We start from the raw sequence: 144,179 nt of genomic DNA on the forward strand, positions 1-144,179 counted from the left end.
TGGCATGAGTGAGAGAATGAACTTTGAACCTACCACAGTCCCCGGCGTTTCCAAGCATTCATAGAGAAATCACAAGAGGCGTGGATGTGAGATGTCAGACTTTCAGCCAAGAGCATTTCATGTTATTTTTTAAGGAGACAACTTTAAGAGTTATAATGTGCACTTATATGACCCTATAAGACCAAGCATGATTTGAACGTGGCTGTTCATTTGAGTCATGTTATTTTTCCCCGCCCTTCCAGGGTGATTCATCCTGATCCTCCATCACCTCGTAGCTGCTGTGGTTGAGGCCAGTGGTTGGGCATCACTGTAGGAACATATTTCGTATCTGAAAACAGAGTTGAAATCATCATAAAGTATAAATTAGCCGGGATATGATAATGAATGAGGGGGGTAATGAGATGCTACAGACTGCTCTTTATTCTACCGGATCATTAGCCACATTCCCGCATGACGCAGCATATCGCGAAACAACAGGTAGCTGTTCCAATACCAGCCGAGCACATTTGCAGCCTCATTTGCACAGCATGTGCGGAATGTGGCACCGTGAGCTCGCAGGTCTGGGGATTAACGGCCGACTCCATTTTATTCTGCGTGAAAATGGGTTACCTCAAAAATAATCCCATTTGTGGGATTATAAGTATCTTGACTTGACTGGAATCACATATTTATGAGGTGCACATTGTACATAATGCTTATGTGTTCAGTTTTGCCCAAACAGTAGCCATTGTTGCAAGTATTTGAAAAGAAAACTGTGACCGTGAGTCGTCGTTGTACCGCTCTGGCTGTACAAGTGCTCACCCCCCTTTATAATGAGACAGGGCCTATAGACTGGGTTGGGTATCAAGAGTTGACCCGTCAGTCCTTAGTCACATTGAATTACCATGATGACTCAGCAAGTTGTACAGCCAACCAGTCGGCTCACCACATCCAACCTGGAGCCATAGCAGAACAGAGGAGACTTAGAGACCAAAGCTTTGACATTCTCAGAGATAGCAGCCGCAAGGCAGTCTGGGGTTTACACCAACTGTCTTTCTTGGCCCGGGACTGTGGGCCCTGTAATATTCAGCACATTTCCTACACAGCTAATATCTTCTGGACAGCGTCTGAGCCAGTAAAAATACACTCATTACCAGGCCTTGAAGCTGGTTCGTGTCCAGGTTTCCTTGACAATTTATGGAAAAATATGAGAGAATGAAGGGAGAGCATGGGGGGACTTGCGTTTCCTGCATATGATAATGTTATTTAATTGCCACAAAGGAAACGGTAGCATACACCTTTTGGTGAAGTGAATCATGAGATACAAAGAGAAAGTTTTTTTTTTTTTTTAATCTCATCTTATTACTTGGAAGTGAATTCAAAAGAAAATATTTAATCTCATCTTCTTACTTGGAAGTGAATTCAAAAGAAAATATTTAAGTCAATGTTATTTAGGAAAACAAATTTGCCACAGGGGCTTTACGGTCTACACAGCATGCAGCACCTTCTTTCCCTAGACCTGATTTATCTGATAGAGAAAAACTTTCTTTTTTTTTTACCCAATTATCAGTTTGCCAGACAAAATCACAAAAAGGTTATCCAAACCTTAACCATCACAAAATGTCCTCAACAAAGATGGTTTTTCAATCATCATTGCATTGACCAGCATTAATTCCTGGAGACTTACTCCAACCTTAACCATCGTTAGTAATGGCCTAATCCTAACCCCGACTCTAACCTTAACCTAACTCTGACCTCAGCCCAAATTTAAAACATGTCTTCACCTTATAAATGCATTAATGTGATTGTGTAAACAGATTTAGTTTCCCCCACAACGTAAGGAATACCAGGTCCACACATTAAGGTATACAAACATGCTTGTAATACTTATTTATTGCACATTAATGAACATTTACATCGAAATATGCCAGATTAAAGCCACTGGCTGATGTCAAAGAAAGATGTTTACAATTACTTATCTTCTGGATTGAGCTAATGTGAACTTTCCCTAGCCTGAGTGCAGCCAATTTGCAGCTCTAGTTCAGACCGCTGTGGTCTGCATACTTGTGGAGGATTTTGGACACGCTGGTGGACAGTTTGACTTGTATCAACATTGGCTGTATATTTCCTCAAATCAGCTGGACATCGGAAAACACTTAGAGTGAATCAGCGCGCTTGGTTTTAGACACACTCGGTCATCCCACATGAAAAGCGACGAGTTTCATCGGTCGTTATCGAGGCGTCTGCTTGTCAGCGTGCGATAATCAATTTTGTCTGCTGAAACATTCGTTTATGGATTCAAAGATGGTCCTGGTGTTCGTGTCGGGCACCTCATGATGTTTTGATATCAGAATACTGTTTAAGGAAACCAATCTCCTGCCTGCCTCGGGTTAAGATGGATGTGTTGAGAGTCACGGCTCAGACCACATTCCCCATAGTCCTCGAGCAACTGGGCAATTCTTGGCTCCGGTCCCCTCTTTTGCTTTTCCCTTCTCTTCATCTATCCCCTCTACTTCCCCTACCAGGGACCATTCCATGCTGAGCTGCTGGAAATCCCCTCGTCTGTTTTGAACAGCATCCATCACTGGTTGCTCAGTAGCTATTTCAGACAGACACAATTTGGGCTAGAACGAGCACAACAAGCGCGTCAAACGTTCTGGCGCTGTGAAATTTCTCCTGACTGGAAATACTTTGACAGGGAAAATGTTTTTGTCTTGATGGCTCGAGACATGTAAGCGTGGATTAGGGACGATATGTCAAGGGTTGAGCAGTCTAACAGAACAGGATCATGTTTGCCTATCTTGACAAACTGGACAAGGGCTAAGTAGCATGTTTTCTCTCCAAATAACAGTGTTTAGCCACTGTACACGGATGTTGGTTTAGGGACAATGCACAATTTACTGTTATGCTCCAGCAGAGCAAATGCTACAGCAGCTGAACTCTGTACTTTGCACAATTTAAACATCCAATAATCTGAGCTATTTGTGATGGAGGGTATACATAAAAAACATATACAAAAGTAGTTGGTCTGTAAAATGTTTTCAAGGAGTTCACAGTTGTGACTGTGATCAAATAAGATTAAAAACTGTGTTTTGAGCTCATTATTTTATAGATGATGGATTATTAACCATCCACTGTCATACTTTCTGTGTTTTTTACCATATGGCATTAAATATGAATGAGACCGTCACTACTTGACAGTTTAACACAGGGCTCTCAAACTTAAATGACCTTGGGGCCGTCATGATATTGCAATAAAACATATTGGTGATGACAAATATTTCACAGCATTTTAAAAGAAAGGTGTCCGTTGATATGAAATGATATATAGTTATCAATAAAAGTGTGTTTATGATATAAAAGTGTTTTATTACTCAAAACAACTCATTTTTTTGATTGGAGGGCCACAGGTTTGACACCTACTTTAACATGTAGGAGCTGGTTATTTAAAAATGGCATACATGCATTTTCTCTATGTGTTCCAATAGAATTATTATTATTATTCGGTAGGGTCAAGATTTTTCAGTTGCACATGTAAATCCCTCCCTAATACAATAAAATCTGCATCCAATCGATTATATTTTTTCAATTTAAGAAATGACTTTATATCGTGGAGAGAAATTGTCCCAGTTAATGGGAAGCTGAATGGAAGTCTCATATTTTAAGAGAAGCCAGTTCTGTGTGTGCGTGATTCAATTTAGAACGGTTATAATTATTATTTAAATTCCACCCTCCGTTGTTTTATTAGATTCAGTGCATTGAGGCTGCAGATGCCCGTCTCCGTTGCTGCTCTGGGGTTTATGATTCTAGCTGTTGCGCCCCAGAGGTGTGTTTTGTCCCAGCATCTATCCTCTATTTCACTTTTTAACGCTCCTTGTCAGAAAGGGGATATGTCATTTCCCTCTGTAAATCTAAGTGGAACGCGAGCTTCCCGTGGAAACACATGTTTTACCTTTACAGACCTGATGAAGGTTATAGCCTCTCAGTCATCCTAATACCATACTCTGTGACATTCAAGCACACGAGAATGCAATTTCACATGCACAGGCTCTCACACAGACACACACACACCGTTACAGCCCTCTGCTCAGTAAGAGTGATATTATGTGACAGTGCTACAGGCCCGAGACGGCGTCCCATAGTGAGACTGTGAAATGTTATTATTTAGTTCCTTGCCAGTGGTCTGTGACGTTATGAAGGACGGCGGGGCAAACGGAGGAGGGGCCTGGGATTAAACACATGGTGATAAATACTGCAAAGCTCCAACTACACACAGAGTCCAACTTAATTCAACTGGTGCACTGCATTTCGACGAGTCTCATTTCCATTTTTTCTCCTCTGTACTCTGGCATTGTCAGAATAATTCACATTGGCAAATGGGTCTGGAACCTTTCTGCTCGTTTTAAATTTCCAAGGCAACAGTCACCGATCAATGTGTCCCCGAAACTCGATAGATACGCAGCCAGTCAGAGCGATGAAGTGTAAAATGGACTGTATCAATATGTGCTGTAGTAGATGCGAATTGTTTGTTCTTGATTAAAAATTGCCTTGGAGTGGGCCGCTGAGGATTTAAACCTTTTAATGGATTTCATAATCATGAGAGACCACGGATATGATGACAGAAGATGATGCACACTGGACAGAGTCTCACAGAAACGTCCTGAAAATAACAACACACACAGAGGCAGCTTGTTCTCATTGGCTATCAAACAATTTGACCTAATGGTGACCTAATGAGTATGCTTGTAAATCCCATAAAGCATTGCATCATTTTAGATAATCAATTCAGACTCCGGTCAGGTCATGGCCCTGTGGTCATTGGCAGCTGTAAATCAGGCAATATATTGGCTAAATTGTTGTGGTGGGGGAAAGAAAAATCGATGGCAATATTATATCGCTTTTGAGACACCAATTATCACAACTGATGTTCCAAATTCACTCTTGGTGCCTAAAGCCTAAAAAAACCCCAAAAAACTGACGTTTCAGTCCACAAAAATATTTGTTTTCGCACATACTCAATATTTTGTAACGCTGTGATAATATCGTGTTGTGACTTAAATATCGTGACGTGGTGTCTCCCGTGATTCTCAGCCCTACTCGATTGTATTATAGCGCGAGGCCAACTTATAACTTCAGCACGTTTCACCTGGCGTATCTAACCTGCCCACATTTTAATTTAACGCTTGTGATCGGTCTGACCCGTGTAAAGGTGGATGTAAATCAAGAGCCAGCTAAACAAACATGAGATTTGCAGATTGGTCTGGCTTTCAGGAGACATTTGATTATACACTCAGGAGTTTCTTATTTCTGAAAATTTTCTTGAAAATAGTAAAGTTATAAAGATTAAATTTTTTCTTACGCGCCTCCCCGTTCTCATTTTACTTGCGACCTTTGCGCTAATTGCTCGAGTAACGTCCCGTTGGCCGCAAGTGTTTGCTGGAGTTTAGTGGCCTTGATTAACTGTTGCTCGAGGTGAAATATCAGTTTGAGCGCATAGAATGTCTGCAGGGGAGCACGCTGACGCAATTATTTTAACCATTAAGCTTTAAGTTTGGGCTCACACTAGAGCGGCGATTAAATGAATGCTCAAGATAGGAGGGGCAGGGGTGGGCTAACAGCCAATTACAACCAACCATGAACCACTGGACCACATTATCTAATGAGCCCTTATTCACAAATTACACAACGGAGGAGGACGTGAGAGGAAAGGTGTCGTTTAAGAAACCTCAACTTCAACCGACCAATTGCCACAATTATGGGCTTCATACACAACCCGACCACCGCTCGCAAACAACGTTCTTGCCGTTCTACCGCACACACGCACACACAATTGATAAAATGTGGTATTCATTAAACCTAATGGGCCTCATTGCAACTGCACACATGATATAGAGTGGCAAAATGGCTTCACCTGTACCCTGCTCTCCATAAGCACACGGTTCAGAGTTCTCCCTAATGGGAGCGGGGCGATAGTTACAGGAGACATTTTAAGTGCCCGACTTAAAGGTCTGTAACATGAGACAGTACAAGGAAGAACTCGGCACTCTGCGGAGGACGGAGACCCGCAGTTTTGAAACGCCGATGGATTTTTTTTTTCACGTAAACGAATCAGCCCTCCCCCCCCGTTTCCTCGGCAAGTTCATCTGGATAGATTTAGTGGAGAGAAATTAGATTCTCTACGTGATCAGTCATGCAAAAATCAATTAGAAAAATAAGTGTGTGGAGGTGATATTATTCTATTTTAATTACTTTTTTTTTGACGGTGTATTGTGCGTTTGTCTGTTTATCTACTCGTCCAAACGCACATGATGCGAGATTAAAAAGAAGTGAAGTGGGACACGCGTCATTATCAGCAGGGCGCATGACATCGTAGATGGGTAGACAGATTATTGTGGGTTAAGGCAGGTTGACGGTGCTTGCCAACGGACTTCGCCGACCACTGCATCTCTTGTTATACTGTAGCTGGCAGGACAGACAACAACAGATCATTGAGCTAATGATGTGCAAACCAGCTCTGCTTCCTGCTGGACCTGGCTCAGGGCGCTGCAGCTGTGCGCAGACACTATGCCAAACACCAGTGTTAAGGTTCATAGATAAAAAAAAAAAAGGAAAAGAAAGTGGATTGTGATGATATTACAATTATACCAAATGAAGGACTCACTCTAATTTGGTGAGTGTGTTGCTGTTTTGTTATGCTGCCCCCGTGCCTGTGTAATGATCTGCTTAATCTCCATACAGAACAATGAATTGGCAAGAAATGCAGACTCATCGCGTAGGTATTGATGAAATTAGATTATATTTAGTCCCAAAGATGCATGAAGGCCACGCAGCAGCAGCAGCAGTCGCTTGGTGATGTTGATTCATGCTTGTGCGAGTCAAGTGAGAGAGAAGTGCAAAGAGATTCTACCACGCCGATGTTAATCCGCCACAAGCAGCCGGTGATTTATTTCACACGGCTCCTCATACATTTATGATGGATGGAGTTAATTTATTTCTAATCTGTTACAGATCTAGCCGGGTTGGGATAATGAAAAGTGATCGTGTGAACTTGTCCCACCAGCCACATCGGTTAACACTGAGGTCGTCGGGCTTTGAACCACAGACAAATGTAGGCGGCAGTATCTTATGTTGCACATGTGCGCGTGCGACATTACGGTAGTGCACGACACATTTGGAGATTTGAATATGTTTTGTTAAAGTAAGGCCGATAAAAGTAACGTGCAATCACACTCATGATCATTTTCAGTAATTTAAGCCGTTGTAAATCAGCACGTGACGAACCAAAATGTCCTCTGAATGCTGTGTGAATGGTGTCCCCAGAGTAAATATGTGTGTTTTCATCTATTACACCACAGCGAAATTAATGATTTCCCAGCCACAAGACGGGGATTATACATCAGAGAGCAGACAGACCACAATAACCAGCGTATCTCATGCAGACCATACAGTAAATGTACTGGTAAAAAAAAAAAAAACAACCAACATTTGTATTATTATTATAATATTTCCATTGATCAGCCGATGACACACCATCAAAATAACAAACAGATACAAGTCTGGAGAGGGCGGAGCATCCCTAACCAAAACATTGGCAATCAAGCTGCAGAGACAAACCGATTCAAGATGAGGGGAAAATGTTCAAGTCATGATGGAGGACAGTTGCTGTGAGGAGAAAAGAGGAGAAGAACTTCATCTTTTTCTTGCCTCTTTCTTTACCTTTATTCACATCATTTGAACATGAGTTAGACAGCAAACATTTGAATCAGCAAAGTTAACTGTACCGGTGTGAAAGTCACATTTATAGCGCGGCGGTTGCCACTCTGATTTAGCTGAAGAGATTAAACCTAAATGAACCGTTATCAACGATCTTAACTGCCTTGTAAAACTTGATGGCGAGAAAAGGATCGCTTGACATATATATACATATATTTTGAAGGCATGTGCTTGATATAATTAGAAATAGTTATATATCATGTTTTCTGACCAGGGGCTTATGGGATTTGTTTTTTTGTTTTTTTTAAGGGAGACAGATGCACTCCAGGTGAACAGAGAGACAGAGAGCGTGACAGCACTGGGAGTGAATCCACAAATAAAGCACTGCTGTGTGACCTTGAGATGGGCTGCTGGCACTGTCTGTTTGAGGGCCACAGGAGAATGAGGGAAAGAACATCATAATCAAAGGGAAATAATGGCACGAAATGCTCAGGAAAAACAAGATGTAGCCACAGTGAAATGTGAGTGCAAAGGGACAAAATACATACCGGAATTAGTGGTACTTAGCAGAGCTCTGACAGAAGCTCTGTAAATGAAGTTGAAGTGCCTGAAGCAGGGGGAAAATAGAGGGGGATAATCAAAGGCTTCATAGGGCTGTATGTACTTTTGGATAGGGCCAGGGTTTTAGTTGGTAGGAGGGCTCGGTAATTGAAGAACACAAACAAGTAGATTCTATTGTACGTGTGTGTTCTAATAGGACCCACATTACTGCCATGGCAACAGAGGCACCAAATATAAAGTCAGAAGAAATACGGGAGGAATATAATTGAGATCAGGAAAGGCGAAAAGAAAAAAAAAGTTCCCTGAATTAAGTGTATCATCTGAAGTGAAAGAGTAGTTTGTGGTCTGCAGAGAGAGAGAGGGAGAGAGAGAGGGAGAGAGAGAGGGAGAGTTCTCCCCCAAAGGAGCTTATTATCCACATAGACACATCACTTTCTCTCTGAATGACATGCGAGATTGGGGCGAACTACAACATCGTCTCACACATGGTAACACACACGCACGGTGACTGCTTTTAAAGCTACAGAGAGCGCCCATGTTTGACCACCCTGCTAATCTGAGATGATGAAGTGTCGGTGGCTACTTGCTGTGTGTGTCTGTGTATACACATATACAGTGTGTATATACTGTATGTATGTAGGCACGTGTGTTTCCTAATCTATTTAAATCTCCCTTGTTTCCTCACTATAAATAATCGCTTGCCAAGAGAGACTGGCCTGGGGCTGTTTTTCCATCGTTTTTCCTTTTTTGTCTCTCCCGTCTCAAACAACTTCAACTTCAATTTCAGTGCCGTATCATAGGTTTTTTTTTCCCTGCGTCCACAGGAGCAGCTGCTTGCATGACCTTTAAAGTACAGACTGCGGCGGTAGGGACCAACAGGTCCTTTCTCGCCGTAACACCAGCCTCGGCACATTTGCGTGCAGTGAGCAATTTGTTCTTGACCCAACCGTCCGAGAGGGTTGGTTCTGAGTCGATGCCGTTCGCTGCAGCTCTGGCCGGCGTGAACTCCTATCGTAATGATATTCGAGATCCCATGGCTTTGTCAGGAGGTTGATCGGAGTTATTATCGTATTGGTTTTTGTATGCGGTGGAAAAACAACCTTAATCACACCTTCACATGACCAGTAGCTGCGTTCCAGAAGAGAAATCTCCTCACAGTGGATGCTTCTCCAGGGATTCGGTGTGACGCGTGAGGAACATCTTCACTTTCATCAAATCAAAGGGCATGTCGTAAACCTAGTGCTCACATGACCATGTTATCAACCTGGAGCAAAGACAATCTGATCTGGGTGTCAAATCTTATTTCCCCCCCTCTTTTCCCCTGTACAATTCAGCGGGATTAAAGCGATGTAGTGGTGCAGTTTCTCTCATTTGTGCTTACAATCTCGCTCTGTGAATCCAAACACAGCTGCGCGCTGCTTTTATTATGTTTTTTTGTCTCGGTGTATCATAAATTGTCGTCATCGCGCAGCTTGTCTACAGATTTATGTGTCGTACAATACAATATATTACACAGTTTAACCATGTTGACCCGAGTTGACCGGGGTTGAGAAGAGTGGAATGTTTAATATCTCGTGCACTTTTGGCGTCGGGGGAAGTTCAGTGTTCAGTCGTCCAAATCACAGACTCAAGTGCTTGTCCTCACTTTTTTCCTAACACTTCCCCGGTCTTTAGCCCAGCGCATGCCCATTCTGTTCTAAAATCACGAACTGCAATGAGTTCATGGCTGATTGAACAATTGATTCTCCTCACTTCCCCTCATTAAGGAGCTCCTTTTTTTTTATCTTGGTTACGAAATACAGTTTAAAAATGTATTATTTGTTTTTCAGCCTTCAGATGTCTGAGGTCTGTTCAGTTTAGCGGCACGATCAATCTCCATCAGGAGACTGTCTCCACTCGTTTCACTGGCAATGCTGCATATTCTTAATGGGCATTATTTGAGGACTGAATGGCTGCATTGCTCTAAGTGGCCAAGGTAGAACTAAATGAACTGAGAACACCATTATCCAGAGGAAGAGATTAAAACACTTATATGCTGTTAGACTCAAAGTAAAGCAGGGGAGGGAAAAAAAATAATAATAAGCGCTCTATGTGACTTTATTTCTTATGCATTTAGTAATGGTGCACATAAACTGATTATTTCTCTGTAATCCTTTCAGGATTAAGGCTCTTTTAAGACGCGACTGTTTATGGTTATACCCCATGCAGGCAGCTTTGGCTGGCTCAGCCCAGAACATGTGTTTAAACACTTCTTTGAGAGTTTCCACGGTTGCTCCGGCTTCCAAGATGAACTGCCATTCTGGCTTTTTTTAAATGTCCCCCAATAAAACTTCACAGTAGCCCATTTATCTCGAATTTGGGTGTGTGGTGTGTGTGTGCCACGGGGCTGCGGTTAGATCTATGGAGTTTCAGGTTTTGACACAATAGCATCATTCTTTCCCTGATGACCCAGAACTTAAAAATGTCTTCTCATGCACAAAAAGAAAAGAAAAGGTAACAGTCCTGAATTCTAATGTAAAGCACCATTCTCTCCATTTTGGATTTTTTACTATCTCCCCGCACCCACGCTCCCTGCATCACCATATTCATGTTCATTGATTTGACAATATTAAAATGATGTCTGTAATAGAAAAATCAAAGCTACCTAATAAAACGAGTCCAGTGATCTAAGTCTGATCAATACTGTCGAGACAGTAGCGCCGCAGACGACCCTAAAACTTAACAGCTTTAGTGGTGATTTGGGTGAAATATCATCTGAGGGCACTTTGCCTATAATACATCAGAATTATTTATGGTTATTACGAAGTCATCAATTTATTTTTTATCCACCGCGTTAACTCGTCGACATCCAGCAGGTGGTGTGGCGCCTTTTCCGTGATATATCAAAAATATCAAGCTTTATGTGTTTTAAAGTCAGAGGTAAAAGATGAGTTAGCGCCGCTGTTTTCCTCCGTTATTAAAGTGACGCTATATTTCCCGTCACATTTGAAATAAATAATATGCTAAATGAGATAGCATTGTGCACGGGTGAAATAGGGGAAAATCGATAGGACTAATTTAGGGAATGAGCATTATTTAAAGGGGGAAATAAACATAAGTCATCTTACCCTCAGAGAGCCGAGCCAGATGATATCATTGAGAGCTCAGATCAAACATCAGCTGTAATCATTTAAAAGCAGGATAAGCATCATGAGCAAATACAAAAGAGAGGGCATTCGATGAAATTCAGTGTTTCTTTATTTCGTTTCTCTTTTTAATCTAATTTTACAAACTATAATGAGTGGTAATCCTATTAATATTTAGATCAGCGTATGCTGTCGTAAATCTACTTCCATTTCCTTGCACTCGCCGCGACATGGTGACTGGTTATGTTGACCAAAGCCGCGGCGTGATGTTTAGTCGCTCACATAATCCACATTACGCGGCTCTCCGCAGGACACGCCGCGCACACAACGACAATAAGCGTGTTCAATTTCACTGAACACGGAGGGTCATAGTGACATAACTACATAGCCGCACAGTGGCCGTCTGCTCGGGCGCAGACCCACAATAGCAGCTTATTGTGTTGTTTGTGTCTATCTGGTTTTTAAGACGGATGTTGCTGATAACAAATTACAGCGTGAACAGGCCTCGTCTTTGGCGCCGCAGTTTTGATTAACACCCTTTTCATATATTACCAAGAAAAAAAAGCTACGACACACTTGCACACTGATATTAATTCAGTGATGTGCACACGGTAGCCCAGAGAGGATAAATTGTAAGTATACGACCAGTATACCAGTATGTAGAATGCATTTTTACCAGGCCATCCATCTCCCTCTGGTTTATTTTAGATACATTTATTTGTAGAGGAGCTTTGTTGTGGTAATTCCTGTTTTGGTTCAATTCCATTACATTTATAGTGTGACCCACAAAACTAATTCAGATATACAAAGGGAGATTTTATCTTATTCCATGTAGCAGAATAATACATTTCTCGTTTCGTCATCTGCTTCTAAACTCACCGTTACTGTCTAAATATTGAAACACTTTCATAGTACAAAAGTGTGTTGTTTTCATAAAAATATAAATGATCATATTGTCAAAATTAGGGTTATATAATTCTACTTTTATGATTATAAAGATATACAAGTTATTAACCTGTAATATTGCTTGCTTGATTTTAACTTGTGTTGCAGTTAGTTTTAATATATATGTATATGTGTATATGCATACACATATATATATATAAAAAAATACATTTATATATTATTATTTATATATATGTATATATATATGTATATGTATATATGTGTATATATATATATATATGTATATGTATATGTATATATATATATATATATATATATATATATATATATATATATATATATGTATATATATATATATATATATATTAAAACCCTCAATTTTTTTTACGGTGTTTCTGCAAAGAGCCACATCATATACACGGACACACATGAACATCCCCCCGACCCTTCCTCTCTCTCTGTCTGTCTGTCTCTCTCTCTGTCTGTCTCACACAGGCCTCTGCTCGGCCAGATTTACTGTAAATGTCACACACCAACGACATGACAAACTGGCTTGCCATTTCATTCCACAACAAAAAATATACACTCTCCCACTCTGTTAAAAACGCCTCGTGTTCATCTTCGTATTTTTGTTTTTGCTGGACAGTTTTTTCCCTGCCATTTTCAGAGCAAACTTGACACAAATTGTTCACTCAGCAATGAGGTTTTCCCTTGTGCGCGTTTTGATATTGAACTGAGGCGAACATGCGTACATGTATACATAAAAAAAAAATAAATAAAACACACACGCATGAAACTAGGCAAAGGGGCTCAGGAGCCACGGGTTGGCCAGGCCTGACCTAGGCAATCTGATGAATCCTGTGCAAAAAGTACTCAAAATATTAAAATTCAGACTGAATTTGTGAAATTTGGAAATATGTCACAGTTCAAAGCTTGTTTTTATGAACAAAAAGAAAAGAAAAATGGTCTATTTTGTGACTTCTGCACAATTATTGCTACGTTATATCACTATTATTAATACGATATAAAATGAATCACAACCTTTACTCAACAACACATAAGAAAACTAAATAAAACCCCCACATTTTTTAAAGCCTGAATAATTATGTGACCTATAAACACAAGGATGTCCATATAAGGAGTTGTCTATTATTCCCATGGTCATTTGCAGATCTGTGCCATGTCAGCACTAATATATATATTTTTTTTACTTGCTCTCTCTCTATCACCACTATGTGTGTATTCTCACAGTGTTTACATAAATTAGATGGATAATAAATACTAGGCGTTACTAGGAGTACTAGAAGTCTTTGTGGCTTTATCCTTGAAATGTCGTGTCTCTGATCTTCACATACTGTACTACACCCTCGGCTCCTGGTTTTGTGGTTTCGGCCACACATAAATGCAGTTCACTGTTTTTTTTTTTATTTTTTTATCTGGAATTAGTAGCTAAGCCTACCTAAGAGGTGCCCGCCCACCTGCCTACAGCATATCACACTACACCTTTGCTCTGTCATCATCCACCCACCCACAAAAACCACAGTCATCGCGAACACATTCTCAACAACTCACTCGAAAGGTTCAAACACACGCACACGTGTAGGAGCTCTGTACTCAACGACTACAAATCCAGATTGGTCGTCTAATTTCATTTTCACCATCTCGTGGCTCAGGTCTCCTCCGTCCTTGACTTTGCTGCCGCTCATCAGAGCCCTCTACCAGGATGGCGACACGTTTGATCGATCAGTCGTCGTTCCGTTTTCAATAATGACGCCAAATAAGCACACGCAGGCGAACGTGGCCACTCTGATGACGGGCAACTGGAAAAGGAGTGCTGTCGATGAAAACTTTGACAAGATAGTTGTGTGATGTTGAAACATCCAAACCAGGGGTGTCAAACTCGGGCCAGTAAAATAATATCATAATAACCTGTTTTCCTTTATTTTACATTTAATGAAGATACTTCATTAAATGTAAAATGCTTCTGTCAGAGTTTCCTTTCTGTTCTCTCCACCGACCCCTTTATTCGTTGTGTACAGTATTTTAATTTGGAAAAAAATTCATGCTGCGGGCCAGATAGGACCGTCTGGTGGGCCGTTTCTGGCCCACGCGTCGTATGTTTGACACCCCTGATCTAAACATATAAATTCTGTATATGCTGATTTTTAGAGCTGAAACAATTCATCTGTTATTCATCGATTACTAAATTGATCGACAACTATTTTGATGATCGATGAATCGGTTCAAACAAGACTTCCTATTGTTTAAGCCTCTTAAAGCTGGGAGTATTTTCTTAATTTCTTTGCTCTGGATAACAAAGAAATCGTTAAAAGTTAATCTTTTTGGTTTGTGGACAAAACAAGACGTTTGAGAACATCATCCTTTCCAGGTTTGACGAACACCGCTCTTACTTCGATGAGTTTGTTGTGCGCACGTGGACGGCTGGCGGCTTCAAGTGACAATACAGAAATCCAAACGTGCGCGTGTTTTTTTTAGGCTGCTGCTAATCCGGTTAGCCCACGTGGTCGGAGCTTCGCGCTCTTGTTACAGCGAGACTGTGAAACGTGAAAACACGACTAATCCTCTTCTACCTCAACTTTTGTACCCGACCAGTAAGGTTACTGTCATGACAGGTAGCAAAGTGCACAGCATTTGTTCACACGGTGTATGCAAAAATCCCTGTCAAATCTGCCCGGCCACACACCAAGCAGGCCCTACTGCACCTGTCAGATAACATCTGTTCATCTGTCCTCTGTCTCTCGGTTCTCTCTGTTCTCTCTCTCTGTTTCATCGTCTCTCTTTCATTCTTTTTAATGTAACAATGCTACTTATATGGACAAGACTTTTTGAACCTTTATTTAACCAGGTTGGTCCCGTTGAGATCAAAAGATCTATTTTGCGAGGGAGACCTTGGCGGCGTTATAATATCATTAAAAACAACAAACAACAGATAGAATTAAAGTCACATGAAACACTTGCACACAGACAGTGTAGACTGAAATGATTTCACCAGCGCTTTGAACTCATTCAATTTAACGACGGCTTGAATTTTGGAGTCATTTGTTCCAGGCATTAGGTGCTGGAAACCACATTGCGGCCCATAAACAACTTCATAGTGGCCCAGTCTGTGGTTTCTCCAGAATGAACTGAAGAAATAACTAGAGAGACACTTTTCACTGTCCCTGAAGACAATACAATCATATCGGATACAACACAACCAGTAAATTGTTTTGTACCGGCTTCTGTGGAGGCTGACAAGACCGTTCAGACATGAAATGCAGCAGGATCTTGTGCGAGTATACCGTCACCTTATACGCAATGCAAAATCAAATTTTTCCACTTGCTGCAAATGACCTTAGGTCATTATAAGACGTTGAAGACTTCCAGATGAAGACAATATTGCAACCGACTTTGTAAAAGGGAGTTTTCCCCCTCTCCACTGATGCCAAACCATCACTCACATTTTCTTCTGTTTTTGTGCTTCTTTCTATAATCCAGTGTCAAGTGTCAACCTTAATCTGAGGTAATGCACTTTAGGTTGTGGTTTGGCACTGTACAAATGAGATTGTGTTGTGGCACAATAGACATGTGGCTATTGTATACCTCGTCCTTGGCACTGGTTTTATCAGCCTTACCTTCCCACTGAATTTACAGCCTTTGGTGAGAAAACAACAATATTTTTAAGTAGTTGAAAATATTCCACTTTCTCCATGTGTGTTGCTCTTTTGTTTGTCACTATCTCTGCAACCCAGGCATGTCCTGCATTCAGCGTTTATTCACTTTTAATCGCCATGTATCCACGGCGTAACTCCACAACTTTTTCTCACTCACAAAGTGTGCGTGTACGCGCGGAGATATATTCGCTGTTCTTACTTCAGTTTAATGATGTTGCCATTTAGACCTTTTATTATTCGCTGGTTTTATTAACAGTTGAACAAATGAACAAATCCGTCTACCGTCATCACGTATTGTGAAATGGAATTGTGGATATGTTTACTCTCAGTTTACCTTTACTCCTCTTTTGTTTACTTTATATTGTGTCAAACATAAATAGCACATGTAATAACAACAAAAACATCAAAGTAATCCACATCTGTTTTTTTTTGTATAATATTAAAAACAAACAAAAATAAACCAACTGGTCATAAAACATTGACAAATTAAAAATGAAATGTAGTCAAGGAATACAAGCAAACTTAACCCTTTGACACCTAAGCCTCAAAACCTATGCTTATTTTAACCATAAAAGGGCTTTTGCCCATTTTTCCAGAATAACTTTTAATATGTGGCAGTTGTTCACAATTTAGTGCATGGTAAAATACTGTTTTAACAATTTAAAATGAAGAAAAACAAAACCCTGCTGTTTTCTGCATGTTAAATTCGAGATTTGAACAGTGTAAAACAAAATAAAATATTTTAAATCAACATTTGTTTGATGTCATCAGTTTCAAAAGAATTTGGTGCATGAAACCAAATGAAAACGCCCGACTGAAAATCAGGGAGGGGCTTTCCTGGAAAAGTGCGTCGTAGATGAAAACTACTGAAAAGTTGTCATTAACTACTGCCTGTAGTTTGCGTGTGTTCCATAATATGTGGAGTGTTATATGAATGTGAGCGGTTGTTATGAGATCATTTATACATGCTGCTGTGTGTGTGTGTGTGTGTGTGCGTTTTTCTGCTAAAGAAATTGAGAGAGAACAGCGGGGTTGGAGCAGAGCGCGGCAGACGTTAAGAGAGGTCATTTGCGTGATCTTTGGAAATATTGCTCTAGCCGCAGGCTCTTCCTAAGAACTCTGAGCTGGGAAAAGATATCCCTAGTTAATAACCATACCCTCTGTTCATTCTGCCAGTTGGAGATAAATAAATGCACTTCCGTGGTGCATTAAAACAACCACATCAAGTTGTTCTCTCATATTAGCTTCGCCTTCTCCCCTTAATTAATGTTATTCAGTAGCACTTCAGAATAATAATCCTTAATAAGATCCAGTATAGTGAAGTCCTAATGGAGATTATTACTCAAACATTTATTTTATCACATAGAAGAATCATTTATATACCTACGTTCCCTGCCATGGACACGTTATCTATATTAATATAGGTGATCATATGTTGCATTGCTGTAAAGGAGTATAAACACGTTTTATGTGAAATGTATGTAAAGGTTGTCAGTTAGGCTTTCGTACACACTTAAATGTCATCTTATGTTCTTATGGAAACTGCAGATTCTGCACATTCGTGCTGACAATCATTTTGTAAATGTCAGGTAGTTTATCACCCTGATGTCTTGTTGCAGGTATGAGCCTTTCTCTTCTGCTTGGATTAATGAAAAGCTGCAACACTAAATCACGGCGCGCTAATCTGCTAATCTGCTAATCTGATCGCAGACAAGCGGCATTCTCGTTCGCAAATGCAATAAAACGCAATCAACACCAGGGGTAATAATCCAGCTTTAGAAACATTTTGCAGAGACGGAGGCTTCGAAAAGAAAATGTGAAAGAATGATGTGATATACTGTCACAGAGGAGGAAAAGTCTTGAATTAAGAATCAGATTAAAGTCGTGGCAAGCTTCATGAATAATGCAGCCAACGTTTATTTCCCAAGAAGTCAAATGTAAAACATAGTCCTCGCGCCAAGTCTCCCTGCTCTCTGTACTCTCCACATTTCATCCAGACCAGTGATGATGGATTGCATTTTAAAGTAAACTAATTAAACCAGAAAAGGAAAATGGATTGTGACAATATTTCATTCCATCAAAAATCATAATGGCACAAGTGTCAGGCCGTTTCCTGCCATAAAAAAATGAAAAGCATAAATCAAAGGTAATAGAGCCAAAACAAAGAAGACTAGGTTTAAAAGTTAACATCTTAACGGGATGACAAAATCATTAGAATCGAATTTATGACCCCGGGGCGAAGACTTTCCATGATCTAGTGTTGGCATCTCATTGTAATATCCCTGTCATTGCTTTTGCCTCATTCATTGAATGAGCACTGGCAGGGAATGCTCTCATTTCAATTGCACACTTACTCTGAGTGAAATGAGCTGCTGAGGAGATGTGTCTACGGTCTTCTCCCCTCTGGCAAAGTTGGTAAATTGGTGTGATCAAATTCTCCCAACAGTACCTGACAAATATCCCTCAACCGTTCTGCAAAGGAAGTAGGCAGATGTGCAGGCTGTAATCTGAATATACGATTTCCATCTCGCGACACTATTGGTGATAATTCAGTCCAAACAACCGAAGTTTATCCCGCAATACTTTTGAAAAAAATGATTCCAATGATGGAGAAATGTTATTAAAATACAGTCAGTGGAAATTGTGCCATTTAGATTTGATTCCAACCGCGTGATGGACAAATTTGAAGTTTTGTCTCTACTCTTGTAACTTTAGACCACATCCCTCACAGTTTGCTGTGAGATTAGCTGTCACGCAGTGTTGTAATGTAGTACAAATACTTTGTTACTGTGCTTAAGTAGAATTTTCACATATCTGTACTTTACTTTGTTACAAAATAGAAGTTGAGCTGGTGACGTAATGCCCGTTCGTTATCGCTAGTTGTTTTTAGCGGCACCAGCTGTTAGCCGCTCAGTTGTTAGCTGCAGATTTCGGCTCCATGTGGACTTAAAACACACCAGCGGCTCGTTGTTTACTGTGTCTGACGCCGAGGCTCTGGTCTCCTGTCTCCGGGTTTCTGTTGTACTCTCCGGACGCTGGCTTTCAGCTCTCAGCTGTCAGCGGAGTGGCCGACCGGTGAGCTAGCGAGCTCGCGCAGATTAACCCGCAGATTACAGACTCCAAAAGTAACAACATGTCACAAAGCCACCATAAATGTCATATTGCTCACTTTGTTTAAATACTTTTACTTTTACTTCGAATACTTAAGTACATTTTATATCAGAAAATTATTTTGATACTTAAGTACAGTAAATGTCAGGTACTTTTACTCAAGTAATGTTCTAAAAGGTGACTTTAACTTCTACCAAAGTCATTTTCTGGTAAGATACTTGTGCTTTTTTCAAGTACTTTACAAAAGCCTGCTAAGGAAATCTTCATTTGAGCATGTGTGAATCTTTAGTGTAACACCTTAGACGTCGTGTGAAATACTGTGTGAGAGAAACCTGCTGTTTTAATAGCTCTGCGTAGCATCCGACTGCCTCCGCGCAACACTGACAACAATCTACCCGTTTCCCATTTATCAAAAAAAGAGTCGTTGCTTTTCCTTTTGCCAGCATATGATAATTGTCACACACGGTGCCTTGAAGTTGCTATTTTGCAGTGGCAACACATCTTTGTATAACCCTCCTCTGGATCGGCTGCAGCCCCTGAAGGTCAACATGTGAGAGGCACGGGTAAAAGAAAGAGACGTGAGTGGTTACCTCCACCTGAGAGGAGGCTGACCTCTCTTGAATGTGTGGCAGAGGAAACCTCAGTCGTCTGTGGCTGACAAATGTTAATATACCTGAAGCAAACATGTTTATAACCCATCACAGATCATTTCCTTGAATGTCTTTTTTAACAAAAGCATTCCATTTTTATTGTTTTCAGGATGTTACTTCGTTGGGACCTTTAAGGGTTTAAGTTTATTTGAACAATTTGCTTAATGGAAAAAACACAATCTGCAACTGATTCACACACACTGAGAAATCAGGAACTGGGAGTTTGTTTTCTCCGCGGTACTGAGTCTGAAAGTCCTACGAATGCAACAAAGACGTTTTATTTTGACGAGTATTGATCAAACACAGCTGAGTGGAAAAATACATTGCATCTGCTTTGACAGAGACGGTGTGTTTCTAATAAATATGTTTTTTTGCATTTTCTTTCCTCCGTGCTGATGGCTTTGTTCAGAGATTCTTATTTTTTTGTGATCCACCCAACATTTTTTAATTTGTTTTCATTTCCTCTCCGTTGTTTTCTTTTTTTCTATTTGTCTTCCTGAACGTATTCTTGAAACATGTCACTTATAATAAACCCTGACCTTGAATACAAGTCCAACTTTCTAATTCAGTAACACTGTGACATTCCACACTGTGACTAAGACTCCGTCAATGTATTCAGCATATCAGTTATTTCTGGCAACAGACAGCCACATCCAACTCCTCTCAATAAATATGGGGTTGACTAGGTTGATATGCCTCAAAGGCATTTTAAATATTCCCCCCCAAAAAGATCTATTCATAAAGCGGAGCAACGTAATTGGGTGATTTATGACCTTTTCACACCACTGGAGCGATTAACAGAAGACATCATTCAGAGCTGTCAATCATACTGATTGTTCACATGGAAACGGAATGCCATGCAGCCAATAACGACGCCAGCTGACTTGAGAGCGAAAGCCTTTTCACTAAAGTGGCCTTTTCAAGAGGATCACTCGCGCTGTTGACGCGCTATGGTGAAGCCGCCGCTAGCAGAATGCCAGTAACGGCGTTGGAATCAAAGGCACAGGTCAATCCTCGCACGTTCACGTATTCATCTCAAGAATGACATGGTTTTTAGCTGAACCCCATCTCATCCCCGTGCCCTCATCACCGCTGGTCCCAGACCTTGTCTCGGTGCTGGTCGTTTTAATGGCACACCTGGGACACATTGTCACATAAAGCTACCATTACGCCAGATTTAATGATCAGGCACAGTGATTTGTCTTTATTGGTCCTCGCAGACGCACGCACCTGCATCTTCAAGAGTCGGATCACCGCGAGGAACAACTTGACACTAATTGGCTCATCATGTTAAGTGCGTTCATGCATAAAGCATCGCGTCTTCTGATGCTTGGAAGAACAAAAAAAGCACCCGCTTTTGGAAAAGGATGCGATTGGAGGGGTTTTCATTTCGGATGAGATTTGAGAGGAGTTTTTTTTGTGTCGACGTGTTTTATTCCAGCTTACAGCTCTGCTGAGAAAGACTTTAATGCAGACCAAGAGGACAAGTGCTTCTTACTTTATTCCTCAATACCAAGAGTCATATTTCAACTAACTCTTTCTGTATACCCCCCTTTTTAAAAGAACACTGTTCATATTATATAAAGCCAGGTTTGTCTGATCTTTATAATATCGCAAGGGTCCAATTGACTTATCACAGAGCCTCTCCCCCCTTTGGTCCGTAGGGCTTGCTGGCTCTCAGTCTAATTACCAGAGATAATGGAGGGTGAAGCTAAATGGCACTGATGGGGTCCAGCAGAAGGTTATTAGGTGTCCTCATTAGTGCCCGACTAAAGTGAAAGGAGGTTTAAGGTCTTATTCTGATCCTGATGGATGGTGTTCCTCTCAGTCTGGCTGTACAGGGTGTGTGTCCCAGTGTAGGCAGCTAAGCAGAGGAGATAGGAAGTTTGTGTGTCTGTGTGTGCAGTGCAGTGCAGTGGTTCCCATTAATTACTTAGACTGTGAAGATCTGTAACAGGCTCATTTGTCCCGCCAGCGTCATCATGATCATTTTTTATATATATATATAATGATATCAAAGAACACTTGTAAATGTAAAGCTGGGTGCAAAACTCTTTTCAACTACAGCTATGTCTGCCATTGCCACTGGGTGCACTTGATAGTGTACTGTGAACACTGCAGTCGCACCCTCCCCCACATAGATCGACATGCATTCTGTGAGAAACGCTGTGTGCGTGCATTTGCTTGCGTATGTGCGTGGTGATAACATCCACCAAGTTCGAATTTCTGGATTAGTGACAGTAGGTGCTGAACGATTTTGTATAAATTAGGGCTGAACAAAACCGTTTTTTTTTTTATCGAAACCGCAATACGGCGATAGTGCAATTTTCAAATCGCAGGAGGCGCAATATCTGTCAAAGCCAAAATGTGTGTGAAAATCTAATTTTAGATTCATTATTGTCTTGGTCTATACACATCTTATTCTACACACTGAAGAGAACATCTTTGTTTCTCACAGATCTGCACAAATATCACTCGGCAATCGTTTGAAATATGTTTTTAGAATGAAAATGAGAATTATGATGTATCGCAAATCTCTGATATCGCAAATCACATCGAATCGCAATCACAATTCCGGTCAAAATAATCGCAATTAGATATTTATTCCAAATTCATTTCCATTGGAAAAACATATTTAAAATGATAACTGTGTGCAGATCTGTGAGAGACAAAGATGTTCTCCTCAGTCTGTAGAATAAGATGTGTATAGATCCAGAAAATAATTAGTCTAAAATGATATTTTGACACACATTTTGGCTCGATTATCATTATTTATTTATTTATTTTTTTTTTCAGTGCTTGTGAATAAAAAATTTCATCCCATTTAACTTGCTAAAGAAGAGACAAAGAGCACACCCATCAATGCAATGTATTTCTGTTTTATTGTATTACTCATAGTAGCTCAGACACGTGTATATACAAATACAGATAATTTTTTTTGTCAAAATGTTTTTGTTTTTTTTTTCTTCTTGTCCTTTTTATATACTGTAAAAGAGCAGGTTGAAAATACTCCCCCCACTGATGTCATCGTGGGAGCGGGGTTCAAAGGTGAGGGAACCAGGACAGCAGGATGTGTGGCAGAGGTTATACAAGCACAACGAAGAATGGAACAGGACAGTTGCACAAAATGAACAAGTGGCCAATCAGCAAGAAAGATCGAGCTGATCGAGAGAGGCTTTGCACAGAACCTGGATTGATGTTTAACTAAGTTTAGGATTCGGCGGAGGGGGTGTGGTAATCCTTGAACTGTACCCAAGAGCAACATATGCCGTAAGGACAAGTTATTCTGGGGTGTCCAAGAGGGAGAGAAAGTGAAAGGCCCTGCTGTAGTCTCTCCGACGCCAGCACCCATTCCATGTAAAAGCACAATGGCAGAAAGTGTCTTGTACACAGTTGGGGCTGCCAGAGCAGAGGCTGAAGGGCTAAGGCATGGGAAACACTCTTCTTTGCCAAAGAGGGTTGCCGCTTCCCATTCACTGCGGCAACAGCAAATGACAAACACACACACACACAAACTCAAAGGTCTCACACATATTTTTTGAACCTGAAACAAAAAAAGAGAAGAAAATCTGCATGTTGATGTATACACTCGCAAAAGCCTCCTCTTGGGACAGTAAAGGGAGGATGACTAGACTGCAGCGACATGGGATGAATTATTTAAATGAAAGCAGAACAATATGAAATGACTTCTAAATATCTGGACTACAAACTGGCCCAACCTCCTGTAACTTCACAACAATGGTTTGTGTTATGTACATTTGTTATCTGCAACTACAGAGCCCTAATGACATCACTCGAATGGGGATGCAAAAAAAAAAGAACACACACACACACACGCGACATGAACGTGGTCAGAAAATCTAGTACAGCTTAAAGAAATGGAGAAAAATCAGAGCAAAATAAAACGTCTTTTTTGAAATTTTTTTCTTCCTTTTTTTTTTTAAAGTTTTTTTTTTGTTTTACATGTCATCAAGTCCATGCGCATGCCACATAATGAAACTGGTGAGATCCTGCAGTTACAAAAGCTGACAGTCCACTCATGTCAGATCATTCAGCTGACCAACATGCTTTCAAACACTGAAGGCAAACAAAAAAAAAAAAAAAAAATTACAAATATGCTGTCCAGTAAGTCCCAAGTGTTCCTTTCCATGGCAGGATCCTTTCATGAAGAGATGGTGAGGGTTGGTGACTGGTTTGAAACGTGTAACAAGTGAGCCACTTGTCGGCTAATGTCCAGCCTCCTGTAACGCGCATGCGTGTACAGTTCCCACAGGTTTCCCCTTCATATATTAGCTCAAAGGTTCATTCATGGCATTGAGGACCAAAGCCAAAATGCATCGTTTGAGGACAGTACGCACTCCGCAAAACCCAGAGATAATACCATATTCATTTTTTTTTATTTTTTTTTTAGAAAAGACATAAGAACCAAATTAATACTTTAATATCAAACACTATTTACATCAAGAAGTTTTCCCTAATAATAATAGTCATAATCATCATCATCATAACAATAATAATAATTATACAGTTTTAACAATGATGTATCTCATGTTTTTTTTCTGTTCTTTTGTCCTCCAGAAAGGTACAAAACGGATACTAACCTAACACTATATGTTTTATGGTTGACTACCTCAGGATACACAGTATCCAGTTTATAAGTTGATCCTCATTTCCCAAGTTAAGGTGTGTACAGAATAAACCATGGTAAGAATAGCAATAATGACAAAGTGGTAGTACTGGTAACTACGAGAGTACAGTTGAAGCTGGTTTCTGATAAAGTTCTAGTGTTAATCTGCTGACAAGTGTCCGTTCTGAATCGTATGCAGTGCTCATTCCCTGTGGTGTTATCCTGAAAATTAGTACCTCATTAAATGGCCTGGTCTCCTATTACCCCCCCCCTATAGCCAAGCTGCTATTTCCTCAGTAATAGCATTGTTACTGTGTGCACAATAAAAAAAAGAAAGACAGTCTTTCTGGGGTGAAAAAAAAAAAAAAAAGGCAGCCACAAAAATGAAAACAAAGCAAAAACAAAAAAACAGTGCATGGCTTTTTAAGACTGAATGGTACTAAACAGTATGTTTGTCATTGAATCAGCTGTTTCTCTCCAGTAGTGTTGCGTGGGTTTTTTTTTTTTACGTGTTTCGTTTTGTTAGGCACTCTTAAGTCCCACTTCCTTTGGCTACCCCTCCTGTCACGTCTTGATATGTGTGTCTGTTTAAGCCTTTCGGTCTCCTTCACTCACAGATTCTCTCAAACTGCAAGGTCATTGGTGCTTTAAACTGGCCCCTCCCACCCCACCGCCCCGCTGTGGAAATCCACACCCGCCTCACGAGACCCCCCAAGTCTTCCACCATCTATTTTTAATACCAGAAATAACTCCCCGTGCCACAACATGGGGTCCACATGCCTGTCATTTTGAACCTCATTAAGGAGTTACTTAAACCTGTAACACGAGGAGCCGAGGTGGACTTGCAGTTGCGCCTGCGCTGCTTTTCTTGCTCGGTTTCTCCCTTTTCCAAACCAACAGTGGTGCCCTACTTGTCATACAAAAGCAGGCTCTGAAAGTAAGGCAGTTTCAGAGTAGGTTTTTGTGTGTGTGTGCGCGTGTGTGTGTGTCCATATTTCTTTGGAGACAAAGAAACATAACCTATCCTTTTTAAAAAAAAGACACATAATGGCTTACAGGCCACTCAGAGGGGCATGTGGCTAGCACTGTTGCCTCACAGCAAGAAGATCGCATCTGGGTTTGGAGTTTGCCTTTCTTTGTGTTTTTCCATGTGTGTGTGTGTGTGTGTGTTTTCCAGGTTCTCTCAGGTTTCTTCCCACAGTCCAAAAACAAATTGGACACTAACAAACGGACTGTAGGTGTGAGAGCGCGTGGTTGTTTGTCTTCTATATGTAGGCCCTGTGATGGACTGGTCACCTGTCCCGCGTGTTCACCCTGTGTCAGCTGCGGTTGGCGCCGATTGCCCTGTGACCCCCGCGTGGAGGATAACGCGGTAGACGGCGACGAATGAGAATGACTTGCATTATGCCGAGTCAGATGCTGTGCATCTGTGAAGGCTGCAGGAAGATGAATATGAGCGTGACCGTGGACTCCTAACATAAAAGCGGATTAAATAGAGCTGTGTATTGCTGTTTATTTGAGCAGGCATGTTTTCAACGAATCGAGGTTGAAATGAATGTGAGAGGCCCTGGTTGTTTAATGAGTATGATTCAGAGCCGTACTGAAAGTAGAGTAATTGGACTGAGGTTTCTTTTTCGATCCCTGTTATTGTTCTTATATAATCGGACCTCAGGAAGTTCAAGAATACTAGGTAAAATAACTTAATAGTTAAAAAAATAATATATATAGTGTCCATTTTGTCGCCATATCGTTTTAAAACAATCGCGTTCACAAATCGGTTGTAAAGGGGTTAAAAAAAGCTTCAGATGCAAATGTTTATGGGAATGAAAGTTAATATTGACCCGGACGAGACGGACAATTGTTGCCCAGCTCAGTAAGCGTGACATGAGCTGACGGTCGATCCAGGCTCCAAATAAATAGTCCACAAAATATCTGCTAAGAAAGTTACGATTTGGTTGTTTTGCGAGTGGGACGATGAAATGCTTTGAAATAGTGTTTCTGCTGATTGCACACTAAACAAAAGGACAAGAAAGTAAAGTTTTAGGTTTTGGACTCACTCACTGAATCCCTAAGTAGCTTATCCGCATGGACACGCGGTTCATAATCACGATAAATCTGTGCGCAACCTTTGAAACGGGACAGTCGGATGACGGATGGGCTAAGGTGCATGCCATATACTTAAAGTCTCAACTCTCTGCTTAAAACCCACTGCTCTTCTTTCCTTACGTCTTCATCTTTCAACTTTGCAGAAAGAAAGCGGTTTCTAATGACGCAGCAGAATGTGATAAGAACATATCGCGTAAGGCTTCTTGGGAGGTCACGGGAAAACAATTTGTTTATGTACAATCATTCCTAAGACCCAGAATCTTTACGTTCCCCGCGGTGAGATGCTGCAAATATTTAAAAACGTTGTAAAAACCCAACTACTATTGACCGCGAGAGGCATTTTTGTATTTGACTGGGTAAGCGTTGCACATAAATGTGTGTTTGTGTGTGGGGGAGGTAAATATCAGTGCTGCTGTGGCATAAATGGGATGTCACGGGAAAATAAGAATCACTAAGTGTCAAAAAAACGAGATTTGGCATCTTAGTTGAAGGTTTGAGAAGGGGGGGGACTGTCTTTCCCCTTTCCAACATCAACTTGTTTCACTCACAGATGGAGAAAGACCACTTAAATATTTCCTTGAAAAAAATAGAGGGTTCCTTGAGAAGCCTGCTCTGACACCCAATCAAGCAAACTCGCTGCACCCAAAGCCTGCCAACCCCACCCCTTTCCCTGCAGCCTTGGGCATACTCAGGCCACACTAGGTGTTAATGCCCTCCAGGACAGAGGGGGCCGCTATAAAGTGAAGAGAGCGGCGAGGCAGACGAGCAACAAAGCCAGGAGCGGACTTGTTTTCTGCAGACGCGGGGCAGCATTCGTTTCTCTTCGGGAAGGCTCGGCGGGTTCGTGACTGGTGTCGTCTAAAAGATAGAGAAAAGATGTGTTGTTGATCGCTATTTATGGCAAACACTTTAACAACATTGTCCTTTCATTACAAACACAACATCTTTTGGTGAACACAATCGTGAATCTTTGTATATTTAAACTGTAAAGCCATAACCTGACAGGAATTCTTAATAGTCTGTTAGCTCAGTATGATCACCAACATTTTAGTTCCATGACATGACATAAGAATGTCATGCAGAGCGGCACCAATCACACGTTCACAGTCACAGAGTCGTTGTTCTTATTCTTATTTTATCTCGCAATGAACATATCCGGCAACTCCCGAAAATGTTGCGCACGCGTCAGTCGTGGTGAAAATGTACGTCTGAAAGTGGTTCAGTGAATGGGCGTGGAAAATTGGAAATGGGAGGTGCTAAAACGCTACCCAAGAAACTTCTATGAGGTCATCCAGTGCCAGGTTTTTTATATACATACGGAAACGGTGAAAGGATGAAGTTGCCATGTGAACTTAAGTCGTTGCATCATGTTCCTGTGGTGACGTGTGTGTGTGTGTCTGTTATGTGTGATCAGCCATGTGCCCGATGCACCATGGGAAATAGGCAGGACCATGCACAGCAAAGGACAGAAAGACAGAACAGATGATAGGTGGTGACAGGGCAACAGCAGGTGATAGATTCATGTTTTAATTCCTCTCCTTGGAAGGGCAGGCGGACGAGCCACAGGCTTTACAAGGTGAGAGGCAGGCGTCGGAAGATGCACACGCGGTAGCAAGGGGGACAAAAACGGACAGACAGACAATCAGGCGGGCATCAACTGTGTCTCAAGACCTGGCCTTTTTATGTGTGTGTGTGTGTCCATATTTCAACTGACACAATGTTATCATGTCGGCACACGGAGCTCTTCTTGAAATAGAGAGTCATGCCCGTATTTCTTATTTACAGTAGGATTGCAAATTGCTTTATTGATATTAATTCATCAGCAAATGAATTGTCAACTGTTGTTGTGACAGTAAAATCCATCCATTTGAGTTGGTTTTATTAGAAAATAAAAACATTTCATCTCCATTTCAAAGTTTGGGAAACATTAAATAACATTTTAGACAATTCTCTGCATCTGACGAATGAAACAACGAGGAATTGAGAAAATCGAGACGCGAACAGATCATGCAATATAACCATCATAAGTGTGCACTCCCCATGACGAGAACCTGGACTCTGGAGTGGGCTGGTGCTGGGAATGAATCAGCGGCATGTGGGTGATGTGACAAGCGTTCCACTTTAGCGCCAGTGTTAGACACGTATGAAGACATGAACATGCACAGCACAGAGAGTCGCGAGTGTCGCCCCTGCAGAGCCGTACAAGCAAGTCGCTGAGGATAACACAAAGTGTAAAGTAAACACGGTGTGTGGAGCTACGGCGAAGAAGGGCTTTGGTCACGATGTGAGTGTAAAACACTCTATCGTTACATCATCGGCGATGTATCACACGTACGGCGTAACAGTAATGGGACACCGCTCTTGTGAGGAGTCGGCTCAGGCGGGAAAAGTGGAAGAGACGGATCGACTTGCAGGCAAACGGCATAACAAGGAAAGAACAAGAGACACATGTACACGTGTATGCAGGTCACACTGAAGAGAATAAAAAAGCAGGAAGCCATACTAACCTCGTGGTTCTAATGTATTGTCTACTTTGTCGTTTACATCAAAAACACGGTCATGTACGCCTATAGTTTTCACACAGCTGTCTATAACAGAGAATAGGGAGAATGAGAAATCATTAGGAGGTAAAAGCCAAATAGTTTAGAGACATTTGAAGCCCCTCCCCCGCCCCCCTCTAAGCCTTGAAATTAAACATCCCAAGCAACAAAGCTCATGGCAACATTCAGATGAGGTATGAAGACACCTGCATTTCATTTGACATGATCATCTATCATCCTTTTCATCATGTTTTCACTGCCAACACATCTTTAGCAAGTAAAGTGGGGGTTCTGTGTGGTGATAAATGACAGCAGAGGTTGGGACAGTGAAAAGTAAAAGGTTAAGTGGAGTAACCAGAGAAGGAAATTGTCTCATCATAAACGGTTTTTTGATTTCCAAGCCAAACATATTACTTGAGTACGCTGTATTACAAAGCACTTACTTGATGGTCGGACGAAAACTTTGAGCTTCAGGCATGTTTTCCTCCCGTTCTCAGCGATGGTGGAGGCTGCAACAGAGGCAACAGACATCGATTAAAAGGACTAGAATAACAGATGTACGGTACAATAGAAAGTATGTCTTCGACTGTATGTTCCCCTTGTAATGATGTGCATTAATAGACTTCTAATCATGAATATTTTATGTTATATTCTTTCCTGTGGGCAACTGTTAAAAGTGAGGTAGTTTATTCGGGGGTGGTGTGGTGTGTGTGTGTGTGATTGTGAATGTTGACTCTTAAGTGGATTTCACAGGGTTAGTCATGGCTCTTGGGGAATAATAGCAAGAAAGTGTTTACAGATGTGCTCGCAAAATATCTCTGGGGAAAAGGGGAGTGCTTTGCTCACAGTTTAATTGTTGCATCTTTGAATATCACAACTGGCAGCAGCTTAGAGGAGTTTGCGTCGTTTTGACTTGTTTAAGATCGAAACGTAAAAGTCTGCTGTAGGTGTCTTGTCGTGCCAACACTTTACGTTCATCCCAAAGAAAAAAGTTTATATGTTGTTTTTTCACTCCTTAAAAACCTCTTGGGACACTTTGCGAGGGAGTCACGTGCCACATTTATGGATGTGTTGCGGTTGTTGTCAGGAAATGGATCCTTTCCTGTCAAGACTATGGGGGCGTAATTCTTTGAGTATTAGCCACTTCCACTAAAAATACAATGTGGAGAATGTGTGCATGTGTGTGTACATGCATTTGTGTGCGCGTGCCACTAATGGTGTTGCGGTGAGGCACCAGGTGGAGTCTTAGCAGATGAGGACATGGGTCAAAGACGAGGCAGTTGGGGCATAGTGGGTTGTTACTGCGTGCATCCATCCATCATGGCAGCAGGACAAAGCGTTGCTTGGGAACAAAATATATATGCTGTTGTATTATAATAATAATAGTGTAGGATTTCCCACTCTTGTGACATATCAATGCCATTTACTTTCCCCTCCAGCTCTGGAGACAGCGTAATGTCTTCTGGGCATAATTTGATTGTCTTCTGTCGATCATTCCTACAGCTGATGCAATAAAGCCAAACATACCCAAAGGCTACCATTTGGGATCTGTCAACTCCTGTCCAGTGAACCTGTGCCTAACCTCTCTGTTCCCTTCCCTCTGTCCCAGCTGTGTCACCTTCTCCTCCCATCCGTCAGTGACGCCGTATCGTTCGTCAAAGCATAACTGGCATGCCTTCATACTCAGGGCACACACTAACAAAAGTGTGCTCGCACACAAAGGTATAACATTTTTGTGTAGTGCCTGGAGCATAGACTCTTACTTTCAGCATTCATGTCCCTGTATACGTCTATGTCCACACTGAGTTAGTGGATGAAACAGCGTCTCTGTAGCCATAAGGATGTGTTCATTAAGGGAATTACCGTCTAATAACTATTGAAAAGGGGTCAGAAAAGATGGAAATATATTCCTGCTCGTGCATTTTGCACGCTCCCTGCTTCTGAATGACCCCGAGATCCAGATTCATAAAATGCATGCTGCACATTCTCTCGCGCTCATTTCGCAAAAGCCCCTTTCCACACCTCATCGCGCTCCCTCGCTCCCTCTCGACGCCGTTCCCCTTTTGACCTCGCTTCTACCATTTTAATGTTGTTGCCCCATCAGCTGTTATCTGCTTCTTCGTCACGTGTCAGCGTGCGAGTGAGGTGCCTCGCGATCAGAGGCCCTTTGTCACAGCTCAGTTCACATTCAGCAGATGCTGGAGGGGTGGCAAGTGGAAGGAAAAGAGAGAGAGAGAGAGAGAGAACATGGGGGCCTTATTATTTCAGTGTGGAGGCAGCCGATGACACACTAATGAACCTTAGCCACCGTCGCTCACCCACTCATACACACCAGTGCCCACACAATTTATGTCACTCTTCTTATTGCTCCGCTTCTCTTTCCCACCACTACTTTATGCTGCCACTTTCAGAGTGCACACGGACGCGCGCGCCATCTCCAGATGTCTTAGCTTCATCATTGTTGAGGGCAGACTGAGTCCGCAGCCATCGACGCCAGCCACTTAGCAGAGGCAGCTGATCACGAGAGAAGTACAGCCCTAATGAAAGTGGCAAGATGTCTGTCACAACGTTTGTTAGTTTGGCTGCAGCGCGGTGTCCGCCTCCTACGTCGGGGGAACGTCACGGGCATCGATTGGAAGCGATATATCACCATTGTACAGTGATTCATCTCTCACCAGTTACACAAGGCATGCATTTTACCACGCGACTACAGCCTAACTATGGCGAAATGGGTTTAACTAAACCCTAAATGTCATACTGAGGCGTGTTGCCGCTCTACGTTCTGTGTTTGGTGAAGATCCCTCAACCTCTGCCCAGGCTCCCCACACAAGTGCCTGTTTATTTGGGATTAACATGCTGCACAGGGCCAGCTTATTGTTCTTTTAGGCCATAACATCAACACCTGCTGTGCTGTCTTCCATCAGGCCAACAGCCTGAACCATCAATCCATCCAGCCCGAGCAATTGGCTGCTTTGAAGGACAGAGCCCCCGAAACGAAGTCCCAGGGATGGGGGGGGGTTGGTAGAGGAGTTAGGGGGCGAGGTCAGGTTACTTCTCCAGGCCTTGTCCCCTGGCTCTTAATGGCTGGTGCCCTCAGATCACTGCATTATGCATCAGCATTAAGGCAAATGGAATGAAGCAGAATCCAATTACGGCCGAACAAACAGGTGGGCTCAGTGCGGCTTAGGCCCCGTATTGTTCAATCACGGCCCAAACCTCATTTCAACTGTTATGTTATCTGGAAAACACGTCTCCTTTTTCCCCTCAGAGGAAGATTCAACAGCATATTCCAGGTGAGAGGCTTTAAACCCACAGGAAGATAAATGTGAAGTTTAGGCTATATTATTTGTTATCCATTAAGGAGGTGTAATGTCTCCGCTATGGAAGTTGAATTCAGCTGCTACATTAAGCTTTATTTGTCTGTTTGGCACCATCAATAAAATTGACTTGACTTGTCATTAAAAAACTTGACTTGCAGTCATCTGGGGTCTTCTGAGTCAGTGAACCTCGCACAATTTGGAGCGAACCGCTCCCACTCAAAGGCGTAATACAATTTGCAGACGACCAAGCAGTGAGGCACAGATGGCTTAGTGATCATTGGGACAATGTAAGTTTCAGGTTTCTACAAGACTCAAAAACAGACCTCTGGCCTTGTCTTTGATGATTGACAATTCTTATGTCCTTACACTGGACAAGCCTTGTCCAAATTTAGATCCAGGAGTCTGATGGGGCCGTCCACATGAAAACAAGTCTCGGGGAAGCCGCCGAAGTTTTTTATCGTATCGTTTTATCATATTTCTTTTTGGAAACGGCTGTGGGAAAATCTCAAAATATCACTCTTGGATCTTCGTGTAGACAACCGATATGCTACTTTGGGAAAAGTATGTCATAGTCCCACCTGTCTCTTGTGTTTGGTCTGTCCACTTTATGATAACATTTGGTTTTCTTTCCTTTCTTTCCTTCCTTTCCCCCCAGGCTTTAAAATGCTTTATGTGTATGCTCAAGGCCTTCTCCGCTTTTGGTGTAGCGGTGTTACAGTGCCAAGTACAGGCCTGGCATATGTACTGCAGCGTTAAGAGTCATTTTGGGGCGTGTCACGTGAATGGACGTTTCCCTGAGACGACGCCGTGTTTATGGAGAACTTTTCCAAAACAACAATGGGAAAAAAAAAAGATAAACGGCGCTTTGTTTCGTTTCCGTGAGCATGGAGCCTCAATTACGCAAAACTGGTGTGAAAAAACATGTGCTTTTCCTTTGACTTTCCAGAAGACTTAGTGCCATTTTCTACCGATGTTTATGTCTCTGCCGCTAATTAGACAGTTTGCAGCCAGAAGACATGTCTTCTATTCAGTGTTTACAAAACACTGCGAGTGTTCATTGATGTTGGTTTCGGAGTGTGGAATCAGAGGAGGTACATTTTTAACAGAACACACGTGCACGGAAGAAATCCTTGATTTAAAAAAACGCTCTCAGCACCGAGAGAGAGAGAAACTCAAATAGGTAACATCGGCTGCTCTGCTCTCCACGAAGACCTCTTTTACGGCCTACTATACATTGCGGACATAGAGTAGAATGAGCCGCACAAAGTGAACACATGCACTGACAAAGTTAGTGAATGTCCTTCACAAAATGTCCATCCCACACCGAACCACTCACGGAGCAACACACTGTACATTTCTACTATAGCACCTTTTAAGAGACAGAGGGAAGAAAAAAACAAACAAAAAAACAAAGCAATGATTTGAAACTACAGACCAACAGACCAAGAAAGTGTGTGTCTGTTTGCCCGCCTGCACAATATGTGCGGTGTGAACATAAGAAGTAAGAAGATGGAAGATGCCATCCACTGAAGAGGCCCATTAACCAGCTGTTACTACAGTGAACGCACAATAGGAGGGGAATGAGGGAGCTGGGAGGAGCAGTGAAAGACGATGATTTGGATTCGGGGAGCAGAGGGAACATAAACTTTCCTCCCCGGTGATAGCTGGCCTTTTGCTCCTTCCTTGCGTCTTTCAGCTTCCACCAAAAAGTAAACTAAAGTCATCCGTCATGCTACTTGCACCGAGGAAACAAGGTCACAGGCAATGTGGGAAAGAGTTTAGAGAGGACGCGGAGGGAAACTGATGAGCTGTAATTATGCACCGAGTGTACTCGACAACAAGATCACACTTTTGCGCTGTACACGATATCCGTGCAAGGCATGTCATTTTGCTATTAGCAATAATATTGTGAAAGACAACTTAGTGATGTCCAAACCAATTATTCAGTATTCTAGGAAATAAAAAGTGAACGATTCAAAGACTTAAAAAAACAAACAAACAAACAAACCCTCGAATGTCGTCAACTCATTAACGTCTTCATACTTGAGCTACTTCGAATTCAGTGATTTATCAATCCAAGTGGGAGTTCAGCCATTTTTAAGCAGCCGTGGAATATTACTGCACTTACTGTTTTACTAGGAACCATATTGCTATTGTTATAGCTCAAGTATCCGCCCACTGAATTAAGACAAACAAATGTGTGTGTGTGTGTGTGTGTGTGGGGAGGGGTTAAATAAATACCTAATTAAAATAATGACTAATGCACTGTATAAACAATGTTACAGTGTATGTTAATGTTCTCGTGGCCAAGGATACAATGTCCTTGTCTTTGTGATGATGAACCGTGAGCAGGTTCTAGAGACGGCTGTTGGACACATGAATCATAAAAGGCCAGAGAGGAACTTTGTACCCTTTGTATCTCAGCACGTGCCCGCCCTACTTTTCTCTGGTCTCGGCGTTTCAGAGCGCGTGTGTCACGCAGGCAAAGGGATGACTTCTTTATTAGTGATCACACTGGAATAACCTGGTTAAGGGCCTTTTCCGATTGGATTCCGAAGAGCTTGTCCTAGCCAGGCCTTTACTGGTTTTATTTGTTTCCCCCACAGTTTTCTCATTTATAAATTCAGTTTGTTCACTTGGTGAACCACATTTCCGTGTGTGACTGTAGTTATAGACTGTCAGATTGTTGGGAGTGTTCCCATTGGCTGTTGAATTGGCACATTTTTCATCACAGGGGTGTTTACATGCAGCGTTGCCATTTGGTGCATTTGCAGTACAGTTACTGACACTTAACACCCATTAGAGAGGAGTTCAGGAGAAAGTTTCTGTCTTCCTAAAGAACTGTTTTAAATCGATGTACTTATGAGATCTCATGTGAATGACATTCAACAGCGTATCTTTATTGGACGATGAAACATGGGTGCTGGCTTCTCTTAATTTGAACTTTAGCACCCTGAGTTATCCTGTAAGATACCTTAACAAATGTTGTTTTCCCCTCGATGATGGCGACCCGTCCAGGCCCAGAGGCAGCGAAGGACCTTTAAATAACGACGCCCATCTTCAAACAATTTCACAATAGTTTTTTTCAGTTTGAGTTTAGTCTCAAAATGTGGAAGATTAAACTGCGCGTCAATTCAGTCCCAAAAATAAACAGAAACACAAAAGGTTTTTCAGCCGCACCTTCAGTCAGTCATAACTTGACGTAGCTTTGTTTTTGCCAGTATGCATACGTCTGACATGCGTGCAGGTACAACAGCTGTGACACAGGGAAGGTTAGCTGTGGAGTACTGTCCAAAACCAATTTTGAAGAGATGATGAAAATGGAGCACAAGAAAGGATCGAGTAGCCTTGGAGGGCAGACGTGGAATGTCTATCCATCTATCCTGATTAGAATAATGCATTTTCAAACAGAGTCTGCCCCTGTATGTGCAATGATATTGAACACGAGCACATGTGCGTCTGTACGTCGCTAGCTCTCCGTCATATTACAATATTCCATGATGTCGGATCACTGTCCGAATGCAGATTTAATTGGATTAAAAAAGGTGGAGTTGTAATGCTGTCCGTATGCCAGTTCCCCTCCTCGTACCACACATAGAACCTACTGTTTTTCAGTATTAGCAAACCGACCATATCTCCAAAAAAAATAAACAGACGACGTAGTGCACACACTGTCCCCTGCCTCCGTTTCATTTGTCCATTAATACTAGTTTGCTGCTGCTGCTGCTGCCTACTATCTCTACTCCTTGCTCCCCTAGGGAGCAGCTTGAAGGCACATGGTACATCACAGGATTTATGATCCATTACAAGACAGCTATAGCCCATGTCTTAGAGAGTCTGTTTTAGGGTTTATGTGGATGTAGTCATCAGTAAAACTAGAAAATACCTTATGAGATTGTGTAGGGGGAAATTTGTATATAAGAACATTTTCTTGCCTGTTCGCTTGGTTTTAATGATGAAGTCGTGCTGCATTTTGCATATTTGCCTACATGCATCTGCTGAGTGAAAGCAGTTTTCACAAAAATGTCTTTATTTTTTTTGTAAAATGATTGCCTACCATCTCCCCCTGGCTGTGTTAATTTGAAGTCGGACACACACTCACCTTAGGACAGTGAAATCATTAGTCCTTGCTGCGGCAGACCCAGAAATATCTATAAAAATAACTCTCGCCACAAGTGACACACAGATACGTTATTGATTGTCTTTCTGTGCGACGCACTTCCAGTCTGGATAGGTGAGTAAGTCAGACGGCAAGAAAACACACGATTGTTTCTGCCACCCTCGCTGCTAGTGCAAGATCACGCCAAGTGGTTTCTACAAATCTCGCACAGCTAAAGCACTATAACTCTGCTCACTCATCTCTTGCAGTGAGCTGCCACCGATATTGGATTTCTGCCCTTCTCAGATTAAAATCACTCAAATACAAGAGTGTGGCTTGTGTCCATATGAGAAAAATGTGCTCACATCAGCATTCTGCGAGATGGGTTTCACTTGAACTGTGTGTGCACTGTGAACCCTGACCTTAAAAAGTGTTTTTCTGTCCTTGCCTATGCTCACTGTCTGTCATTAATGCATACACGCCCCAAAACGATCACCGCTATCACCTGAGCTATCGCTGCTAATACTGCATGTGCTGTATTTCCCCTGCATCCGGTCAATTTGGCATCTTCCGTGTAATCCTCCCCGGTCATGCTTTCTCTCCCTCTGCCGCTTGTCAGTCTGTCCTGTGTTGACCGGTGGAAAAACACAGCGGGGTGTTGTCTACCGACGCATCAGGCTCCTGACTGATAGTGTTTTCTTTTTGTCTTCAATTACATGCCTCAGACAGAAAGGGGAGGCTGACGCTAACAAAAATGAAGAATTATGACCTCCATTTAAGTAAATTCCCTCCGTCCTGCTAACATTGATTAAGCGGTTTCTGTTGTTCAAGCGGCTGACAGCAGAAACCTGTCTCTTCTATCTAATTTTATCAGCGATGCAACAAATCAACCTTCGACCCGCATCAAACTCACAGGGGCGAAAACACCATTAACGGGCGTTTTCTCTGCAGGAATATGATTTGACATCTTAATTTTCATTTACAAACAAGAAAGCTACTCAGCCACATCGCTACGGGCACATTTCTCACCCCCCCCGGTTCCCTCAGGTCATTTGATTACAGAAGGTTGACGCTGATGAGAAAAAGATTAATATATATTATATATAATATGTTCATATAGAGCACAAGTTCTTTGTTGTGCTGCGTGTAATTAATCACTGGTTGCACCAAAACATTTTGTAAATCACTGAAAGTTTGAGTGCGAGTCCGTTTTTATTGAATTTTTTATCAGGACATTTCCATAAATGTTATAAAACAAGATATTTGGTTATGTCTTAGTAACATTAACCCATTCAATTCCCTCCTCTACTCATTAATGGTGCCCTCTGCCTCAGGACACATTAACATTTAAGTCTAGTGCACAAGTGTGGTGTAGCCAGCGCTTCGGGAAGGTAATGATGCGTAAGATTCTCTCTGTTATCTATGCTGCACAATTGTAGGCAAGTCTGACCCCTAAATCTAAGCTGAAATGAAGATATCATGCGTTGTATCTAGTCGTAGCCACTATTTCTGTTGATGCGTTACAGATGAATTGCGACTTATGAGTTATCATTGACCTCATAAGGTATTAAATCTCTCCGATTAAAACAAACAGTCTCTAATTACTGTTTGAGATTCATTGTTTTGACACTTTAACCTTGGGTACTTCATCACTTCCGCTCCGCACAGTAAGAGATGAAATTAAATGATCCATGTGGCAAAAGGCAGTCAATTCACATTGTTCCTAACATTAGGTGAGGCCATTCAGAACTTTTGGCTCCCTCACGTTCATTATTTGTTAATGACACTATCAGCAAAATGTCCTCATTGTATCACTCTGGTCACATCACTCAACCGCCTGTGGTGACAGGAGAAGTCTGACATCTCCCTTGGAATGACCATGTCGGATGTGTGTCGAACTCCATCAACTTAAGTGTCCCTAAAAGACATCTGCAAATGCTAAAGCTGGAATTGAATCAACGTGTGCTCGTGGCTGCACGACAGCCGACAACAGTCTTTCTTTTCCCATCAGTAACAATAACAGACCACCGTCATGTCTCACAGTCTAATACGGTATTTACATCTCCGAAATCCAGCCCAGACATAGAATAGAATATAGAGCTAAACAACACCTTCACTTTATGAAGCAAGTATGACGTTATCACACTCTGATGAACTACTGGCACCGTCCGTCTTCCAGTGTTCTGCCAAAAGGCTTTAGAGTCCTTTCTGACAACAAGCACCGTGCTCGAGGCTGTTAAAGCTGCGACGACTTAACCTGCTTGAAAATCACATGCATGCAGTCCCTTGCAGGATTATTGTTCCTGGAAAAAGACATTGTTGTTCCCATCTTGGGTCTGGATGTATTTTGTAAGGCTGTGGCTGAGGTTAACGAATATGTTTAACACTGAAATGTTACTTGTTTCCACAATGGACTAAAAATTCCAATTCTGAAATACTCACTCATCATACTCAGGGCCACTGCAGACATTTTACTGTGTGACTCTTTTCACATTTTGATTTTTTTAATATGGCTCATGGTCATACACGTACTAATATTGCTTGCAATGAAGTTTATAAAATACTGTATTGTGTGCTGCTGTCTCGTAGCTCACAGGCCAGAATAGAATGATTCATTTCTTTTTATTCCGGTGGCCAAATGAACTTAATAAGCTGATGAATGTAGACGCCGGAAAACGTGACCGATGAGCGAAGCCGAACTTAGTTTGCCGTTGAGTCAATAATGGCGTGGTACGCAAGGAGAATAGAACCACAAAGTTTACTTCAACTCAAATGACCACACGTTGTTGCAGTCGGTGCCAGATAGACCTGCTGCTTCTGGTGAGCAAACAAGATTAAGAAACGAGATTAGGGAAGATTTGTAATGTTGTGGCTTCAGTTTTTCTCCTTTTAAAAAGATTAGTGATGAAAGATTAGACCTAATCAAGTCCGGGCCAGTCTTTTTAATTTGTTTTTTCTCCATCTTAACTCGTGAATATTTATAAATGTATGCTAACACAAAAACATAATCCTTAAAAAAAAGAAGATTGTAATTAGGTTAGGGTCTTTTGAAAAATGCCCCCGTTGTGATTTAATTCTGCCGCTTGTTTACTTGTTGTTTACTAAGTTCTTAAGAGTATAAAGAGAATACGAAGGATGGAAGTCAATGCAATGCTCGCGAAAGGTATCTTTCAAGTGTTGGGTCATCAGTAGAACTCCCTTATGGAAATGAGGGTGAAGATAATGATGGAAACCAGTGACTGGGCAAGTGCAGATGTACCTTCTCTGTCCTTCTACTTTCCCTTCTTCAGCTTTATGTCCTGTCCACTTAGGAGACTGTCAGCCGCCATCTGCTCCTGCGTCTTGTGGACATTCAGCTCGGACACAGCGGCACTGGGAAGTCACATGTCGGATGGCTTCATGGTAGATGACTTTAATATCTGCCAAAGTAGCCAGAGAGGCTATACGCTAGGATCGTTCAGTAGCCAATGAAGCCACAGGCCACTAAACCAATATGGCGTGCTACAGCAGAATGGATGTGTTCCATGGAAGCCCTGTCGGTTGCAGTGTAATTTAATCTAGCCCTTAGGACAAGCATCTCTCAACAGAAATGGGGGAAAAAAAAAATAAAGGTTAGAACCAGAGACTTGAGGGACAGGATGAATTGTATAACCCCGTGCTAACCCCCATCCATGCTCCCAACTCTAGACACTTCCATTTCTGCCTTGTCTCATTAAGTGTGGCATGTAAATTGCCTATAAAAGCAAAAGGAAATCTGCTTATTTTTTAATATTACAAATGGGTAAACACCTGGCTATGGAAAGACTTGGAGAAAGGATTGTAGGCCATTTGTTTTGTGGACAAGCTTGTGGTAGCAAACACTTAATTAACATGGAGATAACGGCAAACGTTTTTGTTCCCCCACCTCAGCTCCTCGAGGAAATATAGGGAGAGAGAAACTGAAGGACGGGGTGCCGATGTAGAAAACAGTCTTTCAAAGTGGTCTCACTGAGACAAAAGAAACCACAGAGACACGGGGTTTTGACAGCCACCTAGAGCTCCATTAACACCACTGTCTAAATGTTACAGATAAACAGATACAAATATGCCAGCGCCTGCAGCGTTTAGCACAAGACTTTTAACTGTCAAACTGTCAACCCCCCTCCCTTCCCTCAATAAATAGGAATTCCTGCAGTTTTTCCCTCAAACATGAGCCCACGGACCTCTACACCCTCAACAGCTGAAGCAACAATGCATTACTGCGTGATACCGAACTAATGCAGCCCATATGAAAACATAACTGTGCTTCCTACTTTGTAATATCGGTGAAATCCCTATGACAAATGCATTTCCAGTGAGCGGCAGTCACTTGAACCCACTGGCAGCGGCTCCGTCATGTGCATACAGTCTGTGGTGGGAGGACAAACTCGACTCTATTCCACTCTATCACCTTGCTTTGATAAAACCTAATTTCCCAAGGGCTTCAACTTCAGATGAACTCCGTTATAGGCTCCGTTCCTTTGCCAAGAAGCAGACAACTCTTAACATCTAACGCGCGGTGAATGGGACCATAACATAATGTGGAGAGCGCGGCGCTCCATTTTTAAAGAGTATAGTGTTGTGCAGCAGGGAAAGTGAGCGATAACTCTCAAACTGTCTCACTTTGATATCCCCATGAATTCCATTGCCATTTTAGGGAAGATTTCTTTTCTTTTTTCTGGAGTGATTAGAGCAGTGTGAAAAGCTTGGCTCAAAGTGGAGAATGAAAGCGCCCACTCGGATCATTGTAATGTTCAGTAGTGAACCTGTGAAAACATGCCTGCATCTCTCTCTCACTCACTCTCTCTTATTACTACTACTAAATCAGAAAAAGGCTAGTTCACAAAGTGTTATTTTTGTTTGATTTTGCCAGTGTTTTTGTGCAGCTTTTTTGGAATATATTAGACCACACAGTACTATATTGGAATTGGCCGCTGTATCACTGTAGCTGTATCTGACAAATGTAAATGCCTAGACAAAAGAAAAGGCCTAATTACTGGGTCCACTTAAAATGTGAGTTAATATCGCGTGGCCCTTGAATTTGATGTGTATAGTGTTGTGACCAGGACTCACAGATGTAGTAGTATTCTCTGCCCGGTCTGAACTCAAAGCCCAAAGAGAACGGAGTGAAGAGCTGGAACTTCTCAGAAAACTTGAGCGGCCCGTTCGGGGAGTGCGGCCTGTTGCATTCCCAGCGTTTGAAGCCCTTGGCAGTGTGATCGCACGTGCTGTAGCCGTCGTAGTTGACCATGTAGAGGACGTAGCGCTCCGTCCTCTCCTCGGGCACCGTGTCTTCGTAGTGAGGACAGTAGACGTCCAGGTAGTCATTTATGCACACGTCGATGTGGTAGTCCCCACGATGGAACCTAAAAAAAGTAGAGAGACACATGATTTTTTTGCGGACCTTTGGGATTCAAACACATGTTTTAAGCTCATCACCAAGTTTGTGTGCTTATGCATCGACATTGCTTCAGTCAAAAAAAAAAAAAATCCATTTGTACGAGAATGCAGCTTTGATCTTTTAGTATTCCTCCAGTGTTACGTGGAAATTTACAAGCACCGGCACTCCTGTCCTCTGGCTTCAATAAATTTGGGCGGGTTGGTTTATCCATAAATCTATCTCTGTAACAGATATTTACTCACACATCTGCCTTCTGAATGATAGCATAGTGACGTATCTAGTTCAGAGACAATATGCTTTCAAGAAAATACTTCTTTTCTTTTCTTTTCTTTTTTGACACTTCACTTAGTGGACCAAAAAATAAAAAAAAAAAAAAAATACAGAAAACACAGACACAGGCAACCACAGGCTGAGTGCAAATTTGAAATAATCTCGGCGGCGATACTGGATGGACCAGACAGTAAATGTCATGATAGGGAAAATACACAGCCCGGCTGTCACTGAGGGCTGTGCACTGAGGCATCTTTACAGCTTCAATGATCTAGAACAGTCCACACAGGGTCAGAGGGCTTTGATACATGCAGGCATATTCATCAGAAGGCCACACACTGTCACGAGCTTCACACACACACACACACACACACACAAACACACCATTTAAACTCTCTTGCCCCAAAAATAGGTCTCCTCCCTGAAGATTTTTTTTTTACGGCGACTAAAATTAGAGCAATTCCTCTGATGCGCGTTTATTCTCGGGTGCTGGATGGTGCAACCTTGATCCCAGGGTCACGGGAGGACATCCCCGAGGAAATATTGTGCACCTGTGAACTCGCTAAGGATGCCCTCCGTTTGGCACACGCTTGAAACACTGCAAGAGTCGATGATGTTAACCACAAAGTTGCACACACGCACACGCACACGCAGCTGGTGCCAGTGTCTCATTTCACCCGGGGTCCAGGTGGTGTGTGTTTATAATTGACACCTCTTTAATGTTGCAAGAGCACCTGACGGGAGTTTTGACGAAACTTATAATTGAAAGCCACCACTGCTGCCTGTGTGGAGGTCTCAACAAGTCACAGAAAGCACAGGGGGCAGAGTGTACAACAAGCTGAAATAATTTTATCCTGGGGACTCTGGAGCCTGAGGATAAAAGCAGTGAAGCAGTGCACCTGCAGCATGGTGACCTCTTTATCTCACCACGAGGTCCTCTCCAGTCTTCTGTTGCTGTATTGTACTAAATGTCTACAGTGTGACTCCGTTCAAAGGTGTACAGGAGTCACCGTAAAAAGAAAAAAGAAATGCATTGAGATGCAGAAGAAAATATGGGTAACTCTTTCCACCCACTTCATTTCTTTTCAAAACAACTCTTCAAGAATGTGATGTTTGATTTAATTCTCCAAAGAACAGATTTATTTTATTTTTTTTTTTGCTTGAATCAAATCATTACGTAGGCCGTGAAAACCCTCATCCTGCTTGGCGGCGTCTACTTCAATCTGCAGCATGTCTAGACAAACTTCACAGAATTACAATCACGGGGGAAAACCAGGCGGCTTGTTTTTTTGAGGATCAGAAAACAATTTGGAGAAAATCTGGCTTCGCTGCCTGACCTTGTCACTTAATTCCCATTGTTATAATCGAATGATTAACAATCAAGCAGCAACTCCAAACAAGAGTCATTTCTCATTACTGTGATCACACAAGTCTTCCAGCCCTTGCGCTCGCCGTCTATTTATGTGCATCTATGTGCATGCGACCATGAGCCGGCATGAAATGTTGTTTTCCTGTGTTTACCCATGTAGGGTAAATACCAATGCTAGGGTGTTTACAGCTAAGGCATGGGAGTAGTTCATCTGTAACATCTCGTTTCAAACATGTGTCTGTGGAGGTCTGAGAAACAGCCATGCATCTCCCTCGCTTCTTTAAAATGTCACTGACTTAATGGTCACATCCTCCCATCCGCTTGCCACAGCGTGTGTGCGTGTGTGTGTGTGTGTGCGTGTGTGTGTGTCAGCTGCCCTTCTCTCCTTGCCTCAGCAGCCAGAGTAGTGGCACGTGGCCCTGACTGCAAATGAAGCTGAGGATGTTTGGGTGAGTGAGCGTATAAAAGGGAACAGCAGGGGCATTTGTAACATATAGCACACACACACACACACGTATGCAATAAACACACTGTCGGTGCACAACCTCCACTTGCATACAGTAGATTAGGTTTGTGTTATCAGTCCCAGGCACACTGGCAAAGGGACAGAAGTAAGGCAGCCAGGAGCTTGGAGGGGTGAGACCTGGTTGCAAAAATGAGAGAGGGAATACAAATAAAAGAGGCACCGAGACTGAATGCTGCTGATAGTATTAGAGAAGTGATTCCCAGTGTCCAAGAAATTGCTCACCCATGAATTTATCACTAAAGAATATTCCACCGAAAACTGCATGTGCATGACATGACTCCGTGTACATTTTCGCCAGGTCTGTTCAGAGCAGGATTGTCAACAAGATGTATTGCGGGGGGGGGGTGTTTATTGACCTTATAAAAACCCAGTTGTCAAGGGATTCATTTAAGGGTTTTAGAGGCGTTCTGTTTATAGTGATGGCAGCCTTAATCGGCTGCTGCTCCTCCATAAACAGTCCACAGCAGGAAGAGGCAGCCTTCCTTCTCCACGAAAATGAACATGTGTTGTTTAACATACATTAACCTCTGCCGAACACACGCGCACCGGTGGAATGTAAAGCGAGGCTGTGCTCCGTTAGAATCCCAAAGAGTGAAATATAGGCCGTGAGTGACGGAAACAATAACACACGGCCAACAGAAGAGAGTAATTGCAAAGATAAAGTAGGATCAGCTAATCCAGTGGGTACAAAAGAAAATGTAAATTAAAGATCCATTAAAACAATTGGCTGTTTTGTGCGCGTGTCTGTCAGCAATATGCTGTTCTGTCTAGTGTATGCCAATGGTATAATTAGATTTTCTCAGTGTTTAATTAATAAACTCAGCGCTTTTTTATACACTGTAAGTACTGTAAATAGTGGAATCCGACAATTGCAAAAAGGGATTCCTTATTCTTCCTGTACATACACAGGCGCTTTTCCACTAGCGTGACTCGACTCGCCTTGGCACAGCTCGGTTATTTTGCTTTTCCATTTGTGTAAGTACGTGGTAAGGCGAGGTTCAACGCGAGCTGAGCTGATACCGTGCGCGACGTCGTCAGTCCACTGATTGGTCAGAGTGCCGGCACAGGACGAGGCATGAGCAAGAGGTCCGACACAAGAATCACGCTGAACAATGCCGAAGTATAGATCACCTAAAAAGACTTAATGGTCCTTAAAATGTGGCTTAATCTCCAACATTTAGCACCAAAATGTCTAAAATCTCATCATTCAACAGAGGAGTCTGGTGTCGCAGGAAGTACAGAACGAATCTTTTCCATTAACCGATTCTTATGATTCAGTACGTCGGAAAACAACTGTATACAAGTCATTAGTCACTCGCTTGTGTGTGTCACGTTTACAACAGAGTCACGGCGGTTTCATGCAGCTGTGCTGTGATGACCCCGCCCACGTTAAAGGAGGTACTGTATTGTATTGGAAAACCAACCAAACTGTGTAGATCCGAGCCAAGGCGAGGCGGTACTTTGTAGTGGAAAAGCGAGTTCTTACACATGAGAAGGTGACTCCTCAATGCAGACAGTGATCACTTACGTTCCATATCATTATTAAACACGTAAACGCTGAGATAATATCCAGTGTAAGCCTTGTTTCCAATAACACACACACTCTACCCAGCCACCACTGTCAGTTCCGTGCACTTGACAAGAATACACTAATGAGTATCAATCCTTTCTTCATCTGGGAACAGTGCAGTCACATAGTGTAGCGGTGGTGGCCCCTGGCAATAAATAGGTAATTATGGAGCAAAGTTGGATAGCAGGCTAATTGTCAAACAGTGATAATTGCAGGTCTTTGCTATGCCACAGCTGTCCCGATGAGCTGTGGGTCACAACACAAAGCCAGGGAAATCAGCTGGACGCAGCATGTGGGCGCACATGTTTGTGTGTGTGTGTGTGTGAGTGGAATAAAGGCGGATAATCCTTATAACCAACTGATTACATTTTCATACCAGGTCGTCAGGAGAGAAACTGAGGGGCCAGGTACTGCCAGTCCTCGCATTCAAACTTGAACACACACACACACACACACACACACACACACACAGACGCCGTAGGCCACACGACTGTAGACTCACAAACAGAGAGGGCGAGTTTGGGAGAGCTTGAATCTTGAAGTGAATGCAGGGTAGGGTAGCACACCATTGCAGTCGCTGATTGGCTCATTTCCATTTCAATTACACAGCCCAGTGACATTGCTGTGCATACTCTCGGGCACACATACACGTTCTCACTGGGAGACAAACACACACACACACACACACACACACACTGTACCCAGTGAACTCCCGTCAACCACGTCTCTGAGCTTTGCACCAGCGGCTGCAGACAGAAAGCGAGGAGACCAGGGAGAGAAGAGCTCTGTCGCAGGTAGAGGCAGCGAGCAATCCGGCTCATCTAACCCGTTGAATAAGTGCGATTCAACAGTGAGAGGAACTTTATAGTGTGCTGCCATAGTAACGTGATGCTGACCCAGAAGGGGAGGCAGAGAGTGATCATCACAAACACGAGATGTCAGCGGAGGGAAAAAAAAGGTCCCACTTGAAATGTTTTCCTTGATTAGCCGAGGCACAGATGCTCTAGAACAGTGATTTCCTGGTTTGGGACCCACATATGAGTCCCCGATCGTGACCTTTACTATTTTGTGTGTTTATGAGTCGCTACGTGATGCAGAAATTTGCTCACCTTGACGTATATACAGTATTAAGTTTTCTTTCCTCTGTGACATTCAATGCAACTTGCGTGCGAGCCAGAGAGCCGCTCTCAAAGGTGAACCTTTAAGCAGCACAACATTGTGATCTTAAAGAGGCACAATTGATGAGTGTACAATAGATAATGGTGCAAATGGCCAAATGAATTCTGCTTCAGTTGTTAGAAGAGCTGTCAAGACTGTCGTCCTTACACACAGGTGACGGATGAAGGCATAATAAAGTCAAACCTCCATTACCTTAGTATAAAAACATAATCTGTCTCATTTTTTGGCCATCTCTTTTCTCACTACTCCTTTTTTTTTTTTTTTCACTTGGCCCACAGTCTCGCACATGACCTCAAATCAGATGTGTTTACATTATTTCACCTCTCCCTGTCGGAATTCATACCTAAGCTATATTTTCAATTCGTAGCCCTCGGGCAATGAAGCATTACAAGATAAATCAAATCACAGTAAACCAGAAACTAGAAATGTGTTGGTGCCTTAGAAGGCACCGCTGAGATTGTTTTGTTCTTAACTCTTCCTGTTGAGTGTGAGCATGCATATGTGGAAGTGTGTGTGTGTGTGTGTGTGTGTACACACATGTGCGTGTTCCTAAAGTGAAAGATCATTTGTCCGTTTTGGTCTGGAGGGAAACTATGTTTACCCAAGAGGACATGAACTCTGACTGAACCCAGACTAAAATACACGAGCGAAGGCCTTTTCCAGACCTTTCAACACGTAATCCACCAATGTTAATCACAAACACTTCTTGATTTAGTTTGCGCAGTTGTCTAATTACAGATAATCGGTTTGGAGGATGAAAGGCGGCACCGAAAGAAACACTTGAAAGACAAAGAGAGGCAGAGGGGACGACGAGAGGCCGCGGCGTCCGATCGTTCTTGGTATTCGGCTTATCCGAAGAGGTGTCCACGTTGTTACTGCTGATGGAAAACAGAAATATGGGTGACTAACACACACACAACTGAATCCAATATTGACACTCAACGATCATCACTTGCCTGTAAAGTGAAATCCTCGCTAAGCCAGGAATTCCTCGCCTCTTTCTTCTCAGGTAAATTGAGAGTGAAAACATTTTCCGTTTTGTCTAGCAGACTGGCAAGAAATGACAAAACCACCTTATGGGATGTTCGTATTACAGCTCATCATTAACAGCAGGCTATTTCTCAACCTGTCTAACAATCACAAGGCCGCGTTGCGTCACCCCCCGAACTGTTACATGGCTCGATCAAATGTCAGAGTCTCACAGTTTGGACAAACACGACGAGGCGTCAGGCAGGCCAATGTTTTAGTCAGAACCATCTGAGAACTTGGCAATGATGACACACACTGCAGAGCTGCATGTGTGAATACTGTGATTAAGGCGTCTAATGTTGCAGCTCAACCCCAGTGTTTTCGTCTAAGAGATAAACTGACCAGGAGTTCCTTGGACTCGGATGCATCAAAGTTGCCACATAATGACTACAGTGTACAGTTGGTAACAGATGATAATGATAATAATAATAATAATAATAATAATAATAATGAGAGTCACCGCCAGAACTCGCAAAGTAAGACACAAGTTCAAACCTCAGCTCGTGTTTCACGTTCTTGCCTCTGCACACTGATTCAATTACAAAGCACCTTTTTAAAGGAACAAAAAAAAAAATAAATAAATCAAAGAACAAGGTGCAACCACCGCCGAGAACAAGTAAAGAGCGGTGGAGTCAGACGAAGAACATGTGAGAGTGTCACTCGATGACATATGAGTTGACAGGCGCATTCCTTTGCCGGCTAACTGGCTGATAGGCTTACAGCACTGGGAGGGGTTCAAGGCAGAGGACAGTGAAGAGATCAGACCTATAGAGTATCACATATTACTGATGTTACCTCTGGGACAAAGTAGAAGGCAGGGGTGTGTGTGTGTGAATGTATGCTTATTTGAATGTATTTGTACAAGGTATCTGCTGTAGTAGACACACACACACGTACATATATACAGTATATATACATAGCTGCTGGCTATGGTGCATTTTACTGTGTCCATCTGCTGTAGTTTTATGGAGGGTGCACTCCAGGCTCAGAGCAGGTGGTCAACCCAGTATAATATACTGACTGCCATCAGTGAGAGACACAGGGAGGTACCCATGCATTCCTTCATTTCTCCGTCTTTCACATTTCATTGGTCCTCCCATCTCTGCTCTTTCCCCTTCACTTCTCCTCACTATTTCTGTCCCCATCTCTCCATCCCCTCTACCCTCCACTGCTCCGTCTCTCTTCTTCTCCTTCTTCTTACTCCACCAGCGCCACCCTCGACTGTGATCCTACGATATTCATTTATGCCTGTCGGCACTCATCCCCCCCATGGAGACAATGAATTAAGAGCAGTGACAGACAAGTTCTTGTTTCTGCTGTGGGTGCTGAGCGATACCGCGAGCGGTCGGACTCCGCCGCTTGACAAAAAAACAAGACGGACACACAATACACATCCTCTGAGCTCACGTCTACTCATTACTCTGCCAAACAAGCATTTTTATTGGTGTTTGCCACTGATGTGTGCGGGGCTACATGTGCGCGTGAATGGCACGGTGCATGTATGTGAGTCTGTGTTTTATCTCTGTGTGTGTGTAAAAGGGCTTCTTTATGTCTCCACTCGTCGCCAAGGGAGTCGGGGGGGAAAAAATGACACATCCCGCCCCCCCCTCCCACCCCCAACATCCTGTCAGACCCTGAGGCCATTCTCCTGAATCATTGCTGCCCCCAAACCTACTTCAATTCCTTTGTAAATACTGTGTGCTCCGACATGTTTACAGGAACCACAGTGGGTATGTGCATGCGCGCAGACACATGCCAGCTTATGCACGGTCACCGCCAATTAATAGCCATAAATTATCGTGTGGTGAAGCGTGTTTGCCATTAATCATAACTCATTGTTTTATAGTGACAAGGTATTTGTCAGTTGAGACGGAACAGCAGCCGCGTAGCATGTCTTTCTAACGCGAGACACGGAGAGAGAGAGAATCACGTCCTACACAGCTCAAACCTTGCTCCGTCGTTTAGTCCTTTACCTGCGCCTGGCTCTGAATAGACGGCTCGCAGAGCAAAGCTTCCAGAGGGTGAGATAAAACACAAACGCCCCACTGGCTGCTTAAAGCTGCCATGTGTCTGCAGCGATGAATGCTTACATGCGAGCAAGTGACATCACAGAAACACTTGAGTGGGTGCAGTGCCATAGATGCGTCAATACAGATGTGTGGATTTGCAAACGGTGGGTGACTTTGCATGATGTCCCCGGTGTAAACAGACCTCTTGAAGGTAAAGTAAAATCTGTTCCATTTTCACTTTCTTTTCTCATCACAATACAATCGGTGCACTACGAAAATATCCCTCGGCGTAGACCTTAAATTAATAATATTTCCACTACCTTTTTTTTCCCCTTATACTAAAATCACTGCGCCCAGGAAATGCTTATGTGCAAGAAAAATGATATCAAGAATAGAAGGCTTTGCCTTTTGAAAGTATTAAGTAGCAGCGAGACATTAATCAGGGCAAACATGCAAGGCAGCACTGGCACATTTTGAAAAACAAAGCACAAGATGACCTCCCGAGAGTCGAACTACAACTTAAACAATTCCTACACTGACAAAATAGCAGCCGGCACTAATGAGCCAACACCATTTTCTTATTTTACCCTGACCCGACTGTTCTGATTTTATATCACAAGCGATCTCGGGGACTTTGTTAACTTATTCTTTCAGGCAGTGTTCACCACATTTGAGAAAGAGTTACAACTGACCATGAATTAGATCACCTGAAATCGGGTAATGATAGAAAAGGGTGACTGAAGTAATCATCATTTCTTGCTAGTTGATATGATGTGGTGTTGTTGTCGCCTTTCATACCGTGAATCATGAAAGGATTGTCATGTGATTTCTGTATTTTGGATTTTTGTTCTACTAATAGACTGGTTATTACTCTGCTTTTGAAAGGAGGCGCTTTGATGAAAAAAAGAGAAAAAGACACAGAAACAGTGAGAGCTTGCGTCCATTAGACTGACGTCATAACCCTTGAAAGGACTATTACAAACACATTCCTGACCTCCTACCTTCTTTTTCTTCATCCGCCACCTGTGTATGAGACATTACGGAAGAATGACAGCCCACTTTTCTTCTGTTGCTCGACGCAAGCCCCATTCGCCCCTTGTCTCAGTCTCTCCGGACAAATGATCAGCAGATGGATGGAGGAGTGAAATGAGTAGGAAAAATGGCAGAGATAGACAAAAAAAAAAAACCAATAATAAAGGAAGGAAGGAGGGACGCACACACAATGTGGGAGACACAGGAGGGGGTGCAGAGTGGTAGGAGGGGAACAGAAGAAAGGCATTTTTGTGTGTGTGTGTGTGTGTGTGTGTGTGTGTTGAAGCTCCGGGAGATGGAGGAAAACAACACAGATGAGACGAGAGGCGGCAGTGACGAAAACAGACGTACCTGTGTCCTGTCTGTTTCATCTTTGCATGTTCACCTACTGTACGTACTAATCATCGCATCACAGCCATGTGTACACACATGCACTCATGTGTTTGTGGCCCACTCATATATTTTATATGTATATCTAACACTAACGCACACACACACTGACTGACTGACTGACCTTCAAGGTAGGTCGCCGTGGAGCTGTGTCAGGGAGCTATAATGTCACCAAACCCTTTGCCCCTTTCACAGTTCACAAACCACTGACTGAGTGTAGTCTATTGTGCTGCACGGGTTACTGTGTGTGCATGCGTGCATGGCCCGGGCATTAAGCCTCCTGTGGGCCGGTACTCTATGTAAACCGTAAAGGGTGAGGCGTGCGGGGGGGAGCCAGCTGGTGAGAGTCGTACATTGTCTGCGGGATGCAATTGCCTCACTGACAGATTGTAGCTGCTGTCGTGCCTGTCTCTAAATCTCTCTTGTCGCGCGGAAACCTTCGTTGCCTGAGGAATCCTCTCAACAAGTGAGAAAGCTTAACCCTTTAAAGTCCAGTTGTATGACGTCGTTTTTGTCAAATAAAAAAAAAACTTTGAATTTGCCACAATTAAATGGCTGAAAAAGGCATTTCATTGTCACCACATCCTTTATCTGCCATACTGCATCCGTTATCATGGAAATAACTTATGCAGTTCACAAAGTACGATGTGTTGAGCTGGTGTTGATTGGCTGTTGACTGTGCACACTTCTTGTGATATAATTCCGAAGATCACAGTTTCATTTTCACAAGGCTGTCACTGCGTTTGAGGGTTGCACGCGTGCACGTGCTTCTCCCCACAGTGTGTTCATTTACATTAAATGTACGAACCTACTGTTTATGTATTTATATTATATTTATATGACATTGTATAGCTGTTTATAAAGAGGTGATTTTCAAGGTCAATGTTCGATCTCAGTTTCATTTTACATAGGCTTCCCCGACTCTGGTTCAGATAAAATCATGTTAAGAAATGTTTTGCTTGGCATCAAGTGCCCACCTCATGGAGTCTCAACTTGTTGGTTTTCCTTCCACAAATGTTTGCCCTTGGCTGATTTTCTCACTCTATCCATCGTGATGTATATCTTTCCACTGCTCGCTCCCCCATGCTTGTTTGGCTCCCAAAACGAGACGATGTGTCATGTGACAGCTGGCGATCTAAACTCTACTTTGCTCATTTAAAACTTTCTTAGACCTTTGTCACGGGATGTGGTTGATTTATTTATTTTTTTTCTCTCCATAACACACATGAGTATATATTTTCCCTTCCTGTACTGAAGGATTAGAGAAGTTTGAGAAAAAACAGCATGTTTTGTCGCATCATGTCATGTTTTGCAGCCTTTGTTATCGGCATCTGTCTAGACAGTGTATATATGTCTCAGTCATAAGGTAGTCTACACATCGGGAGGCAGTGTTGACACAGCCATCAGATAACAGAAAAACAGCAATATTCCCTGATGGCTATCATCTTGGAAACATGACCAAATTAAAAAAAGAAAAAGCCATTAAACTATGTTTGTTTGTTTTTTTAAAAAAGGCTCACATCTTGTCAGTGAAAACCTATCGCACTGATCAGAATCTGAGTTCACTCATTGACTTTAAGAACATTGGAAATTCACCAACATCCTCAGTGTTATGACTTTGTTATTGAACCGGAGAACTGGCAGACGTGTGATGTGGTGGATGTGGCAGCTGAAGCAAAGAGGAGGTGATTTCCAGCACATCTGCTGATTGTAAAAGGCAGAGTGTTTTAAGAGCAGACAGTAATGGGGAGATGATAGATGAAATAACAAGGCAACGTCACCAAACACGGCTGCTGTTTCCAGCTTTGATTCGCCTTTCCTAATATTTTCATCCACATTTTGCTCGGGTGACTCGATAAGAGGACGATGGCATGAGAGAAATTTCAAATGTTGGCTTTATGAGGGGCAAAAACAAGAGTAGAAGTGTCCTACACATGTGCATCGACTGTCCGCTCCTGCACACGTGTCTGTCAGAGGAAGATATATAGAGGCAGAGGGATGTGACGAGGTAGCGAGGAGAACAGAGCAGTAGCTGTAACTCCAGAACGATCAGCCGTGGGGGGGCTGACATATGGGCCTCTCTCCTAATTCTTCATGCCTGTTTAAAAAGCTATACGGCCCTTTTGCTCCTCCAGCGCCGTGTACGCATGTGTGTATGCACGTGCAGGGTTGAAGTCTGTATTAAATGTGTGTGTGTGTGTGAGCGTTTGGTATGAGGAAAGCATTTTCCGGGACCTGCAGGGTCAGCTTCCCATGGAGAAGCTGTCAAGGTCCCACGCAGGGGGTTAAGTGGTGTGTCGGGTACTTGGGCCGTGTGTCTTATTGTGGGCAAAGTCTGTGTTATATAAGGGCAAGAAAGGTCACTGTATAATATAGATATGGGCATACACGCACATACACACATATCTGAATGCATATATATATATGTGCAAGTGCACTCGTAAATCCCTCAAAAATCAAAGTGTGCAGTTCAGGGCCAGTTTGCACTTATCCTTGTATTGACCTCATTACAAATGGTTTACATCACTGAGGCCTTGGTCAAGCGTGTGCGTGCATTCATTGCAGATAGGCCGTGTTCAGTGTTGATGCACACATGCACACAGGCGAAAAGCGATAAAGTTCGAAAAGAATAAAAGGGGTCTTAGGTAAGAGCCATCTGGGTTTCACTTTTCGGTTTGTTGCAGATAAAGTACACGTCGCACATTTGAAACTCGACTTAGTGACCGTCAAATGAAAATGTGTTGGTTGTAGCGACACCTGCTTATGTGCTCTTTGCGCGTCGTCGTCTTAGAGAGAGTTGCCCGCGCGTTTCCCTTCGGGACGTGCCAAGTGGAAGCAGTCCGTCTCGTCCTTGCCTTTGCTCCCCGACGCCCACCGTGTTGAACAAGGACTAGTTTGACAGAACCTGAACTCTTTCTTGTCATGTCAAACAAAGGATGTGCGGAATGACTTTGTTCTGCCGCCCTGCAGAGTGGGCCGCGGGCAATTAGTGTTACGAACACAGTGGCTGTGTGGGCGGTGACCTTACTGTATGTGCATATGAGCGCCATGTGCGTGTGTGTGTGTTTATAACTCACTATATATTTGTATGAGACTCACAACAGGAAAAAAAAAACAATCCTAATCCAAACCATGAAAAAAAAAGAAGCTCAATATCAGTGTTACAACTTTTCATTAACCCTTATTAAATGTAGACACACCCACATGCAAATACCCAAACCTCTTACCAAATCACTCGTCTTATAATAGAGCGTTTGATTGTTTCTTGCTGAACCAAAACTAGTTCTGCTTTCAAACTAATTGGCCTAGTTGTGTTTATCCCTGTGGAGGGAGATGGAAGGTTCTGGCACTAAATCAAGGTCTGTAGGTCAAGTCTTGATGGGCACAAGCTACGTTCGGTTCACACTTCCAACTGTGAGTGCGTGAACTTTTGAACTTGCCTCACGAAGCAGGAAATTGAAACAATAAGCTTCTGGAAAGAAAATGAAATTTCAACACTCGGGCGGGATTTGTTATACTAACAAATGATTTGGCCCCTTTGTGCTGTTTATTTATGTGCTCTTGTTGGTTTTGGGCAAACAGAGGAATATATGCGGCCACACATGAATGCACACTCACAAGCGGGGATTTTTATGGAGGCGAGCGGTGACACATTGTGGACAGGTTTTCGGAGGTTCACCGACATGTGTGGTCTAAAGTTAGCGCAGTTGGGGCGAGTGCTCTCCATCTTTGCGTCCATTTATCCCTGAACATACACTTCTCCGCAGCTGTCTCCTTCATCTCATCCTCTGACCTGAGCTGGCTGTCAGGGCCTCCTGCTCCAACACATACTGAGCGTTCGCCACATACCACGGCTGGGTACAGCAAGGCCTCATAAAATAAAAATGACCATCAATCTGTATTATAGTACAGGCCTGGACTATTACTTTACACCAAAAATTAATACCATATGTTTTACTGCACGTGGTGTGCCATTGCAATATTTTCCAATAATTTGGCACCGAATTGATTTGACGTTATTTGCTTGCGACATTAAAGTAATGCGAACCATCTGTTTAAAATGGAACTTTCACACAAGTTTATTATAGCGCCATAATGTTCATACTTATATCTATAACACAAAGATGATTCTGTGCGGCCTTATCCACTCCGGCTGCCCCACTCCACCTGTTGCGCTCTCTCTCCACACTGTGATTCCAGTGTGTCGAAAGCCTAAACCGTCTGGTATTGATGTCCCCATCAGGACACAGCGGGGGCCCCTTCATCATGGACACACACATAGAGACAGAGATGCCTGGATGAGATGTCCCCGTTGACGCATTAGTCCAGTATGTCCCCGTGCATGTGCGCAAGGAGATGGTCCGTAACCAATTTGGCAGCGTTGACGGCTGAAACCTCCCACAGGTGTCGGGGATCAATTCAAACACAAATCATTTCATACACTAATCCTCCCACAGCCTCACCTGCATGTTTTACACTTTCTGACATTACACAGCTGTTAACAGATCCGTTCCTCTCTCCTACTTGTTTTCTTTCTTCAACCCGAGGAGTCTGTTTTTCTCAGATAAAAATCACAACTTCCCATAAATACGGATGACCTTTCGTTTCTATTGCAGGAAAAACACACATCAGGCGGATTTTCCGGGGGGAGAGCGCGCGATCGAGATAATGTAGAGAAGGAAAAATATGACAACGCGGTCCAAGACAAACTTTTGATTTCTGTTTCAAAGCATATCCGAGGCATGTGCTGAACCGGTGGGACGATGAAAGAGAGTATTATAACGCCTAACAGACAAAAGGAGAAAAGGGGATTACAAAAGTATTAGGATGAAATTCATATGTCGCTATCTGATTGACCATCTTTGCACCGTGGCACGTCAGCACGCAGTGTGAGGCGGGTCAGGGTTTGATATCAGACTCTGGTTTCATGCTATTAGAAATAGGCTAATGTGAAAGGCTAACGCGCTCGAGAGAGAGAGAGCAGGAGAAAAAAGGGGAAATTTGTTCAACTACAGAGCGCATTTCTACGTCTCATTTAAGCAAATCTGACAGACGACAATGGATCAAAGTGATATAATCAGTGTTTTACAAAATATTAACAAAAGCCAAGGCTGTTGTTAAGCTCGCTGGCTGATTTTACAGATTATCTTTCCCACACTCACATGCACACGCACAACCACATCACAGGCATTTTCAGTATTCATCGCTGACTCGATATATATTTCCCGATGAATGGTGGAATATTTGAAGCGCATCATAAGTAAACAGCCGAGGAAATGACTGGAAAAGCTTATTTATCGCAAGGGTGCGACTAAAGTGTGTGTGTGTGTGTGGAGGGGATTTTGTGAAATGGGTTGTGTGTAATATCTCCACGTGCTTCCCGGTCACAATCGGTTGAGTCAAAATTAAGGCAGCACGTAGTGGGGGGGGGGCAAGGCGACACTTTAGAAAACGTATGCATGCAACACAAGTGCTTCACGAACAACAGAAAGTGTGTTTGAGTACGTCGCTGCTCGGATTTTCCTCTCTAAAAATATGGAATATTCCAAAAAAATAAATAAAACCGTGGTCAACCACCAACGAGCATCACGAGGGGAAAAAAACAAAACATACACTTATGGAATGCTGCGGTGTAGCAAAGCTATACAGTCGCAGTGCATTTCTGTGCTCTTGCATTAAACATCAGGCACTGAGCATTGTAAGTGCTTCTATTGTAATCAGGCCAAAGCCATAACTGCTCCCACAAAGGCCCAGCGCAAGTGGCTGAAGGTCCATTTAGGCATTCAGCACAAAGAGCATCACTTGATCAATAGACAAGCTCGTTAGGGCAATATGCTGTGGCGGGCAAATTCGGAGACACGGGAGGGTGTGGGTGTGACAGGGGAGGGGCTGATGAGAAGTGAGCAGACTGAGCAGAAAGGCAACGGGGACATAAAATTCAGATTTAAGCTTAACGATGCTGAATGAGTGAATGACAGTCCAGAAACCAAGCAACTAAGTGCTCTGTGCTTACAAAAATGTAATGAGGTGTGTGTGTGTGTGTGTGCACACGTGTGATCGAAAGCCACTAAAAGCTCTTTAGGGGCACCTGAGGGAGTCATCCTTCATGACTTATCAACTAGGTAGACAGGCAAAAGTGTGCGTACACAAGCACACACACACAGGCACACAGGCCAACACACACTTATGCACACAAAGTGGATCCGAAATGAACTCTTGTCAGGTTGAGGGGAACAAAGGTTAGAGAGGAAGAACATAGGGAAGAGGAGTGGAGGAGTGGGCAAAAAAAAAGAAGAAGAAAAGACTGGAGGAGAGGGGGTGTGCACAGAGAGGAAGGTGGAGGGTGGAGGAGATCCTCCCTGGGCTGTTTGGCCTTGAGATCGATCGCTTATCACTGTCACCTAATCTGTCCATCTCACCCTCTCTCTCTCTCTTTCTCTCTCTCTCTCCCTCCATCCCATTCTGGTTCAGAAAGGTGTAGAGAAAACGAAGGGCAGAGAGAGATATGGGGAGACAGAATGATGGAGTGTGCAGCTCTCATGAATAGAATTAGCGGGGAGAGCGAGAGACGGAGAGGAAGTCAGTGTGGAGATGGAGTAAGGAAAAAAAAAAAAGCAAATAAAGACCAACAGAAGGTGAAGTCGACTGACAGTAAGCACCAAGTGACAGAGTAACAGTGAAATCTGTGATAGACTCAGATGCACAGCTACTAATCATGACATCGACGCACTGGGGGCGGCAAGTTTGGTAAAGGTGGCAAAATCAAAGAAGTAACAACAAAATGCAACAGATAAATACCATTCTGTTCTGTCACTATCAGCAAATTAGCAACATTTAATCAACAGTTAATAAAAAAAACATCTCCGTAATGCCTCTAAATTGAAACCCCCTTGTGTCTAAGGTTGAATTGCAGACGATTATTCATGCTTTTATATCCACATGTCTGGACTATTGTAAAAGTCTTTCTACCTGTTTAAATGAGACGGCGTTCACATCGTGCTGCAAGGCTTTTAACTGGATCTCAAAAAAAAAGGGGGCGGCGCATATCACGCCTGTTTCCTGACCCTAACTTTTAGAGCAACGCATGGTCAAACTCTCCTGCTACGGCGTCACACGCCGACCCGCAGTCTGACGTCAGAGTTTACTTGTGGTTTTAAAAAGCAGTTAAGAACTTCTCAACCTTTTAATTAGACTGATTGTTTTATTCTTTTCATAGTTTTTTTCACCCTGTTTTTTGTTTAAACCATCATTATTTGATGCATTTTACTCCTATCGCCCTGTGAAACACTTACTAAGATCACCTTCTTTACTTTTAAACTACTGCAAGAAATCTCAACTTCATTGCTGAATAAACTGAGCCCTCTATTGCTCTTGCTTCTCTCTTCTCTGTGCTGTGCATAAAATAGGAAAAGGCAGTTTTTGGCATAATCCATAAGCCTAATATAAAATATAAAATGTGTACGATGTTTCCCAGCAGACGTCAACATGTAACAACTACAACCACACATTTTGCTTCCTGAAATGACACCGTGCAGCAGGTGAAAACCATCGCTCTGTACTTCTCTCAACTCCCCTCTATTGCACAATTTTTACACACTGCTTCCCCTTTTCCTCTCCCCCGTTCTCCCTTTCCATCCTTCCTTCCTCTCCTCTCCTCTCTATTATTATCCCTCTACTATCCACTGCCTCCTGGCTGTCTTTTGGCAGCTCAGGCGGGATGACAGATGAGAGGGAGGAAACAAGAGACAGAGACATCAAGAAGAGAAAGAATGGGCTGTTGTTTGGTGTTGCGCCGTGATCCTCTATGAAGATTTCCGCCGTGTTCCACTAAAAGTACAGTAAACAACCGTAATAAACAACTCCCAATCACCCGTCTAGCGTCTTTGCAGGAATCCGACATAATAAGACGCGAGGCGGACGCCTACGTCGACAGGGTCACGTGGAAACAAGAAAGGGCAGGTGATGGCATGAGGGAAAGAATAAAGGACATAAAGGATGGTGTGAAAGTCCCACCACAGCAGCAGTGGGGGCTTTACTTAGGGCTGCAATTAACCTGAGCACTTAACCCCCATCAGGGAGCGAGGGAGATGGAGGCAAAGAGAGAGAGAGAGAGAGGAGGACGATTTAAGGAATGGTCCAAACAAAGAGTTTCCAATTTTCTCAGACGGCGCAGGACGAATGTGAACTTGGTACAAACTAATCACACGTGACACCGAGGGAAGCAAAAAAAACAAGCGGAGAAGAATAGAAGACATGTGAGGAATGAAACAGCAGAGCTACAACCACAAGCACTAGTGCCCCTTGCATGTTTCTCAGCCAAACGGCATGACTCCATTTAACGGCACGACTCGACTCCGCAGTTGAGTGTGTTATGACTCTGACGTGGTGTATTAGGGTCCCTCCTTTCACGTCTTTTTTTGTTGTTTTTGTCTCAACAGAGAAGGACATTGCTACTTTTTGTGTTTATATCTTTTTAAAGTCTACATATTGATCCGGGCCCCACATCGGAGAATAAATCCCGCTGGCAGTGTGATGAGCAGCGTAAGTATTGTCCCGACAGCTAGAAAGGAAGCCAATTTAGAGTCTCTCCTTTTGTTTCCCTGCACTCAATTGTGTTCCAGTGAAGCTTTAATGGCAAAGACCATTGATTCAAAGTGTTGGCAAGATGCACGGCACGGAGGAGTAGAGACAGGACAGAGATGTCCGAAAGAGAGGGAAAGGACAGTGAGTGTGATGTTTGATAACACTGTGCTTGTGCAATGTATATGACATGCATACATGTGACAGGGCCACTGTGTGGGGAACCTTTCAGGTATCTCTGTCTTTCTCTCACACGCACACATTATGCTGCATCCTTCAGTCTGTTTCCACCCTCTGCTGCTTCCTCCTCCTCCTTGATTTTTTTTTTTTTCTCGTCCATCTGCGCGCTCTATCTGTGCAAATAGGTCTGAATGTGCGTCTCCACTTCACGCTCTGCCTTTTCTCTTCATCACACTCACACCGGCACCGTCTGCCTCACACGGAGTGGAGACAAATGTGAATGCACACACACACACACACACGTGCACACACAGAGCAAAGCCCTCCCTGATAGTATTTCTAGCAGCAGGGGTGGATATTGGAAGTGTCATTGCAGTATCGTTGTGCAAGTCCACGTTTAGTCCAAAAGTTGAATTCAAACATCCCCACTTTTTGTTTACGTGCCTGATATAGACACAGCTGTGACAGGGCGGACTATCGCGCTTAATTGCTTCCCGTGCTCGGGATCTCAGCTGGGACATCCCGATCGTTAACAAGCACGGCAGACAGTTGCATCAGCTGTCCTCTATTGTCATCAGCCGAGCGAGGGTCACTGTCACAGAGCCAGCGCCGCGACGGCCGCTGCGCTGGGTGAGCGTCAGAGACCAGCGCGTTGGAAAAAGATAGTTTGCATTTTGTGGCCATGTTTTTTTTTTTTTATTATTGTAAATATGTTTTATACTGTTCAAAGTTCAAATTCAACGCGCACATTTTCTTCATTTTAAATTGTTGCTATTCAAAGTTATTATTATTATAGACACTTTTCTCACACTTTTATGGTTAAAATAAGCATCAAAAAAAGTCATTTTGAGGGTTAAGCTGTTGTCACGCCTGTTAACACACGGTATTGGGTTTTAATTCAAGGGAAATACAAGTTTATTAGGATCACTTCCTCAAGAAGGGATTATTTGTGTGTGTTGTAAGTGTGTGAAAGCAAAACTATGTGACCTTGAAAGTCTGTGACTTTAACGGCCAGATTCAGGCCCAACATGCTGAAGAGTAATGTTAACCCGGGGGTTGATTAAAAAAGAAAAAAGAAAATCCACTTCCCTCGTGTTTGAAACTGCGACAGGACGTCGGAACAAGCGGTCCATATTCTATAACCTTTATTAAAGCAGGAGAGCCTTGTGTCCTGTGGCAGCAGGACAGACCTACAGACATTTTACAGAGACGTCACAATGCAGCATTAAGTTATCATCTACTGCCAGAGTCACTTGACTCTGCAAGTAATTGAAAGATTATTTTAAAAACATGCGAGTGTTCTTCAGCTGTCATTTGGAGGTGTCAGGTGGATGTGCTAATTAGTTTTGCATTATGTCGACAAGTATTCATTTTTCACCTGATTCGAATGTTTAAATGTTTTAAAAAAAAAAGTTAAGTGAGGTTAACATGAAGAGTTTGGTCGTCCAAGTGAAGGCTGGAGCTATTTCTAATCTGGGATAGATTCATCTTGTAATTAGTAAAAAAAAAAAGTAATCTGAGAAGGTCCATTGCTGTGATATATTACCAAAAACCATCTGGCAGGGAGGACTACTGCTAAATGTTGACAGTAATGACAATTTAGATCACTGGCCTTATTAAATAAAGAGCTCATTTGTGCAGACATATGGCCAATCAACTCATTGCCTGGCACTTCATCACGCACAAGCACACACACACACAAAGACAAAAGATAACTGACATTAAATCTATGCTTCTTTATACACAGACAACAAGGTGTCAGGCTCCCGATAAACATGTCATTTTGTCTGAAGCCATTTTTTAGTTATAAATAAATTGACGCTTTTATAGAAATCCTCTTCCTGCACATGCATGTGGGAAAATGCAGACTTTGGGTTCCCATGCTTCTGGAAAAGAAAAGTACTGATTCCATTTTTGGTTTAGATGATCTTTCCCGATCTCGTTCCTCAACCAGCACATTGATCACGCGTTAGACATTTGCTTGAAGCTCGGGATCGCTGATATTGTTTGCAAAAACAAAACCAAAATCCTAGAGGAATATTGTCACAAGCCCATGAGAACAATACAAGTGATTATACAGCACATAGACACACGTGCAAGCAATTTTCGGGGATGTAAGTAAGCACAGGGGAAAAAAAAAAAAAGAGTTGTGAGAGTGTCGGCGTGGGGATTAAGAGGGAGACGGGACAGATCGACAGCTGGGGCGATGTTTATTAGATTCCACATAAACACTCCGAGTGTTTGTGGGAGCATCTGTCTGTTCGTCAGGTGTTGATCTGTGTAAAAATGCTCACACTGATGTTCAACTTTGCGCACACACACACACACACACACACACACACACACACTGCATTGACTTCTATTAATTTGGACAGCTTCAAAGCCCAAAGTCTTACCCCTAACCTTAACTATAACCTGTTAATACCTAGCCTTAACCTTAACTATAACCTGTTGATACCTAACCCTAACCATAACCTAATACCAATTTAAATTTTAGCCCTAATTGGAACCTAGAGCTGAAACAATTAATTGATAATTAATTAATTAATTGATTATTAATCAGTTAATAAATAGTAAATAAACTAAAATCAATAATAAATAATGGATAATCAATTAATGGTTTTTTTATGATTAAAACAAGATTTCTGATCGTTTAAGCTTCTTAAATGTGAGTATTTTCTTCATTTCTTTGCTCTGGATAACAAATAAATCATTAAAAGTTAATCACTTTGGTTTGTGGACAAAACAAGACATTTGAGAACATCATCATTTCCAGATATTTTATGGACCAAACGATTCATCGAGAAAATAATTGAGAGATTAATCGATTATGAAAATAACCGTTAGTTGCAGCTCTATTGGAAACCATGACCATACTGGTCTTCATAGGGTCAGTGGTTGAGACAGAAAGAGCATAATAACAAGGTAGGAGGTAAAAAAAAAGGGAGGACATGGACAGAGTCAAATATCCTTTGTGTTCTCCCACCACATCTGCATCATCTTCTCTTTTTTTTCCCCCGCTCTGCTGTTCTAAGCATCCCCAGCTCCTTAGCTCCCAACAGCCTCCAGTAACACAGTGTAATAATCTATCGGCTTCTTGTGTCTGACAGGAGGAAACAGGTTAGTGCTTAAAGAGAACACAGTAAAGCCCCAAATATTCATTTAGATCCGGTGGGAAACGTCAATGATGCGATAAATGAACGGGACTGTTTTTGCGTTTGTCTGACGCCTCATCACAGCGGTTGAGAAAATGTCACAAACGAAAGGAAATATTACACACTGACTAAACTATATATATGTATATATATATATGTACCTCAGTTCACATAATATATTGTTATTACAGATGAGTTTTTAGTTGTTTTTGTAAGACCATAACTGTTGCTACAGTCTCCCCCGACAGTTTCCTTTGCTCGCCTAACAACATGCCGCGCCTCTTCCTTCCATATATTCTGTGCAATCTTAATCTGACCTCTTTTAAATCTAACTTTTCTCACCAGCCTCCGCCTCCACTGTGCGTTCACCACCTCTTCCTCCCCTCTTCTCGCCTCCCTTTCTTCCCCTCTTGCCTTTGCTCTCAGGTGTAGTTTAGATAAGGCTCGAGGAGGGGATTAACAAGAGCTCTCTGCCATGTTTGCCTTTGGCACAGAGGACAAAGGGACTGGGACGTTTACACTGCTCTGCCATCTCCATTCACCTGCCTGTGTGTGGGAATACAACCGTGCAAGGACACACACACACCCACACACACACACACACACATTTAGACTCACCTATGTGTCACCATGCCCCAGTTATGAACTGAATCAGCATAATCCCTTCACAGTCCATTAATCAAGAAAAGGCAGCGTGACGTCTCACAGAAACGCACAAACACACACGGAGAAATAAGGTGCTGACACCTTTTCTTACCCTGTGTGGTCTGCCACCTTCAGCTGCTCCCGTGGGCTAATATTACTGGTCTAGTGAGCCAAGTCAGACACAAAAGACTCCACGAAAGCTAGTGCTGACGAACGTTGTGCACACTATTTTCTTCTTTTAAAAGTAGGAAGAAGTTATTTCCTCCACGGGGGCCGAGAATAGCTTCGCAGGTGGCTCTCAAGATTGTTTCATTTCTTTCAACGTCCCGGCGGTTGTCTGTCCTGCCGAGATGATTCGTCTTCTCACACTTCCGCCTTTAATGAAGACATTTGACTTGGATGTCTGATGCCACACAAACCTAGAATCTTGCGTGAGGTGAAAGATTTACCCCCGCGTCGTAAAGCTGCCGTCGCGATAACTTGCTTTTGTGCGATTCCTCTCCCCTCCCCCTTTATTGCCTCATGAATGGAGAGCACAACCTAACCTTATAAGTAGAAAGCAACCCCCCTGTTTGTTTCTCTTAGATTCATTTTACATGGGGAGGTGGAGTAATGTAGATTTACCACAGGGCATCTGAAATATTATTGGCCAGTGAAATCTCAGTAAAACTACAATTGTGGGAGGGCTAAACCGGGCTATATCGCGGGCTCCGTCGCGGAGACACCGCTGCGTTCCATTTGCTCCTGCAGCCGGTCACCTCAAGAGGGAACCCAGTGATCACTGAGAAGCTTGGGTAATAATTACTATACCCTACCTCCCCATGTAGAGCTTATCCCCTCTGAATAGGGTTTTAGTGTTTAACTGACGCCTGAGACAGAGAGTACCATGCCGCTGACCAAACAACCTGTACGTAATAATAATAGAACAATATTTAGCACATCTTCTTATAAAGCGGTAGAAGATGGATGGATTTTAGTGACAGCATCTTAAAAAAACGTGCATTTGTTGTCCTTTATGTTCATGTCTACAACAAAACAACAAACCCACTGCAACATGATTCTCTACAGTGATGACTAATCATCTTCCAATGACTCGAAGTTCGAAGGTCAAGTGAGAGATGAGACTTAACGTCCACATCATAGTGCAGATTTTTATTGCCGCCTACATTCTTAACTCCCTGCCGCCAATCCGTCTCTCCACCGGTCTGTCAGTCCCAGCTGGGCATAGCCTCCAGACTGAACTGGCTGGTGGGTCTGAGCAGACTGTAATATAGAGCTCATATCGCTGGGGATTCGCTCGTCTGCCTTTGTGATCAGAAAGACGGAGTGCTTAGCATTTGATCAGCCCGATACAGAGCCCAGAGGGAGACGAGCCACCGCGGAGAGACACGACAACTGGTGAGCTGTATACACAATACAGCCAACGCATGCAGAACCCATCAGAAACCAACGTGCCTATAAGTCAGACTAATTCCATTGGCAGAGGGAAAAATAATTCATTAAGAAGAAGACAGACAAAGAGAAGGGATGAAGTTTGTGTGCGCACAAGACGCGGAGAAACCTTGTGTTTCTTGTTCGCTATTAAGTGTGCGTCGCTCCACTGGCAGCCGCCCATCAGTCAGGAACGGTAGGCAGGGAGCAGAGCAGTGTGGGTAGGAGACGCGTCAGCTAATCTGCTATGACTGATCGTCGTAGTCCAACACTCGTGGAACTTTACTGTACACTGTAAAGGTCTGTGTGTCGCATCACGTCTGTCTGTCCCTCGGGGACGCACGAAAAAAACGTGTCCTCTCTGATCTAATGAACTAAGAATTCCATTCTAAGCCGCCGTCGGCGTCCTCTACGGCCTGAGATGTCGCGCCGCAGCTGAAGTGTCAGTGAGTCTCCATTTCACCTAATTGACCATGGAAAATGGATGACAAACATAAACGGAAACAGTGTCACCGTGTGCGCGCACATGACGTGTGTTTATGCAGCGTAAGCGAGATGGAGGGTTTGTGAGTGTGTGTGTGTGTGTGTGTGTGTGTGTGTGTGTGTGCACTGGCATTTACACTCTGAGACCAGCCAGCGTAAAACCAAGGATATTTCACTTGTTTTTAAGCCTAACTGGTGAAATAATCCTACTTTCAAACAGCAGCCAGATGTGGCGAGCTGGCCCGACGATCTGAACACCCACACACAAGTGAGCGAGAGAGATAAACAGAGGAGGAGGAAGAGAGAGTGGATTTTCATCTTGTCAGATGATAATTGGCAGACAACAATCACTCTATATGAATAAGAAAAGCGGGAGATTCATCATCTTCATCTCTTTATTCTTCTGTCACACGAACACACGCACCTTTCACATCCCTCACACAGGATAATACGCGATACAACGATCATAAATAAATAGAGATGGAATAATAAAGGACTATCTTATCCATGAAAGGGGACCTCCTAAGCAGTGATGTCATCCGTTTTAAGAAGCGAGCAAATGAGCCCTGCAGACGTTTCTTGTTTTTCTTTGTTTGTCCTGATTCATCTGGTTATCTCTCAATCACTGTGTTTATAAAAGAAATATAAACACTAAAGACGCTAAAGGCCTGCGCTTTGAAACGAAACAAAAAGCAGCTTCAACGAGTGACGGAATCCCTTTCAGCATAAGTGAATAATAAATATTAACATGATGTCCCATTTCTTCTCAGAAAATCACCATGGCCGAGGTTTTGAATCATATCCAGACTTTGTGCTGGACTGCAGTCACAGACACACTCTGTCCTCTATTCAAACACACACACACACACCGCCACAGTGTGTATAGTGGTGAGCACGGTGTAGGTGTTGCTATCTGAACTCAATCTGTGTTGGTCAGAGGACGGAGTGTTGTGTAAAGCACAGAAAATATGAGAGTGTTTATGAACGTTTTTATTTTTTTGATGGATGGATTGAACGTCCCTTCACATATATATATATATATATGTATATATATACATATATGTATATATATATATACACACATACATATATATGTATGTGTATATATATGTATATATGTATGATATATATATACATACATATATGTATGTATATATATATACATATATACACATACATATATATGTATGTGTGTATATGTATATATATGGAAATTACAAAAATTACTATGATGTTATATTTTGTCAAAGTACAGTTTGGAATTAGAATAAAGTATGGTTCAAATTTTTATCAAAGGAAAGTTTTGCTGAAAGAAATTCTCTGTAGGCTCAAATAATTCTCTTTCTTCTGTCTCTACTTCATCTCCCTCCCGTCCTTTTTCTCCCCCATTTCTGTCCCACACCTTTCCTCTGTCCCCCGTTTTTCCTTTCACCCCAACCGGTCGAGGCAGATGGCTGCACATCTTTGGCTCTGTCAGAGATTGTGACCTCGCGGACTGTACTGTACTCGGAAAACACAGACGTTATGGTCTAATACATCAGTAATCTGCCTCGGTCTGAGCCACCCTGGCCGACACTGCCAATTTTTAAGCCACTAAAAACACACACAAAAAAAAATCAACTCAAAAAAACCCAAGTAAAAAGTCTCCCACCTCCTTCCCCATTGGCTGCATGAAGTGTGTGTGTGAATGATGATGGGCAGAGGTAAACATTATGCAGGAATGTTTTTGTTCTGCTCGATCAAATCGAAATTCCCATCACTACTTCCAAACACTGTCACACACACACATCTCAACACATGGGACACACACACATCAGCACGGCACAGGTCCTCTCGCTTTGTCTCCCCGATGTAATTAAAACTTAAAAGGTTAGAAGACAAAGCGGGCACAAAACAGGGAGCCAGTTGCAAAGGCCCCGCAAATTTCAAAAGCCAGCAAAACAAATCTTCACTCCATCCCCAGAGCAAAGGGGCCTGGACTCGGATTAGAATCAGAATCAGGAGTGAGGGACATTGACATTCTACACGAGGTTCGGCGATGGGGAAACTTTGGCAGCCTTGCCATGCTGGAATTCCTGAGTTTATCTTATTGGGAAGAGATAGTAAGTGTTCTACGTCGATTTGTTTGATCCTGATGGGACTTGGGGAACAATATCGCACAGGACATGCTATGCATATAAGGTCACGCCCTTACTGGTCAAAGCCAAACTAACTGTGTACGCACAGATTGAGAGAGAGAGAGAGAGAGAGAGAGAGAGCAGTAATGGCGGTCCGTGCTTCAAGGCAGGTACGAGCAGAAAGTGTCCTCCCACAGCAGTGAGTCTCTTGAGGGCCAATTAGTCAGAGGAGCCATGTTACACAACCTTCTTCTTTGCTTTATTTCATTTGATGGCTCCTTTACTCGCCACTAAAACGTGTACAACAAAGCTGCGCAAATTGGGGGAGCCGGTCATTCAAGATTTGGCAAATAAGGATTTCACACATAATGAAAGGTGCAAAGACTCTTGTAAGGTAATGTGAAAACTATTCTCCTGAAGAGAGGAGCTACTTAAACAACTCCATAACAATAGAAAAACAACATTCTTCTGCTCTGAGGGTAACTTTTTACACTGTGTTGTAGAAAGTGTTGATAATGTCTCACGATGCTTTTATCAAAGGTCGAACACCTGACTGGTTGGAGCCGGCTTCCTTCCTCCTCTCCACTGGTATTTTTCCCCGAGTGCAACAAAAGTAATTACCAGAGACCGCTACCTTACCCTGGGGACGAAGATGAGAGCATATGCCACAAGACACACACACAAAGCAGCCCTTACATACACACACACAGGTTAGAACTGCCCAACACATGTTTACCATTCCTTACTCCCGAGCCTCTGAATGACAGCATAGCTAATTAGAAAGTGATTTACTCATTTACTGAGAAAAATAATAATTAGATAGCTAGATCGCCAGGAGACATGTATTTTGTATGCATGTGTGAGTGCGTAAACATGTGCTTGTTACCTCTTCAGGATGTTTTTTCCGGCATAAACACTGACCTTGTCAGGACCGGGAGTTCTCACGGGGACCAAAAACTGATCCCAATGAGGCAGGTCCTCATTTCTGAGGAACTGGTGAAGTTTAGGGCTGAGATTCGACGGTTAGGTTAAGGTTAGGCTAAGGCAACAACTGGTTATGGTTAAGGTTTGGGATAACGCTTCGGTTGGGCCGTTCAAATGATTGGAAGTTTGTGAGGGTCCTTAGAACGATAGCAGCACAAGCCTGTGTGTGTGTGTGTGTGTGTGTGTGACCTTAGGGGATAGTTTTGAAACGGGATGCCTGATTGCGTCTCCAATCTAGCTGCTTTCTAAATGGAATTACTGTTCATCAGATACACATGTTTACACACTCTTGTACACACACACACACACACATAGAGATTATGTTTAGAATGTACCACAGATGAAAGTATGAAAGAACATGGAACTCTTTAAATATCACAGAGAAGTTAAACTGCTGCATCTGCTTCTGTGTGCCACAAACTAATCATCGTGTGCCACCTTTATTCTCCATTTTTATATATATATATATATATATATATTTCCATATTTTTATGAAGTCAGTGTGTACTTCTGTATCAGATTGCGATTGGACACAGACTAGGATTTCGTATGGAATTCATTTCTTTTTGCCACATTAGAAGTTTTCTACCATTTGCAGCTTGATGTGTCTTGGACTGTGCGATACCTACTGGGACGCTTACGTTATTACCCGTACTGATAGAATTTAATATTCTCTGAAGTGGATGATGTGTGGCTTTACTGGCGAGGAGAAGATGAGAGGATCATTGTACACAAGGACAATGGGATGGCGCTTCTGTCGATGGTCTAGTGCACGATACTGACACTAACTGTCACTGTGAAGTGTTAATCCTTTGTGAGTGTAAAGTCTTATGTGTACACTTAAGGGCATATAATACACGTCGAGTCTGAGTTTCATCCTGTTTTCAGAAGAGGATGAAATTAAAGAAGCTCCAGTAAACTTCTTCTTTTACTTTTCACATCTGTTACTGGATGAATTTGGTGTGTTTCTTCGCTTGCTTAAGGCACACTTACGTAAACATGATAATCACATGCAATGCTTTAATATTTACTTGTGGTTTCAACGAGGCATGACTCATCTCGAACTGGTTTAAGCGTGTACAGCGTGCCTTTAAATGGATAAAAGTCATGGAAATTCAATGACATTTTATTAGATGAACTAATGAATGCAAAGTATTTAATTACAGAAATCTGCACATGAATGGAGTCAAAGGCGTCTGTCATTTGTCCTTGAGCATAATGCTTAGGTAAATAATTAGAATGGGAAGCCTCCAGGTGTGAGTACATGTACCCATCTCAACTCCTCTGCTGACCTTTGCATTCTAATGCGTCAAACTACCTGCACAAATAAGAGTCTAAATTCAAAATTACATTTCAGCGAGAAGGTCAAAACTATTCATGATACTGAACGAGACAAAAACTTGACTTGACCGCCTTTCTCCAAGCTCTCCATATGGTGTAAACAAAACGCCAGGACGGAAAGAGGTGAAAGACGTGGCATTGTGACAGTCTTGAGAGACTTCAGGGCTAAACCCACACAACCTACCGCAGGAGATTATGGTTTATTTACATGTAAACATGCGGGCTGAGCAATTAATTGCTCAACAGGCAGCCTCAAAGGAAACATGCTTGTACGCAGATGTAGCTTCGATTAGTGTCAGACAGATTTGTTACCTGTTATTAGTGATGTTTCTGTCAGCTATTTCGAGATGGCTGACAGTGTTGTGAACTTTTTATTTTCTATTATTCAGTCAAGCGTCACCAAGTTTTACGAGGAACGCAGTATCAACGGGGCGTCCGACCTTATGTTACGTTCATCTAAGGAATACCTCCAAATATGAAAAAGAAAAGAGAGACTCTTCACAGTTCAAACTCTTAATAACAGGAATGTTCTCGAGTTGGATTTATATGCTCAGCAATTTTAACAGGTTGTCAATAATGTTGTATTTTTAACATTATACTTAACTGAACAATGGAATGTTTCAGTAACTTACATCAATTTCTTTGTGGTGAGTTTTTACCAGATATTTCATGACCGCAGTGCTTCCCTGGAGCCTGCTACTTTCCCAGCATTGTAATGAAAATTGGCCCAAATATCACTTGTGCTTCTTTCCCCCCCAAAAGCCCTTCTGTTGTCACTGTTAACAACCAATAAGTTACTCCGCTGATTGCAGGAGGAAGGAGGGCAGACTGAACAGGTGCAACGCCACCAGCTTTGTTTTTTTTATGGCGGTCAAATTCTGCGATCACTGGCATTTGGATTGGAATGATGTCACTGAAAGTCTTATATATCAGCAAGCTGTCTATGAGTTGAATAAACCTGCCTATGATATATGATATATTTTGTAAAGGTTTATGTTCACACATTTCTCATTATCGCCTGGATTTGACGTCAAACAGCCCCTGAATGTTTGTTTTTATTTACTCTCTTTATTCCCATTCTAAACCTATCCAAAGAATCACCATCTTTGCAAGAAGTTCGAGTAAGCTGCTCCTAAAGCACAAACACCCGCCCGCCCTGAGAGTTGATGGAGCATTCACCTTATGCCTCATTGAGCTGACTCACTGTAGCATTGCAGAGGATACAGCATATGGGAGGAAATAAATAAACAAATTCCCCCAAGTGTCCTCTCTCCATCTTGGCTCTGTCGGCTCACAGCCGGGAGGGTTGTTAGCCCTCCCTTCATTCAGCTGTAGTGTGAGCAGCCCTAAGTGGCTACAGGACCCGATGCTGATCCATTATGGTTCATCACGATGCTGGATCAACCACCATCCTGATGCCTTAAGAGCACCGTGTGTCACAGAGGTATCTGTCACACTCTGTTTTCTAACACTGTCAGTCCTCTACACTTTCCTCTCCTGTCCCCCACCATACACACACACACACACACACAAGCGGTCAAAGAGCAAAGCTCATCTTTGCCATGCATGCCAATAAGCATGCCTGTCAGGGAAACTGTCTCACACTCCCGAGGGTAGCCTGGTATTTACATTATTAAAACACATGCAATGGAAGTAAAAGGGGAGCTGGTAGGTGCATTGGTACTAACCTCAATCTAGCAAGGAGTGGGTGACTAAAGGCCCCACACACAACGGCGCGCTCGTGACACCCCGACTCCCCTGCCCTGAGCTGCAGCATCCTTCTCTACTTCTTTCGTACGAATGCGTCCTATTCCCTGCGTCCCGACGTGTACCGCCACCCGATGGTGAAGTGAGATACTACAGGACCCTGACGCGTGAGCACACCAGGGTCCGCGATTGTGTGCCGCGCATTCCGGCACGCGCAGCATGTGCGTGCAAGTACACCGGGGCCTGAAGGTGTCAGTGGGACTCAAAACTTCAAAAGCGTCGAAAAACATCCCATCATTACTTAAGTGCAAGAAACAGGATGTGTGTGTATTAGAGAGTGGGGTGGGGGCGGGTGGGGCGCATGGCTGACTAAACACATAGTGTTTATGAAAATGCAAGTGAGATATGCGCTGCCTGCATCAACAAATGTTTCTGCATGTGAGTGCAAGCTTCAAACCGGAGTCTGAGACTCGCCCCGGGGCAACACACTAGCTTAGAGTCACAGCACTGAGAGGGAGGGAGAGGCGGAATGATGGGCATGGGGGTGTTTACAGTAAACAAGATCAAGGGCTGTCAGGCTGGCTGGTTATTACACAGGAATGCACCCTGTACTCATCTTCATTCAATTCTTTTTTCTTTTTTTTTTTTTCCGGTTTTTGTGACTTTGACAGGCTTTATCCAACCACCCAAACACTGTCACAACTATATATCTATGTATATATATATATATATATATATATATATATATATATATATATATATATGTATATATGTATATATATATATATATATATATATATATATATATATATATATATATGTATGGGAGATGAAAACTAAAAATAGCATCACACCATCTATTATTGTCTATATATTGAAGAGAAATGACCATGATCTAAAACATCATATGTCTGTGGTCAAATGACTCTAGCTCCTAATTATGATATGGAATCATATTGCAATTACTGAGTGAGATCTGGTTCCTTTTTACCTTTACTGTAAATTAAATAGTCACAATGTGGGGATTTGATACTTTTTTTTGCACCTGGCAACAAAGAAATAATTTGGTTTTTGGGCAGTATGACTTCCTGCAGCACTACTGAATGTTATCGCAACACTGCTCTGTCTCGCGTTTCGTTTTAATCAAATAATTGCGCCGTCTTTCTTTTTGGATTACGTACTTAGTCACATTGCGATGCTGATTGTTGTGTAATTAATTGTGCCGCGCTGCTGAGAATTTCTCTTTAAAAAAAGAAACGCCACGCAGCCTATTGATGACACTGACTCATAAATATCCCACTTGTGTGTCTCTTTCTACAGCTGACAAACAGTTGGGGCCACTCATTTGTAATCAGTAGCTCGTCTTTGACAAGTGGCTCTCAATCAAACAATTTCACACACACACTTCGTCATTGACTTCATATTAAAGGTATCCTGCATGTTCACAGGCACACACTCACATCAGTGACTGTCTTTTATCTGCCTTCTTCATCTGGCAAGTACACTTTTCTCTCTCTCTCTGTCTGTCTGTACAGGGATGTTAATTATCTTAAGTCAAGGGTGGCACCACTGAGTCCGTTTTGAGATACAATCTAATCTGTGCTTCTTTGATCGCTCTCCTCGTCTTCCTGTCTGGTCCATGCAAACTGCGCTCATCAACCTATATTTGTTTGACAGGCATAGCAATAACAAAGCCGGTGGTGCCCTGACTTTTGCACAGTACTGTATACTGTCTAGTGTGTCTGTTATTATCTGTTCTTCTTGAAACAGTCAACTTCGATTGCCCCCGAACTCGCGAAGCAGTTACAGTGCGTTCACTCGCATATACATACATACGGTTTTGCTCTGATCGCTGAGCCGGTGGCGTCGCAGACGAGCTCCTTCACTCACAGTTTGTGTTACACAGACCAACACTGTAACAAAAACCATAACTTGACACATCTGCGGGCGCACATTGCACTTGCAAAGACATGAAACCAAAACAGAATTGTATGCTAATGCACGCACAGCCTTTCATCCTCATTCTTCTTGCTGGTGTGCGGAGGTTTTGTCAGCATGGCAAAAACAACAGGAAGACGAATGGAACTTCATGATTGATTGTGGTTGTTTTTGCGATGATGCCACAGCTGCAAAATCACTGGTTTTCACTTTCACAATTCCCTTTGACTGTAACTGTGTGTGTGCATGACTTGAACGTGGGGAACGTGAACAAAGCAAAACATTAATAACTCCATCTGAGTTTATTCCCATTTCTCTTTCTTCCCCCTCTCTCCTGCAATCTTTTTTTTACTGCCTGCCTTCCTTTCATTCCCCATCCGCTTTTATGGCCACTAACCCGTCCGCCTCTTTTCCCACTCAGCAGCTGTGCTGCTTCTTTCAAGTTAGACTCCTCCACATCTTTTTGTCATCTGCTACCAGTTGCTTCACATTGTCTTGGCAATTTAAGCTTGATTGGATCGCACAGAGATTATCATATGATGTTTCTCTCTCTCTTCATCCTCACATCCACCACGTATCCAGAATGTCTGTTCAGGTAAACTGTGTGGCTTACATTCCTTTGCTCTACCTCAGTCCTCACATCATCTCAAGACACGTCCTACACCTCTTTTATGACAGGGTGTGTCCCCCTGTCCTGGTTTCAGGCCAGTCCTGTTTTGCCCTCCACACCCCCTTTATCCACTTCCACTCCTCTTTTCCCTGTATTCTATTTGCCCTATGACCCAGCCCAGTAAATCCCTTTGCTGGTCCATAGAGATCAAAACCCCAGTCCTCTTCGTCTAATCAAAGTCTATTTCCCCTTTCAGTCTTTTAACAGAAACCAAACAGAGAGAAGAAATGCATAGCTGGTCCAGGTTGCTAGGAAACCCTGTGTCCACGCTTCAAGCAGCTATTCACAAGCTTTTATTTACCCCTCCCTCCCTTCCTCTCGCTCTTTCTCTTCTACCTCTTTCAAGTTTACATAGAATTATTGTATCTGTTTATTGTTCCCTTACTTAATCTCTTGGTGGTCTCGGATGATGAGAGAAGACACAGGGCCAGCAGGAAGAAGAGATGAACTTGGATGATAGATGACAGATGAAGTGGGCCCTTTTTAGAAAGAGTGTTTGGAGCTAAAAAAAATCAAAAACAAAGCAAAACTATGTATTTTTCCTCCACATCTCCTGTGTCTGTCACACAAAGGTGCAGTTGTGAAAATGCCCCCACACAAATTCTCTTTTACTTTACTTTTCGCCCCTTAGCCTCTTTTTCTTCTTCCCTATGCCCCCCTTTTCTCTTCACTATCCAATATCAGTATCCATTTACTATGCCAGGTTTCTGTCCTCATCTGTCTCCACTCCCCTCCCCTCTAGTCACCTACAACCCCACCTCCCTGTATATTTTTCTGTCTGACAGCAGTGCTGGAGGCACGGGGCAGTTGAAGAGGGGTGTGGCAGCCGATCGGCAAACAAATCTACTACAGGGTGGGACGACGGAGGAGGAGACGAGGCAAATGGGGCGGATGTTGTGTGGCAGATCCAGGATGATCTTACTTGCATGTGTCCTACCCTGTTCTGTTCCGTCTCATTTTGTCCAACCCCTGCATGCGTCTAATGGCTTCCTAATGACAGCTTCCAGGCACCACACACCCGGCCATTTATATCCATCAAGAAAGACTCTGTGTGTGTGTGTGTGTGTGTGTCTGTGGAGTGTTTGGTAGACAAAGGGGGGCATTAAAAAAGCAGATGCACCTCATCTACACTGGGTGCACTAACCCACACACACACACACACACACACGCTGTTAACCATCAGCTTGCGCCATCCCCGAGTAAACAACAGTAGCCCAAGGCAGCTCCACATGAATACTGGAGGTGACAGAGAGTTCTAGAATCTTACCAGGAGTTGTTTCAGCCACCTGCAGTGTGAAAACCATTAGTAAAGGCTACTTTGTCTAAATACCTGCAGGCTACTGTTACATGCAATTCACAATCTGGCTCTGGCTCTCTTTCTATCTCCACACACAAGTCACACAGAGGTGCAAAAACAAACCAACAACTTGGCACCAAATTGTCAGATTCCTCACTGCTGGTTGATAAATGTTAAACATAAAAGATGACTTGTAATAAACTAAAGCCGAGTTTCTAAAAGAAAGATGTTAAACAGCTCAGGTTTATTTAAGAAGACGCTGAATGGCTGCGTGACTGCGTCAATCTAGCAGCATGTTTGAGATGTAAGTCACTGCCCAGAGGTAAGAGGAGACAACATAGCGAACACCTCTTATTGATGTATGGATTACATAACTTAAGAGACAAGCATTACCATGGAACGTATCATGTTTCATTAGAAAATGGACCGGAGGAAGCCCAGGTGGTGGAGGCAGCATCAGCGGCAACACACATGTCATGTTGATGTCAAGTCATTTGTGCTGCTGAGGTTCACTGCACCCGTGTGTCTTTAAATATGCACCAGACCACTGCAAAGCCTACACGCTGCCGTTTGTTCCATATGAAAAAATAAATAAATAAATAAATGAAATGTACCAAATGCAAACAAGAGGCTGGACCAAGCAAAGACACAGAGGGAGTTTTGTGGTAACATCCTCTTTACATCGGTATTCGGTATGTGAGACAAGAGAGATACTATCAGTGTCTGAAAATCATTAGCTACGTTCCTCTAAGGCTGAAAGGGAAATCCCTCAGCAGACAAACACTGTATGTGTGTGTGTACTGCATATGTTTATCTAGGGTGTGGATGTGGGATCAAGTCAACACCTCAAAGGGCCTGCTGAGAAGTTATGCCACACCAGTAGATGGCCACACACATACAAGACAATGCAGTAACTGGAGAGTATCGGTATTTAGTTATATGTATTGATCATTTACACATTTATTTATTTTTTTATTTGCCGTCGTTATTTGCCGCAAACGTCTCCTCTCAATTTTCTCCTGCGATTGCGACACGCAGGGTTGCCTTCAGGAGCACACCCTCAGCTGTTAGCATATGCAGTAGCAGCCATATGATCACAGTGATGACAGCTCTCCATGACCTCATCCGTTTAAGTTCTTTTTTTTTTCTTAGCTCAGAGGCACAAAAAGAAAAAGAAGAGAGGAGGGGAATGAATAGAGAAATGAAGGAAATGGTAGGAAGACAAATGGGGTGACAGAAAAGGTGAGGAGAGTCACAGAGATGCAAGGAGAATCGGAAAGAATGCAGAAGACAACAAAAGGGGGAGAGAGAATGAAGGAGGAGGAGAGGGGGGGGGTAGAGAGCGAGAGAACACCTGGCAAAAAGGCACAATGCAAATACACTTCAAGAATCGCTGCAAGGGGTGGGATCAAATAGTGCATGCTGCAGGGAGATGACTTCTTGGAAACTTAACCAGCATTTTAAAAATCCGCAAAATTGCCCGTGTGCACCTGAGTAAGCCACAAGAAAATAAAAAAAAAATGAAGAGAAATAATAAAATCTAGAAGGACAGTAAGTGTTCGCATGTGTGCGCGATGAGCGTTCAGGCGAGGTCATCCAGTCGGACACGTGCACAGATCGAGTGTGTTATTGTTATTCTATTGTGGACGTTCAATAAACATCATCTTAATGCTCACTTTAAGGTTGTGTCAGCTTCTCACACTGGCTGTCTACTCAGCCCCCCTCTTCAGTTCTAATTCACTTAACATGGCCGAGATGAGAAAAAAGAGCTGATGGACGAGATAATGGAGCTGACTCACAATCTGTCTACCAGTGACACACACACACACACACACACACACAACATTCATTTGAAGACCAGCGCACACTCATGCAGATACATTCATGCGCACAGATAGGTGCACACGGCCACAAGACGGAGATCGGGATGGAGTGGATAATGAAACTGCTTCTGACCCTGTCCACTTATGATCCTCTACCCATTACCCAAATGGACAACACTCTCTCCTATTGATCACACCCCTCCTTCTCCTTCACTTCTCCGTCGCTCTTGTCGTTTTTCATCCCGTTACCTCTCCGTTCATCTGCATCGCTCCGCTGATGGTTTCCGTGGCTGTTGATGGGACTATAAATCAGGGGCCACGCCTACCGATTATCACCGCGGAGACCAACTGAGCACACGCTCCTCGGGACTGAAAAACCTTAAATATTCTCACTGGGAGTGGTCCACACCTCTTTGGAAGTTCATAATGGGTGTCCAGGGGACGGGTGTCCCCAAGCTCAAGTCTACCTTTTAAGGGTGGATTGTAGGCTGTGTGTGTGTGTGTGTGTGTGTTGCGGTAGTTATGAGTTACGAGGGCAGAAATGGAATCCGTACCTTGACGTGAGCTACTCGCCCCATTCGAAATCCCGTCAGCCGTGAAAATGTCAGCAATGATCGAAAGGGACTTGGAGCAGGTTTATGACATCATCAGTGTGCTGCCACTGCAGAGATATGGCACCGAGAGCCCTGACAGTCTCATCTATCCACAAGGTCTCGAGCCATGCAAACAGTCACAAAATGCTGGAGCGCTCCATGTTTTGAGTGCTTCGTTCTTGCCCAAACAAACACAACAAGACACTTCATGTAGCGAGGCAGCTCCGACAGTGGTTTGAACTCAGTCAAAAAGGTACACACTCAAAGCCAAACAGGAAACCTACAAGTGCGTTGTGGGCAAAACATAAGGACACTGGATACAGGCACTTTAGCCCGGTATTTAGTCTGTGGCAGGCAGGGGCTTTTCTACTTGTCTGGCGTTTGCCGGTTGCCACTTTTGGTGCCAATTCAAGCAAACTACTGACACTGTAATCAAGTGAGGACAATCACAGAGAATTAATACAAGCATACTACACCCCGTAACCACAAATGTGCATTGAAACACTTTAAAAGTGTGCCACTACATACACAAGCGCATACACATGCACACACTTGGGCATACACACGAGAGAAGCCACAGATGTACACAGTGGGCACTCAAGAGTCTAGCTCCTGATTTCTAAACATATGGTATGGTATTGTGCCAGACGTGCGAGAGACTTGGCCAGTGGAAACGGCGTTTCACTCACTGTCAGGGAGACTAATGTAAATCCACGTCGTCTTAAATAAATGTTAACTAAATGTAAATAAATACGGGTGGGGCCTCACACCCACAGTTAGTTTGGATTTAGAAAAGCATGACTTCACGGTGTCTCTTGGACGCACAGATGATGGTGGTTGCTATTCAAGGCGACTGCCTCAAGCAGTGTTTACCAAATTCCTTGGTAACACCAAGTCCACTCTGCCCTTAGTGCCATAGATCATGAAATGAACACCGGCATTCCTGTTTGTTTGTGTCTTTGCAGGCATTTGCGTTGCATCATGCACAGTTGGTTTACCTTTCACTGGGGGGGGGAGAAAAAAAATCTACGTGGAAAGGCTCCACCCCCTCCAGAGATCGCTGCATTATTGCAACGTCAGAAGGAAGGCCTCAAAGGAACCGCCAGTGCAGAAAGGGGGAGACGGAAAGTAGAGAGAGAATAGGGGGGGGGTTTGGAGAAAGGAAAGAGGGAACACAAATGACCAGGAGAGAAATGAGTAAAAAGAGCACTATGTGGATAGTGGTAAATGATAGAGTACAACTAAATGAGGGTATGTAATTTGGGGTGTTTAGTAATTACACTGGTTTGACAGAGCCATGTCAAACCATCCCTTTTTTGATCCCCCACTGCTTGACTGCCTGCTTTCCTGCCAGCATCCTCATGTTTTCTACATTTAGCTCTTCTCACTCTCTTTCCTGCCCTCCCTCCCTCCCTTCCTCCCACTTGCTATGGCTTTAAATTGCTCCATTCCAGCCAGCAAGCATCAGTCAAACATTTTTTTTTACCAGCTGTATATCCCTTCTACGCCCCCTTCATTTGACACACTTGAAATATAGAGGAAAATGTTAATATATGTTTTCTTCTGGCCACTGGTCACTGGCCAGGCCTATGAAATTCATTTTATATCGGCGGATGCTGTGCCAAGGAGTTGACTGCGGGTGTGTGTGATCTTGTGGTGATTTATTTTATCCCAAAAGCATATTATTCTGAGGTGTGAATGTGGTGAGTGTGTGTGTGTGTGTGGGGGGGTATTGCTCATGTTGTGGGGACCTAAATCTGTTTACACAGTCACATTATATGGATTTGTTTTCCTCATGGGGACAAAAAGCAAGTGCTCATTACGAGAATTATCCCATTTTAAGGTGAAGATTATGTTATACTGTATGTATGGTTGGGATGAGGTTAGGGTTAGTTTAGGGTTAGAGTTACGCCAGTAGTAGTTATGGTTAAGGTTAGAGTACGTATCCAGGAAGTGAATGTAAGACAATATAATGTAGAGCTGCAACTAACGTTTATTTTCTCGATCAGAAAATCTTAATCTTAAAAATGTTAATCGGCGTTCGTCAAACCTGCAAATGATGACGTTCTCAAACGTCTTGTTTTATCCACAAACCAAAATGATTCACTTTTAACGGTTTCTTTGTTATCCAGAGCAAAGAAATGAAGAAAATACTCACATTTAAGAAGCTTAAACAATCGGAAATCTCTTTTTAATCATAAAAAAAGCTTCGAACTGATTATCGAGGATCAACATAGTTGGATCAATATATTGTCTGAAAACTCTGAAGTCATGGAAACCAGACTGTGTGTGTGTGTGTATGGGGGGGGGTTGTATTTATATTATACATGAATTAGGTCTACATGCATCCAAGAACATATTCCTCAAGCACCAGCTGTGTTATAGAGGGCTAAGTTGGAAATTCTTAAAAGGGGAAACTTTACTTGTCCCTCAAACATCTACATTCACATGCTGAGTTGATAAAATCCACATTAGCGAGACAGGAAACCAACAATAAAACCCGACACATGGAAACAGTCAGGCTCCTGTGACTTTGCTGTAGAATACGGGCTCTCCAATAAATATATACTGTGATATAGCGATGATGAAAGGCTAAGTGGGGAACAGAGTGAGGTAGAGAAGGGTAAAGAAATAAAGAAGAAATATCGCATGAAGGCATGTGTCTAATTATCTTGGACACTCTGACAGCCGATATCACAAAGCACTGGGGTCATGAAAACACGAAACTGACGGGTTCTTTTGAGTCCTTCCAATTCAACATTTTTCTTACGTTCATTTGCCTCTTTCCATCCATTGAATCCAAAGTGCAAATGATAAGACCTTAACTCAAGTAACGGCAAACACACACACACACACACACACACACAACGACGGGGTGTCGAAATAAACATAAAGGCGGCTTTAGTTTAACTACTCTTAAACCCTGGGAGGGCTGTTCTTTTAAACCCACCCCCTTATTATATTACATAACCACAGATTTTTAACAACCGCACACTGAAGCATATAAACACATATTTCCCAAACCCAGGTGCAAACACCCATGTGTTCACACACAGAAACCCATGCACTGTGCTGCTTCTTAGTTCTATTTGACTGCCCCGGGCCCCCGACAGTGTTTGAACCCTGACCTTGTCACATTCGAGTGTGTCCGAGGGGGAAGGGGGAGATTCTAGGGATTCGATTTTTACATGGAGGAGGTCGCAGAGGGCTCGATCCTCGGACAAAAGCCCTGGTTGTAGCCGGTGTCTGTGGGTCAGTGTGGGTCACGGGTCAGCCCCACACTCTAACCCTCTTTCTGTCTCTTGCCTTCTTCTCTTCCTCTCCTCCATCCATCTCACTTTTCAATGGAGAGGAAGATCCGAGAGGAACAATGGCCTTCTTCTGCCCCCACTATCATCCCAGCAGTGGGAATGCATACTGAACAGGGGCCACCGCGAGCCAAGGAGTTCCTCTCACTACTTAGCCTATTTTCTCCTCTTATCCTTGCTTTCACCTCCTCTTGTTCCCCAGCCTCCATCTTCCCCACCCGCCCCTCCTCCCCCCCACTTTACCCTCATTCTGCCTCTGCTTATAGCGATCTCAAACGAACAATGTTTTTGTCTTCTGAACGCATTAAAAAGTTCACCCAAGGAAGTAGTTAATCTGGAGTTTTAAGGTCCTTGCCTCTAAATCACTTCCTACACCCTGCACTCACCACCGCCACCATGTCCCTACACCCTACACCTTTCACTCGTTCTCTCCAGCTCCTTCGAAGGTCTGCCTATCAAGTAGGCCTCACATGCCTGTCTCCAGCTGGCGCTACAAGTTGACCTTTGGCGCAACACAACAGTTAGAACACTGTCTGGCGACAAAGATACACAAATGTGCTACTGCAAATGCAGCAGGAATGCCGGCAGGAGCATGGAAGAGGCCATGGTAGAATACAAAATGACAGCCTTGTTCCTCTTTCATGAGGGTTAGACTAAAGGGCTCCCCGTGTTCTTCCCCTCGCCCTCCATTTTGTGCTTGTCTGACCCCACTAGTCCTCCTCGTTGCACCTTAGCAAGGGGGCTCACACTGACAAGTGGCAGCCAATCTGGTTCCAAATGTGATTAATTTGCTGCATTCTCCAGGGTTGTCCTCCACATACAATAGAAATGGACTGGCTTGGAGTCCATTAAAAAGCCCCACAAGCCAGAGGGCCTCCCTCTCAGGCACTTGGCAACGACCATGAGGTCACACACACACACACACACACGGCAGTCAAGAAGTTCTTAAAGGTGTGTGTGTGTGTGAGAGAGAGTACATAACATAGCACGTGTGTACTTTAAAGTCGTTTTTTTTTACCGGGAGAAATAATGTTTTGATAGCCTAGCACTTCACAATGTCTGACAATAATTCAGCGTAACAAGAGGTGCTTCTTCAACTGTGTGATGGGAACCCATTAAAAGGAATTCCTGAGGTAATCAATCATGAAAGTCATTTAATGTGAGGGCCATTAAAATTATCCACCATATTTGAGAGAAACCCCACAGTAAGCACCTGCTCTGCCGCCTTTTTAATGCACGTTCGTGCTTTGCATTTTGTTGCGTGGCTTGCATGCTTGTCGGACCTCCTACTACGTTGGAGATTATGCTCGCTGTACGTTTTATTTCAGTTTAGCGCTGGCGAAGAAAAGACACAGTGAAGGTGCAGGTCGATATCACACAGAAATGCACTATTTTCACGGCACTGCATTTGTATTTGTGCTCTTATGAAGCATCCATGTGTTTCTGTCCCCCTCCATCATTCCCCTGGTTTCACACGCTGAAACAACGCCGAGTGCTTAACAATGTCATAATTAGTCCTGACTGATGTTGCATATTAAGCAGGAAACAATTAGCATACAGTAGATTGGTATTCTGGCCGCGGGAAAAATGACTGATGTGACCAACCCATAGTATCCAGAAGCCCAGTAACACACACAGCAGTCGGCTAAATGCTTCAATTCAAATGTAAACACACACTCAGAAGGTGGAGTGTTCACATAATGAAGCACAATTGAGTTCAAACAAACATTTTAACAAACAAATTCAATTTGAAAGCTCTCATTGGTACGTTTACCATTATATTGAATAATAAATAGGAGCTTCTTACTTATCAGTCTACCAGGTAGGTTTTGTCAGATCTTTCCTTTCTCTAGATGACTTGGGGAGTTTCACATTTCAAGCATGAAAGCGACACACATTCACATTTCATTATGTACTTACACTAGTACACAGAGAGTGAATCAAAAACACCCACCAGGATTTAAGAGACAGAGATCAAGAGATTATGAGCAACAAAGTATATTTCAACTCCAGCCAAGCATGTGTAATATTACTCATTGTTCCCACACAATAATAATGGTCTATCATTAATCTCCAAGAATACTCCATTCACTCAGAAGCAACGGGGGGAAAGCCTGTCTATTGTAAAGTTGTCCATCACAGCTGAAAGTTTACACCTAGGCTGTGAAACAAAGCAGAGAAGATTACAGGGTGTAGATGCTCAGCGACTGAAAGGCACTCAGTGAAAATGCACCGTGTAGGCAAAGGGACAGAAATAACACACGGCTCACATTCACTCGCACGCTGTTTTTTTGGTTCAATCAAACTGAAGCCAGCATGTAACGGTGCGGGACATTGTTTGACTGCTGGTGATTGGGCTCGATTATGCTCGTCGACGCACTTGTGTACACAGGAACATGCCACTGAACAACAGGCCACATGAGCTATGTTAGCAACCACTGAAGGGGGTCAATCGTCCAGTGTTGTCCGTCGTATAGGATATAATCTTATCCAAATCACAGGGCCTTTGGAACCACTGTGCCCAATGCTTCCCTCGCCGTCGGACAAATGGGAGGCGGCGTTTACGTGTAGGTGAGGGTTTTTACAGCAAAACATGCACCTACTTAATTTCCTGCTCAACACATGCCCTTGTGTAACTACTACATGGTCTCTATGGGTTTGCAAATCCCTGCGGGAGCTCCCGTGGCAGCTTCAAGCCCAGCCTGCGGCGTCCTACCTGGGCTTCAGTACTTTGGATGCCTCCTTGGGGACATGGGGGAGGCGGAACTAGATGGATAAACACAAATGTAATACCACTGGGGCTATTTAAGGGGTAAGAATAAGGGAGAGAGCGTACATAAGGTTACAAAAGCAGATGAAGTCAGAGAATTACTGAGTCAGAAGAGAAAAAGGGGACAAGAACATGAAAAGTAAAGTTTGCAGCTATTTTCCAAAGCACGGGGCAGGTATGACTGGGCAGGTTTCCCAAATGTTAATGAAGCAACAGCTGGTGACGTTCAGTGAGTAAGGTGTCTTTCTCTCACAGAACAATGACTCGCATTGAACACCCATATTTGTTCTCTCACTTTTGACGTTTAAAGAGCCGTCTAGCCTGTTTCTAGTTTCACTTGCAGGTGTCATCATTACACATTATTATTATTCAGCTCAAGAAATTAGCCTGTATGTAGGTGTGAGTAGATTCAATTCCTGGCTATACCTACACATTTTATATTCAAGTGTGTGTGTGTGTGTGTGTGAAAGAATGCAAGCAGAATGCCACAGGGAATGGAGAGCACTCTTCATCTCCCGCCAAACGAAAAAAGGTCAAACTCCTCAATATTAACTCTGGCTCAGGTCACCACGTTGATTACGCTACAATAACCATTTTACGTCCTCCACTGACACGCACGCACACCACATGCGCACACTTTTCTGTCCTTGCACGTCCTGTTGGAATTAAACCCCCACCCCAAGAGAGATCCCATTCGGCTACAGCGCGGACATACATAAACACGTTCTCACACGATCGCCTGAGATCACGATTCCTTATGAGGGGTCTTAGTATAAACATGGAGCTCTCAGAGACCTGTGTTGCCCTCATGCCACACAAAGGAAATATAAGTTGATATGGTAGAAGTGTGAAAATGTGCACGGACACACCACACACACAGATCACAGCAGGCATGATTGCAATACGCCATTAGAGCTTGAGGAATGCTGCGGCTTTTCATCGGGGACTTGACCTAACCTCCAACCGCTGCCTGCACTCAGCATTTCTTCACACAACACCAGACTGGAGGTAGATTAAGCTAAGACCCAAACCCCTTCACCCCTCTCGGTCCTGCCATCCCTTCATTCCCCCCAAGTCCCCGACCACAAAAATTAGTTTTTCCTCCACAAATTTCAACAGCGAAGAGAGCGGGGTAAGGGAAACTGTGTTTTCTGTCATGCTGACAGTGTGCAGCGTGATGAATTATGGTATGCTTTAAAATGGTGGGAGGGAAGGATGCAAAACCATTTTTTGAATCCATCACTCCTCGAGCTAGCCGAGTTCCTCTGCGCACCCTGTCGTCCATCCAGTCAAGCAATGTGGTCGCAGTTTTCGCCGCATGTGTGTGCAAACTATTCGACGTCGACTGTCTGCATGATTATAAATCATGTCGCCGTTTCTTGGCAAACCTGTTGACAGAGCAAGCTTCTGCAGGCTTCAAAGAAACCAGTAATGGGCAAGTGTGAGTGTTCCAAACACACCTCCTCACGCCCATCATGTACATAATTACAGAGATAAACTTAGCGGATTTTCTCGCAAATTGGTCGTACTCTGATTGCCGCCACGTCGGGGGAAAGTCGACAGCGATTACATTGATGCATTGAAACTGTCGGGAGGAAATGGAGCAAAGAGGAGACGCATACGGGAGCGAAACAAATAATAAATAGAGCAGAAGAGACAATAGAACGAGAAAGAAGTCATCATGAGTGAATTATTTCTTTTCAGCAGGAGCGGTATTAAATGACACCTGGTTAAACCTGTAGCTGGAGCTGTCATCTCTGTTGTCTCCTTTCTCCAGTGAATCATCCTAATCCTGTTTAATACTCAACTGCTAAATGTCTGTCCTCGCCGCCGACAGTCTCTAATTATGGCCTAGTATTTGCGTCAAATTGCGTGGCTGAGCTTTTCCCAAATTATTTTACCGGAGAAAAGGAATGTATGAGCTATGTTCTGTACCACTCATAATACAGTAACATTTAAGTAGCCTCTAATCCACATTTTCTGATTATTTTGACCGCTCGAGTCAAAACTAAAGTTAGCGTTTTTTTCTTCCTCTGAAATCTGACTGACACAAGCATAAATAGATCTCTCGCTTGACTCTAACGCTAAAAGCGGCGCTACACATCGACCAGGAGCATCTTCATTATCGTCACTGCTGATTCAGAGTCTAACAGTTGAGCTTGATGATAAATCAGTGTTAATTGTGAGTCTGGCTGCTCCTGTAGCCACGCTGAATACGCCGAGCAACAGCTCATGGGATAAATCACATTTACCACTAAGCGATGCAACAGTCTCGCCGATCCAAGAGCTGAAAAATGAGTTCCAGCTACAAAGGGGACTCATGACGGATCTCTTCCCTGGTCTCATATCTGCTCCTACTGTGATGTGGGTCACCCGTGGGTGAGAGATGAGACTCTGGGAGCACAGAAGAAACACTTTGTCATCTCTGACAATGAGAAGGGGTAACTGTCAGGTATAATCAGCAGGGAGCAAGGGTTGAAGCAGAGAGGGCGCACAAGTTGAGGATGTATGAAAAGAGGATGGCATCCCTCTCATTAACACAAAGGATTAATCCTGCCCGGGTTGGCAGGGGAATTTAGAGTAAAACAAGAGGAAACATAAGACAATAATGTGTCCGTCACAATCCCTTCTGGGTGTATTTTAATAGACCTGAACCAGGTACGTGCTGACACAGTTTCTCCACACTGCCGACTTCATTATTTGTCCCTGGGAGTGTGACCTCTCGTTGTTTATATTAAGTAAATACGTGTTTGCGATCAGCTGCATAGAGACCACATTACACAAAACAGTAGACAAAACCTCAGCTTCCAAAGAACTAACTGCGAATAATCAGCCTTATCTTTCCCATGGACTAATCGAAGTAAATGATCTGCGCCGATAAGCATGCTTTTACGGGAAGAATTCTGTTCATACTGTATGTGACTGTGAATTAAAATTTGAATGTACAAACTTCATTTGAAGCTGAACGTGTCGGTTCAAAAGTGTATTTCAATACATTTGGAACACCCTAATTCTTCAGAGCTGCACAATACATAATAATACACGTGTTTTTCCGCACACGGCCACCGCAGAATCAACACTGACCGTCGTCTTCTACGGCATGAAATGCTGTTGAAAATGTGTTGCAATACACTTTCAAATGTTCAAAGCAATTATTTAAATTGCCCAATTCAGGTTCAAATGGAGTGATTCACATTCCGATATGAAGAATCCAATTTCACTTCCTATTGGCACAGACTTCTTCCCATATACTTTAGCCACATTGCAGTGCAGTGAACAAAGGGGAAAATCAATCATGTCAAACTATCAATTTATCAATTACCCCATCCTCAACTGTAACAGAGACAGTCTGAGCCAGAAAGCCCCCGAGCAAACCACAATATGATTCATAACAGCACAAAAACATGGAATCAACACTATCCAATAGCTACGGGGGTGAAAATATTAAATGAGAAGAAACAGACAGTGCTGAGTCAGTGAAACACAATGGTTCATAAATAAGATTGCATCAATGTCTTCAATATGTGTTCAATAACATTGTAATACAGTCTGAATTCTTCTTTAATCGTCCAAGTCTCTCCCTTCTCCCCTCAAGTATTCAAACACACACACCCACACACACGCTCACAAAACAGAAACCTGATGTTCTGACCACAAGGGAAATAGTCCTCTATCGCAATAGATAAGGAGCGAATAAAACACTCCCATTAACTTATAAACAGCTGTAATGCAGTAATTGCTCTATACTTATCTCCCCCAGAAATAAAAAAAGACGTACACAAGTGTGTGCATGTGTGCACATATGCCGCCCAGGCCTTGTTGTACATAGAAATGTATTTGCATTTGCAGATCCAGACGAGTTCACCCTTTCTGTGAGGTTCAGATATTGTTTTTTGCTGTCGGTTGTATGAATTGCAAAGATTTTTATTTTATTTTTTAGCTTTCTCTCAGGCATAAAGAAATAATCTGCCATGGCCTTGTAATATGTGAAAGGAGAAAGAGAGAGAGAGAGAGAGAGAGAGATGTCTTTTTATCTCTTTTCCACTCTCTGACCTTCAGCGAGAATCAGGGGGGCTGTCATGAAGTACAGTGCCCAAAGAGGGCACAGGTTCTTGGGCTACCTTTTCGCCATGAGGACCCTAAGACCAGAGTCCCTTCACTGGAATGAAAGGCGATAGACAGATGAAAGCAGCAAAGAGGGGATGACTCCCTGATCCCCTACTGTCTTCTCTGTCACCCACCCGCAGAAAAATTTAATAAAGTCCACATACCAAGACCCACAGAAGACAGAGAATACATGAAAGGAAAGATGGAGAGATGGAAAGGAGGAGGAAATGGAGAGATGGGCAGAGGAGGAGATGGGGGAGGGTAGGGCAGTGATGACTGACCCCTCTCCTATGGTGTCATCTCTGACCTTCAGAATAGCCAGAGAGCATTGAATCTCAGGATGAAACAGTGATGCCATACACACGGCTGTAGACACACACGGAACACAAACAATGCTGGCACAAAAATAGAGCTTGTGCACACACACACACACACACACAGCCTGCACAGGCACACGTTCACATAGAGTTCGCCACCACTTCCTGTGAAATTGTAAATTGCTCTGCGGGTTGCAGTAAATGCCATTTAAGAAGAAAAAAAACAAAAAAGAAAATAGGATTAAAAAAATGTGTCTACATGTCCTCATTCAGCGGAGAATGAGCCCTATTCATCAAGGTATAGGAATGCAAGAGTCACTGGATCAGCAACAGACTGGGATACACACACACACACACACAGAAGGAGAATACAAGAGTCTGGTCCAAGTGACTGTGTCCTTGAGGGAGGATTTAGTGAGTGTTTGAGGAGGGAGTGGAGTGCTGGGTGAAACAAAGTGGGCCATGTTGGCATCATGGGCCACTCTGAAAACACACAGAGAGAGCCAACAGTGTTAGTTGTGGTAACATTAATGTGTTCCCTTTCATAGATGATTACTCCCAGCAGGAGAGGGGGGCATCTCTTTAATGATAGTCTTTTACACCCAAAGACTCCCACTGGACAGAAGGGAGGAAAGGGAGGGGGGGGGTGATATTTGAGGAGAAAGTAATGCAGGAGTTGGGGATAAAGGAGCCATGGAGAGATTGGTTAGGGACAAAGGATAAAGAGGAAGAAGAAAAAACGAAGAAGGGCAAATAAAATATGGGGACCTGAGACAAAGTGAGGAAAAAAAATAAATGAAAAAAATGTTTATTAAGAAACAAAAGCAAGGAGTTGAAAGTGTCCAAGTTTTGTTTCTTCGCATTATTTAAACCCATAATCATTTGAGGGAATAAAGCCCTAGTTCTAATGAGGCAAATCTCTGTAGAGATGTAGGGTGGGTCGGGTGTTAAATTAGGACAGGTTAAGATTATGTTCTGTGTGTGTGTGTGTGTGCGTGTGTGTACATGTAAGACAGCTACAGTATGTGTTTGTCAAGTGACAGCCAACAGATGGTGTCTAATCTATGGAGGGCACATCCCTGCTTCAGGCACAGCGGCAACTAAGGACCCCAAGTGGTGCTTATAGGCCAACACGTGAAACGGCAGCAGACTTGCTCTCTAAATAGAGCGGCGCACGCACACGAGTCAAATATTCCAACACAGATTTATATATATATACTACAAACACATCAATATAGAGTATGCTTTTATAGGAATACAAATTAAAGGGTTTGTTCTTCCAGAGTACAACACAGAATCATCATAGTGGGCATGTACTGTAAGTAGCCATACAGCCAGTTTTAGTTTTATTTGACCATACTTTAAATATGCCTGAAATTCCTGCCTGTGACCAAATACAATGCAAAGTTAATAGATTTCCAACATGGTTCCTAACAGCAATGAAAATGACATTTAAAAAAAAATGTAAAAAAAAAAGAAATTGAAAGGCAGCATTTCTTTCCTCTGGATAATCCACAGTATCAATTATAAAATTATATATTTATATTTCACAGTGAAGCGTCGGGGGGGGGGAATTGTTCCCGCGTGAAAGACTGAAATTTCATTTACCTCCTTTGTAATTGAGTGAATTTCGAATTTGAAGTGAAGTGACCCTTAAAGTTTGGGGGGGTTAACTCAATTCCCCCAATAAGTTAATGCCAGAGGTGAGTCTTCTTAGCTGATGCTTTTATCCTAAGCAAATTACACTGAATGAGCAGGTGAGGGTAGAGGATCGAGAGCACTCATCACTTAACGCTGGCTGTCAGGTCTGCAACTTCTCCATCTGGCACCGTCTCTCTCTCTCTAACCACAAGGCCACCCTGTCTGCCCTTATGCAATAACAGCGAATGCCATTAAAGTATGCATTTTTTTCTGCCCGTATGCGGCATTAAGCGAATTAACCTAAACCGCCAATGCACGCTCTGACACATACCATATGCGTCCTCCCCCTCAGACATTATGGTGTGCATGTGTCTATGTGGCTTTGCATGGTGTCTGTCTGGCATGGACCCCAGTGCTGATGCTGCTGTGACAGCTGTCTGAATCAGCAAGCTGCATCATTGACTGGCTGGGAGAGGTACAGCCAAGCAGGAGCCAGGGGTGTGCTTGTGTGTACATGTAGATGTGTGACTTTGCCTTCGTTTGGACATGATTTCTCTTAGGATTGTGGGCGTGTGCAGGTGTAATTCTGTGACGTGTACAACTGTATGTGAAAATGAATAAAGCCAGAATTATAATCTCTACATCCTGTGTGCCTTATATATGCTGTCCTCAAATGGCTTGTGTTACTCTGCTTGCAAGAGGAGTCAACGTGCACTCCTGTGGCATTCATGAGCTCAGACCTTGAAAAAAAGGCTCCTAAATAGTTTGTTAAAGTTTTCAGAAATAGTGCAAACCATGGGAATTAATCTTTTGCTGGATGTTATCTACAGTATATAGTACATTTATGTTACGTAGGAAATGATTTCTATTCCCAGTGGCCTTATCTTTTCATTCTGTCAGTTGCACTTTGCAATATTAAATCCCTGTGAGCATGCTACATTGCTAGCCTTGGTGGCTTTTATACACTTACAGTAACATTAATATTCGCATCAATTGCCAAGCAGTGGTGTTCTCACCACCTATCTACTTGAATGCAAAGCGTTCTGTGTACACAGCATCCCACGTCGTGACCACAACCTCATGGGTTCAGTTGGCCAGCCGGCAATAAAATGTAAAAATGTGTCTGAGACTTTGCCATCATTATGCATGTGCATTATTTAGTTAGAGCCATAAAATACATGTTTACTAACAGTTACTTTGACTTTTGACCTTGGTTCAGCAAAACTTAGTCAAATGGAAAAAAGTGTAAGTGAACATTTGCACAAAATCCAAAGAAATGTCCTCAAGGCATCCCTGAGATATTAGCTTCTTGAGAAGGGCACAGACAGATAACACAAAACAAATCCAGCCACAACCAGAGAGATGTGTGCAGGCAGAAAAATGTAAGAAAATGAGTGAGCGAGCAGAAACCCATGTGGGATAAATTAAGCATTTGTGTTTAAAAATTGAGGTCTTGAAGGCCTGATGAAAACCTTGGCTTGAACAAAGAGGAACTGTTAGTCCCACAGGAGCCCCCCCCCACCCTTGGGCTGCTCCATCTTGTGACAAGCAGTGATCAGAGGCCATAAACCTACATGGAAATAATAGTGACTCCGATCAGCAACCATTCAAATTGGACTAAATTACTCACTAATGCCAGCCTGTCAATTTCAAGTCATTTTTTCCTTGAGGTGAACATTTGAGAGGGAGCTATTGTATTCTTTGCTGTGAATGGACTCGAAGTCGTGTGTTTAATACAGTACGTGTGTGTATTAAATAGAGTAAATTGTTGCGTTATAAATGTTTGTTTTACTGACGATATATCCAATGATTTCACTATATTCTTGGTGGGAAACGTTCGCAATTTTCTAATACAAAGTAAAGGTGCCTCGTGAAGGTAAAGGTGAACAAATATGGGTCATTCTACCGCTCTGTCTCACTTTTTTCCTTAACTGCCTTCCACTGGTACCTATTTAAAATTCAGTCCATATAACTGGGCACTTTGCACTATTAAACCCTCCCTCAAGCCGCACCAACAGCAGCTCCCAGTGTCTGATCTGGACACACAGGTCATTTGTCATCAGCGAGGGGAGCTCGAGGAAACAGCAAGCCCAGCATGGGTGCTCCAAACTGGGCCTGACAGCTCTCACTGCTGCTCCACAGAACTGCTGAATATAGTCAGGCAGTCAAGTAGCAAACCGGACAAAGCAGCGTCAGTGTATGTTTGCATCTGCACGACAGTCCACATCGCTAAAGCCTCTTTCACACAAAAACATTTGCAGGTATGTCTCAGATTTTTACACCAAGTCAAGCCGTGTAAAAAAAAAGGACATTAACATTACTCCCGTTGCCAGTGGGTTTTTTTTTTCCCATGCCTGAATTGTGACGTCACTACATCACATTTGCCACGAATAAAACGACTCAGGGAAAGAAAGAAAAAAAACAACCACCGTCACTAAAGCTGTCATGATAATTTTATTTTGGTTACTAGTTGAAAGATGAGAAATGAATGTGTTCACCCAGGACTTGACCCTTTAACACCTAAGCCTCAAAATGACTGTCTGGACTTTTAGACTTATGTTAACCATAAAAGGGCCAGACAATGTCCTTGTGCCCATTTTTACAGAATAACGTTCAATATCTGACGATTGTTCACAATTTACTGCACGTTCAAATTAAAACGAAGAAAAACTATTTAGAAAAACCACTGTGTACACACAAGCACCAGATTTCAGGCATTCAATTTGAAATTTGAACAGTATAAAACTATTAATATGTTTTATTTAAAAAATTTAAAATAACATTGGTTTGAGTTTTTGTCTCAATGTCCAAAAACAGGGCAAAAGAATGGAGACTTATGTACAGACGTTTTACCAACGCTCTCCTCTCTGGTGACAAAGATGCTGATTTGCCGGGTTCCTGCAACAACAGCGAGTGAAATTACTACAATAACTACACGTTGGCTTCGATGTGCAACTTCTCAGCTTTCAGAAGCCACTAGAATGTTTCCAATCGCACAAACCGCCGCGTCATTTTGGCAGCGCAAAGTGCACTTGCGCAAACGTGTCGCCCGCGATGCGCGTCGGCGTTAAAGGGTTAAAAGAAATGAAACATTTATTGGAACCCGTTGCGTTAAAATGTCCTGTCCTCACATCTGTCGCAGTCTTTTAAAGGTATAAGCCGTGGTTTTAGGGTAATAAGCTCAGCAATGCATTACTGCGTGTCCTCACAACTAGAGTGTGTGTGTTTTTGAGCCTGTCTCTGTTTTCTCTCTAGACAAAGCTTCAGACATAAAAACTGCAGATAAGAGTCAGCTCTGCAAATATAGCCTAGTTTAACCTCCACACGGACACATACACACATGTACATTCACATGCGCCACCTACATATCAGGGTAGAGTTTATAATGACCCAGTAAGAGCCAATATGACTCTCATTACTTCCGCACATAACACATATATGCATTGAGAGGAGGAGGTGCACAGGAGCATGGACACTCTGAATGCATTCCCAATCTCTCAACTATCTCACCTTTCTGCATTCCACCCTACCTGTGATATGAGGACACTGGCAAGGAAGGAGAGGAGGGACATATACAGAATTAAATTATCACTAAGGTGGGTAGAGAATAGTGGACGAGAGGAGGGAGGAAGGGGGAAGGACGCAGGAACACTAGAGTGCATGATACTCGGAGAAAACAAGCAAACGGATGAACCAACAATAGGTTTGGCTTAAGAATAGCCAACCCCCACTGTGACACTTTTATAGTGTGTGCTTGTATTTTATTCCAGTGTACATGCAGATACTGTATTGATTCAGACTCTGAGGGGTAGGCGGTGTCAGAGGGGTATTAAATAAAAGGAGGGAGGGGAGGAAGAATGAGAAAATCAATTTTCACCGGTTTAATGGCAGGCGACCCTCTGAATACGGGAGGAAAAAGAAACAGAGGGAGGAGAGATAGAGGAAGAAATAAAACAAAGGAGTGTTGGTCAGTAAGCCAAGCCATTGGCAATTCATTTGAACGAGGGTGTGTATGGTGTATCTACCGTCTCTGCACCTTTGCCTCAGCCCACTCTTCTCTCTCTCTCTTTGTTGCTGAATGCACTGCTCAGCACATTCTGCCCCTTTTGTCTGCAGAACCTTCACCTTTCCCTTTGTGGTCAATAACTGTATTGCTACCAGGAGTGGGTGGAAAAGCACTGAGCCACACATGGATGCACACACGTGTCCATGGATAGAGACAGGTGCACGATACACACAACGCTGGTCACACATGCCCACTGCAATCGGTTTGGAAGCCAAAAAAATGACTGGTTTCCCAAGTTACCACATGTGAAATGTGTGTGTGTGTGTGTGTCTGTGCATGCACAACAAAAATCTGTCCACAAGCTTTGCGTGCATGCAGAGTTCAAAACATTGCGTGACAAGAATTGCCCAGGGAGATTCTTTTTTGTGGGTCCACCACATGACCCAACCTACATCGAGCGCGCAAGCCAGACATCTACTACTTATCTACCGGCTGCCATCCTTCCTCTTCCTTCCCTCCCCCCCAACCCCCCCGTCACCCTGCACCCAGACCCCATCAACAACACCGGACCGGGCGAGTGTGAGAGAAGGGCTGGCGATAGACACGAGATGTGGCACGAAATGCAGAAATGGAGCCCCTTAGACACACATAGAGTCAAGCACACAGACATCTCAGCCTTCCAGTCAAGCCCACAGTGTGGTTAACTGCTGGCATGTCATGCAGGGCCAGAGGCAGCTGTTCCTAAAAGAGACGCCATGACTGGATGGAAAAAATCTCTCTGGTGTCAAAGCACCCAAGACAACAATTTTTCTTAAGACCAATTTCTTTTTCTTTCCTTTTTTTTTTCAAAATAGCACAAAATCTATCAAACTAAAAAAAACTCTTACACGTGACATGACGCTACGTCGTGTTTCAAGTAATTGTCTTACGTACAAATGATGGAATCCAATTTCAATATTAGCCGGTTTATTCACTTTTAAAAGGAGAAATAATGTTTTACATGATTTGATTTCCACGCCTTAACGTTTCAAGACACTTTTAAAATACAATTTACAAATCAATTTGTCATAGTATATCTTCTATCCAGATGGCTAATATAATAACAGTAAAATGACATCTTTAAGTCGGCGGGTGAGTTTGGATAACCTTTAAATCTGCGAAACGCGGGTGATCTCCTGCGACTCTGAAACACGTCCCCCTGACCTTCCAATTAGAGCTCACTACCCAGCAGCGGCAACACACTAAATCTTTCCCAGGCTGCAGGTTTGGACACTGGCATAAAACAGCCTGCTATAAAATCATTACTAGGCTGTAAAACATTGGAAAAATTCACAATTAAAAGACCAGCAGAGACACAGAGAAAACAAAGCCAGAAGGAGAGGAATTATTGTGGGTCCAGATATGTGGAAGTAAAACATTTGCGCAACAGACACAATAACATAAAATTCCACCCGGAGACCAGTAGGTACCAAAGTAATGTTTTCTCAGTGTGTTTCTCAAAGGGGCAAAAAAATGTAATTACCACTGATATATATATATAAACCGCTGCTATTCTAACGATGGAAGTGTTTATATATGAATACATACAAGTCATGACAAGCAAATAACCGCATATCAATAGTGAATCAGTTGCCTTTTCTCATGAGCTCATACATCACTGCACACACGGTGAGCTAAAACACATACGGCTAATCTGAGCTCTGCGGTGACATTTCATTAATTGGCCATTTACATAAAAGGTGCACATAAATAACAAAGGTTCAGACAAATGTATAAAAAAAAAAAAGACGGTAGCTCATCGCTCCATCGGCCATGTGAGGATTTAAACTAAATGCCATCCCCGGGCACAAGCAGTGGCATTTCCTGATGAGACTGTTTCTTGAAAATACACTAATAAGTAGAATTTAACGCCTGTTACACTATAGATGGGAGGGGGGAGGGGGGGGGGAATATCTACTGGTTTGGTCATCTATGTGCACACATGAATGTATGTGGAGTAATTGCACATTTACATGTAAATATGTAAACGTACATCATTAAGTTAAGTAATTAATGGGAGGCTAGAACAATAACACATCTCACTGCTGCGCAATCTAATTAGTGACACCATAATAAGCTATTATATCATATTAATGACATTAAATTAGAGGTGATGGTGGGGGGGAGGGAAGTTGTGATGAGGAGGGCTGGTTTCAAACGAAGCGTGTCAAAGGTCACAGCGAAATGATTTATCCGACACAGGCTCATCAGACTGGAGTCAGAAATCGTCGACTGAAATTAAAAGTGAGATCATGAGTGTTTCGTGAACAGATCTGAGACGGTCCCAGGCCACCGTGGGAGGAGGATTCCCTCAATTAACTTCACTGTTAGACAGACAGGGGTCTAATCCATACCTGCTACAGCTGATTGCATTCCGGTACTGGCATGCTGAGCCAAGCTGTAAATAAATAAGCATATGAGCTTAACTAGGCATATGGCCTAGTCCCATATCCTGCTGCTGGATGGCCAAAAATGAACTCACTCCATTTCACAGGGGGCTGGCATTATGTTTCCATATTTTCCTTTATGTAATAGTAAGTATTTACTCACAACCTGCCTCATTTGGAATATCCCAAATAAGCGTATATTTCCATATTAAAAGCCTCATCGTAATGAAAAGCATTGTGCTACATGGAGCTTCTCTTTTAATGAGATAAAGGTGAGCTTCTCAGGAATTTAAACTACTACAACAGATAAAACACACCCAATCTGAAGGACCACTGCAAAAACAGTTCACTGCAGCATTTAGCCTGTAGGAAGAAAACAATAAAATAAATCAATGGTATGAGCTTGTAAATGCGGCAATTTTGGATTGAAAAGAGTGTCTGAATTGGAAATAACTGGGTAAGTCCGGGATTAACAGGCCCTCTATCGCTTATCGATCCACATTTATTACTTTTAAATGTGGGTAATTGGAGAGAGTTTGGTGCAATCTCTGTCTGCATCTTTATAGAATGGCTCCAGTGGGTGTATGGGCCTTAAGTGCACTCGTAAATAGGGTTTATGAGTTTCTGAGACATATCGCTGCTAATGTTCCCACTCGAAGGTTTTATTGCCACATTGTAGTGACTCGCATGAAAGATACTTTCTAATATATTGCAAAAGTGATGTCGACGGTGATATATAGTATGTAATATGTGTGGTGGATATAGTTAAGAAACTTGAGTCATTGAACAAATTACTCTACTTCATTGTAGACTGAATTACACTAAATTCAAATAATAGATAGGGAAGACAGTAATACAGCACTGTGCACTGATACTATAGGTTTCAGTGAAGGTGTGAGAGTGTGCATCGGCGCACACTGTGTTCACCTGTATTGTTCCCCCACATGTTCTCTTTCACAGCTTATTAAAAGACGGCCTCCTTTCTATTTTTCCCTCATCTCCTTATTCTCCTGCTCACACCATCCGATCCCTTCATCAAAGCAGGCCACTTTGCCAAACATGATCCCTGCCTGTTGTGTATTGGTTTGGTTTCAAGAAGAGGATTAAACAGTTCCCACCAACTCTCTGATGTGGACCTTATCTCAGGTTTCTCTTCACACTACCAGTGCCGTGGTGTTATTAGAAGCTAAGGGGCTTTGTTATGAAACACAAAAGGTAGAGCTAGGCAGCAGTTAGTGAGGCTTTGTCGAGGGTCAGAGAGGTGTTAAAAAGACTACACCTCGGGGCTGTGTTAACACCTTCACCTGAGACATTTGAACTTCCATTCAATAAAACTGAGAATACTGGACGGGAGATCATGAGATAGGCAAAGAAAAATAACAGAATAATAATTTAGCTTTAGAAAATACTCTAATGAACAGAAAATATTTGAGTGGCTGCCAACAATGTAATATTGTCTTCTTGAGAGCTTCTCAAGAAGACACTTTCTTAACATCTGGCCTCTCATTCCATCACTGCGTGTTCCTGGATGTCACAGTTTCCGTTCCTGAGCAGGTAGTGAAGAGAAGTGCTGGACTGAGTCCAAACGGAAGTGACTGTGAGACAGAACAGTAGTAATTAGTCCTCCCAAGTAATAGAAAGGACAAAAACAAACTTTTTTTCAGCCTGTAATCAAATTCTATTCAATTTCAAAGCTATATGTGTCCACAGTGGAGCCCCAGAGTAACTGGGGGAAAACAGACCGCATTCTAGGCCGGCTCAGTGTCAGGCCTTGTTACTCTGGATCCCCATCTCTTCTCCCTCCCACCTCTTTTCATCCCTCTCTTATCCCTCTCTTATCCCCCTCTCCTCTCCCCCCAGACTAGTCTGGCTGGCCTACACACGCGATCTCCGCGATAGCTGGACCTAAGCCCCGTAAAGGCTAACACAGGCTCAGTGTAAAAACTCCTATAGAGGCCCACCTCCATCCGTCTATCCCCCTCACGACCCACCAATCCCCCTCTTCGCTTCTTATGCTGCCTGACTACACTTTCGCTTCGCATTACTTCTGCTATTTTAACTTTTCCACTTCTGAGCACTATCAATTATGCACTAGAATAACAGGGAGGCCAGGTTTGGCAGCAGGACATAAAGGCCGATTATGAGTGTGAATAATTCAGCCATCTTCGTGCCATGTTCCTCTTACCAGTGATACAGCCAGGAAGGCTTTGCTGCTAATGTACAACAGCAGACACAAGCTGGCCTGGTCTTAATGTAAGGGCAGCGCTCGACATCCCGCAGAAAAGAGGGGATGGAGAGTGGAGGATAACATGGGAAGAGTGTGGCTGTGCTGCATTATTAAAGCAGCTGCGAAACTGGTGTCACACGGACTGACAAGGCTGTCACTGTCTCAGAATTTGGCGAACGACACCTGTCAGGATTTTACAAGAAAACCATGTGAATTCAATGCCAGCCTTCAAAGCAAATCCATCTTAATCTATTCAAACAATTTCTTAGCCGTGCGTTTTAAACAAACGAAATGTGTTTTTAATCCCAACGTGGCCAAGGAACGCTAACTCGGGTGGGATTACTGTTTGCAGTCACACCAAACATCATAGATGTTTTTGGTTAAGGTCATACGAGCCAGACGAGCAAACAGCCTTCCATCACCTTCAGTCTCAAAACGTGTCTACCTCGACTTCATTTTTCACGAATTGCGTGCAAAGGTTTGCAAGTGCTACTCTTCTTAGAGATCACAAACAGTAATGAATATTTCATCACTCCACCCAAAGCCAAACACGCACACACACACACACACACACGCACTCACACGCAAATGTGAGAAATATGATGCATTTCTTTTCCCACAGGCGCGGGATCTACTTCGACGCTGTACCTCATAAAAGATAATACCACTCAAATGTGTGCAAATTGTCCGGCTTTTCCATTAAACACATAATGATCAGTGGGCAGGTTTGCATTTTCTGCAGACTTTGACTAAAGTTTTTGAGCAATGGAACTTGAAAATACCCCGAAGATTGAAAAGGGTATAAATATACTGTCTATTGATGAATACAATAAATACAATAATAAACCTGAAGCTATAATTACTTAATATAAAAATAAAACATGCGGGTTTCTATTTGTAAATGTCTTTGTCGGAAATGTGTTAAATATCAAGTATGTTGCCACAAATTGTGAAGCACGATAGTGTTGCTGCTCGAATTGTCAAAAGTGTATTAGCAACAAAACAGTCTGACCATAAAAAAAAAAAAAGCCTCCTTCACTCCCTCTTATTTGTCCTTCCGTTTGTCGTGCACGCTCTAATCCTGGCTGGAATGTCTCCGGTCGCGGAGTCCTGCGGTCCAGAGGAACAGAACAGCAGGTGAAACTGAACTCTGCGGAACTTGTGCCGCCTCACGGCTTCTCCACTCGTTCAAACTGTATAGTTCGACCAGACGCTCTGATAAACAAGAGCCCAAATGTTCACTCTTTTGTATTTCCTCTGAAACATGGTTGGAAGATTGAATTATGAGAGGATTCATACAGATTATTTAATTTGTCCAAGATCTTTAGCCTTGTTAAGACGCTTTAATCACACTTGCCTGATTAATCCCGTTTCCAAATCTCTAAATCTTAATATTAAAACAAAAAACAACAGATTATTAACTGCATTACTGTATTATTTATACACATACACTACACATCGGTCTCTGCCGTGAAGTTAGTAAGTAGAAATCGGAGGATGGATGCGGTTGTGGTTGTTTTGTTTTTTTTATAAACAGACAGAACAGCGGAGGGAAGAGATAAGAGATGGTGCCTGTCAGTCAAGTGTTGCAGCCACAACACTGAGCCTAATGCTGACAGTGGGCATGCTGGGTCATCTCAGCAGGCCTTCTAGACCCACGGACATAAGAGAACAGTCTTTCTATCTCAGGAAAGAATAAAGGAGGGAGGGTACAGAAGGGGAAAAGAGGACAATATGATGCAAAAAAAGCCATAAAAAAAAAAAAGGCGGGAAGAAACTCAACGCCCTATATTCCAGGGATATTTGGCGGGATAAGAAACAGAGGGCACAGGCGGGCTGGGGGGGGGGAGGGGGTTAGGACAAAAGAGGGAGTTATCGACGTAAAGATCTGATCGTGGTCAAATTCACCAGTTTCCCAACCCCTTAATAGCCACAGAACCAGAACCATTTCATCACGTATAATACATTTGTGGAGCCATGTTTTGGCTCTCACAAGATTAAGAACTTTAAACACACTGGTGAAAAACACACACTCCTGAGGATGTAGCCATAGGCAGTGCTCATCACCTCTGTTTATCCGGAGGGCTTAGGCCACTTTGGAGACTCCCCTTAAGTCTCACTTATCTCATTAGACCCTTAAAACTGATTAATATGAATGCCAGCAGAGGCCAGCTCAAGGCATTCTTAAGAAAGGAGGGAAGGAGGGAAAGAGAAGAGAGGGATGGGGGGATTTTAGAGGAAGGGGTTTTTTGTGTCTCTGGACAATGAGCTGATGGCTTTTTAAGCCTCTCAGTGGCTCTGGGTTAATACCCAGGGCTGCAGTCATGGGATATTCCCCGGTTCAAAGGCTGCTGCACTCCAAGGCTCGCTGCTCACTGATTTAGAGGAAGAAAATAAATAACCAGAATAAATACCACATCTCCTGCAACTTGAATCTCGCTTAAGAAATAATGAACTGTCCTTCCAAATGAGAGTCTGTGTATAATATGTTCTTTAGGGTGTCATACTTGGTTATGTGGGATAATGCTCAAAGTAAACCAGGCCCGTCAAGGCTGCGCTCGGATGAGAGGAGAGGGTGAAGATGGCATTTATCACATGTTCTGGGGATCAATCTTTTTTCCACACTCCAACCACTACACACACACACACACACACACACACACACACACACACACACACACAATGTAACTTGACAAAATGGGAAAACTATCAAGCAGCTCTCAAAGGAGCGGGAGCAGAGAATTAGGTCAAGAATATTGCTGTGCTCTGCTTTAGTGAAGACTGTGCATTTCTGCTGCTTCATTATAGCAGGGCCTTGAAGCAGAGGTCGATTTAGGATAACCACATGAGCGCACACATTCACACGTGCGCGGATGTACACGGGTTGCAAACACATGGACATATACCCACACACTATATAGGCCCACGAGCATGGCTACCCACAGACGTAAAACCTTGACGCCAAAGCCACACTTTAGTTGTGTTCTTCCTTTTTAAACATAATTTATTATCTACTTGGTTACAGATTCTTCTTAGAGCTCAGATCTGACAAGCATCTGTTGTCTAATAAAAGACTCGGAGCCTGGAGACTAAATCTGAAAGAGCTTCTCCTGCCAAAGTGGTAGTCGCCGAAATCCGATTTAGCTGATTTAAAATTTTGACATGGGACATTTTCAGTATGCAATATAAAAAAGTTTTTTTTTTTTTTTTAAATGTTTTAATTTAGCATTTAATTATTGGTCTAAATCCCACTTATATTAAACCCCCACGCCGTCAAATGGCTGCAGCAGTAGAGACGTGCAGAGTCAAAGACAAATACAAAGAGATTTGTTTCAAAATGAGATATTCACTCATTTGAACTACGACCGTGCACAATTATCCACATTATTCTTCCCAGCAAAAGGGGAAATGCCTCATTTTATGACCATCCCTTGGAAAGTAGATGCACTTCTGAGGACAAGAGCGGCTCATTTTATTGTGCCAATTTGTCCTCAAGGCAGATACACAGCATTTTGAAATGAAATTCTCTCCGTTAAGGCTGTATATTACACACAGACACACACACACACACATAATCCTGGTTTTCCAACTGTGACACATGCATTTTCAGCGGAAAATTCACCTTCAAGGGCACCGTGTGCGACGGGGGTCACTGCAGTTAAGACCAAGATGCAACTTTGTACCACAGCATCACCTCCCAAGTCCACACATCGCAGTGTCAGAGGAAACAAAGCTGGGGTCTAACACCTGAGCAGCCCTAATCCCATCTCTGTTGAAAATAGCCCCAGTGTCACTAAACCCAGACTGCACAGACAACACCTCTTTAGGGTGAAGACCCGCAGTCTGTCCCCTGGAGGACCCGCACTTACCATCCAGGCACCGTCACTGTCAGAGAGCGAGCTACATGCATCTTTCAACCTTGGCAAGGACAGACAGGGGACTGATGAGTGTGATGGCGTGGAAGGAGGCAGACGAGAGAGAGATGGATAAGGCTAGTTGGAAACGAGAGAAACTGCCACCTCGTCTTTTGCACACACACTACGTCACCCCTAGCTACTACATGCCTCTCGCCGCTTGTGTCTGGCACTTGCACTATACTCCTCCTCTCCTCCCTTTTTCAGTCTGAAAGTGTACTACAACTTCAGCTGTGCACTCTCCCTTTCCCCTCACCATTCACACTATTCTCCCTCACTCCTCTCCTTTGCCCTGCCCTTTTTTCTCCCTGCCTTTAAAGCGCATGCATTACTTTCAGCCTTGGCTATGGACTGGCCAGAGACAGCAGAACAATGGCCGCCTTTCAGTCTCACGGCCCAGCATTTGGATGTGGGGGTATAAGCTGCAAGTATTTTTTTTCTCTACAGTCAATTCAAAGAGGCTAATGCAGCTAGCGCATTATTATTAGCACGTCTCGCCACGTCTCGACTGAGCTAAGTGAAAGGAGCATTGTCTGATTGTTTGTTTGTTTATGTTTGTTGCTGGGAAACATTAAAATAAATGTAATATTCATATTCATAAATGTAATTATCCATATTATATACAAAATGGGATCAATTTGTCCTTTCACCCTTGTTCACAAATGTATTGGGTCACTGAAAAGCACCAGAAGATGACTAAACCACTCAAGTACGTCACCACACACTGGTAAAGGGGGATGACACTACGCTCTCCAGCTAAATGCAGCAATTCATGATTTCCAACCAAATTTCTAATTGTTTCAAATGGAAAGCAGCCTCTGCCCGTCACAATGCTTCACCTCATGAGTCATTTACAACGGGCTACGATCTGTCAATTAGGTCTTTATTCACAAGTTGGGAGATGTGTTCTCTTCTGGGATTTTAGTCTCCACACTGCTGCCCAGCTAGAAAAACATCCAGTCACTCCCCCGCAGCCCCTCCAAGTTAAATAAGGAAAACGGCAGTGTACGGTCCGAAGCCAGCCGGCCATGAAAGGAATTATCTGTGGAAAATGTGTCTGGCAAAAACCAAACAGTCTCAATCGGTCCTGTCACATTTTCCACTTGAATTGTGAACAGTGACAGAGAAAAAGAAAAAGAAACCAAAAACTTAAACCATCAGTCGTTTTGGCTTTAGCATGCCGTAGTGTGGTTCCTGTAAATCCAGTATGACTTTGACAGTGAATGAGTTTAACAAGGTCAAATCAACCAAAACAGAGAGAGCTGGTTTAAAATCAAGCAAATGTGTTTAGCTTGCTCTCCCAACTGTGCACTTGAAATGCCTTGGTTGGAGAGCAGAGGGCACAAGAAGCTATCAGACAGACTTTTTCTCAGTAGCGCCCCACTCTGGTGAGGGATGATGGATAAACCAAGCGTTACTACAGTAACAGCTGCCTCTATGCCTCCATCTTACAGAGGAGAGCGGAGGAGCTGAAGGCTGATATGGTGGCGCCATTTTCAGCCGCGAACGAGAGCGCATGATACACAACTGCAAGATATTGGACCTGCAGCGACTCTGTGATCCCGTCTGTGGCTCCTGTTGTGGGTTTTAACAAAAAGAGCATTTCTGTGGTGGGAGTCACATTAACCTGAGAGCAAAAACCCTTCTCTTTCCATTAACGATGTTCACAATAACCACAAATCTACTCGAGTGATCACAGCAAAAATGCTGCTTTGGACTGCAAGCTCCCACAGCTGCTCTGGGGTGGCACAAAGTAACATAAGGAAAAATAAAGAAACAGTTGGGAGAGGAAAAAAAAACAAAAAACTTTCCACAACTTTCAAAAATAAGGCCGTGAAGAGTTGGGACAGAGAGAAAAAAAATACCCCTGAATAAACATATGCATTTAGTCAAACAGCAACCAGCTCGTGAGTTAAGGGGAAAATACTTTTTATCATTCTCACGGTGGAATATACGAGCTGCATCGGGATTTGCACATGTGGAGGTTGCATAAGCTGGTTAATACTTTATTTTTCCTAAGTAGAGCTATACGGAGCGTCGCCCCCCCCCCGAAAGCCACGGGCTGAACGAGAGCTAAAAGACAGATCGCTCAACTGATAGCAACATTTCAGCACTCCGTCTGACCTTGGAGCGATTACTCTGAAAACAAAAACCTGGACGTTAAAATGTTGGCTCCCCAGGCGAGGCAGGCAAACGTGTGTACGTGAAATGAAGCTGCCGAATTTTCGGAGTTCTGAGTGCTTTGTAAGTGTGATTTTTAATACACGTAAACTTGGTCTGTGTAATATTTTGTCCAAATGAAGCAGCTTCAAATGTTCCTAAAAAAAATTTGAATTGTCTGAATGTGTAATTCACAAACGCAAACTAGTATCTACGAACTACATATGGACTTTTAATAAATGTGTATTTATAAATGTATATATTTTAATACACAGAACAAGATGTTCAATGTCCCAAGAAGCTTCTCAACACTGAGTTGCAAACTTTTCATTTTAATCCTCACCTGTAGATATAAGCCAGATTCAGCCAAATTCTTTCTTTCTTTTTTTTGGAATATTCCCTTTAATTGTTAGTCGTAAACTAACGTACTGATTCTCCAGTTTATTTAAATATTAATTTGTTCCAAAATTATTCTAATTTAGGGATCAATTTATTTGCCTTGATATTATTAATTATGAGTGTTATCTATTCAATTCCAGGACATAATCGTAAATAGTGCATCCCAGGATTTATTTGTGTCTTTCCGTCACTGGAATGAGCAGAGCATGTCCATAACTGAAGCCTGCGCGCTACCCTGGCGACAGGACTGCTTCTGTCCGCCACATAGAACCTCCACAAGGGTCACGGCCAAGAGTTCTCCCCCCTTCTCCCACCGTACGCTACAGAACAGCTGCTCTGCTAAGCACATTGACTAAGCATTGACTACTGCCTGCTGGGCTCGTTCTCTAGTTAACAGCGGAAAAAAGAAAAAAAAAATCTAATTTAAATTTGAAGTGCATTTACAGGTCTGGTGAGAAAAAAACAGTGCCATTTCCACCTAATAACAGTATTACGTTGCAGTCGCACGCTATTATTATTACTACGGTTTTCTAATTTTCCCGTCAGGTTGTGCATTTATTTTCCCTTTTGTACCCTGTGCCTCTCTGTGTCCCTTTCACTCACCGTCCCAGCAGCTACTGGCCGGCACTGGTGCGTTGCCAGAGCCACAGGCGTAAGAGAATGACAGAGCACGGGGTCATTAACAAAAACTAATCAGACGCAGGGAGAAGGCCAGAGAGAGACAGAGACAGAGAGACAGACAGGAGTCCAACTCCAGTATAAAAGTGATATGGACAGACTAGCATGGAATCAAAAGTCCCCACTTCAGCAACTGTAATGTCCATTTTCATTTTAAATTTTTTTTTTACTGAATTTTATATAATATGTACACAACATTTTCACATCTGTTAAAGTCAGAGACGTGAATGGACTAAATCCACCTCCATGCGTAAGCTAGTATTTGACACACACACACACACACACATAAAAGCACAGAATGACAGGACGTTTATTCTTGTTCTACTGGTCTGTTACAGATAATAAGAAGTCCAAAGGAGAAAGATGTAATTATTCTGCTATATGAGTCTGAGGGAGAGGAAACGAGCCCTATATGACCTCATGGCTCATTTGGTTCTTTCAAGCTCACACACACACACACACACACACACAGACACACAGAGAGACACAAGAACATGTACAAACAAAGAAATGACTGCAACAAAGCAACGTTGTCTGTGATACCAGCGAGAGACAGCGACTCTGCAAAGGCCTCCGGTTACAAAGGGAAAAATTACACAAACACGGCGCAATTCTTGGCTGTTTGCTTATGCACCGAAATACTTATCACCTTGAGCTGTTTGCATGATCACAACAAGCCAATATGTTCATGCTAATCACTGCTTCCACTTCCAGGAGAGACTCTGTAACAAGTTCGTCATTCACACTGCCAACTGTCTGCATCGTATGCATGTGACCTCTTCCTTCTCCCTCACCTCAGAGTGTGCGTCTGACCTCGACAAAGGACTCTTGCACCATTAACTGTGGGGGGACTCTCAAAATATCTAATTGTTTTCTGAGCCCAGCAGGGAGAAGCAGAGAGAGCGGGAGGGAGGAAGGAAGGAAGACGGGAAAGAAATAAAGGAAGAGAAGTGGAGCACTGAGAGGAGGGATGTGGGGAAGAAGAAAGGGCCAGGAGGAAGACAGAGAGTGAAGGACGGGAATCTCTTCAGCATCACAGCTGAGACTTCATCCGAGCGACTTTTCGCCTCATTAGAATAAATACGTCGCACTGTACTTCAAGTTAAAGGAACTCTCTGTGAACAGACGTAAAAGGCAGACTTAATAATAAATGCTTGGTGTGCAAAGGCTCTGAGAAAAGAGAGAGTGGAAAAAAAATTTGAAAGTTTCTGGTCTTAAGCTGGACTTTAAAAAAAAAAACGGTGGCACAAAAAAAATTAAATATTAAATTACGATTCTCTTAACTGATAAAATTCCAATCTAATCTACAAATTTGAAGCAGCGCGCTGAGTTTCCTCGTATTTGTGTAAATTGATACAATGCCGTAATCTTAAATCTCAATTCTTGCACGTTATTCCGACCACTGGTTAAAATGAGTGGGAGAAAAACATGTTTTGCACAGTATGAAGTTTCAAAAACAAAGTCGGAGGTTCCTCTTTGAATGATATCTGATTGTCTGCCGTTATGAAAGTCTCTCAAACTCCTGTTAAGTCTTTTTTTTTTGTCTGCATCTTCACACTTTGTCATGAGATAACTCAATATCCACTTTATTTTAGCCACTTTTAAAACACCGATTTTTTTTTCAAACTTATAACTATTCATAGTTCAACTCTTATATTTATTTATTTATTGTCTGTCAGTGAATAAGCAGAGCAGGGCATATTACAAAAAAACAAACACAACAATATCCAAGTTGAGCTCAACACACCAAACTTCTTTTTCGAGAAAATCAAACGCAAGCCAACCGTCCAAGTCGGAAGGATTTTCTAGTTTGGACAATTTGGACAAGTCTGTGGAAGCTGCAAGTTTCATACGGTGAAAAAATGAACGGCGACAAGCGGCTGCTCCTGAAGGGAAGGTAGTAAAACAAGCTCTGCATGAGTGACTTTGTTCAGACTCCAAAGAAAGAAAGAAAGAAAGAAAGAAAGCCGAAACAAAAATGATCCTTTCAGTTACCCTCTGTCAATATTTATGACAACTTACATCATTACTTTTCGGGAACACGTGACTCAGTGCACGAGGTGTTCACAGTTAAAATAGTTGGTGCGGCAGAAACATTCTCCGAAACAAAGGCAGATCCAGTTTTGCCTCAGTGTCACGCCAGCTCTCTACAGTAATGCATGAAGAAAGGGACTCAATATTTATTAACTGAATCATCAATAGACACGTTTGCCATCTCTCCCGCCGCTCTGTGTCATCGCCGCTGCTGTTTTGTTACCTCTCTGGGCTTCCTGCCTCAGCCCTGCAGGGGTGAGAGTCAAACAAACTCTATTTGGAGTAAGTAGAACGGAGTGACTGTTGTTAGCCGCATTACAGCCTCTGTGAAAACCTGTTTCCTTTCCTCAGGCGAGTCAGAGCGTCAGAGAGAGAGAGAGAGAGAGAGACGAGGCTCGGGGAACTACGTATTTCTCGCAGGTTACTGGGGACACAAGGAAGCGTGGCATGTGTGCAGACCACTGGGTCATTGAAAAAGTCGTTTCTCCTCCAGGGTTCGTGTGTCAAATCTGAGATTAAGAGTAGATTTACATGAATTTCCTTTTCTCTCCTAAGTACTCTTTTTTTTTTCTCCCCCTCGCAGAAACTGGGAAAACTTGTCAGCACATCTGGAACATATCAAGTAAACCGAGCAGTCGGTCAAGTCAAAACTTCTTCTTTTTTTTTTTGTCAAAAAGTACAGTCTAATTAGAGCAAGTCTATCAATGGCACACATCAAGATTTCACTCTAAATTGTGTTTTCCTCCAGTGAAGAAAGTGCCCCATAAATAAACAGGCAGGGTAAGCAGGAGCAGAGAGCACGACCACACCAGTCATGGTCTACGTGTATATCAAGCCGAGAATCTGAGCACCCTGTGAGACTGGCCCTGACTTCAGGAGAGCGCTCGCAGTCAGCCCTCCGTTTGTGCCCCTGACCACTAATCGCTTCAGGCAATAAATCATGTTTTTCCCCAACTTCAAACTGAATATAAATAGTTGTACAACAAATTCAGCGTGTGCTATTAATGGTTCCGTGCACACTTGAGCGCTACGCTGAGGATTTTATTCAACAAATACTAAGTGCCATTGGCAGTTGAGTGAAAGATCTCGGTCCTCTGCACTATCGCGGTGGTTAGACTTAATGAGTCAGGGACAGAGCTGTGCAGTTTAAACTCCGTAAGGAACTTTTAGAAGGAAATGCTGCCTCGACAAACGTGTACACCGAGAAACTCAAGGTTGCACGAGCAGAGAAGACTCTCACTTTAAAGACACCTTTATTTCGACTCAAGTCCTCGGAGTTAACAGCACATAAAACCTTCACCTTACTACTTATCGACTTTATCTTGGTGCAATATAAATATTATATCAACAGAGGGAGAGTGCACTTTTCTTTAAATCATAAAATGTTCAAATTAAGTATTCAGGAAAACATTTATATCAGACGAGACAGCCATTTATTTAGGGAAACTTTTTAGTTTAACACAAAGTGAAACTTTTTAAAGGAATAGTCACTGGTTTTCACACAACACAGGCTTTTCTTTTCTCATACTGGAAACCTTTTCACAGTTTGTTTGTTTTTTTTAACAAATGTATTATGATGGTTTTATTTAGATTTGTACGGTTTTATTTTAGCAAATAAATTTAGGGCCTTCTATTTGACTAAATGCCACTTGATTCCCTTTACTTAACAAACGCCACGTATGTATTCAAATATTGTACTTTATAAGAAAAAAACGTACCTATTGTATTGTTTTGGCAGCAAAATGTGTCAATAACATTTTCTCGAGTCATTTCTGTGAAGTATTCTTTCGTTTCTAATATTTATGAAACACTTCTTTAGGCACTTTTCAAAGTCTCGGGCATGCATGGCCCTGTGGACAATATTTTAATAATTCTATTGACATTTGTAAAGGAAATATTTGATACAGATTCAAATATTAAGCTCTTAATTGCGACATTTAATTCCCAGCATAATGAAACCACAGTGTGTAACACCGTAAACAAAAAGAAAAGCTCTACTGACGTTTCTCAGATCAAGACACTACAGTGAGGTGTGGATGGACTTTGTGGATCTGTCTGATGTTGAGACCAGTTCGATACTGGTGTTCATGGGCCCGCTGAGGTTGCGTAAATACCCAGAGTTTCAGTCAGAGTTTGCCTGGACAAAGCAACAAAACAATTGTATTGACTTTAACAGCTCAGTCTCTGTAAGCTACAGCTGAGTCATTCTCTGTGAACTGGCGAATTTCTTTTGTGTTTGCGAAAATTCAGCAAAGCGACTCCAACACCAGGTGATGGATGTTGTGTGCATACCTTATTACGCACGGTTTTAATCTATACTCCATTCAGGGGCGCGCTGTTTATAAACAGCCACGCATTGAAAAACAAAATACATTGGTGTTTCCATCCTCAGCTACACCCTGTATATACAGCTACTGGCAAACTGCCCTCACTGCGGAGAATAAACACCGATGTAGTCCAGTAAACCCCTGCGTGATTCATGCGATGCGTGGAGCGATGGCCGGCACTTCGCGGCAAAGCTGCCCGGGGTGAGCGGCCACTTACTTGGTGTTGGTCCGGTTCCAGAAGACAGCGTAGCGGTCTGCCACCACTTTGGAGCTGGGCTCCTGGCTGAAAACACACATCAACAGCAGCAGGCAGACAAACAGGACCATTTCCACATGCAGCATCACTACAGCGAAACTTCGGCACGTATCCCTCTTCAGCGTGGCTCGGTCAGTCGAGTTGTTGCGAGCGCTTCGGCCGGGAGGATGAGTCTCATTCACATGTGGCCGTGCGTTTCATGCGCAAATACGAACGGTTGCGCACAGCACGGGAACGAGAGGGAGGCGAAAAATGTGACCATTCAAGTGGACACTTGTGATGACACTTGTTCAGGTTTGACTGGGCAGCAACAAAACCATACGCGTCACTGCGTTTTCACTCCGATGCGGGGCGCGGGTCCGGGTGATTCATAGGCTGTATTTCACGCAGGGTGTCACTTGTGACAAATCCGTGGTGGACAGGAAAAGAAAGCCAACACAAAGCCACTGCTGCACGGAGAGTGAGATCAGCACACGGCACAACAGGCAGTGTCTTTTCTGTTGGTGAGATAGTACTCGCTCCCCCTTCTGCAGGTAGATACTGGATGCAGCCCGTGTGTCAGGCTAAATGACAACTGCTCAACACTTCTTCTTCTTCTTCTTCTTACTCCAAAGCGCTGGGGATTAACCAGTCTGAGAAGTGATGGAGCGAACACAGAGCGAGCTGTAAAGAGAGAGGCCCAATGTGTCCAATGACGCCGTGTGGCGCACGTCAGATGTCCATATTCTCCAGGCAACTTTTTAAACCCATACAATCGGTCTGTGGCATCTGAATGACAGCCTCAGTCTTTCGTCTCCAGCGTGCGGAAGAAAAGAAAAAAAAAACACCCAAACTGTTTATCTTTTCTCAGCGATTTCGCGGAGGTGTCACGGCCGAGGTGGGGAGGAGTCCTTCTCGGTGTCGTGGGAGACGGACAGCGGTGTGGATGTGTGTATGGTGTGGTTCTCTCATGCGCTTCCCTCCGCGGAGACACTCGTATATGTCCACATCCCAAAGTGTCCTACTCATATATGAGCCATCGTGCGACGCGCAGGGCTGAAAAAAAGCTTGCGCTTTTCCATGTGCGTAGCGCGCAGTCTTCCTCTGTCTGTAATGTTTGGGTTTTAAAACGCCGGGACGCGCAGGAAGGTGAGGGCAAAGGCAGGCAGCTCCAAACGCCGACTGAGAGAGTGGGTTTGGTTACGGGGGAGCGGGGGATAGTCCCATTGGTTTGAAATGATTTGAATGGGCGTCGCTCGAACAAAGCCAAACCCCTCCCCCCACCCAAACCGAGCTAATTCAATTACAGCGAGGTAGCGGGGAAGGAAACGTTTGGGAGAAGTACACAGGACAGGGACGGCTCCCGGATCCTCCACTGTCAGATCCGCCCGATATGTGCGCACAGCGCTATTTAATTATATGCAAACGGACGCAGCGGACCAAAGAAGACCATGGCTCCCTGTTTGGCTCCATTCAGTTTGACTGAATTTCTGGTGTGTTTTTGTTTAAAAACAAGACGGAGAGAGAGACGGCTCTGTTTTCAGGGGTAATATCAACATACAGTAATTATCCAAGGAAATAAATAAATAATTTGCCTTATTTTTTTTATTTTTTTTTTACAATAATTAATTAATTGTTTTAAATTAATGATTTTTCTCCCTCTGAGTCACGATTGTAAGGAATTCCACTCCAGAAAAGGTCACATCTGTCCCACAGGTTCAGACAGACCGAGGAGGAGGAGGAGGAGGGTGGTCGCCTGTGCTGAGAGATGGTGGCCATGCAGGCTGCGGGTTAGATGGAACAGCGCATCCTGTTGCGGAGAGCGGACTGAGGGACTATGAGGCGCCGCTCCAGCGCCCAGACGCCCCGCAGTGGCAAGCAGGCGGGACAGCTGACTCAGCCGGGGACAAATCCAAGTTCGAGTGCGCCAGGGGAGCCGCGTCTGTCGTCGCCTTAAATCAGACAAGTGCTCACAAGGAGGATTTATGAAACTTAAGAAAATGAGCAGCAGGCCCAAATTCAGGTGGGAAATCCTTAACGAAAATAACTGTAACATGAGTTCATGTACTGAGTGCAGAGTGTCTGGCTCTGTGGAAGAATTGTGATATTTCTCCAGATGTTGCCCACATGCATGCATGTGTGTGTGTGTGTGTTTAAATATGAAAAATTGGTTTGCAAAATGTATGAACTTCATTTTCTCTAAAAGGCACAAGAGAGTACAAGCACCAAGTAATGTGGCTTGAAATAATAGTCAAAGTTCATATGTAATATAGATTTATAGAGCTGTTAAAAAAGAATTGGCTTTGAAAGCTAAAAGTAGATTTTTCTTTAAAGAGACATATACATGGTTTTTTTTTTTTAAATGTATGAATAAATTCAAATGCAGTTATTCCTGTTACTGACTGTGCAAGGGCTCAACAGGTGCTGTGGGGGGGGGGAAGAAAGAAGCGGGGAGGAAAGGGTGAAAGGGCAGCTAATATTTTAAGATAATCCTCTTGACCTCCTCCCTTGGACTGGTGTAAACTAAGAGCCATTCACTGGCAGCTATCATCACACAAGGGCACTCACACATACACACACCCCTGCAACTGTCTCAGGCAAGTTTTATCACATAAACACATTTTCTCAAGTTTCTTTTTTTTTTCTTTGGCACAGCACACACACACACACACACACTCACACACACTTAGAGAAGACACTACCAACTACCGGATGAGGAGGGGTGGGAAGGTCAGCTCAGAGGTCAGTCAACATGGCTGTTTTCACACTGACTTTACAGCCGTGACTGCATTCCTCTCCTGCTGTGTCCATCTCTTTCCCGCTCCTGCGCTCTCACTCACACACACACACACACGCACACACACACACTTGATAACAAGCATATTTAACTGACGAGTGCGCCGAGCACGTACCCCCAGCTGCTTTCATTTTCTCCGGCATAGAAACAGAGCTTTCCCTTGCCATCGCCTTCTTAACCTGCTGTCACTATCATAGTGTGCCGCGTTGATTACTTCTCATGCGGGCCTATTTTCTCCCCTCGCCGCTGTCCACGTGTTCCAGCAGAGTGGTGCAAAAAAAAAAAATATGGCTCTATTTTCCATAAAGAAAGCTAGGTTTATTCTTCTGTTTGATAGATTAGTGTAAAAGAAAAACAATACCAACACGGACTAATGATCAAATGATGTGGTTTATAAGAGGGGATGTAAATGTGAGGGATTGTCATGCACATGCACTTATTTTCCTCCTTTTTCACTGTCTCTGGTGTGCATTCTCATTACTGTTTTTTCCCCCCTCTGTGAAACTATTTAACTTTGACGTTTTATTGTCCAATTCAGTTTGGGTCATAATTCTAGTGATGCCTTTTTGATGCATAACTGGTTTCATCAGGGCCTTCAATTTGGGGAAAAGTCATTCAGGCCAAAATGACAAGTGTCTGGCCTCAAGCCTAAGAATGTCCTCATATCACACGTCTTTGTGCGTGCTCACTTTGCCAGGTCACAGCAGGGTGAAATGGGGAGGAGGAATCGTATCTTTTCCCTTTTTTTTTTTTTTTTTAAATGTTATTGTTCTTTTGCCAACAGGACAATTATTGACTGCATCACAACACAGACTTAAAAAGATGTGAGAATGTGCCCCGGTCTGCCTGGTGTCAATATGGCAGGCCGGGCTTGCCAACAAACAATTATGGACATCAAAACACAATGAGATCCAAGAGAAGAGATTCCCTTGAACGTGTCTGTCAATTAGAGGTGTGCGACACCTGCAGTGAAAAACCAAAACATGGCACACTGTTTGGCAAAGTATCAATCAAACCTATTTGCAATATCTCGTTTTCGTTTTGGGTTCTGTCGCATCTATTGGAAGTGGATTTCATTAACCGGTTATGAGATGCCCTCACATTGGAACAGATATAAAACTATAGCACAGACAAAGTGGCACCTTGCAGGTATTATGGATGCCTTTAATATCATAAACCATAAAAAGGAATCGTTAAATCTGCTCTCAAGACACACATTAAAGCTCATCCTCATTTTCATATTTCTATAAAGTGTACCTATACACTTTTACAAGATATGGCATTCCCTTAATGTAAAGTCTGTTTACAGTGATGCAGAGCGGCACCGGGATACAGTGGATCAAGCACTGTAAGGTATCAGGGTAATGATCTATTCAGACAGTGTAGTTCCAAATGTCATTGATATACAGCTCACGCAGCCATAAATATGATGCTCTTTCACAATACCAGGCAGTGGGATCCTTGTCAGTTAGAATAATTGAGAGCATTGTGCATGCGTTTTGCCCTGTAACCCCATTCACACTATCATATGCTCCAAACGGCAATTGCAGATTAGGTTGTGTTACATATGAGGAGAAAATAGGATTCCACCTCTTTGGGCCACAGATGAGATTTTTTTCCATGGCCATTTCAGAAGATAATAATCATATTTCTCCTTTATACACAGGCAGATAGGTTCCACCACGTGTTAAAAGAATGGCACCGTATGTATAGCTATCATCCGGTAAATAAAAAAAAGACCACATCTGACAGAATAAAAAAAAAAAAAGCAAGCGTAGCATGCAAAGCGTAACTGTCTGTATCCTGTATATTCATAAACCTGACACAAACCTTTCTCATTACATCCGAGCTCATCAAGAGCATTACCTCCCTACTACGTCTCGCTCTCCCGCCCGCTCTGTATTCTCCACCGCCTCCCTCCTTAGGATGCATATTAGATTAAAGATTTTATTGTCACACTCAATGCACTTAGAGCATTGGCAAACTAAATCACAGGGAGACAGCATGTCATAGAAGAGACACCTTGGGTTGACTAAGTCATGACGAGCCAGCACAAATCGATGAGGGGGACTAATCGGATGTATCTGCTGGGACAGGACTTGCCCTGAATTCAAATGATGGACACCAGATGGGGGACTGATGTTGCCATTAGTGCGCCACGAGTGCGGTAGACATAGCGATGTAAGGACAAGGACTTTCTATTCAAAAAGGGAATCAAGTTTTCAATAGTGACAGCCAAGGTCTTTCTCTCCGTGGAGTGAAAGCAGAACCCTGCAGTGTGATGGTGATGGTTGTTTGTTGGTGTGAAGAAAGAGCCAGCGTGTATTTGTTCTTGTGAGGGCCACTACAAGGACAGAAGCATTTAGAAACCCTTACTACCTGATTTGGACCTTCAAAACAGCATCATCTAGACCAGGGTTTCTCAATCCTGGTTGCGGGGGAAACCTCTGCCCTGCATGTTAGGAAACGTGTACAACATGCACGGCACAGTGGGTCACCAGAAACCCTGATCTAGACAACATGTGAGTGATTTGAACATGGATAAAGTTATGGAAAGACTGTCGTCTGAGGAGAAAAATAAACCTACATTAACAGGATGCAAACTGCAGTGTCCAAGGTATACACTTTGCACAAATGCAGATTTTGTTACAGACCCAGGATAGCTGTCTTTGTGCAGGGCCAAGCCAAGCAGCTGCTGGCATATTTACTGTACGAGCATGTGAGTGATATTGATCCTCTCGTTTAATTCTCTTCAAGCGAAGGAATAAGTGTTTTTCCCAAAAATGTCTCACTACCTCAGCGTTGGATTCTCTCTCTAAAACCCCAAATTTAACTTCATTAAAGAAGAGATTCTTAAGATCAAAAAGAGTGCATTTGTAACGTGCTGCGTGTGGGAGTCGCGCACATAACTCATATCTGCATATTTACACTCCGTCGCACATGTGTCAATGCGAGTTTTGCTTTTAAAGCGCGGAGTCGTATCTCCTATCTCAAAATAAATATTCCAGAGAGCAGATTTACTTTCTTGGATGAATGAGAATGTCCGCACAGGCTCGTTACTCCAGGGGTTTGAGACATACCATCAGCTGATAAAGAATTAATAAGAACATTCTCCCTCCTTTAGCTGGATGCTATCGGCCAACACTGGTGTGAAAACAGCTGTTTTGTGTCCGACCTGCACCCAGTTTCTCCGCAGCTTTACACTTCTTTACTGTCACATTTATTTTCTTTTTTGTCTGCCTCCCATTTTTATCCACAGTGAAACGAATGAAGGCTCACTCACGCACACACAAACACACACACGGAGGAACAGAAACCACACAAACAGCCCACCGGCTCGGTAAATGTTTATCTGGTCCGCAACAAAGCAGTTGGTTTCTTTACGCCTGGTTGTGATGCATTGTGTGGTGGGATACTTTATCACGCTGCACACTAATGGCGTCAGCTCCAGCTGTTTGTGTTCCTAACTTTACTGCACCAGTTAAAGTCCATATATCTGTGCTGACATGCATGAGACATACACACCACGTACGGTATGTGTGTGTAGTTTCTCTCTCAATACACTGGCGACGACAATGCTGAGTTACTTTTTCTTGTTGCCGTTTTGAACCAAACACGCCCCCATTTATTACCCTTAAGTGTATTATTTCCAGTGGGCAAATACTGGGTTAATGAATCAAGAACACGTAGCACTGTTCCCATCTTATCCTTAGATCTCATTCAGGGAAGTCTAACTTCTCCTCATCACAGGGACCTGTAGAGGAGCAGATGACAAATCACAGTATGTGATAATAAAGGTGACACTGTGAAAATCCCTTGGCTGGGATCCATCTCATCATTATGAGAGCATTATGAATGGTTGTAATAAAAGTGAATTAAGACAGGACACCGCTGATATTGATATTATGAGCGTATTGTCCCTTCCCTAATGCGAACGGTGCTTCTGCTGAGCTTTCTGCAATAAGGCCCGCAATTCAGAGACGCTGTGCTCGACTCTGAGTAATGCTTACATGCAATCATGACCTAAAAGCTGGGAGGAGAGAGTGTGGGCAACTATTGAGTCCTCTTTTGTACTCTTTCATTATAGCGATGAATGTTTTTTTGTTTTTCTTTAAAAAAAACCTTTGTATCCCTGGCTACAGTGTGCAACGCAGAAGTCATACGGCTCTATGGGCCTCACGTCTCTTTGAAGTCCCAGGAAGAAATTGATGCTCCGCTGTCCCTTTATGGCTCTTCAGTCTAAAGAAAATATAGATTCATAGGCCAGGACAAAGCTAATAGCCAAGTCTGTTCAAAGCAAAGGAACAGAATAATAGTGCTGAGTGTCAGTTCAAGCCAAAGAACATTAATCTCTTATTAATACCAGTTGATTCTCTTTTCAAACTGTACTTTCTGTCTTCTCTCGTTCACACGCATTCTCCGGCGGGTGTTGGTCTGTGGAAAAAGCCACCGCTGAAGAGCTCAGCTATACATCATTGATGAGGGTACAATAGCATTAGTGTATGCTTAGCCTGCTAATTCTCACTGCCGTTATGGAAAGTTTTCTAATCGGGCTATTTGTAATTCTGCACATAAAAGGATAAGCTGAGATTCAAGCTGGCAAGAGGGCTTATGACACTGATCAAATTAAGATCATTGTCTCCCAACAGGAATACCTGATAATGAGAAATACAGTTGCCACAGGGGTGTATTGCTGACACGCTATTGACAAAGAGATTTGCCCAGCAGTATTTATGAGTAGGCATTTGTTATGCACATTGCATATGCAAGGATTTTTCCAGCTACAGGCCATCCATTCTCATATGCTCTGCATTTTCATTCCAGGAGTGTTATTATGAACATCAAACTTCGACAAAATAACACGATTTAACGTGTATTTGTTTGTCAACGTTGGCCCCATTGTGTCAGTCATACATTCCTGACTGTCTGTATAATGTGAGAATGTTTTATATCCCCTGACGCCACAGTAATCCGCTCTCTCCAGATATCACTCAGTCGTTGAGGGAGACCGTTTCCTTCTCATGTTCTTAATTTGTCTTTTTTTTTTTTTTTAATGGAAGGAATGAAGGACACGTAAGAGCTCGGGGGGGGTAAACTCCCATCTGATCCGCCGCCAGTTGTGTTTGCACGCCCCTCGCACACAACTGGCATGAAACATGTGCACGCAAGCACACACATGTACGACTCCATTACCACGCCGTGCCACAGAGATTCACGTTTCAAAGCCTGAACGCACCTAAACACATGTAGGAGCGGACGTGCTGACATTCTCACATGCATAATCACAGATACAGCAAAGTGAAAACACAGCCTCGGAAAATTATGGGGTGGAAACCCTCAGGGTGTGTTTTTCCTCTCAGAAAATATTTGGTATAATCCTATCTGATAGTGAGAAAGAGAGTGAAAAAAATAAAGTTTTTTTAGCTTTTGTTGCTCTGTTTGGAACGATAAAGTGACGATAGAGTGAGCAAAATGTGACTTTGGTCTGCTTGCATGTTGTATAAACACTAACACACATGACATAAAAGGACTTTAAATTGAACTGACACCCATCACACCTGTGTCGTGATGTCATCAATTTTCTCCTCCACTCCTAATGAAATGTGATGTCATCACTCAGCGTACGGTCCACTGATAAAACCCAGGAAAGTGTGAGGTCACTCCAGTATTCCCAAATGTGACATCAATCACAGTGACTTACAGAGAACTAAAGTACAAGTCCAAGGCAGTGTGGATCAGCACCTCCAAAATAGATGGATCAGGGAAATAATGTCACTGCCATTTTGATTTAATCACAGTGTAGACCCTATATTACTGAAGTGTGACACTTTAATTACAGTGATTAGTACGAGTGGAACATACGTATTTGTTGTCCTCAAGATTTGTGGCAGCAAAACGAAGTCGGTGAAAAAAAAGAAATCATCAAAAAATGTGAAGGATAAATAGGTTCACAAAATACATGTTTTTTTCCCCCTCTAGTTTGGCTTTTATGTGCCCAGGTTTTGACGTATCCTACAGCAAGGCCTGCAGATTATCCAGAGTGCGGTTGTTGTTTCTGGAAAAGATCAGTTGATTTTGAACACTCTTGTTCTATTTAGTGGCAGTCTGGACCGGGTGTTGACATACAATCTTAAGGACAGATTTCTGAAAATCTGGACAAAAAAACAGCGCTTTGCATGGGTAGACCTCATGAGAGGTCTACCCATGGGGGGGGGGGGGAAAGCTTGTTGTGTTTTAGCCAAAGTAAAGTTTTTTAAACTTAATTTTTTTATTCTCTCCGAATCTTTGCACATGGCTCACTGTTAAAACAGAACCTGATTAGCTCGGTGTGATACGTATCAGTGTTACACATGCGCCCACCAAACTCTCACACCTGCAGGTGAGTACAACACAGAGCTGCCCTCTGAACTGCCGTGTTTGACTAATACCAACTTGTCAGCACTATATATCCCTGCAGCTCAGGATATTGGAGCAATTACCTTCATACAGCGCCCCCTTGGAGCACAGAGGTCATCGGAGCCCGATTCATTTGTGGGACCCAGTCAAACACACCTAACAGCACCGACGCTGACTTGTTAGGGAACGAGGAGGTCGTGATAATTAGCTGTGACATTTGCTGAAAGAGAGGCCAAGTAGGCCCGGCCTGCGCTGAGATTTCGGCATCGAGAAAGAGAGATCTATCAGAGAGAGAGAGCGCAGTCTTTCACCCTCCTCTCAAATGGATGTCATTGCCTAAAGGGCCTTTCTGCCAATCAGCAACTTCCCAACCAAATCATTTGCATCATAAAAAGCCTCTCATGATGCACTTTGAATATCTTTGTTGTTCACTTAATCACTGGAATGGAAAAAAAAGTTTTGTCGCATCAATGATTCAATCAGACTTCTCTGTTGTAATTACAGCGGCGTTAGATATTTGGCCACTGAGAGGCCACGGAACACACATTACATCTCTGTCCTCTGGAAGTTTAAAAACAACATAATGGTCTTTATTTATTTAAACCCACGCACAATGGGAAACAAAAAAGAAAAGTAGCTTTCCCTGTTTCAGTTCTTGAAAAAGCAACCATCGCTGTAGCTGGTAAGTCCAGTTGTGTTGCCTGCGTGAAAAAAGGGGACGATAACAACTTTGCTCCTTTCTCCCTGCCTCCTCAAACACTATCATTCTATAAGGGTGGATGAGTGTTTGAGTGTGGGACAGGTGCAACACTGTTGATCGAGCTGTCACATAAGTCATTGTGTGTCATTAGTGAAACTTATTGCCTTGGGTGAAGGCATATAGTGGGCAAGAAGCCACCAGCTGAGTGGGTGGTTTATCCGTGTTGCCCTGGTATTCACTCTGAGAAAAGGATGCAAAGCCGTGTGCATCCCAGACGACCTTCTGATGTGGTGAGTGATCTGATTGCGAAAGCTTAATAGATGCATCCTGGGTGCACTCATACCTTTTCTTAGAGTTACCCTCTTGTGATCAGATCACCCGAGATGGATGGTATTGAGAGGTCTGAATAGCGCCATAGTCTCCTTTATGTGACTACTTGCACTGCAAAATACTGCATGTACGCTATATGACTAACATGCTTCGATGAAAACACATCTGGTGTCCATTAGAAACATATTCTTAGGTCAGGGGCTACAGGATATTTAACATTTCCATCAAAGACTCCAGATGACAAGGTAATGTCTTAGACAGAGACACAGGCTCATTAAATCACTTGCATTATGGTCTTATGATCTAAAAGAAAAATGAATGACTAATAATTTTAAGATCATTAAAAACAACACTGTCACAGGCCAGATGATGAATTTCCACACGCATCCTTTTCATGCAGCTTACAAGTTCATGCAGGACAAAAAAAAATAACGGACATTTTTGTGTTTCCCCCCCGAAGGTACGGACATGTAACGCGCGTTGCACGGGAGGGAGCCTCGCGTCAGCCGCTTCTGTGGCATGTGTCGTGTCTGTGAAGCAGTAAAACAAAATGTGATGTCAATCAGTCCCACGTCTTCAAGAAATGTGGCGATGAAAAGAGACAGATGGTTCATTTTCAAAATGATAAATGAGCACGAGAACGTAATGATTTGCTCACTGCCACCCATGAAGTATGTTAACTTGTTCACCTGTAGCAATATCTCACTAGCTTCTCTCTCTCTCTCTCCCTGTGTGTGTGTGTGTGTGTGTGTCTCCCCCTCTTCCTCTATGTCTCTCCCTCTCACTTCCTTGCCCTAGGCAGGACATGGGGCCACCTGCCACTGTGAAGCAGTAACATGGGCAGCAGTGACAGCTCTCCAATGGATTTGCACACCACTGCAGGCCTGGAGGCCCTTTGGTAGCGCACGTTCCAGAGAGCGAGGGAGATCTATTGCCTACCACAGGAACAAGCCAATTAATTATGCAAATCACACAAGGACTCTAACATTTGTGGCAGAAGTACATGCTGCATGGTAATTGGCCATTTACAGCAACGTATATAACACAGCGGTGGGGTCACTGTTCCTTTCAAACCTGTCAAATGCTGATGTATATTAATTGCTGCCATCACAATAACCATCAAATTGTCTTTAGAGCCATTCTGTTGCTGCCGTGGTGTTTGTGAAATGAGTAGACGGTCCTCGCCAGAAGAAAAACAGCAGCCAAATGAAAGGGAGGCCGTACGTGACTGTGTCTGAGAGGCAAAGACGTAGGGAGAAGGAAATTGTTATTTTGCCACGTCAGAAATTACACAGATGAGAATAACCACCGACAACCGTCTTCGTTAGGGCACTTTCACACCAGGGGACACAGTTCGATTGGGCAGTTTTCACGCCTTCGTTTGGTTTAGTTCGTTTTCACGTTGCACTTTTGTAAGCGGACCAAGCCGCCTGGAAAACGTCACGCAGTTACAACAGCTGCTCGCCCGAAATGAGCACAAGAAACTGCCCAGTGTGAGCAGCGGGTGAGGCTGCGAGCTGTCCAGCACGTTGCTCTGTACATGAGACGAATGCAGCAGTACCGGAAAAGACGGCGGCGAGCGAGAGATGTGCTGCCGAGCGAGGATTTAAAGGTTTTCAGATCACATTTTATACGTCCGTAAAATCATTTCAATCACTTCCACTGGAAGCTAACCGCACCAGGGTTCACTTGCAAGCTCTGGTGTGAAAGAGCCCCTCGTCGGGTCAACCCCCTCGGACCAAAACATGCGTCTCACTTTAAAAACACCTTACCTTATCTCTCGTCAAGGAATCTCTGGAGTTTTAAATGATTTTTCTCCCACTGTTTATTGATTGTGTTACAGTGGTGTTGCAAGGCTGTGGAGTTAATGCTAATGCAACTCAAACCTTTCCTGCTTCTTCATCATTTTTAAGGTTTTACACCAGTCAAATAATTAAAAGGTTATATTGCGAAGTCAAGTGTTAGAAGAAACATACAGAGAGAAGGCAATGACAAATAGTCTTATGGCGCCTTTCCACCGGCTCTACTCGCCTCGGCACGGTTTTCACTAGCATAGGTACCTGGTACTTGCGTGACGTCACCAGACTGCCAGCCACTGATTGGTGAGAGTGCCGTCACAGGAAGAGAGGTCCGACACAAAATCAAGCCGAACGATGCCGAACTGTAGATCAGTTAAAAGGATTTAACAATCCTGAAGATGTGGATTAAACTCCAACAATTAGCAATTATCTCAATATTTAACAGAGGAGTCTGGTGTAATTAGGGACAGCATCGGTGATCGCGACCGGTCAGTAGACACTCAAGTGATTCACTTACACTAAAAACAACCGCTTTGCAAGTCACTAGTCATTGTGCATTGAGTAGGTACTTTTTTTGTAGTACTTTTTTTTGTACTTAAACCGTGCCGCGCTGTGCCGAGGCGAGGCGAGATGAGCCAGGACCATAGTGGAAAAGAGCCATTAGTTCTATTATTTAATGTGGAGGGTTTGCTCTTCTGGTCTTCTTTCCCACTTGACACATGACACAGGTGATTAAATCACACATTTTTAATTCTATATTTTGTATTTTGTATTTCCATCACATGTTACAGTTTCTTATTCATTGTTTTACACATGGTCAGCTTTTGTCTGGCCGGACCCTCACAGACTAATCACAAGCTCACAAGCCTAAAAGAGATTTATCACCTGTTCCCTTTCAGAGTTGACACAGGATGAACTTCAGATAGCCTCTTTGTGCTTGTGAAACAATGCCACATCAGGCACACCAAGTCTAATGTTGTTTTTTCTGGTATTAACTGGAATCAGCTGGGGATTTTCTTGTTGGTGCTCAGAAAATGCTGGCCCTACAGTGTGTCTTGTACGTGTGTGTGTTAGCATGCATGTGAGTACACATTCTTTGAGGGTGAACCATGTGGACATGACAGAACTGGCAAGAATGAAGAAGATAACAAAACAGGGAGACACAGAGGATGAGGCAATATATATGGAAGATCTGGACAGAGCTTGCTTCTCAGACAACAGATCCCCGTCAAAAGTCTCTGATCATAAATTAAACATGTGCGTCTTAATCATACTACATGGGGAAAAGAATCTCACCCCAAATGGGTTCTCCAGTGCTTTCTGTAGTCGCGGTGTATCACATGCCTGCCTCCTACGAGGGCAGAACGCATGAAAATCCCAACATGAGCTGCATCCGCATAGCAAGGCCATGTATGAATAGGAGAAGACAGATTGAGGAGGGTTTGATGGCGATGGGGGAACGGAAGGGCCGAGATGTGGCTGTTTCTGGGAGGCCTTCAAATTATGGCAAAAACTTGAAACAATGCTGGAGAGTCATTAAAAGGAAAAGCCACTAAGTCCCAAGGAAGGATGTGATGTAAGGCCTGAAAAATGCTATTAAATTCAGATCCTTTACAAGCCTATTTCGCAATATTTCTCAAATAGTTCCTTTATGTACTGAGGGTTACTTAGGTGTCTGGATCACAAGTCGGTGTACACAAACAACTAAACTTTCCAATTTTATTAGGAAATATATCCTAAACATGGTTTAGGATACTGACAAATTTCCTTTGGCCTCCGTTTTTGGATGTTTTTTCTTCTTCCCCTGCAGTGAGCATGAAAGCCCGAGCGAGAGGCGCATTGCTGTTGTTTGTTCCCTTCTTGTCCTCCTACAAGTAACCATGCACCTGTTAGGGTGTGCGTGAATGTCGCAGGAAAACGTTGTTTGTGTGTACACACGGTGCAGTGAGTGCGAAAGCTGCAGGAGCAGACAGATCGGAGCTCTCTGCACAGTGGTGCCAGAGGCAAACCATTAATTAAACAAAGAGATAGAAATTGACCCAGCTGGTGGTACAACCCACACACCCACGTACAGTGCACAGATATATGCACACGTGCACACGCACATTTACATACGCGGTGCACTGTCTTGTGAGGAAGAAGAGCATGCACACTGCAGTCTTCTGAGATGATGATTAAAAATCATCATTTAGTGATTTTTACGTCATTGACTGGCTGGCTGTTTTTGTTTGTGTGTAGTTGCTTGTTATAACAGGAGACACACGCCCACCCAACCTCTATCCCAAGTATGTGCGTGGTAGGTGCGCACATGTATGAAGCCGACGACTGGTTATGAGAAGAGAAGAGACTTTTTATGGTTTGGCTGTGGGGCTCCCAGGGAGCCACTGGGGCTTTGCTTTATCTCTGACTTTACGTCTTTGTCCCATTCATCATGTTGAATGCTGATAGTAAAAAACTTGACTCACATACACAGGAGCTGCTCTGCTACGCTCTCCACATCTGCCTACCTACAGCTACCTCTCGGTGTCTCTTTCCCTTATGCACACACACAGTCATACTGGGAGTTGAAATCTGCAAATCGACCAGACTTTTGACAGTTTGGGGGTGGAGTCCAAGGAGGGACAAGGGACTTCTTGTATTTGATTGACAGATATCACTACGAGACATCCGGAGTGGAGAGGAATTTTAGTGAAGCAAATGATTTGTAATGTTCATAAGATGGCTCTGACTGACGAGAACTCATATTGAAGCCTATGTTTGATGTTGCGTGCCACGGTGCTGTGTGACTCATCCTTTTTCCTGTGTTTTGCTGTGTGCTTTGTGGGACCGCCCATTCTGCTCGTTCCACAGGTGCCTCCAATTCAGCAATCAAGCTGTGGACATAAAAAGCTGTGGAAAAGCTGAGGTGGTGCTCTTGCTCCTTGGATCCATGCTGATAGCCAGTTAGTGTGTGAGCCATGGAGTGGTGTGTTTTCTCTGTGCAGCTTGGGAATCTGTGTGTTTACTCTTTTCTTACCTTGTTAGCAACGGTACGTGTGATACTTTGTCCAGTGGAGAAAGGGTGTATGTTTACTTTGGTGGTTTAAGTTTGGTCTGATCTGGTTTGATTCTTTCTCTCGTAGGCCGATCAGCTACTTCTGGAGCAGCTCGCTTTAAGTTTGTTTTATGCGTATTCATTGTAAATAAACCGTTACATTCCGATTGTCTCTGCCTTTCTTCTTTTAAAATATCCCGAGGTTTTATTTGACATTGTTACTCCCCTCGTCCCCTGGACTTTAAGGGAACGTAACATAACATAACATAACATTTATTAAGTAACAAGTGTGTATTGTTACTGTAATGAGAAGGAACCAATGTTCCAGAAGCAGCTTCATTTTTTCTCCCTCGCAGCTGCAGGAACTGCTTGCGGGTGTTTAATATGCGCGCAAGGACCTATATTGAGCAGTCGTAAGTGAATATTTGCAGTAATAATATCATTTGCTTGACTTCTGACATCAATGTGATGCCGTTACTGTTCGGAAAAGGCATCGTTGAAGATGCATCAGCAGTTGCGGGGCCTCACTTGCAAGACAGTCTGGGTTTGTAAATGTTGATTGTTGGAATTCAGTCATTTTAAATTTCCCTCAACTGTTAGTGCTGGCTAATCTTTACTGTTATAGCTTATGCACACACAACATCTCCAACCTAGAAAATTAGCTGCTGTTACCAAATTGCTGACAATAACATTAGATTTAAGATAGGGTCTCATTAAAACAGATTATGGTTATAGATTAAGGTTTAGCTCAACATATGGACAAAGCTATGTCTTGCTATCATGTGTTTCCAGCCTGTGTGAATACACTTTGTGATCAATTAAAGGCCACATAGACCGGAAGCTCCAATTAACGCTGCGTTTGTGTGTGTATCTGCGTCATTACCTCGTTTATGAAACCCTAAAGTTTCAGAACAACAGTTCAGCCACTGCTGAGAAAATAGTGTTGTATTGTTTTCCTGGGCTCTGCGAAGCGGATCGGCACTTCCTTAAATTGATGTCGTCATCAAAAATCCTCACCACTCCTCTCACCACCGTAGCGCCTCCTGGCGTGGGCACTAGTGCGGGCACATCCGGTTGCGTACATTCAACCGCAGAAGAAGAAGAACTACTCTCATTGTAGCTGCTGAGATGCAGAGCATCCACCGTGCCAGAGGGGGAGCTGCGTATCTGAGAGCTGGCCTATCTATTACGTCACTTCCAGGTACCTGGCCAATCACAGGACAGTGGGAAAGCTCTCGTTGGCTGGCCTATCACAACACAGTCCACATTCTAGGGGTGTGGTTTTGGTCTGAAACAGCGCGGCTGACGAGAGCGTCAGTGAGGAGATATTTTGATCGGCTCGTTTGCAGCGATTAGGAGGTTTTTAACCATGAAAACAAGTTTATATATGTAAATAGACCTCCATAACTAACATATATGTGTGATACAAGCATTCGATGTCACCTTTAACACATTTCACATGTGCTTCATTACCGCCATGCTTTCTGTCTGTTTAGCTCGGTGTCTCTTTTGAGTTTATATCCGTATTTGCATCTGCCTGCGTTTCTGCGCAGTGGGAGCATCTGTGAGCCTGTTTAATTATTCAAAATATCTTCACTTCACCTTACTTCTCCCACTGTGTGTCTGTGCTTGGGTCTTAAAATCCTTAATAGTGGAACCTGCTGGTTATTCCAGGCTACTGTGAACAATCAGTACTTTAGGAATAGTTTTATATCCCCTTGCACTGAGCTTTAATGTCTTTCTAGACAACGTGCCATCACTTCAGTTTGCCACAGATGAACTCCAGTCCAAGTTCTAGACAGATCCCTTGGGTAATTAAAGCATCTAACCACAGCCAGTTTGTTATAATTAGGTTACAAAACATTTCTCATGTTATGTTTACACTTTGTCCTCGTGGATTATTGAGCATAGAATAATTGTTATCCATTTAAACAGTAGATGATATGAATCATTTACAAATGGTGCATTTCACAAAAGAGACAGGGCTTTTATTTAACACATTGTTGATGTAAACAAATCCTCCAGAGAAACCCCAGGGTCACTTTGCATTTGCTGTAATTGCATTTAAAAGGTGGAATGAAGTTAGAGCAGACAGCAGCCACAGAACATGTATGAATATATACTGGTGATATTGTAATGCACAAGACTATGAATAATTGAAAACACCATTCGTTATCCCCAGCTCCTCCGTGACCGTGGGAGTATAAGACGTGTAGGGTAATGGATGGATACGAAATCATCATTTATTATTTGCACGACTACTACTGTGTTGTATTTAATGGCTATACTAAAACACAAGGTTTTAAGAATAGTCTTTCATCTTATTTGCTATTCTATAAGTTACAGTAATGCATGATTCCAGATGTAGTGGACATACACTAGATAAGCATTCAAGCTGTATTCTCTGATACCCCCGTGTTTCCCATTTCATATTTCATAATATCTGTCTTATTGATCAGATAAAAAGAAAACGCATTTCTGTTTTTCATCTGCTGTTTAATGTACATTCTGGAAATAAAAAAACTTTAATAAAGTGCTTCACAGTGTGGGACTGGAAAGAATACTTTTTATAACAGTGGGTCATTTTTTAACGACAAGATTCAGTGACACACCAAAGGCTTATTTCCAAGCCCAAAGGGACACAAGACAGTGGAAAGAGGAAGATTAATGTATGTATTATTAACAAAATTAATTATTAAATATGCATGTATGGTTTGTTACATACACACACACTGAGCCACACGCTGCAGCGCTGTCATCAACACTGCGTCTCAGTACAAGCCAGATAATAATGTAACACTTAATTGAGGTATGTTTTTATTTTCGTAGGGTGTTCTTAATACCCATAATGGGGGTCAGGACGGTGGGATATTCCATTCCACTGCAGGTCGAGTGGTTTGTCAGGAAACATGCCCTCTGTAATTACATGCATCCTTTACAAGTCCACAGAGAGCAGTGGAAAGAAATGAAGGATATCGAAAACATCGCCCCGTTGCTGCTGCAGCTGATGAGCTTACCGCTGTAGAGATGCCACTGGAACAGTTTGATGTCATGAAAAAGTGGAGACGTGGCAGAAAATTACACCCTGACATCAGCCAGTAGACTTCTGAAAGCACATTTTAAAATGTTGTACTTTTATTCTGCTCGTTCCATCTTGGTCACTTATATTTAATGACTAACTCGTCCAAATATTAGACAAGCGGTGGTTAGTGTGAGGTTATCCTTATTCTCTGAACAAATTAGGCTACCTAAGTGGATCATACAGTATGATTCATCAGAATTAGTCCAGCCCACACAAGGTCTCCTGATTCAGCTTTCTTTAAACCACGTCCAACTGCATGTCTGGTCTCGCTCCAGGAAAATCTGTCCCAGGAACTCCATTCAAAGATCTATCATTTTCTTGCAGATGTCTTGCAGTTTTGCTTGCTGGCAAATTAGCATAAAAACGTGTGAATGACCCACAGCCACAACAAACGGTTTCACTCCGGGTCAAATAATTTGTTGATTAATGTGATCCATTCTATCCTCTGAAAGCACACAATGCACAAAGTCCATTGGACAGCATGTGTCCCCCTGCTGGACATCGCAGCTACGCACACAGCAAAAGCGATGAACGCATTTTTATCTTGTTAAACTTATTTTTATGATTTTAAGAGCCACCGTCAAGCGCAAGAAGGAGGAACAGCTTAATAACTCGGCTGCTTGTACCAGAGCGCTGAAGCAGCAGACATAAATCCTTCATGTTATTATCAAGTGTAAAATGTCGGAATCATAATGAAAATGTGTGGAGAGCCGCCACAGCTGAGGTCATTAACAGGAAACAATGTCTGACAGTGAAAACAACAGAATAATAGTAAATATTTTATTTTTTACTATTTGTTAAAATTTTATGAGGTGATGTGGAGACTGACTGCTTAAAAACATGAGTCTTTTTTTTGTCTTTGTATATTGGGAACTTAATTTCGACCTTGCTCCCTATGGTTGAAATGCAATCGTTTATGTGCTCAAAACATGGCTAAACACACCTGCAGCTACCCAGTGATGCCCAGAAGTGATTATTTTCGGAATCAATGGACTGCAGTGTGTCTAGCTTAACCCTTGATGGGTTGAACCACTATAAAACTGAGATGGTACAGATCTGGTGTGGTCTAGGTAGCTTCCGTTCTTTTGACAAACCAAATGCAAGAAATTGTGCAAAGAATCCAATCAAACCACTTAGTGGGAAAAAGGTGTAGGAGACTGCCACCTTTGAAAAGCCCACACACCTTGATAGGCGCTTAATCCAGTCCTTCCTCTTCACATATTTCTACTTTCTTAGGTTTTTTTCAGTGTGTTGCATCACAGGCTATTCTAGGTAAGTCATTCAAATGCAAAGCAAGAGTGGAAAATGTAGTTTCCGCCGCATGTGTAAATGGAAAAGAGGTTTCACTTCTCCGTCAAAAGGCAAGATTCTATAGTCAGTGACGAATTAGAGGGGAGAAGCAGGGTGCATGTGTGATAGGAGGAGGTGATGGAGGTTGAGGTGCGAGGAGGATGAGTGTTAATGAGGTGAAGAACGTCAGCGAGAGAAAGGTGAGATTCATCCCTCAATTTTACAGTTTGCATGAATACAGATGTGTCACACGGAGAATGGAACAGCTCTGTTCTCCCATGCTGTTCTTTGTTAAATGAAATTGGATTTTTCATCGCTAATCCTGGCTAATCCAAATGATGTGAAAGAGCCACGGCAACCGCACTGGTGACTCAAAACCAGCTAAACACATTCTATTTACAGTTTATTGTGTTGTGCCATGTTACGGCTTATTGAAAGTGATTGTGTGCCTTTTGTACTCAGAGTTTGTGCATATTTATCCATTTCAGGCCTTTCACAACTCAAACATCACTGGACAGATTCTTTATTGGCTCTATGTACTGTGGGCTGATAACTGCGGCTCTTTGAGTAAACTATGAAAATACTTTAATAAGAAGTTTCCTCTGCTTGTGTAATGCTCTGGAACCGACCTGAGGAGGATTTACACAGACACTCTCTGAGCTCACAGTGCTCCTGGTGAATGGATAAAATAAGCGCTGACACTAAACTAAACAGTTATAATGTTTATGAGTGTTAGTTAAGGGGACGATGATATCATGTGCTGATTGGAAACTGTAATGAGGCAGTTCAATTTACTGGACCCAAGGTGCAGACATGGGAGACAACACACTCTTAAAGATGGCCATGAAGAATCAGAAGAGCAAGTGAAGTTCCAGGGCAGTGGCAAGAGCAGTGGTTGAAGCAGGACAAGCTGAGAGTAAACTGATGAGGTCAGGAGGTTGATAGGTGAGTGACTGGGAGATGGCGACAAACAGGAATCAAAGTACTGGACTGGAGATTAAACGACTTTAGGTAGAAGAATGATCGAAGACAGGTCGTCCAGAACTCTGCTGCAAGGCTTTGACCTGGAACTCACACAAGTTTTGTCCTCCTTCCACCTTACATGGTTAGGGTTAAATCTTACTTCTAGAGCATTGTGTGGTCAAACTCCCACATACACCTCTGACCTGCTACAGCTTCACACTCAGATGTTCCATGTGGTCCCAAAGATCCATTTTAAAGGCCACATAGACCGGAAGCTCCAATTAACGCTGCGTTTGTGTGTGTATCTGCGTCATTACCTCGTTTATGAAACCCTAAAGTTTCAGAACAAACATTTCAGCCACTGCTGAGAAAATAGGGTTTTATTGTTTTCCTGAGCTCTGCGAAGCGGAAAGGCACTTCCGTTTGTTGATGATGTCATCAGTATATCTCACCACCGTAGCGCCTCCTGGTGCGGGCACTAGTCCGGGCACAACCGGTTGCGTACATTCAACTGCAGAAGAAGAACATCCACCGTGCCAGAGGGGGAGCTGTGTATCTGAGAGCTGACCTGGCCAATCACAGGACAGTAGGAAAGCTCTGGTTGGCTGGCCAATCACAACACAGTCCGCGTTCTGGGGGTGTGATTTTGGTCTGAAACAGCGCGGCTGACGAGAGCGTCAGTGAGGAGATATTTTGATCGGCTTGTTTGCAGCGATTAGGAGGTTTTTAACCATGAAAACAAGTTAATATATGTAAGTAGACCTCCATAACTAACATATATGTGCGATACAAGCATTCGATGTCACCTTTAAGACGTGAGGTGATCGCACATAGACTGTGGAACGCTCTCCCTTTTTTTCCCTTCACGGCCTAGACACTGTTGTCGCTTTTAAAAAGCAGTTAAAAACGTTTCTTTTTTTTAGACTTGAGCAGTATTTCCCAACCCTGGTCCTCAGGGAACACTGTCCTGCATGTTATAGATGTTGCCCTGCGAGGACACACCTGATTCAAATGTTCAGCTCATCATCAAGCTCTGCAGAAGCCTGATAAGGAGCTGTTCATCTGAATCACATGTGTTGGAGCTCCCTGAGGACCAGGGATGGGAAACACGGGACTAAAGTTCTTGTTGTTTTATTCTCTTGATTGTGTTTTCCTGTTTTTTTGTTTAAACTGTCAGTATTTTATGTATTTTACATGTATCGCCCTGTAAAACACTTTGTGTCTGTAAAAAGTACTTACTTATTTAACTTTGCAAAGGTGGAATCATGAGGAAGCGATGAGCTGCAGGTGAAAGGTAATAGGCTTCATTCAGATTATCAGGGTAAAGTCATTCATATAAATGTTTTTTGACTTTTTTGACTTTGGCAAAGGCTGTCTAACAGTGAGCTAAAGCACCTAACATTTTCTTACGCTACGTTAGACTGTGGAACGATGTAGATTTTACAAGGTGAGCATCCATGTCTCACACAGTTCCTCATAACCACACAAACGAAGCACTGTTGTGACAGTGTGTATCCACTGTGTCACCCTCTGCACTGCCCCTACATGTTACTGTGAGTTCCGCATTTTGCTGCTGTGATTTCTCAGGACATATGTACAACTCATGTAGTGGTTAGCACTCTTACCGCAGGTTGTCTCCGTGTGTGCGTGGGTTTTCTCCGTGTACTCCAGTTTCCTCCCACAGTCCAAAAAAAGGAATTAGGGGATTAGGTAAATTGGACACTCTAAATTGGCCGTCGGTGTGTGAGTGAGTGGTTGTTGGTCTTCATGTGTGGCCCTGTGATGGACTGGCGAACTGTTGAGGGCGTATCCCGCCTATCGCCCTATGTCAGCTGAGATTGGCACAGCACCTCCCGCAACCCTCATGTGTCAAATAAAGCAGGATGGATATATCACATTATCTATATATCGTTGGCCTTACTGTCATTATTTTTACTAATCAGCCTTTTCTGGCTAATCTTGGCGTCAGAGTCAGAAAACGAGCAGTAACGTACTTATAGAGAAGATCATGAAAACACATTTTCAGTTCTTAAAATGCTAGGAGAGTGAAACATTACACACACAACTGTTGACCTACCTAAGTATGATGTTTTTCTCCCCCCTATTGATTTGTTTTTAGAAAATATTCATTCATTCATGATCTCTGGTCCCTCTGGGTGATGTGCCGTCTATGAAGATAAACCCCCTGTCTGCTCTGTTCATGTGGGAGATGTTTTAAAAGGAACTGAGCTGTCACCCTGAGGTTGTGTGAAGGACTCTGGGGGGGTTGTACAAAAAAGACCTGCACCCTGGCTGTGGTGTAGAGGAAACATCAGCACAGTTCCACCTGACTGCAGTCAATCCTCATTTATTTGCTAAGTGAAAGAGAGGTGGGTGAGGGACGGCAGAGTTGGTGTTAACAAAGGCAGAGTCAGGCAGAGCCAGGGCAAATAGGAGCACCATGCATGAATACAAATGGAGAAGGTGTATGAAAGGTCAGGCAGAGCTGCGGCTGGTTAGCAGGTAGCGGGCCACAGAGCAGGCCTCTACATTAATTTAAATGTTCTTGGCACATTCATATGCATCACTGGACATAGACCAGACGTGTGTGAGACCACAGGGATGTCCAGACAGAGACAGACAACAGAAATGAGGGCAAAGTAGAAGCTCTACTATGGGTTTTAATGAGGAGTAGGGAATCCTATTAGGGAGATAAGATGGACGCCCCTCTCATAAAACAGCAATTCACCAGCCTCCCTAAAGAGCTCTTTATGAGTACTGCTCATATTATTAACGAGAGCCGGGGAGGGATTGAGACCTCGGCCTGCAGACTCACTCATGTGGTCTATGGAGGACAAACCCAGCCCCTTGTCTCTCAATATCATCAATATGTTTTATTCAGGGGTATCACACATCAGGAGGCTGGCTTTCTTTTGTCTACTGCTGCTTTTAACCGTCTCTGTCTCAGTTTCTCTTCCTCCTGAGGCTTCAATTCAACCTTTTAGCAGTGGAGCCCTGAGCCCTATCGAGTTTCCCTAGCCCCCCCAACACACACACACACACACTATTTTTTATTATTTTAAAGGGAGGACATAATGCCTCTTTAATATGCACTATTCTGTGCTACATTCATGTGGAATTTATAGCAAGCTGGGCAACAAAAGAGATAGATAACAAGTTATTATAGAAACATAACGAAAATGCTTCAGTCTGGTCAGTTTTTTCACTCTCGAAAGTGACCATGTGACCACTTTAGCGTCTCCCCCCCAATTGTGTTAATGTATGTAATGTATTTTTCCGAGCGCTGAGATGAAATACAAAGTAAAATGAAAGACATAAATACCAAGACCAGGTGAAGAAAGAGATGGTTTTACTTTGTCTTTTGATTGCGTTTTACTAGAACTAGAAGAATTAGGTTTGCCAGTCGAAGCACTGTGAGCAGATTCTAAACCATGCACCCAAAAAAAAGCTCACTGAATTCTGAATACAGGCAGAAAGCTGGGATTACTGTTTGATTCAATGTCTATAACTTGTGGTTGAGAACGCAGTCACAATGGAAGCTTGAAAGGAACCCGTGTCTGCTCTGAGAACATGAATCATTTACTCATATTTACAAACCTGTAATAACACTTAGCACACTTCCCTGAAGTGTTTATGCAGACTTCACTTGACTTTTTGGAACTCTCACTTTTACTCAGTCACACAGCAGCATTTTAACCACCACAACAATGCAAGACTGCGGTTTGGAAATACTTTGGTCGTTTTTTATCCTGATCCCCAAACAGGGACGACCCGTTGACCACAGTTACCTGATCCTATCACTCTATAAAGAAATTATTAGGTGTAATGAAATTGAACTAGCATGTGTCAGCTTCAGCACACAGAGGCACCGACTCCCTCACAGGAATCCTTTTTATTTCCCCGGACAGCAAATAAAGCAGACAGGAAGGGGCTGTAAAATGGCCACTTTGTTGTTATATGAAGCCTGGAGATGAAGCTCAGTCGTTGCTGCCCAAGGGGGCTACTAAACCCAGAACATCAGAGCGGCAACACCCCCACATCTGGCACATACACTAAATCACTGTATGGGATCTAATCTCGATTGTGACGTTGGCGCTGCCATGTATATGTAGATTGAGTGTTTACATCCAGAGACTTAATTCACTGTCTCACTACCCCAGTAGACTACTAAAAAATGGGAGCATTAGCAAATTCATCCATGTCAGTAGACATGTAAACAACTCACATGTCACAAATGCACACGGGAAACATGTGATCCTGGAGACAGCCGGGTGCATTCACATTAATCAGGTTTAAAACGCATCAATTCTGTTCAATAAATTGCCTGCCATCCACACTATGGCATTTTAGAGTCCAGACAATGGAAACCTTAAATGCAGCTACTGCATTTACTACCTGATAGGTTGTTATCAACCACAGTTCAACTATCAGCTGCATAAAAAGCTTCATTAAGACCCATTACATTCACTCTGAGTTCCACCTTGTTGCCACTCTCAACACAAATGCCTGCTATTACTTTCACCGTTATTGTTTCTTGTACGAGCTCAGCAAACAAACGCATGTGTTGAAAATCAGCTTCCACGCACATGCCTAGCGTACGTGAATGCAGATTACTACTGGTACTGAGCTGAAATGCACGTCTGGACGCGTATAATTTTGTCTAAAAATGCTGCTCAGATAAGATTGTAATAGTAAGGTTGGAACCTCATTGTTTATTCATCCAGTACTTCTTCACAGGCTCTTCAGTCATAGTGTGAGTTGCCAGATATTGATTCGGAGCCGTTTTCTTGGATTCTGCAGTAATGTCACCTTTTAGCACCAAGTAGCATATTATGAGGACGAGCAGTCTGCAATCTATCAAGTCTGAAAACATCAAAGACCCTTTTCTGGAGTTTCACAGTGGTGAAATAAAGCAATAAAACCAAGGACCGTGGTTTATAGTGACTTTAGAGCAGCTCAGGGGGTTTTGAGCATGACGCTTCACAGCCTCCAGGGGCTTATTGCTTTCATGAAATGATTGTCACACATACCTGGCAAAGATTAATAAAGTATACACAGCAACAAAACACTGAGACATTTATGTCCACTGATCGTGATTACCTCTCCAGCAACATTGTTTTTCTTGAAAGGGGCTACATAAATCCAAGTTATTGTTATCATTATTGTTTCCTCGCAACCAGGTATCAGACCTAGCACCACAGGCACCGAGGGAAGCTTGGCGTTAGATCACGGCGATGAACATTTATTTGCACATCAACCCAGACTTTGTTGGCAACACCCTCGGGTCCATGGTGTCAGTGTCTGAGCTTGATTTTCTTAAATGTGTCTTGGCTGGGAGAGGAATTCTCACCTTTCATTTAGACACATGTTAACTCATAGCCGTTCCTTGCTAAATGCGGCCTGACTATGCAAATACATAGGGCCCCAAACCACGGGGGGGGGGGCCCAAGCTACATGTTCAGCGTCATCATCCAGTGGAAGTTGTCTCTCAGATATTTGCCACTCGACATTACTTAAGGACTTAAGTGTTGTTTGTTTTCCTTGTTGCACTTTAAAAATAGATGCTGTTTTATTGTATTTTTATTCCAGACAACACAACAGTCTATGCTGATTTCTATCTGTCATTGTTTGAGAGGATTTGTTTTGCTGTGAGTTGTGCTCTTGCTTTCAAAATTTAAAGTAAACACTCAATATCTACTTTATTTATTGGCATAGAGGATTGTTGTTTTCCTTGTATTATCATTGTTCATAAGTTGAACTTGCTTGAGTGGTTCACTTTAAGTGAGTTAAACCTTGATTGTGGCATCTGTGTGGATTATCTAAAGGTGAGATGTGTCTCAGATGTGTGTCTCAGATGTGTCTCACACAAATGGAAAAGGACATCTTGTCTGTTTTTTTTCACGTTTTACAGCAAAAAACACAGTGAAAATGAACTTTCACAGCCGTGTTCTTGTCTGTATCCGTTACATGTGTCACAAACATATGTAAATATTGTATCAATTTCAAAATAAAAGCACTCTAGCATTTCTTTCTTTTTTTTTCCCAGCAAATTTGAAAAATCTGAATCCCAGAATTCATAAATGTTATGAGGTGAGCCTTCTGCTGTCCAAGCTGGTAATCATGATTTCACGGAGAGCGTGTCTCCATGGATCAAACTCTACGGAAGAAAACCAGACCTGAGGTGACACAGATGGCGAAACTGAAGCTTTGTGCTCTCAGCTCCTCATCACACCTTTAACCAGACAAAGAAACAACCCTTGAGAGATATCGCTGTGTAAGGTTACAGAGATGGCCTTGAAACAGGGAGGGCAAACTCTCATTTGATCGATAGCAGAGCGCACCGCCCCAGGCATTTGCTCGGCCATTTTCTCAGCAGGACTCTCTGAGGCTGAGTGCCGAGTCTTGGACTGACTAGATTAACCAGAGAACAGCCTGCTGGGTAACAGCTCTCCCATCACTGAGACAACCTGTGCTGTGCATGCTTCATTGAACCCAAGTCTGGAGCGCCTACTGTGTTTAAGCATATTATCATTATTCACCAGCAATATGGGACAATGGGATCCAGATACAGATGGGGAGCCTGTGTGTGTGTCTGTGTGCGTGCGCGCGTGGATTTGTTGCTCTCTGTGTTGCTGTGAATTAAATACGAGTGCCGCCCAATAGAAAGCAGAGTGTTGGTGGAAGGTAAACTTCCGTGATTATTAATATTATTAATAAAAAATAAATAAATGTATAACCCATCTGCTTTAAATGAATACTTCAGTCATCACTTATTTTACATTATTTGACCGTGTTAGTATCTGTATAATGAAAGGTAAAGGTTGGAAATGTGTTCAGTCCTCACTCTGATAATCTGATAAATCTCTGATATAAAGTGTGGCCCTCAACATTTACAATATTATCACTCTTATTCTGATTGTTGGCATTTTAGACACTGCAGAGACTAAAAGTAATGTAATCTTTACTCATTTGCATAGATTTCCAGAACAATTACAGTTAGCCTCTCTAATATTGCATTAACACACTTCTTCTGGATTTAATCCGGCTTCAGCTGAGTTCCAACAATGTGTCTACTATAGTGTCTAATTTATGTCTCTGTTACAACTGTATTCCACACCTGGCAAAGGCGGACTTAAGCTGTGTATAGATTTATAATATTTTTTTTATTATTATTATTCTATTGTGTGATTTTTTTCCTTCTGTACTGTGTGTCTTGGACCTTGAGTCTGAAATAAAGCTTATCTATCTTTCTATAAATAGCAGCAAAGGAAAGTGTTCTGGGGGTTTTTTCCCACTACAGACAAGGTTGTATGAACGTGGTTGTAGGGATTGTCTTGTTAGTGTTTGGGGCAACAATATGAAGGCATTTAAGGCTTATATAATTTAAGGCAATGGCAGAATATTAAAAAAAACAAAAAAATTCTGTCCTGAGCGATTCAGTAAGACTGTTCACACACCTGACATTTAAAAACGTGTTTAAAAAATTGCAATGGTGGCTACTTTCAAATATCATTCATGTGGTTTGAGTCAGTGGATCTGATGACACATTCAGGACACTCTTGGGTTCCATCAAACTGAATGGTTCTGATGAGATCAGTCAGTGTGACCCCATTCAGACAGGGTTAGTAAACATTAACATTATCACTGTCATTTTGGAATTTTTCAGCAAAAAAAAAAAAGACACTCGAGACATAATTTTCTTCACAAACTCTACATGATAGAAAACAGGGGCTGAGAACATGAAAACTAATTAGAACTGTGTAGTAAAGACGTTTTCTGTTCAGACCTGTCTCAGTATATGGGCTGAGGATGCACTGGAGCCATAGTTAGCAACATTACAAAGTTACATTATAAAAACTCTGAGTGCACTTTATCAGCAGTTTACCCCATTACTATGCAGAAAAAGCAAAAGTAAAAAACCAGAGAGAAAGAGCACGACTGTAGCTAAACCAGTACTGTGTTTGTGTACAATATGCCATCAAACTGTAACTAAAATGATGAAAAATGTGCTTTAATTTTCTGTATAAACACTGACATTCACCTGCTTTAGTCCCACTATCTTCATACATGAGCTTTTCAGATCAGAGAATGTTGCTGAATTTCTACATGATTTGAAAATCTAATTTTAAACACCTTGCAACTTTTTTTTCAATCATTCCGATTGGACAAATGATGCTTTTCCATTAAATAGTTCTAGCTCTACTCGAATCCATAACTATAGTTCCTCCCCAACATGGGCGGAGTCGTCATAGCTCGGCTGTGCGAAACTGCTGTGACTGTTTTATATGCGACACACAAACACACAAACTAGCGATGAGCAAAGCAGTTCTTTTCGGTGTACTCAATCATTAGAATCAGATAATTGAAAAAAGATTAGCTCAGTACTTCCTGCATGACCTGAGTGCAGACTCTGTCTGACACAGTTACTGAACTGAAACTACGGCTGATCCATCTGTGATTCGGCTCACGGTCGCCGACTTTTGGCAGTGCTGTCGCTAAATACACCCGACTCCTCTGTTAAATATTGAGATTTTAGAAATGTCCTCACTAAATGTTGGAGATTAACGCATGTTTTCAAGTATTTTTAACTGATCTACAGTTTGGCATTATTTGATCTGACGTCATGTTTGTGACCAATCAGTGGTATCAGGTACTATTGTGTGTATGGTTGGACAGAATAGAATACTGTACAGCAGGGGTGTCAAACTCATTTTTGTTCAGGGGCCACATACAGCACAATTTTATCTCAAGTGGGCCGGACCAGTAAAAATAGTAAAATAATAGCATAATAACCTATGAACAACAAGAATTGCTTGCTTTTTTTCCTCTTTTGTTTTACATTTAATGAAGGATATTTTTACAAAACATGACATTTCTTGAGAAATATAAGTGCAATTTCAACAATATCGTGCCTAAATGTACTATTTACACATCACACTGGATCTAAAATGGCACAAACATTTAGTCACAGATATCTGGAAGAGAAAAATATTGTATTCGACATTACGTTTAGATTGTAATCGTAGTGTGAAATTTTAACAAATTCATCCTGTGGGCCGGATTGGACCCTCTGGCGGGCCAGATCTGGCCCCCGGGCCGTATGTTTGACACCCCTGGCATACTGTATCGCTCAGTTAGAACACTGACTGAAAAACATCTACAATATCCTTTTTTCCAACCAATTTATGTGCAATCAAAAAGCACAAAGACTGACATGCAGCTGGCTCTCCTGCCTCTGAGGTTTAATATCACTCCTTGTGTCTTTGCCTCCTCTCCTGCTGACAACACAAGTGCACTTAGCTTCTGTCCAGCAAGTCTCATGGGAATTATTACTCTCACTCTCCCTCCCTCCCACCTCTTTCCTCTACCCCTGCAGAGAAGTCACCCAAGGGAACCCATTCTCCTCCTTAACCTTGACCCACAGCAGCGCGCCAGCCATAAATCCCAGTACAGCGCTGTGGTAGTGAGCAGACATGACAGCCTTTCTCCCCCGTTTGCTGCACCCCTTTATCCGGTCTCATCAGTGGCTCATGTGAAATGAGTGCAACAATAATGCCTTCTCGTATGAGCGCGGGAATATGAGCTTAAATGATTTGGGACATCTTTGTGGTGGGCTATAACACGATGAATGCCAATGAGAGTTCTCCACAGGAGAGCTGTCTGTGGGTTTATGAATATATGATGATTTGTCATCAGTGTATTTCCTCGCTGCTTCCACATTTTCCTCCTTTTCTTCCCACCTCATCCTTTTCATCATCTCAGTCATGTACCATGGAACGCGTTATCTTCTGTCTGCGCACCGCCACATTTTTACTGTTTGGAGAGGAATGAATATAAACCAGTCTAATGGAATAAACGGTGTTAATAACACATCTGCTGTTGACTAACAGTTTTAATTAGCATTCCAATTAGCTTCCTTTTACAAAAACAGCGTGTTGCCAATCCTGCATGGCAATGAATCTGTTTTGTTTTGGAAAATGTATAATTTCTCCCGTTCTCCGTGTTAATTAAGTTTTCATTGCACTGAAGACATTGAGCTGCAGTAAATATAAATATAATGGTTAGAAAACAGCCTCAGTATTTTTATGCCATGGAGTCCACAAGAGGTTGGAAACTCTCCTTTGATATTATGTTGGCTCAGTCAGTGTGCAGTCCTGATGGAGCTGTGAACAAAATCAGAGGTGTTCTCAGATCTTCTTCTGCCTTTGAACCACAAACAACATCAGGGGGGCGTCCTCAGAATGAGCTGTGGAGACCGTGGTCATGTTTCTCCAGTCATTCTGCACCAAATCTGTCTCGCAAAAATGACATTTGCACACAACTAAAGTGCATTTTCTATTAGAGGAACATGTTTTCTCCCAATTTATGTAGGAGGTGGAAACGGATCACAGCTTGAAACCAGCTCGACACCAAACATCGTACGTTTTCTTGCTGAATTTACGGGGACATGGAGAGCAAGACTGATGCATGCCTTACAGTTCAGCTCAGATCACACACAATCTTTTTTTCAAGCACCTAACGAGATCAATAGGTCAATAATGTGCTCATTTACAGTTGTGGTTACTGTACAAATATCCATTCATTGAGTTTGACTGATAATTACTGTCCTATAAGCATCAATATAATGAACACACACTGAAAACACACACTTTAAATGTAAAATCACAGTTGGTGCAAACGACTGCACTCCCCAGTCTTCATCAGCAAAGCCCTGTGACGCACAATTGATTGTCATTACTCACAAAAGTCCATTGGTTTGCAGCAAAGAGCGAAAAACCAGTCAGTGACACAAGAGTTCTCTCAGTTCATTGTTTCCACAATGTTAAGTTCCGGCTGAAATGTTTTGTTATCCATTCTTGCTCCTGAATTGTAAACTGGGTCTATTCTGCCTAGAACTTCATCACTGATTACATTGAGCAAGAGTGGGTGTAGATGCCAGCTGTGTCACAGGAAGTTAACGAAACTTGTGATTTATCTAAAAACATATTTATTGCATTAGAAAAATGAAAAATCAATCAGAGTGATGAATGGGTTAATTTCAGCAGCCACAATCCATATTTTTTTTTAGACTTGATCTGCCAGACTGACAAAGTCTGAGAAGTGAGGACGCATTAATGCAGGATCACCTCCTTGGTGGGATTAGTATTGCTCACACCTCCATACAGCAGACAGCACACTGCTTTAAGTTAGAAGAGAGAGAGAGAGGGAGGTAGAGGAGGACACCGGAGGCAGGAAGAGCAAAAGAAATGATATTCAGAGAGGGAGTGGATGACACACAGGGAGGAGAGGAGAGAGAGACACAGAGAGAGAGAGAGAAAAGTGATGTATTTATGTGCATATGGGGAGTGTGAAATGGCCTGCAGCTGCATTTTACCCTCCTGAGCCCAGACAGCTAAGACACCTCAAAATGACAATTCTATGTCAGCAAGCCACGTGTGTGTCTGTGTGAGAGCGAGAGAGAGAGAGAGAGAGAGACAGAGAGAGAGAGAGAGAGAGAGAGAGAGTGAGAGGGAGAGAGAGAGAGATTGTATGCCCCCAGCACAGTAAACATGATATAGAGCTGATAGTGACTGCAGGGAGGCACACACAGGTACTGTATGCGAGTGAGTGAAAATAATTATATTATCATGGCAGACTCCCTTCTCACCAATGAAATGCACACATTTCCTCTTGTTACAAATGTATTTGTGAACTGGGTCACGGTTTGTGTCTGAAAAGTTGCTCTTTTACATCTCTCTTGCTCTCCTTTGCCCTTTGTCAGTGTACTCCGTCTACGTCTGCTGATGCCACGCTGTCGAGAGCGAGACCTGTTATTGCCCAAAATTGGTAGTTGTGATGTATTCATGAATGAAAGGCCGCCTTAAAAGCTGTCACATAACCAACCTCTGTCTGTCACTATCACCGTCACAGTAAAGGAACACAGCTTTTGATTACTGTCAGTTTAACGCCCTAATGAGCTGTGCACAGAAACCCTGACTCAAAACCCTGGAAATTCAGTGGATATAGACAGTGGATGACATGATTTAACTCAAATGCTTTTTGACTATCATCTACTTTTTGAGGGCCAATTATTAAAGTTATTGTTATTGGTTTCTCTCTTATTTTAGCTATACTTTTACGATACTTCTCGCATATCCAATTTCTGTTTTCTCCTCCTTCTTCTTCTAGTTCACAAAATGCTCCTTTAACTTAACCACTGGATGGATGGGTTATGTTCCTCTTTCCATTCAAGCACAGTTCAAGCACTTAGTGTAGCCCGTTTTTAATTTGCATAGACAAGGACTGCATAAAGCCAGTATGGTCCCCCTGGGAAAACATAAAGGGGATTATGGGAAGGAGATATTATTTCACAGCAGTGATGACATTTGGGGTCATGAAGCTAGTTTGCTTGTAAGGCTTGCAGGGGGTGAACGGAAAAGGGATGCGAGGTGGTGGCATCGTTATGGCATTGTGATCAGCTTTTCACTTCCCTAAGAAGAAGAATAAAAAAAAGATCCTACTGAGATTAAGAACCTCTGTTTCATGATGAATAATGGAGGACATCGAACATTTCATGTTCTTTCCTCTTAATCACAAGAAGAAGACACCCTTTGTGATGATTCTTTGTTGATTTCTCTCTCAACAAATCCGCCCTGTAAGAGCTGGATCCCTGTCCTTGATGGCCCGACGGTAGGGTGCAGCAAACTGGGACAGTTGTCTTGGTAGCCTTTACAACATTTGACAATGGAAACACAAATCTATCTAGAAATAACATCTGTCCATTTGTCTGCATTTGGATGAGAAATGCAAGAAAACGGGTACAGGCACTGTACTAGTAATTGGATGATGTACCAAACTCAACCAAATGGTGAAAATTGGGCTTCTGTTTCATGTTCATGAAGGTAGTTCATTCTTAACCAGCTGTGGTGTCATATGACTTAAGATTAAATTATTCTCCATGGTATGTACCTTTTTTCCTCACAGCACTCCCTCATTGTCAGGTTCCTGCTTACACAACAAAATACAATAGAGAAAAAAAGGTTTTGCACCATTATTGTCACATATTGTCTGCATGAGCATCGCATTTTATTGAAAAAGATAAGGTTTGACCT

At 42.8% G+C, this 144,179-nt stretch overlaps 1 protein-coding gene across 2 annotated transcripts; it reads right to left on the reverse strand.

Annotated features, from left to right (window-relative positions):
* Positions 1-27,108: 27,108 nt before the first annotated feature.
* LOC122769376 (ephrin-A5b-like) lies at positions 27,109-111,861 on the reverse strand. 2 transcript variants are annotated; one of them, XM_044025879.1, is made up of 5 exons: positions 110,680-111,858; positions 41,503-41,795; positions 29,436-29,501; positions 28,960-29,040; positions 27,109-27,310 (listed from the first exon to the last, which is right to left on the reverse strand). In XM_044025879.1, the coding sequence occupies exons 1-5, from the start codon at positions 110,802-110,804 to the stop codon at positions 27,186-27,188; spliced, it is 690 nt and encodes a 229-aa protein (XP_043881814.1). In that variant the 5' UTR covers positions 110,805-111,858; the 3' UTR covers positions 27,109-27,185. The 2 variants fall into 2 exon arrangements, with proteins under 2 accessions (XP_043881814.1, XP_043881815.1); XM_044025880.1 differs by lacking the exon at positions 28,960-29,040 and having other exon boundaries at positions 27,121-27,310; positions 110,680-111,861.
* Positions 111,862-144,179: the final 32,318 nt, after the last annotated feature.

Source organism: Solea senegalensis, linkage group LG5 (assembly GCF_019176455.1).
Source record: "Solea senegalensis isolate Sse05_10M linkage group LG5, IFAPA_SoseM_1, whole genome shotgun sequence".
Classification (NCBI taxonomy): domain Eukaryota; kingdom Metazoa; phylum Chordata; class Actinopteri; order Pleuronectiformes; family Soleidae; genus Solea; species Solea senegalensis.

What these genes read in the sequence shown, in the direction of transcription:
- LOC122769376 (XM_044025879.1), bottom strand. Translation starts at nt 110,804, where the DNA reads ATGCTGCATGTGGAAATGGTCCTGTTTGTCTGCCTGCTGCTGTTGATG. An exon ending in CAGAGAATACTACTACATCT is followed by an intron (nt 29,502 to 41,502) that starts GTGAGTCCTGGT and finishes CCTCTGTTGCAG; the next exon opens with CCTCCACCATCGCTGAGAAC. An exon ending in CAATACATTAGAACCACGAG is followed by an intron (nt 27,311 to 28,959) that starts GTTAGTATGGCT and finishes TCTATCTTTTAG; the next exon opens with ACGACACCAGTCACGAACCC.